General features: G+C 46.8%; 12 protein-coding genes across 16 annotated transcripts in view; 4 read left to right on the forward strand and 8 right to left on the reverse strand.

The window, feature by feature from the left end:
• Window positions 1-4,883: 4,883 nt before the first annotated feature.
• LOC136950548 (ubiquitin carboxyl-terminal hydrolase 31-like) lies at window positions 4,884-17,016 on the reverse strand. Its single transcript, XM_067244955.1, has 16 exons — window positions 16,501-17,016; window positions 13,248-13,385; window positions 12,514-12,602; window positions 12,245-12,337; window positions 11,834-11,969; window positions 11,171-11,318; window positions 10,703-10,892; window positions 10,419-10,530; window positions 10,102-10,196; window positions 9,781-9,858; window positions 9,402-9,531; window positions 8,234-8,353; window positions 7,825-8,050; window positions 7,517-7,675; window positions 7,088-7,240; window positions 4,884-6,695 (listed from the first exon to the last, which is right to left on the reverse strand). The coding sequence occupies exons 1-16, from the start codon at window positions 17,014-17,016 to the stop codon at window positions 5,164-5,166; spliced, it is 3,915 nt and encodes a 1,304-aa protein (XP_067101056.1). The 3' UTR covers window positions 4,884-5,163.
• A 1,290-nt stretch (window positions 17,017-18,306) lies between these two features.
• Window positions 18,307-26,370, reverse strand: cog7 (component of oligomeric golgi complex 7). The gene is made up of 19 exons (XM_067244718.1): window positions 26,107-26,370; window positions 25,788-26,006; window positions 25,464-25,612; window positions 25,111-25,227; window positions 24,663-24,831; window positions 24,230-24,312; window positions 23,942-24,064; window positions 23,467-23,665; window positions 22,625-22,752; window positions 22,070-22,224; window positions 21,785-21,901; window positions 21,525-21,590; window positions 21,043-21,229; window positions 20,817-20,957; window positions 20,459-20,542; window positions 19,884-19,998; window positions 19,410-19,553; window positions 18,801-19,020; window positions 18,307-18,611 (listed from the first exon to the last, which is right to left on the reverse strand). Exons 2-18 carry the CDS (start codon window positions 25,951-25,953, stop codon window positions 18,854-18,856), a joined length of 2,310 nt encoding a protein of 769 aa, XP_067100819.1. The 5' UTR covers window positions 25,954-26,006; window positions 26,107-26,370; the 3' UTR covers window positions 18,307-18,611; window positions 18,801-18,853.
• Window positions 26,371-26,875: 505 nt separating this feature from the next.
• Window positions 26,876-74,175, reverse strand: si:ch73-103b11.2 (myosin phosphatase Rho-interacting protein). Of its 4 annotated transcripts, XM_067244235.1 has the most exons (26): window positions 73,242-74,175; window positions 70,340-70,417; window positions 67,874-67,939; window positions 51,113-51,264; window positions 49,318-49,402; window positions 47,454-47,507; window positions 46,175-46,421; window positions 45,337-45,919; window positions 43,429-43,570; window positions 43,107-43,223; window positions 41,513-41,569; window positions 41,332-41,400; window positions 41,105-41,194; window positions 39,560-39,669; window positions 39,372-39,410; window positions 37,175-37,934; window positions 36,941-37,057; window positions 31,158-31,305; window positions 30,835-30,940; window positions 30,566-30,725; window positions 30,239-30,346; window positions 30,022-30,108; window positions 29,760-29,919; window positions 29,562-29,647; window positions 29,331-29,380; window positions 26,876-28,322 (listed from the first exon to the last, which is right to left on the reverse strand). In XM_067244235.1, the coding sequence occupies exons 1-25, from the start codon at window positions 73,359-73,361 to the stop codon at window positions 29,348-29,350; spliced, it is 3,774 nt and encodes a 1,257-aa protein (XP_067100336.1). In that variant the 5' UTR covers window positions 73,362-74,175; the 3' UTR covers window positions 26,876-28,322; window positions 29,331-29,347. The 4 variants fall into 4 exon arrangements, with proteins under 4 accessions (XP_067100336.1, XP_067100335.1, XP_067100340.1 ...); XM_067244234.1 differs by lacking the exon at window positions 29,331-29,380; XM_067244239.1 differs by lacking the exons at window positions 39,372-39,410; window positions 47,454-47,507.
• Window positions 74,176-75,764: 1,589 nt separating this feature from the next.
• Window positions 75,765-83,000, forward strand: rsph10b (radial spoke head 10 homolog B). The gene is made up of 18 exons (XM_067244125.1): window positions 75,765-76,021; window positions 76,107-76,182; window positions 76,291-76,359; window positions 76,432-76,605; window positions 76,723-76,808; window positions 76,975-77,095; window positions 77,790-77,966; window positions 78,071-78,215; window positions 78,349-78,485; window positions 78,808-79,000; window positions 79,535-79,643; window positions 79,793-79,878; window positions 80,124-80,266; window positions 80,566-80,673; window positions 81,106-81,288; window positions 81,809-82,058; window positions 82,240-82,690; window positions 82,811-83,000. The coding sequence occupies exons 1-18, from the start codon at window positions 75,765-75,767 to the stop codon at window positions 82,998-83,000; spliced, it is 2,955 nt and encodes a 984-aa protein (XP_067100226.1).
• Window positions 83,001-83,605: 605 nt separating this feature from the next.
• Window positions 83,606-90,396, reverse strand: dlgap5 (discs, large (Drosophila) homolog-associated protein 5). Its single transcript, XM_067244126.1, has 16 exons — window positions 90,165-90,396; window positions 89,878-90,062; window positions 89,352-89,385; window positions 89,104-89,193; window positions 88,774-88,883; window positions 88,082-88,206; window positions 87,811-87,993; window positions 87,572-87,660; window positions 87,035-87,195; window positions 86,058-86,159; window positions 85,671-85,929; window positions 84,682-85,504; window positions 84,523-84,550; window positions 84,146-84,317; window positions 83,899-83,942; window positions 83,606-83,742 (listed from the first exon to the last, which is right to left on the reverse strand). Exons 1-16 carry the CDS (start codon window positions 90,394-90,396, stop codon window positions 83,638-83,640), a joined length of 2,742 nt encoding a protein of 913 aa, XP_067100227.1. The 3' UTR covers window positions 83,606-83,637.
• A 550-nt stretch (window positions 90,397-90,946) lies between these two features.
• Window positions 90,947-95,875, reverse strand: mfsd1l (major facilitator superfamily domain containing 1-like). The gene is made up of 13 exons (XM_067244945.1): window positions 95,760-95,875; window positions 95,372-95,472; window positions 95,040-95,149; window positions 94,766-94,821; window positions 94,460-94,603; window positions 93,897-94,055; window positions 93,494-93,609; window positions 93,255-93,355; window positions 93,002-93,113; window positions 92,736-92,873; window positions 92,461-92,600; window positions 92,214-92,325; window positions 90,947-92,108 (listed from the first exon to the last, which is right to left on the reverse strand). Exons 1-13 carry the CDS (start codon window positions 95,779-95,781, stop codon window positions 91,956-91,958), a joined length of 1,464 nt encoding a protein of 487 aa, XP_067101046.1. The 5' UTR covers window positions 95,782-95,875; the 3' UTR covers window positions 90,947-91,955.
• A 234-nt stretch (window positions 95,876-96,109) lies between these two features.
• Window positions 96,110-99,788, forward strand: LOC136950913 (probable crossover junction endonuclease EME2). Its single transcript, XM_067245433.1, has 8 exons — window positions 96,110-97,058; window positions 97,172-97,293; window positions 97,389-97,481; window positions 97,574-97,698; window positions 97,777-97,846; window positions 98,013-98,128; window positions 98,609-98,798; window positions 99,023-99,788. Exons 1-8 carry the CDS (start codon window positions 96,584-96,586, stop codon window positions 99,176-99,178), a joined length of 1,347 nt encoding a protein of 448 aa, XP_067101534.1. The 5' UTR covers window positions 96,110-96,583; the 3' UTR covers window positions 99,179-99,788.
• Window positions 99,499-106,295, reverse strand: spsb3b (splA/ryanodine receptor domain and SOCS box containing 3b). Its single transcript, XM_067245434.1, has 7 exons — window positions 106,223-106,295; window positions 103,891-104,023; window positions 102,622-102,799; window positions 101,678-101,865; window positions 101,277-101,379; window positions 100,942-101,067; window positions 99,499-100,752 (listed from the first exon to the last, which is right to left on the reverse strand). The coding sequence occupies exons 1-7, from the start codon at window positions 106,261-106,263 to the stop codon at window positions 100,253-100,255; spliced, it is 1,269 nt and encodes a 422-aa protein (XP_067101535.1). The 5' UTR covers window positions 106,264-106,295; the 3' UTR covers window positions 99,499-100,252.
• Window positions 106,296-106,935: 640 nt separating this feature from the next.
• nubp2 (nucleotide binding protein 2 (MinD homolog, E. coli)) lies at window positions 106,936-110,432 on the forward strand. 2 transcript variants are annotated; one of them, XM_067244706.1, is made up of 7 exons: window positions 106,936-107,004; window positions 107,440-107,558; window positions 107,706-107,904; window positions 108,122-108,276; window positions 108,642-108,752; window positions 108,983-109,052; window positions 109,699-110,432. In XM_067244706.1, the coding sequence occupies exons 1-7, from the start codon at window positions 106,989-106,991 to the stop codon at window positions 109,836-109,838; spliced, it is 810 nt and encodes a 269-aa protein (XP_067100807.1). In that variant the 5' UTR covers window positions 106,936-106,988; the 3' UTR covers window positions 109,839-110,432. The 2 variants fall into 2 exon arrangements, with proteins under 2 accessions (XP_067100807.1, XP_067100806.1); XM_067244705.1 differs by having other exon boundaries at window positions 106,946-107,004; window positions 107,413-107,558.
• A 740-nt stretch (window positions 110,433-111,172) lies between these two features.
• atp6v0cb (ATPase H+ transporting V0 subunit cb) lies at window positions 111,173-120,217 on the reverse strand. The gene is made up of 3 exons (XM_067245283.1): window positions 119,952-120,217; window positions 112,656-112,839; window positions 111,173-112,252 (listed from the first exon to the last, which is right to left on the reverse strand). Exons 1-3 carry the CDS (start codon window positions 120,022-120,024, stop codon window positions 112,048-112,050), a joined length of 462 nt encoding a protein of 153 aa, XP_067101384.1. The 5' UTR covers window positions 120,025-120,217; the 3' UTR covers window positions 111,173-112,047.
• Window positions 120,218-123,902: 3,685 nt separating this feature from the next.
• tbc1d24 (TBC1 domain family, member 24) lies at window positions 123,903-134,247 on the reverse strand. Its single transcript, XM_067244958.1, has 7 exons — window positions 134,200-134,247; window positions 131,431-132,550; window positions 130,114-130,272; window positions 129,153-129,216; window positions 127,645-127,740; window positions 126,147-126,423; window positions 123,903-125,266 (listed from the first exon to the last, which is right to left on the reverse strand). Exons 2-7 carry the CDS (start codon window positions 132,411-132,413, stop codon window positions 125,112-125,114), a joined length of 1,734 nt encoding a protein of 577 aa, XP_067101059.1. The 5' UTR covers window positions 132,414-132,550; window positions 134,200-134,247; the 3' UTR covers window positions 123,903-125,111.
• Window positions 134,248-137,850: 3,603 nt separating this feature from the next.
• LOC136950874 (alpha-1,6-mannosylglycoprotein 6-beta-N-acetylglucosaminyltransferase B-like) overlaps window positions 137,851-139,392 on the forward strand; it is a 12,288-nt gene continuing 10,746 nt past the window's right edge. The window contains 2 exon segments of the mRNA XM_067245377.1: window positions 137,851-137,876; window positions 139,165-139,280. Of these exon segments, the coding sequence (XP_067101478.1) occupies window positions 137,851-137,876; window positions 139,165-139,280 (142 nt within the window).

The raw sequence follows: 139,392 nt of genomic DNA on the forward strand, positions 1-139,392 counted from the left end.
GAGGAGAGAAATAATTGACATACTCTTTCCACATCCAAGTAAATTATTGACTTTGTTTTTCATTTGCTGCAGAAATGTACTCGCCATTGGGAGTTGCCATGGTCTCTGCTCAGGAAGAACGGGGAAGACGGTGATGAGCTGCTCTACCACAGCAGACAGGAGGAAGTGTAGACGGAGGGATGGAAAAAGAGAAACATGAGAGGTGGAAGCACGAATCAAGGGAGGGAGAGAAGAATGCAGGAAAGATAGCAAGGAAGGGAGTGAGGAAGGAAGGAAGGAAGGAAGGAAGGGGAGGGAGGGAGGGAGCATTAGCATGCCTACTAACTCTCTGGATGTACTGTAGGTGGAGCAATTCGGGAGAGGAGACTTTTAACAATCTCCAAAAGACAACCACAAAAATAACTTTCCTTCGGATTTCAAAAACTCACATCATCAATCTAGCTGGTATAAAGTGGTAGGCTCCGCCTCTCTCTCTTCGCCTCACTAATAACGTTTAGCGTCCACAGAGAGAGTCTTAAAATGGATTCTTTCAGGCTAGGCATCAAGGAATAGAGATGGCCCCAGGAGACACCATGAGATGATCAATAAGAGGAGATTGGCTGTCTACATATTGCAGGGCTCAGCAACCCAGAAAAATATCTGATCTAGACTGTAATCAACACACTGAATGTATAATCCTAAGAAGACAAGACATCATTTCCAGGTTCACGTGTTAAATAGGGATTGTAAACAAGTCACAGATTCTTCCTCTCAGGTATTGCTAATTGGATCTACAACACAACAGACAGGAGACTATCTCACTCAGTGCCAGAACAATTAGACCTTCTGATCAGATGGGGTCAGATGGCTGAGCGGTTAGGGGAATCAGGCTATTAATCAGACGGTTGCCGGTTCAATTCTTGGCCGTGAAAAATGACGTTGTGTCCTTGGGCAAGGCACTTCGCCCTACTTGCCTCGGGGGGAATGTCCCTGTACTTACTGTAAGTCGCTTTAGATAAGAGCGTCTGCTAAATATGTAAATGTAATGATCACAACCTCAACACTCCATGAATCGATACTCACAGGTGTTACCAGGAAATGTGTCATCCGTGAACAGATAGATATTTCACAGGGCAGCATGATGTACATATTGGTGTGTCATGGCTATCCAAGCCCCACTCATACAGACTTTTCTGGATCCCGCTCAATATTTCTCTCACTCCTTTTACCATGCCCCTGGTTGGCCGTTAAACAGGTAACAGCTTGCCTGTATTAATGTCATGATACAGAGAAGAATACGTGGCAGGATATCTTATTTTCCACGATGGGCTACTGTAAGCTGACATTGTGAAGAGCATGGAGTTATCGGAGGCCCAATCAAAGGCTTACTTTGTGAAGGGAAATTCAGTTCTCTTTCAGGGCCTCCGAAAAATGAAAACAGAAGACATAAACACAATTTCTAAAACCGATGACGGCGTTAAACGAAATTATAGGGGAAAAAACCCAGAGCTTATTTTGTTACGTCTTAATATCCCTCAGCCTACAGCAAAACTAATATAACCATAATTCAATCTGTCACAAATAAAGGATGGCCCTTAATATGCCACCTGACACCTCCTTGGATGACAATATTAGATCTGATGGACCGATATGTTTTGATAAAGGCATGACTCTCTGCACACAAGACACCTCACCGGGAACAGATTTGGAACAAGTTTGTTTTTGTGGAGACTTTATTTGCCAAAGTCATCAACATTAGGTTTTTGCAATGGAAACGCATTGAGTGCCACCAAGTGGATAGATTAGGAACTGAACGATGAAAGAGGAAAGAACTGGAACACAATTGAATCAAAGCAATATAAATCAACAATATTTTTTTATTTTTTATATGATATTCTTTTCTTGCATTGCTAAACCAGTGGCATGTATACAAACATTGCACCTCTCTCCAAAGTAATGAATTATTTCAAAAGTAAAAAAGGACCATTAAAAGTGCATTCCATTCATTAAAATATCACAGCGTAAAAAATAAACCTAACTTAAAAGCATTGACATTCTCATGCACAAAAACAATTAATCTTACTCTCTTTCAGTACCATTTCGACCCAAACAATAAAGATGTATTGATTTCCAAGCTTGTTTGAACCAGACATATAACTATTCTGTTCAATGTTTCCCTTTTTTCTCACCACCAACATCCCCCACTGAACAAAGATATATACTGTCGTGTTGAGGTGGCATTAATCTACTGTCATTTCGGCAGCCATTCATGAGGTAGAAAAATCTGCCCTAACTACCCAATCTGTTGTACGTTCTCATCTCTCAAACTCTTCCATAAAATAGTAAACATGACCAGACACTGATGCAAAGTCAAATTCCCTGTTTGTTGTGCACAGTGTGCCGGTGTAAAATGTGTATTACAGGTGCAAAACACATTTCAATATCCGTAAGTATATATATATTTTGATACATATTCTTTCATAAGTCCTCACTATTGCACTGATACAGCATCAACGTGTTTGATTTTAATATCTGGAACAAAACCTTTTACACAGGAACTTGTCGGTGCCTGACGTCTCTGCTCACTCTCCCTTGCATCCATGCAAACATACACATTCCTCAACTGTCCAACTGTTAAGCTCTGGGATGTGACAGACAACACCATGACTCCACTGTGGGTCACTACTGATGGAGTCAGGTGGCTGAGCGGTTAGGGAATTGGGCTAGTAATCCTAAAGTCGCTGGTTTGATTCCCGGCCGTGTCAAATGATGTTGTGTCCTTGGGCAAGGCACTTCACCCTACTTGCCTTGGGGGGAATGTCCCTGTACTTACTGTAAGTCGCTCTGGATAAGAGCGTCTACTAAATGCAAATGCTATCAATATAGACAAACAGGATTTAAGTGGAGATTATCCTTTAGAACATAATGATCTTATGAGCAATGTGTTTCAGTTAAAAAAATGATTGACAGAAAGGCAATCTGGCAGCATAGGACCAACTGATGAGACTGTTAGAATCCTCTACCATGTCTCTGATTAATACTGACCCATACAGCGAGACACCAGTCACTGAGCAGGTTAAAGGAAAACACCAACGGTTTGTTTACATTAACCATCTGACAGCCGGAACATAATCTAATAACACAGTGTTATAACTGTACATACCAGAGCGAACCAGGACGAGTAGCTGAACAGAGTAAGCTTTCACATTCATTTCTGTAGTCTATTAATTTGTTGAGTGTTTTTTTTTATGTTGCATTCTGACGCGCGGGTTTGATTCTGTTTTAATGTTAAGTAAGCCAAGCGGAGGCAGGAGGTCAATCAGGACAGGAGCCCACAGGATCATCTGCTGTGCTGTACACCCCCAGGACAGGACATCAGTCCTACCTTTTAAAAAACATTATCTTTGTACAAATTGTTTGGAATCAAAACGTGACACAAATCAAACACAATACAGAAAGAATTATTAGCGTGTGAGTTGATTTACTTAGAGAGGGTGAATGAGCAGTACCTATCATTCATACAAAAATTTATATTTGAAGAAAATGTGCAAACAAAGCATTGAAGTATGCCTAAACATGCTCTCTGATGTTGGCATTTTGAAAAATATACAGAAATATAGTTAGAAATATATACACATCGAAAAGTAGCTGTTTAACATACTCAGTGTGGACATTAGCAAGAGTTGCTTGCATAGTTCAGTGCATGCATTAGCAATATATCATGCAAAGAATTGCTGACATACATTTCGTAATGGCGGTTCTCTGTTCTCAGTGTACTTCAGTGCATTCAGAAGAATCAGAATCAGAATTCGACTCCCATCTGCTCGGTAGCATAAGACAAAAATGTGCACAAGCTGTTATGTGAGAGAGAAAGACAAAGGGGGAGGAGGCCTGTCTGAACTCACCATATATATCATCTGTACATATACGGTGCTCTATAAAGACATTCCGTTAAATAGTCTTTATATATATATATATATATATATCTTGTTAAATATATGTGTAGAGAAATGAGCGTTGTGTTTGTGTAGCTTTCTACATCAACCCTGTGTTTGTCTTTTACGGAATGTTTCAAGATGGCAGTTGGTGTGTTGGAGGTCCCCCCCTTAAGGCCCCGCTGTGCACCCGCAGTGACGGCCTCCAGCCCCCGGGGGCAGCGGTGGGGGGAGGAGGGGGGGCTGAGGGGCCATTAGAGGGCCTCCATGTCACTGCTTAAGTCTTGCTACTGTAGCTGTTTTGAGTCCCCATTAGACTACGGCAGGTCAGAAGGTCTAATCTGGGATAAATAGAGGCTGCTTAAATATGGTTAAACAATCACTACCACCATGAGCGGATATATCGGTATTGTTGTCAACATTATGAAAGGGCATAGTGTTGACTGGACTTCCAACTATTATATCTTCAAGCTTTTCAATTGGCTTTGCAAGTTTTCTACTACTTTGAGCAACTGAAAATGATTCTCAGTGGTTAATTAATGTTAAAATCTTAATACAAATGTATCTACGTCAAGAGTTCATAAAATACCTTACAAAGAAATGGGGGTTTCTTGGTTTCACAAAAATATTAAAGAGTGATTATCTGAGGCACTGCAGTTTGCTGTTCAGATGTGGCTCTGCTGTTTACGCAAACTGTATGTTGTGAAATCGTTTGGAAATGTTTCCCAGTGTACCAGTCGTCTTTCTCAGGTGCAAAGTTATATCATGTCTGTAATTGAGTCTGGTGACTGAGCAGTCCATATTTGATCCATAACACTGTATGAGCTGTCATTAATGGGGTTTATCTCTAACTTTGAACCGTTTCACAATCTTGATTGCTACTACGTAAGTACTCACTTCCACATCTGCCCGAGATGAACGATGACAGTATGCTACGGGGCCAGGTAAAAATGACATTACATGTGCAGTTCATACATTTATATAATACTATATAATAATCCATATGATTAATACAATTCTTCAAAAACAATGCAATCCATACAAAGTGCTTTGTTTAAATCCATTCCTATAGAATCATTTAATAAAGTGAACAGTGACGGACATTTCATGTGTGGCAGCGGCCAATCATATGGACGATTGATGAGCCGGCAATGCTTCGATTGGTCCATCTCCCCCGAGGAGATCAGTGAAGTTGGTCGAGAAACATTCTAGCTGCACTGTCGAGTCACTGGGGTCTGCACCGGGCGTTTCACTTGGACTTGTGGGTGGTCCGTGTAGAGTTGATGGGGATCTTTCTAGAAGGCATGATCTTTTTGTGAGGGTCTTTCCCGTTGGCCTGCGTGGACGCATCAGCTCCCGAAGACTTGGACTTGGTGGAGGACAGAAGCGAGCGCTTGGCTGGGGTAGACGTCTTAGAGGACTCCTTGTCTTTGACCGAGGCCGTGTTCTTCTGGGCCTCTGACGCCCCCTGCTGGGACCTCCTGCCGGCCCCGTCCCCTTCCCCGTCCCCGACCAGGTCCCCACCCCCTTCCTCTGGGCTTCCCCTGGCCTCTCCTCCCCCTGCCTTGGCGGTGCTGGAGGTCTTCCCCTCCGTTGATCTGCGTGTCTCTTTCTGCCTTTTGAAGAAGGACAAGCCCTTGTCCTCCGTCTTGCTGTTCCTCCGGGGGCCCCTCGGCGGGGGCGGAGCCGCGTTGGCGGGCGGAACGCCCACGCTCGGCGATCGAAGGCTGGTCATGGACGAGCTGCTGCTGGAGCTCCGCCCCCCCGGCCAACTCTCCGCCCCTCGGCCTGACCTGCCGTCAGGCCGGCCAGCGGACGCGCCGGCGTCCCCGCCCCGCGCCGCTCCTCCGCTCGCCCTCGAGGAGGCCCCGCCGTGGCCCGCCCCCTTCTCAGGCGCTGCGCCGGGCCGCGAGGCCTCCCTGCTGGCGCTGCGTTCAGCTGCTCTCACCCTGCCGGGCGCTGAGCTCTTCTCCGCGGCCCCTCTGGGGGACGTCTTGCGCGGCGGGGGGGCGCTCCGGGAGCCCGGCGAGCTGCCTCTCTTCTTCTGCTGCGCCGAGTCAGGGTGCAGCGTCTCCTGGGCGTGGCCCGTCCCCTTCTTCGCCGGCGTGGCCGTTTTTGAAGACACGGTCTTGCTGGTTTTGGCGGGAGCGTCGCTTTTGTCCTTGGAGGAAGCGGCTGCAGCGGCCGTGCTCTTGGTGTGCGACCTCGAGGGTGACCGGTCAGGCGTGGGAGAGCTGTGCTTCTTGGGGCTCCTCTCAGCCTCCTGAGCAGACTTCCCTGTGCTCCTCTTCGCCCCTCCGCTGTCTCCTCCTCCTCCTCCAGTGCCTCGCTGCTTGGTCTCCTTGGAGATGGCGCCATGCCCTGGACTGGCCTGCTCTGAGGCTGTGGTCGTGTTATTGTTGTCCGTGGTCTGGCTGGCGGACCTGGGCTCGGCCTGGCCCGCTGCCCTGGGCTGGGACTGCTCCTGGAGCCTCTTAGCACCTGCAGTACCTTCCAAAGCCACTAGGGTCTTACCTCCGGGAGGCCTGTCCAACTTGCCCGAGCCACTGCAGCAGGAGGTCTTGTCATCAGCCGCCTCGCCTATCCTCTCCAGGGTGGGCGAGGACGAGTGTGACTCCAGGGAGAAGCGGGAGGGCGAGTTGGAGCGCAGGTGGAGCTTGGACGAGAGCGACCAGGAGGGCTTGGTGCCGTTCTCGCTCAGCGCCAGGGGGCTGGCCATGGACGAGCGCGACGAGAAGGTCTGCCGGGGAACGCTCCGCATCGCCGGGCGAGTGGAGAGGCCTGTCAGAAGGGGGGGCAGAGAGACACAACTAAAAGAGCTGACACTGGGCTGAGGACAATCACAAGTCTGCTCTCATGACAACGACGCCAAACCGTAAGAGTATGCCGTCATCCCGCCAGCATCGGATTTGCGTCACCTGATCAAAGCACCGCAAATGGGGGGGGGGGGGGGGGGGTTAACCGCTCAGATGGCTGAGCGGTTTAGGAATCAGGCTATTAATCAGAAGGTTGCCGGTTCGATTCAGGCTGTGGAAATTTACGTTGTGTCCTTGGGCAAGGCACTTCACCCTACTTGCCTCGCAGGGGGGAATGTCACTGTACTTCCTGTAAGTCACTCTGGATAAGAGCGTCTGCTAAATGACTAAATGTAAATGAACGCCCGCGCCACTCACCATCGTCTTCGCTGCGCTCGCCCGCGAACTCGGCCGACTCGGAGAGGGAGGCTAAAGACGTGCGTCTGGAGGATCCGGACGAGGCCTGGCTGGGCGGCCGGCTCCCCATCAGCCTGCTGATCCAGTGCTCACACAGAGACGAGCTAGTGGAACCTGCCGGGCGACACACACACACACACACGCACACACACACACACAGACGCAGGGTTCTGTCAAGTGGATCGTTCTGGGGTAATATACGGCAGTGCGTTTACTGTGGAGGCTGTGGGTGCTTGGGTGCAGGTGTTCTCGAGATGATAATAGAGAGAGTTCTTGTGTGTGTGTGTGTGTGTGTGTGTGTGTGTGTGTGTGTGTGTGTGCGTGTGTGTGTGTGTGTGTGTGTGAGAGAGATGTATTCATTCTGCAGTACGGCTGAACGCTTAAAACTACCTGCCACAGAACTGTTCGCAGACCAGGATGGAATTGTGGCTCGCCTCTGATAAAACAGGATGTAGGCAGTCTGCTTGCAAACTTCGTCATCTGCAATGGCTTGCACATCGCTGTCGTCGAAGCAGTACCACTGGCCATCAATGGAATTCTTACAGTAAGCTGAGGGACAATTAAACAACAACAATGACATATTTGAATGCTTGTAATGGTGTGGTCAAGCAAAATATCAAACAGGAAAAAGGAAATGGTCGACGTTGTGGTGGAGTAACGTGTGTGGCGTTGGTGAAAGCGTGCGTGCAGTCGGCTACCTGTGTAATGTCCTCCTTGCATTGTCCCGTGGTGGTTGCACACGGCGTAAAGGTCGTACAGGTAGTCCTCGGGGTCACGGCCCATCCCATAAGGCCGTCTCCACGGCGACCAGTGTGAGGGCAGGCTCCAGCTGCTCTGGCTCCTCTTCACCATGTGGGGCGCCATGTCCATGCCCACCAGGGGGAAACGCACCATGTTCTGCATCTTCATCCTCCTGTCCCCATCCTGAAGGACACACACCCAACGTGTCAACCATGTTGGTTACCATGACCGCAGAGATGATGGAATGTCATGTGTTCATCGTGGAGGTGTGAGGGACGCCCGATGAGATGTGAGGGGTTAACTTGGTTTTTTGGATTCAGGATTGTGGCCCTGTGTGAGTGTGTGTGCATGTGTGTGTGTGTGTACCTGTCTGAAGCGTTTGAGGTGGAGGATGAGGATGTCTGGCAGGGTCCAGAGGCTCAGCTTGATGCTGCCTTGCTGCAGCTGCTTGCAGTGTGGACACCGCCAGGCATCGTCCGGAGCCAGCTAACACACAGAGACACAGAGAGAGTCTGGAGCCAGCTAACACACAGAGACACAGAGAGAGTCTGGAGGCAGCTAACACACAGAGACACAGAGAGAGTCTGGAGGCAGCTAACACACAGAGACACAGAGAGAGTCTGGAGCCAGCTAACACACAGAGACACAGAGAGAGTCTGGAGGCAGCTAACACAGAGAGGGAGTCTGGAGGCAGCTAACGCACAGAGACACAGAGGGAGTCTGGAGGCAGCTAACACACAGAGACACAGAGGGAGTCTGGAGGCAGCTAACACAGAGAGGGAGTCTGGAGGCAGCTAACACACAGAGACACAGAGAGAGTCTGGAGGCAGCTAACACAGAGTGGGAGTCTGGAGGCAGCTAACGCACAGAGGGAGTCTGGAGGCAGCTAACACAGAGAGGGAGTCTGGAGGCAGCTAACGCACAGAGGGAGTCTGGAGGCAGCTAACGCACAGAGGGAGTCTGGAGGCAGCTAACACACAGAGGGAGTCTGGAGGCAGCTAACACACAGAGGGAGTCTGGAGGCAGCTAACACACAGAGGGAGTCTGGAGGCAGCTAACACAGAGAGGGAGTCTGGAGGCAGCTAACACACAGAGGGAGTCTGGAGGCAGCTAACACACAGAGGGAGTCTGGAGGCAGCTAACACACAGAGGGAGTCTGGAGGCAGCTAACACACAGAGGGAGTCTGGAGGCAGCTAACACAGAGAGGGAGTCTGGAGGCAGCTAACACACAGAGGGAGTCTGGAGGCAGCTCTGTCAGCTGTTTACCAGCACACGCTGGTACACGCAGTTCACGCTGGCACAAGCAGTACTCGCAAAACTGACATACACACACACACATATTATGTAGTCAAAGACACACTCACACACAGACACATAATGTACTCACACACAGACATACACATGCACAAACACACATATAGTCAGACACACACAAGATGTGCTTACACACAGACGTACACACGCACAAAGACACTCGCACGTACGGTCAAACAAATATCCACGCAGACACACACTGACAGAAGACACACACACCTGTTCCTCTTTGGTGTAGAGCTGGAAACACTGTGCGATGGAGCAGGTCTGCGGCTGCAGGTGCTGTTCCTTCATCTGACGCACACTCTCCGAGTCCGGGATGTACTCTTCCTCGGTGCGTTTGAACAGGCTGCACACGCACAAAACACACGTTCCCAAGGTCACACGGAGGTCAAACCGTCAGCTTCAAAGCAACTCAACATGTTTTGACGTGGACTGGAAGAGGCCTTTGAAAGTCTGTTTGAAAGTTTGAGGGACAAATGGTATGCACCAACTGTCCCCCCTCTGAACATTTGAGTGGGCTTCAGATGTCAGAAGAGGAAACCGCCTCCGTCAAATGACATGCCGCATTCGCTGGCATCGGCCATCTTTCACTCACTAGTCTTTAGTCTCCTTGTCCCATTCCACCACGATCTTCACATGAGGCGGCCCTCCTGGACCACAAGACTTGTATGCTCTGCCAAAAAAAGATTGGATCAACAGGAAATCAAAGAGAAAATCACGGAGCTTGCCTGTGCAAAGGAAACCTTAATATGACCAAAGCCCACTAAGATCAACAACCAGTACAATAACCACTGAACAACCATCATAAAAGGTTAAGCACATTCAGAATAAGTCCTCCCATCGATCATTTACACAGGGATATTAGATGTTAAGGGGTGGGGCACCACTGCTCTCTGGTGGTGGCGGATGGTATTACCTCTCCACTGAGGGGTGACACAAGGGCTGTTCTTCTTGGGGCAACAGATAGGTGATTCCAACCACACCTACTACACGCAAACTGAATGGCCCAACCTGTAAAGGACAGTGAGTGACTGATTCAGCAGAGAGCCTGCCAACTGTAATCTTAAGTCTTTACCATTCGGGAAATGTCTGAGAATATTTGAATTCCTATCAAATATGTTTAGATAGATGATAGACGATGCCATAGATCCTTCATTCACCCCCAAGGGGACATTGTGAATCTTAACTATGTGCAATTCAAATATAATGCAATTTATAATACAAATGTGTCACCTGAACATGCACCCCTGGACGCAAAAGATGTCTCATCTTCTCTAGAATCTCCTTCTGGAGAACATCCCAGGTCACTGTACGCTCCAAGTACAGCACAAACGGATTTCCAAACCTGGTAAAGGCCATGCATTTCAAAAACAAATTACAATTTTTCCTTGCGATGCTTCCTCGCGTGATACCTTAATACCTTTCATTAAAAAAAAGAGACCCACAAGAAGGTGGCTTGTTCAATGTTATGCTCCACTTTTGGTTTGTGTGCGGCATGTGCAGGATGGTTTGTGTACCTGCGGCCTTGCTGTCCGGCACAGGCCCTGTTGCACACCAGGAGAACGATCTTGTCAGCCTGCCCGCTGTTCTTATTAGGACTCTGGGGCGGCGTCACAGCCTCCTGTATTTGTGAGGACATCCTGTTGTTGTCGGTGCCATACTTCAGGTTGTTCTGGTTCAGATTCACATGTGGACTTCCTACAACACCTAGCAACAAATCATAAATACAAAACAAAAAATGCAAGACATGAAGATACGTTGAATACAACAGATTTGTATTTGTTATGATACATTATACAGCAGTACACAATGGACACAATAGAGTTTACGCTGTCTGACTAACAAAATCATCTTGGGGAGAATTTGGTTAATCAGATCAAGATTAATACTGTTTGGGGGGTTTTGAGCTGCCAAAATCTAATTTCTGATGGATTAGTATGTCAAGGAGCTAAAGTGAAGGAAGGGGGAGCAGATAGAAGCCATACCCCTCTGTGAACGGATCTGCTCAGGTCTGAACAGCTCAGGTGTTTCAAAGGCAAAGATGGAGTCGCTCTCCTGAATGATCTCAAGGTCGTCCTCATCGTTGCAGAAGGAGCGATGAAAGCCGTCAAAGTACATTTCAGTAAGGACAATCTGCAGACAGAACCGGAATGATAAACAAAGGTTGAAGCAATCTGAGATCCACAGCTCGTTAATAAATCAGGACCTCTGATGCGTGTCTATCATATTCAAAACACACTCTGAATATTATTGTCCCACAGACACAATATAGGTAAGACTTACAATTTGATACACTTGGAATTCAAGTGCAGAGGAGAGTGGATTGTACAAAGCATAAAAAACTTAAAACATCACAAGGCTGGAGGTTGCTACCAGGACCCTGGCGCACACATCAAACACAAGCGGTGGATTGTTTAAGATTCAGACAATAGATTTCTCTGTGACAGAAACCTTCAGCGAAGCCCCAGAAGACTAAACCTGACAGGGCTGAAACCGGTTGACAGTTATGAGTCGGGCGATGCTTTTCAGTTTCTATTTGGTTGAAACATTTTGACACAAAGGAAAAAAAAATCACGCCTTTTTGTAAAACATTTGCAGGCACTCATGGCACTGTATTTGAGTGGAGCCTCCGTGTGTTGGTAAGGTACCTGTTCGGTAGGAATTTTGGTCTCCTGGGCCACAGCTTTCCTCAGTCTGGACACGGTGCTGGAGAGAGGCACAGCCACTCCCACTCTCATGCAGTGGGAGCACTTTCCCTGATAGACCACCGTCATGTACAGCGGCCTTGAACACAGACGACAATTGCAAAGAAAAATCACTCTTACGTAACTACTATCTCACCGTGGCTTTCGAAACCCGAAAACCAGCACCTGCCAGGATGTTTTAGCTAGCCAATACGTGACATATCACGGTCTCCTCTCCAGCCTCTCACAGTATTGAGACAGTCGAGGTCAAAATCGAAGAAACCAGATATCATACAAACTCACGGTGGAGCAAAACCTATGAATGTACGCTGGGATACTGTCCGACTGAGAGACTGAGATGAAGTGTTGTCTTACCGAGTGTGTGGTACCGGGATGGGCAGTGAGATACAGAGGAAAGGGTCGAAGGTGTTGCTCTGTTTCTGGCAGTGTGGGCACGTCAGAGACGACCTGCGACAGAACACAGGAAAGGAACTCTGTGAACATTCCCTGGTGACATTCCAACATTCCACACCAGATTTCAAAGCTGTAATGATTTACCTCATTCGCAATCCAGTTATGACATATATCTTTATACATCAATGTTTATACATCAATCACAGGGGGCGTTTCAGGGAGAGTTTCACCTGTATTGAGCCTGGAACAGCTCCTGGACGAAGGAGCCTGGAGCTGGCATTGGAGATCCTTCAGGGACAGTCTCATCTTCTATTGTAGGCTGCGAAGACATGGACCAGATAACAGCTATCATACATGCCCAGACAATACACAGCCACACGGTTAACAAAGTGTTCATGGGACATAGTCCAGACGTTACTGTAAGACCTCTGACGGCACAGGATGTACAGATCAGTTCTGGGCCCTGGGGACCACTGGAGGTTCAGTTTCAGTCCCGTCCCAGGTTTTGAGGGTTAAGTTGAATCACAGGTTTGACTGGGGCTAAGATGGATGAACACAAACCAAACATCCCTAATCTAACAAGCACTACTCGCAGTGTTATTACACACTGACACACAGCACTCTGGAGAAAGGTGCTGATTATAAGCCCAGAGCAAATCTACAGTCGCAACACAACTGCCGCTACTGAACATATACATTTACATTTAGTCATTTAGCAGACGCTCTTATCCAGAGCGACTTACAGTAAGTACAGGGACATTCCCCCGAGGCAAGTAGGGTGAAGTGTCTTGCCCAAGGACACAACGTCAGTTGGCATGACCGGGAATCAAACTAGCAACCTTCGGATTACTAGCCCGATTCCCTCACCGCTCAGCCACCTGACTCCGACATATGGCCACATCATCCCACTGTGGTCCCAGTGCTGGGGCAGTGAACTAAAAGGCTCGTCTCTGAGGACGCGTACCTTCCTGGGCGGCCTGCTGTAGGGGTGGACGATGTTGTTGAGGTCCTCGTGAACGCGATCCAGCAGCCACAGCAGGAACTCCTGGGCGTCGTGCTGGGCGTTACCACGGAACTGCAGGGCGCTCTTCGACACCACGTTCTGAAAGACAACCGACGCAATACGTGACCGTGAGTGACAGATGTGGGTTTAATAAGTTTGACAAGAAGATTGATTTTTAAGTTCGTGTTTTTTTTGGTGGGGGGGATATGACATTGTGTGTGTGCTGTTTAAATATTTGATATTACCCCAAAAAATTTAATGTTGTCCTATTTTGGTACACAAATGTATTGTAATATAGGGCCTACATTAAACAGTAGAATTATTTGTACATCACTTTCCGGTATGTTGTTCATATTTGCTGTTGGTGGAAAAATCTGAAAAAGCTTTTTCCATGGCAACAAAATACTGAGCGTTGACCGTTTTATTGACATTATTTTTCCACTGTGACACTGTGAGACTAGTATCCAGTCAAGTGCGAGACCTCCGGTTCCAGTTTCCAGAACCTTCTAACTTTAGCGAGAGTCAACTGCATCCCCATAACAACACGTTGTACTACTCAGAGCCTTCCTGCCGGACAACCTCTAGGCACGGGCTATCGAATGTCACACAAGGTCAAACATGCAACCAGGAGACAGAGCCGCCCTGAGTCTCACAGCCGGCCCCAAAGGACCAGCCTCATCCTTCTCAAACCATTAGCAAGGCAGTCCAGCTTGATGCAATGAAAAAGCAAGCACTCCACTCAAGATCTCGTAAGCATGCGGACTTCGTAGGAAATCCAGGAAATAGATTAAGCCTGGCGAGGATTGTTTACTCCATTTGAAGAAAAGTACACAGAAAACCGTAAACGGAACAAAGCAAGGATAAAGTGCATTCGAGTTGAGTAATGATCCTTTTAGGGGATGCTTGCTGTTTTATTCCTTAACGTCAATGTATTATTTGCCGTGCCTATGACTCGTTAATCAGTAAAGAAGGTTCTGAAGTTTGAACTGGATTGATGTGGAGGACAGTAAGCTTAGCTTCTCTGCAGCTCTGTATTCAATCGAGTATGGCTGATCATGTCCAAACCATCCATTGTGCACCTACATATACGTCAATGGATTTGAGTGTGGGTTTAAAAAGTACTTCATGGGCACATTTTCTGATAGTATGTAGGATATCAGGGGAGTCAGGTGGCAGAGCGGTTAGGGATGCGGGCTTGTAATCAGAAGGTTGCTGGTTCGATCCCCGGCTCTGCCAGATGACGTTGTGTCCTTGGGTAAGGCACTTCACCCTACTTGCCTCGGGGGAATGTCCCTGTACTTACTGTAAGTCGCTCTGGATAAGAGTGTCTGCTAAATGACTAAATGACTAAATGTAAATGTAAATATCATATCAGACCAGATTTATATGGAGGAGCGACCATACTAGCCTGGCTCTGCCCTCCTACGTACTTCCGCTCAATCCCCAGGGGGCTCGGGAACAGTTTGATTTTCCAGCTACGGCAGCTAGCTCTGTTACAGTAGTGGTGAAGGAATTGGCTAAGGCGAATGCTAGCGATTGGTTATAGCAGATCAGAGTGGCTCTGGGCAGATCCAATAGTTATAAACTTCAACAGAGTACAACGCCTACAAGGAAGTCAACGCTTGTCAATGGAGTGAGGCCAGACTCTCTGTACAAATGAAATGTACGAGAGTCTGGTTAGGACCAGGCTACGACCATACTCCATGTGGTGTTTCATTCCATAAAGGAGCTTAGAATATATCCAAGGCTCCTTACTGTAGAGTGGTAATCTATATCCAATATAACAGTGTGTACCTCTGGCTGGCAACCAAGGAAGAATAAACAGCTGGAAATAGAAACGGTGTCAGGAATGAGGTGTGTGTGTGTGTGGGTTGTCTTGTTCAATTCAATTCACCCCCGATATTTACTTCAAAGCCCTAAAACATGACACATAGTTTTAATTAAAAAAACATTTTTTTAACTGTTTTTGTACCAAGAAAGAGAAGTCCAAATCTGAATGTTTTGTGACTTTGAGTGACAGACGTCAGATGGAAACAAAAAAATCTGAGTTGACTAACTGGGGTAAACAAGTCAGTAGCATCCTGTGCCACACCTTATACCGCATGGGACCACATGTCAATACACAAACAAGCACACATACACTCAAGCACAAACAAACTATTTAAAAGTGGTTAGCCAATGGACAGCAGTGTAGCCTTTATTTAAGCCTAGTTCAAACACATTGTGTTGTTGGTTAGTTGATTCACCAAAGTTAATCTCCCTCTGGCTTTCCTTACAGTTGTAATGGCCTGTAAAACCTTATCACAAAATAAACAAAAAACCTTCCTACAAGTAAATATAGTCTTAATAAGAACTACACAAATGTTCAATTTAATTAATGTACAGAGAAGGGAAGACTACAGATTTACAGCTGTCATATATGATATCTTAACCACATCTGACTGCCTTACTAACTGATTTGACAAAATAATGTGATGAGATTATTGAAAGTGACATCTGACATGAATATATTACATTGCCAAGAGTGTGGTTATGACTGGCTACCTAATATGCTTCTGTGCTTAGGAAAGCATGCACTGTCTTCAGAGTTAATGTAATATTTGGTATTGCACATGGTAGGCCCTACCTGCTATTTGTTACTGTTTAGTGTGTTACCTGTTTAATTTGTTTTTGCTTTGTTTTTCCTTACATACTGCATGTGTCATGTAAACGGGGACTGCCTTGTTAAACAATATTTTATATTGGTAGGCTGTGTATTTTGCAACATCAGCGATTGGAGTTGTGCTCGTTTCATAAACTTCAATTTTGGGGTTGCTTCCCTAGAAACTAATGTAAAGATTGCATTTGGATTGTTGCTGAACAAAGAAAAAAGGTTAAAGCTGTCATTTGCAGGCCGAAGGGGCTCAGGCTCCATTGACTTTGCAAATACTATTTTCTCAAACGCAGCTTTCTTGTCTGGGCACAGACATGTAAAATAACTACACACTAGCATCCAAAGATTAATTGTAGGCCTGACTGTCACCAAACAGGTGTAGGCCTACTGAGGCTACCCTGTAAGTTACGCCTTCCTCGTACGTGCAAGCGTGCATCCTTTGATGAGTTGTGTAATTCGCGTGATTAAATTCCTAATCCAATTTCAGTTACACAATAGGGAACACTATGAATGGAAATTATTTACAATAGCTAGCCACTTGACTGCATTGTCATAGCCTACCTTGAATTCCCGACTGTGTTGTGGGGTGTACTCAAAGGTCCACAGCGCTCTCACCAGACCCGAAAGTTGTTCAGTGACTTCACCTGTATCCTGCGGTGGCTTCTTTTGCAACAACAAACCATTCGACTTTGCTTTGTCGTTTACTTCCTCTCCGCGAAACTGTTCTAAGGCTAGATATTCGGCAAAGAGCTCGGTATTGCTCAAGCATTGTAAAATAGCGTTCATGAAACAAGTGTTGCCATGGTTCTTGAGTCCTGCAACCCCGGGGACCTTGTCCCCGAAGAGAAATCCGCCGCAGTCGCTATCGTCAGAGGGGACCGAAGCCCCTGTTGTGGTCTGGATGAAAGTTGCGTCGTCCTTCTCATCGTCTGCGGCGTGCTCCTCGTTACCAAAGTGGGACAAAGTGGAAAGAGTCCGGAGAACTCGGTTCATAAAGCTCCCCACGGAGCGCACCGAGCCCCTCCGGAAAAGCTTCTTGCTGAAGGATTTCTTCTCTTTTGTGGCAGCTTTCGACATGGTTGAAATCGTGCTGGTTTTCCCAATATGTGGCCTAGATTCCAGCAAATATAGCCTAATATCTTGTCAATTACTTCATCAGCCAACCAGCAGTGTATGGATGGTCCTAATGTGACAAATGTGCAGACAAATGAAAGCTTCAGTATTAATCGCAATTAGTAATAGGCTATTTATGCTACAGCACATAAAATTAAATTAAACAGCAAACATGCCTAACACTGCGTCGGTTGCATAAACATGCTTTGTGGAGAGTCACTGCCATGCCACTTTACACCAAAACAGCAAGGTTTGTCCCTCACCAGCAAATGTTCATATTAAGATATCCCCTCATTGAAATGGCATTCTGTTGTCACCTCTGGGATCCAAAACAATGCGCTCTCTTCGGAAACGTCAGTGGGTCATGATGCTCAAGCATCCAAAGCGATAAATCACTCCATAAATTGGGACCACAGTGTACCAAGCGGTGCTCCTCATGTTTTATTAAACAAACCGCAGCTCCACCCATACATTCCTTATTTCACGTCTTCAGACGATATGTTCACCCTCAATAGTAAACAAAACTCATGTCTGGCTGATGTTGAGATCCGTTGATGTCCTCCCTAAATCGCCTCTATCGTAGACGCGCTTGTAGAAGCTCTGCCCAAATGTGCAGCCCCCAGAAAGCACGAAGGGAAGCGCCGTCCACTAGTTCCTCCATTCGGGGTAGAACTATCCGTTGTATAAGAGCAGTGAAATGTACATGTTTCGGTGCTCCGTTCGCGAAGTTGGGAGTGGTGTCTCATTCTATTATGACTTGTTTTCCTCCTCGTTGAGATTCATCGCAAGGCCGCTTCTCCCTGTCTCCATCTGTAGTCACCGATACTGCAGGCAGGCAGGGCGGTGACGGCTGACGTCACGGCCAAACACTGGTCCATGTTGGAAGAGCAGGTACAGCGGCATGTGATGCTGGCGAATTCACCATCGCTATTGCTCATATTAATGAATGACAAACAGTAGGCTACAGTCAAGTGTTGCCGACCGATACTTTTGCAACACGTAATCCCGTACGCATTAATGTAATAGGACTAATCGTATTTAGGCTACTTATGTATCAGGCTACAATTGTTTTAACATGTTAATGGAAAGGGTGAATATTGACAATACTTTCCGACCGTGCGTTGCATAATATATTAAGTTATTGAACACTTCTCCCACACAACCCATCACGCTCTTACAGCTTTACATGTACACAATAGAGCATTTGTTTAGACACAATTAAAGAACTGTGGGAACACCATGCTCGAATGATTAGACAGGATTTTTAATTGACTTAATTATCAAAGTTTAGAACAAAGAGGACAGACAGTTATTAAATTAGGACAGATTCCAGTAAATAAATATAAACAAAAGACATCTTCGGACCTTGATTTGTCTTGATGTAAGTGTAAATAAACCATAGAAAATCATACAAAAGACAACATGGTAGCTACTGGTAGCTATTGGTAACAACATGTGATGGTGCTGAAGCATCTAGTCTATATTTGAATAATACGAGGTTGCAGAGCTGTTTCATGGTATCATCTCCACATGACATTCCAGCTGTCCGTTTGCTGCTTCTAGACAGGAGAGAGAAAAGTTTACAATTGAGATTAAAACCGGTTAACTTCTATTTACAAATAACAGATACAGATTTATGATCAACAATGTCTGAGACTAACTAATGTATTTCATGACATACCACAGTAGTTATTGATAACACATCATCTGAGAAGCTAGATTTGCCAGGTCTGGTTTGGGCTCCCTACCTGATAAATCCTTCCCAAGTAGCAACTTGCCCACCCCCCCCCCCCCCCCTCGGCTAGTTGTCCAGGCCCCTGAGGGCAGCGATGGTGGAGGCCAGTCTGCGCGGCAGGAGCTTGGCTGTCTGCCTGTAGTCCTCAGGTTTGGCCCTCAGCAGGGAGACGATCTGCTGCAGGGTGCGAGAAGGCTGGAGGCCCAGGGCGTCCATCACGTTGCTCAGGTAGTCTGTGGGAGACAGGGAGGCGATTGATAGTGTGTTTTCGATCTTCAGTTGAAATGATTGTTTTATCATACTGCCTTTTCATATATTTTTTATATCAAACTACAGGCCCAAAATTGGCTTTGTGATTAACATGCTCTGTGATTGTTTATACAGTTTTAATGTTGTTAGCATGGGGATTCGGGATACTGCTTTCAACATTAGAACAGAAAGCAGGATTCCGGGAGAGTGGAACCAATACTTTTATACTTTATTTTTTATTTCGCCATGTATACAGATACTAGGAATTGGATTTGGTATAAGTCAAAAGTCATAAGAGAACTACAAACATGTCCAGCCTGCCTCAGAGGACAGTGGTGGTGAGGTAGGGTAGGGTAGGGTGGGGAGACAGTACCAATGTCAGTAGCCAGCTGCTTGGTGGAGTGGGCTGTGAGCTCTGGGATGAGCAGGATGGCATCGCAGTATGTCTGCATGGTTGCCCTGGCGATGGAACCCAGCCAGTAGTCGGCCGTGTTGTCCAACTCCGGAAGGTCATCACCTGAGAGAGACAACCAACACGTCAAACGACCACGCACACAGGGAACATAAGCCAGAGTGACGGGGGGTGGAGGATGGAGAGAGAGAGAGAGAAAGAGAGTGAAGGTACGGTAGGGGGATTTGGAGTTAGGGATGTGAGAGAGTAGGTAGGCATGTATGGAGGAAGAGTTTCAGAGCCGGATGGTGAAAGGTGACAGAGGTAATGACAGACGTGACAGAACGGAAGAAAACAACCGGACACAGAAACGTGTTCTCTGTGGAGAAATCCCAGAGGGACAGAGGGAGGAGGGGAGGACAGAGGAGAGACAGAGGGTGTAAGTGAGCCCGTCACCTTGCTCGGGAGGGAAGGGCAGTTTTCCTGCGTGTAAGGCCAGTTCCAGCGCAGGGTCCTCTTGCGTCACAAAGGGCTCCAGGTGGAGAGGCAGAGACATGATGTACTGTCCAATCTGGAATGCAGACACACAATTACACCTCCCCTGTCTGGTGCTCTCCCCATGTTACATTTACATTTAGTCATTTAGCAGACGCTCTTATCCAGAGCGACTTACAGTAAGTACAGGGACATTCTCCCCGAGGCAAGTAGGGTGAAGTGCCTTGCCCAAGGACACAATGTCATTTGGCAGGGAATCGAACCGGCAACCTTCTGATTACTAGCCCAATTCTCTAACCGCTCAGCCATCTGACTCCCCTTCACTCTGCTCACAGTGTCAACTATGACTATCTACACAACACTGACCTTTTACTTCACACTGATACTAATCCCCACATAAGTTTTCTCAAATTGTTTTTAGTCCAAAAATGTAAGATGGTTGTTTAATTATGATATATTTGTTCAATTAGACCCCTATCACAAGCACTTTAAAGCTTGGTCTGCAGTACAGTGTTCCTGTAGTGAGACAGTCTTACATTGGTGATGTATTCTTGAGGGGACAAGCTGAAGGTAGGGAGATCCTCAGCGTAGCTTTCACCAAAGCCTCCTGCTTCTCGACTCTGGAGGCAGAGAGAGGAGGGGAAAACTCACACAGTCTGAAATACGCCCACACTCAGCACATACGCTTTCTCTCAAAACACACACTCAACACATACGCTTTCTCTCAAAACACACACTTAACACACACAATCTCTCAAAACACACACGTTCTCTTAAAACAGCCACTCAACACACACATTCTCTCAAAACACCGACTCAACACGCTTTCTCACGAAAGACCCACACTCAACACACACAAAGACACACTCTACTCCTCAACAAACTGACCCTCACCTCCATTGTGGAGACGAGGCAGAGCTGGTGTTTGATCTGCAGGAAGACCGAGTCGAACGCCAGCTGGTTGGCCTGTTGGTTGAGTCTGGTCAGAGCCACGCGCGGCTCCGCCAGCAGACTGGAGTTCCCCGTTCCCTTCTCCTGCAAACCAACAGAGGGATCGATCACATGCGGAGCTACCAGCCACCCGCCCGTGACCCTCACCCCGCATCTCCTGACCCCTCACCTTGAGGGAGTAGAGAACCTCCATCAGGCTGTTGTACTCCACCATGTTGCTCCTCTGGAGGTAGTTGTACTCCTGCCAGGGGTTCCGGGCGGAGCTCTTCCTCTCGGTGGAGCCCGCCTCCTGGATGCCTGCCAGGCTGCGCGGACTGTACGACTCCGACAGGTACTTACCCGCCGTGCCCAGGATCCTGCAGGGGCGAAGGGGAGGGGACGGATGGAAGGAGGGGAGGGAGGGGAGGGAGGGGAGGGATAGAAGGGAGGGATGGATGGGGGTAAATGTCTGTTATTCTAGTTTAGGAACTGAGAATGAGTATTTTTTTAAATGATATTCACTTAGGTAGGTGTCTCAATGATATCTCTATAGACAGATGTCCGTATTATCTCCATTGCACTACCTCTTGTCACGTACACTTTAGTACTAATGAGTAGTGAGGCTACTAGGCCTGTGTTGTACATCCCACTCTGACAGAACATGTCTCTCACTTGTTTGACAGCTGCTGTTCAAAGGCTCCACACTGTCTCAGTAACTCTCCACAAGTGGCAATGATCCTGCAAACACGATAGCCAAGAAGCATGAGTAAAACCGCCTGCATGTCAAATCACTTTTCTACACTAAATAATATCGCAATGTACAAGTATAGCGATACATGCAGATATTTTGCACGAATGCAAAAATAAATTTGCCAAAAAACCTGATGACAATCGTTGAATTCTTCTGGGCATAACCCACACATCACACCCACCTGACGGAGTTCTGGAAGGTGGTCCAGTCCTCCTGGAACGCCGCTGAGCTAGGCGTGTCTTCCAGCCTGCACTTTCTCCTCACGGACTGCAGAGTCGTGGAGAAGTCCGACACGTACCTGCAGACATACGCGACAACATCTCTCAAAACAGCCACTAGACAACCTGTCATAAGCATCGTCAAACCATGACATTTACTGGATGTGGTTTGTTTGGTGGATAAAGACATCGGGGATGGGAAACATCATGTTTGTGGCGTGCGCACGCGTGTGTGTGTGTTTACGTACTTGGTGAAGAGAGCTTTGAGGGCCTTCAGGAGGCCACAGACAGCAAGGCCGTCGGTCAGTTTGACGCAACGGTCCACAGCAGCACTCGCCAGACCAAACAGCTTCCCCACAGAGTGACTCAGCTCCTCCACACAGTCTATGACCTCACCTCGCTCCTGCGTGGACGGCGGAGACACAGTCACATGTTCATATTAATCACATCTTATTCATTACATTTAGTCATTTAGCAGACGCTCTTATCCAGAGAGACTTACAGTAAGTACAGGGACATTCTCCCCGAGGCAAGTAGGGTGAAGTGCCTTGCCCAAGGACACAACGTCATTTGCAGGGCCAGGAATCGAACCGGCAACCTTCAGATTACTAGCCCGATTCCCTAACCACTCAGCCACCTGACTCCACTATTCATTTATTGGACCGTTCATGAAAAGGTGTGGGTGGGATGTGTGGAAAGAAAGATGGTGAAATGTGTGTGTGTTAAGAGAGGGTGAGAGGGCGTATGTGTGCGTGTGTGTGTGTGAGTGAGTGAGTGAGTGAGTGAGTGAGTGTGTGACTCACCAAAGGCACAGCGCTGATCTGGATGAGGAGGTGGGACTCCTCCAGGTCTCCGTACTGGAGCTGGTAGGGCTTGTAAGGGTCGTACAGAGCACAGACCAGCTCATTCACCTTCAGCAGGTTGTTCTCACCTACAGACAACAAGCACATTATTACTGGATGATGTAATCTCAAGATTAATTCATCAGAATTTAAGATGACGTCAGTATGGTATTAATATATAAATGGTTATAAATAAATAATCATAAGTTAAGCAGATAACTTGTTGTGATGATCTGGGAAATGTATTAACCCTTGTGCTGCCTTCGGGTCACATGACCCAAAGGTTCATAACGAACCATCGTTGTGTTTACCCAATTTTACCCAATACAAAAACAAATAAAAATAATTTTCTTTTAACTTTCGCAATGTAGGGGGTCTGAGACAGCCCGACAGTTAAAAGAAAATGCTTCACTTTGTTTTTGTATGCGTTAAATTTGTCGCAATACGACGGTGGGTCACAATGACTGATGGGTCAGAATGACCCGAAGATAACACAAGGGTTAAGAAAACAATATGACTATGTGAGTACGATGTGAAGCCAAGGTGGGTAAGAGTATAAACACAAGGTGTTGTGATGAGGAGTCAGGTGGCTGAGCGGCGAGGGAATCGGGCTAGTAATCCAAAGGTTGCCAGTTCGATTCCCGGTCATGCCAACTGACGTTGTGTCCTTGGGCAAGACACTTCACCCTACTTGCCTCGGGGGGAATGTCCCTGTACTTACTGTAAGTCGCTCTGGATAAGAGCGTCTGCTAAAAAAATGACTAAATGTCTAAACGATGACGTGGACATGGTATGAATCGAACCCAGGTGAGGCAGCATGGCGCTCTCCAGACTCCTCCCGAAGGCGGAGGCGGTGTGGTGCAGCTCCAGCAGGCAGTCCAGCCGCTGCTCCGGAGGAGTGTGCTCCAGGACCGAGCTCAGGCACACGGGCACGGCAGGCACCATGGCCCCCAGGGTCTGGATCAGCAGCACGGTCACCACCTCGTACGGGTTCCTGAACACCTGGGGAGGGACACCGGGCACCCTGCTGTTACTACGTGTGTGTGTGGGGATGTGCTACAGAGACAGAGCCTGTCTGTGCGTCTCTGTGTGTGTGTGTAACTGTGTGGATGTGTAATTGTATGTGTGAGTGTGTAATTGTTTGTAGGTGTGCATGTGTAATAGTGTGTGTTTATGTAATTGTGTGTGTGGGTGTCCGTACAATAGTAGTGGGTGTGAGGGAGTGTGTACTTGTAATCGCTGTGTGTGTGTTTGTGTGGGTAGGTTAGGATCAGGTACCTGGCCACTCCACTGCAGCTGTGAGTGCCAGGTGGAGAGGAGGGTGTCATAGAACTCTGCCAGCTGCTGGTTCAGACTCAGCTCACTCTGAGAGAGGTCCTGCCATACATTAAGCAGCTGTCCCTGAAACACATACGCGCGCCTTGGCCATAACGTGTATTGATAGACTGAAAAATATACGCGTCAGCAAGGAGTAATGATTACACCATTACGACTAAACAAGTCGATGCAAGCGGACATCTGATCCAGCCGGTATGACTGGCTGAGCCACAGGAGAGGATATCTTACCTTGTGGCACTTGTAGTAGTAGGCAAGGAGCTGGGGCATTCGATCTATCTCTGTGAAGACTTTCACAAACAGCTTGGCTTGGTCTGCAGAATCCAATGACAGCAGAGAGAAAGAGAGACAGACACAAGGTAAAACTCGAGGGACAACTGAAACCTTCTGAGACTGTGCTCTCTGGTGTTTTTTTATGTTTAGAATGTATCGTCAAACGTCTCAAAAGAAACAAAACGGCAAAAATAGGGAGTCAGTTGGCTGAGTCGGGCTAGTAATCCGAAGGTTGCCAGTTCGATTCCCAGTCATGCAAACTGACGTTGTGTCCTTGGGCAAGGCACTTCACCCTGCTTGCCTCGGGGGAATGTCCCTGTACTTACTGTAAGTCGCTCTGGATAAGAGCGTCTGCTAAAATGACTAAATGTAAATGTAAAAATGACCTTACCCATAGACATGGAGTTGAAGGTGGCTACAATCTGGGGGCTAGCTAGGGCCTCCAGCCTGTTCTTCAGGGCTTCCAGATGGACACACTTCTCAGAGTAGTCTGGGGTGTCCACTAGAATGGCCAGACTGTTCTGCATACTGGTGAGCTTGGAGGAGATCACTGCAAAGTCCTGGAGGGATTGGGGGCATTGCCGGAGATTTAGGTTACAAGAGAAGTAAATGCGAGGACAGGCAATGGCAGACCTTACAGCCATAACTGGGGATCCATAGATCCAGAAGAGAAATAGGACTCTGTGGATTTTGTTATAATAGTAGTAAACTTTTAGGTTGTACTACTTTGTACAGCAATTTCATGAGCCTTTCTAAGTACACTGAAGCATTGTGCAGAGAATCCCATTCTGGGTTACTGGACAGGGCCGTTAAAGGTGCTGGTGGCCGTTTGTTATTACCTGTGTCTTGAAGGTCTCCTCGATATCTGCACTGAGCGTGCTCCATTTGTCAGCTTCCTGTAAGGCATCTGCTGCCAGATGCATGCGAGACTTGACCTGGTCCAGCTCCACGAGAACCTACAATACATAGTCACAAAGTGCAGCAATTAAAACACTCAGATGGTGAGAATGAAAGCCGTGGCTCTTTAGACCTTATCCGCAGTTAATTACTGTGCTGTTGTTTCCTGTCTTTGGATTTATGTAATAATTCCACCGTCAATAGTAGCGTTGGAAATGTTCTCACAATTCTAATATGTGCACTTTTGTATGGCCACTAGATTTGCTTTCCTATATACTTAGGGCGTATGCCATACCTGCATGGACTGGACAGTGTCCTGTTCAAATTTCCTGATGTCCTCCTTGACCAGGACCATTTGCTCCTTGAGGAATGAGGCCTCCTGCTTCAGCGCCTCCACATCGCGCAGGACTCTGGGCATGTTCTGGAGGGCCTGGTTACTACTCTCTGAACCATGAAAATCAAATCAAAACCGTTGTGATTTTTATTTTATTTTTTTTATATTATTCTAAAATTACGTAACTATGAGGTCTGTGGATTGACTTGTTTTCGAGGGAAACACTAAGGACCATTAGAATTTGCAGGAAATATGTACTGTATTCCGAGTAGAGATACAACTTACCCTCTATGGCATTATTGACTTCTTGGATGAACAGCTGCAGTTTCATTACAAGTGTAGCCGCGTGCGCGTCCGCCTTCCCAGGCGAATCTTTCTGGACCACATTGAATGCTCCGTTCACCCAGTCCTTCACGTCAAAATCATCGTCGAGGAATTTTGAGAAATCCATGTTGAACTTGCTGCTTCTTACTCAACTCACAGTTACAGATAACATATGGACATCTGTAGACGCATTAGGAGATTGGCTTGACAGTTGGTCTAGATATCAATTATCTGGCGTGAAAACTATCTAGAAGTATATTACTACACCAGCAAGGAATACTCACCATTACACTAATAATTCAGAACAAGGATGGCATGGAGTTGTATGCTTTGAAAGCAGCAAAGCTAGCAAGCTAGCTCGCTGGTAGCTAACTTCTGCCCAATACAGGTTTAGAAACAAATAAAAAATACACCGCCCAAGAAAATGAAATTATCATTACAACTAAATAAAGTTCCAGCAAGGCAACTGCTTCCTCCAGAGTTAAATTGAGATGATTTCAAGGAGTAAGAGAATCAGATTACCATCATCTGTTTACAGAGTGACAGCAAGTTCCGGTTTGTACTGTACGCTTACCATCCCCCGGAAACTAAATGTCAAATAGTTCCTACGACATCATGAAAAACTAGTTCCACAGGACCACAAAAAAGAAAAAGATATCAGCAGAGAAACGATAGACGGTAGGTGGCGTATTGTTAATTGTATTGTAATTATTTCATATTGTGCATGAACTTGGATTGTCCGCCCTCATAACATTTGTGGGACACTTTACCGAGTCTCTTTTTCGAGCTGTAATAAAAAATAAAAAGGTAGCCTAGCTTTGTGGCCAGAAATATGACTACAACAAGTTGCAACATGAATTACCAATAGAACATATTAAATATGCATATTCAGATCAATTGTTATCCATGAAAATCTAATACTACCACAATGAAACGTATGAAATATATTGGCATTACTTTCTAGTTCTTTGACGTCAGTCTATCAGTCAATACCTCTAAATTAGCCAGTCTTCACGTGAACAAGAAACAGACGTTCACTAAGGTTCAGAAATAATTCATTTATTTGACATTGTACATTCAAACGAAAATAAAAAATATTAATATATATTTATATATTTCATATTGAGCTAGTAAGCAAGGTACAGATTAAAACAGCACAAAACGTTCCTGTGTGGCAAATATTTACATGGCGTGCTTTGAATACTATACAGTGTTACCATAGCTGCACAGGTTCATGTGGATGTGTGTTTTCTTCACTCAGTTGAGGCACAAAGACAACAAGATGTGAGGTCAGAGTATTGGACCAAGTGCTTTAGGGGAAGCCATCATCACGAGGATAAAGAATCTTAAATTCAAACCACAAGAGGACAAAGCAAGCTTAGAAGTGTGGGATCTGTTCAAATGCAACACAAAAGAATGAAAAGGAGAGGAACACATCATTCACTATTTCAAATGACCACAATCATGCAAAATCCTACACGTGTCAACTATTTGGTGAAGAAAACTTCAAACGAAATCCAAAACAGCTAATGGTTGACAATCTCAATTCCTTGATGCATTCGAGAAGAAAAAAAATCTTGGTATCGGTAGCGAATAAGTATGTTTAAGATACCGTTTGACAGAAGTTTGGTTGCTCGGTAATGTTGGCTAAAAGCCACTACACCAAAGTGGGCAAAAAGCAATGCTCGGTTTTCTCAAGTAATCAAGTGATAAGTGCAACCCCCTTCCCCCACTCCCCTTACCACAACACACAAACACGCATATAATAAAGTTATAAAATTCTCTCATACATCATCACGCTAAGCACATCATCACATTTTCTGTTTCAATGTCAAACACACCATAGTTCATTACAGTACAGCAGTTGCCCCCATGATTATGGCAAATCACTTCCACATCATCCAGTAGTTAAGTCAACTGGCACCGCTGCCTATTTCTCAGACACTCATAATAATAAAAAAATCTAAATAGAAATAAACATTGTGTGTGTGTAACAACTACAGCAGATATTCAATGAATTTGTATTGGTAAAAAGATATTATTCATACTGTATACACCCATTTGTTTTGGCATTTCAGTGGATTAAGAGACTGATAAGGCCAAACATCAGGTCATGAGGAATAAATGTTCCCAGAACAGCAACAAATACGGATAATTCGCTGTGTACGATTTCCACCATTTCAAAGACCATTTATTGATAATAACACCTGTAGCCAAAAATATTTACACAGGATATATTAAACCATGTAAACAAGCAATAAAAGAGAATAAAAGCTCAAAAACAAAAATACATGAAGAGGCTAACAAGTCGGAGCACATGGCTGCGGTCAGTGAATCGGTCGCCATCGTCACAGAGGGCGTCCGTTTACTGTGTGAAGGGTTTTCTGTGTGATTGTGAAAAGGAAACTTCATAACAATAATGTTTCAAATCTTTCTAGAATCTTTAGCCTCAAATAGCTTCATGCGTTCCTGCACAGTCAGTCCCTCTTTTAGACTCTGAGAAAGGGAAGAAAATAATAAAATATGTTAACAAATCGCTCTGGATAAGAGCGTCTGCTAAATGACTAAATGTAAACAAATGCAACTTTCACAACCTCAGACACATTTGAAAGAAGTCTAATTCCTGTTAAGTTAATACAATTTGTTAATAAAAGTAGCACCACAAACAGCATTTTCCTTTGGTCACGTTGACTGTAGGAAACACTGCTGTCACATCATCCACTCCATGTGAAGTCAGACCCACAGTAGATCAAACAAAAGTGTACTTGTTGAAAACCACCCAAGCTGTTTTAGTAAGGAGGCTAAACGAACACAACACAAAACACACACTGTATTCATGCAGCTCAATCACACAACAACCAGACAAAACAGAACGACATAACGTGATGAAATATCAGACACCATCACACAGAAACTGAGAAATAAACAGACACGTTCACAGACAAGGTTATTCCACGTCAGCAGACGACCTTCATCCTAAAGTCCTTGTCATGTGACGTCTAGTACCCTAAGCAAGTTCCGTTAGCAAGCACATGCTCAGCGTTAATCCATGGACATCCTTGTACACGGCAGGAAAAATAAATACATGCTCATTGCTCTTAGGGAGTTGGTAACATAATTTTTTTTTAAATAAAATCACTGTTTGTCCTGGAATCATCACTACAATGGAACCAGAGAGAGCATTTTGTTTATGCATGTCTCGTAATTGTGAGTCATTAATGTCCACTCTGCACCTACATCATTTAACTAACTAACAGTCTAGCTAACTGGTGAAATAAAACTGAATAAGGACTTTTTTTTCATCTGAAGCAGAATGGAACATTTACTCCTCCAAACATAGAAAATGTCCACATTCAGAGAGCCTCAACACACACATATCCACTGTAAAGGTAGCCTACTCCCTGGTGATAAGCAGCCTTGTGATGAAATACAGGACACGAGAGCTACAGGTGGGGGTCATGCAGGGCAGCTTTAGACATGCTCACTAGGTCACGATATACCTACATCACAGGGAAGGGCTGTCAGCTATCCCACGACATCTGTTCAGTCACAGACTGACAGGGCAAGAGACAAAGGGCACACTTACTGTACAAACATTTTGTGATTCACTTACACACACATACAATTTATGCGTGCGCACACACGATAGGTCGTAATGAGCGAGGCTAACAATTGAACACTGATATGAACACTGAATGGACATCTGAAGCGTTTTCCTCAGCAACAGTCTCTCACCTTTGACCTTACTCCTCGGATCTGCCGTGAGAGAGTTGATCTCTCCTTCTTCAGAAAATCGGGATTACTTTTTGATTTCATGATATCTGCATGGACAAACGATGTTGCATCAATTAATGGCTATGCATGAACTTAGCAGGATTATGTCTCCAAAAACATGACAAGATGTACAAAATATTTTCTGAGAGTTCAACCAACCGTATCCAGGGGCAACACCATCAACATTCTGATCCCCCAGGGCTTCTGTGGCAGCCAATAGTTTCTCCTTCAGCTTGGTGATGTCACAGTCAGCCTTGGCCTTCACAATGCTTAGCTCAGTGTAGATGTCCTTGTACTTGTCTGTGGCATATTTCTTGTCCTGGTCAAAGGATAAAGCTGATTGTGAGTCAAGTTGAAGAATATGGTAAATACAGTAGAGTTGTTTATGTACAATGTATATTTTCAATGTCCTTTTCCATACTCGTAAAGCAGACTGAAGTTCATCTTTTAGCGAATGAATTTCCTGTTTAAGATATTGGATTTCCGACTCCTTGATTCGCAGCAACACCTGAAAATAAAATGGATAGTAGTTTACATTGTCATTTAGCAGACGCTCTTATCCAGAGTTATGAACAAGCAGTGTGATGAGTGTGAGTGTGTGTGTGTGTGTGTGTGTGTGTATGAGTGTTACTGTGTACCTCCAGCTCATACAGGTCCTTCCCCTTGCTGAGGGGCGACAGGGCCATTTCCCCAGTGAAGCAGGAGCGCATGCGTGTGATCTCCACTGTCAGACGGTTGTTCAGCTCCTGTGGAGAACACAGGGTTCAAAGTTCATCTGGTGTGTGTGAGTGAGTGAGTGAGTGAGTGAGTGAGTGAGTGAGTGAGTGAGTGAGTGAGAGAGAGAGAGAGAGAGAGAGAGAGAGAGAGAGAGAGAGAGAGAGAGAGAGGAGAGAGTGAGTGAGAGCGAGAGAGAGAGAGAGTGAGAGAGAGAAAGAGACAGAAAGAGATTGTGTGCGTGTGGCCACCTGGTTGTGTGCGTTGAGCTCCTGGTTCTCTCTCTGACACTGGCGGAGGGCCTGCCTCTCTGCCTCCAGAGCCTGGGCCAGGTGGGCGTTTTCCAGGCACTTCTGGGAGTACTGCTCCGACAGCACCTCCAGCTCCCTGTGGATGGACTGCAACTCCTCCCTGGGGTGGAAGAAGAAGAAGCCTGGTTGAGACGAGTTCTACAGATATTTGAATAAAACGTCCACCTTGAACGAGGACGGCGTATCTCTCCGTTCGAATGAGGACGTACTCGTATTGTAAGCGCAGCTCGTCAATGTCAGAGTTCAGTCCGCTCAGCTGGGACCGCTGGTTCTTCTCCATGTCCTCTTTATGTGCATTCTTCATAGCTTCAATAGCTAGAGGAAACGTTTGCAGTTAGAACCACACCAGCAAATACTACCTAGTGGATATACTGTATAAACATTTGAATTAATAATTATGGTTGTAATATAATAATATCATATTTAATTCTAAACATGCATGCTATTTACAGTGTTTTGAAACAACAACAGAAACTGCCAGAAGAGTCACAACTCTTCTCAGACATGGTGAAATTACAGATGATCTGTTTACCAGCAATAGTGGCAGCAGTCTCCTCGGCCAGGAGCCTCTCTTTGTCCTCCAGGAGCTTGGACACCTCCCTCTGGTGCTGCCTCTGAAGGTCCTCGATGACCTTATGGTGGGTCTCTTCCATGGCAGCAAAGCCTCGCTCACATGTGGCCTGGGGTGGGAAGGGTTAACATGTCGTCTTCGGACCAAGAATAGAAAGCAGGTCTCTACTGTACAGTTTCACGGTATAATCATTTAACGGTGAGAGCTTCAGTGCTGTGAATTCTACGATGCATAAGGTGCACTACGGATTTCAGAAATCGGAAGCAGTAAGCCATGCAAGCAAAGTGATAAAAATCCATGCTAGGTTAGTAAGTGTTATAAGCATAGAGAAGAGTCTCTAAAAAGGCCACAACTGAATGTATATTTTTGGGGAGTACATATTCTGTACTAGTGTTGAGTTCTGGTGAGCGTTTAAACATTGTGTATGTAATAGTACGTATTCTGTTCAATTTAGAAATGCCTAGCACATTGCACAGGTGTGGTTGATCTACTCCACTAGCATAAATAAAGTGATTACAAAGCTGAAATGGTCATTTTATCATAATTTTTACAGTAAAAAAATAATCAAAATTAGATTTCAGTCATCACTGGGCTTATATGAAATCATTTTTTCTTATTCTTCAGGCAATTGATTGGAAAGATATAGTTTGATAGATTTTGATTTAATTCAATGACCACAGCAACTAAATAGTCACAATCTCTACTACTATACCTCGATACCACATGACTACAAATATACACTAATAAGAAATAATTTTCAAAAACCTTAAGACTCTCAAAGTCTCTCTGGTATTTTTCCCTCAGGCTGGCCACATCTCCCTCCAGGTGTTTGTGCTCTAGCTCGTCCCTCATGGTATCCATCTGGGTCTCCAGCTCCTGGATTCTCTCCTTCAGGACCGTCATGGGGTCCAGCTCCTTCCTGGCCTGACCCCCCTCCCCCTTACCCTCCTCCTCTTCCTCCATTGGCCACGTTTGCTCAGTGGGCGGGGCAACACTTCCAGTCCGAGCGCCCTCTCGGTTTTGCGTCAAACCACCTTCTCGTTCTTGCATGCAACGGATCGTCTCCATGTAGTAGGCATGCAGTTTCTGGATCTCTTCGTCGTGGACCTGCTGCAGCTCTCTGATCTTTCCCTGGTACTGCTCCTCCAGTCTCCTCACGTGCCCCTCGTGCCGCTCCTCCATGGTGTCCATGTCAACAAGCAGGACTTCCAGCTTCCGCTGGCTGTCGGCGGTGGTCTCCATCAGGGCCAGCTGGGTGGAAGCCAGGCCCTGACCTGCCTGGCTGAGCTCCAGATGGTGCCTCTGCCTCAGCTCCTCCGTCTCCCTCTGGAAGCGTTCCTCCAGGAGGCCGAGTTGCTCCCGCTGCTGGGAGAGCTGGTCCATGCGTTGGGTGACCTCGCCCCGCAGACTCAGGTTCTCCTCCTGGAGGGTGGACACGGTGCGGTTGAAGCCCTGGTGCTGCTCCTGCAGGGACGCCTCGTAGCGCTCCCGGATGGCATTCACGCTGCGGGCGTGCTCTTGGACCAGGACGTCCATGTTTTGGTCTGCTTGTCGACAACGGACCAAGTCCTGCTGGTGGTCAGCTTGAAGTCTGCAGGCGACATAGGCCACCTGGGCCTGGATGAGGGCATCACGCATGCACAGGGAGCTACTGGCCAAGTTGGGAGTATTACGGTACCCTGTGTGCGTTCGAATTGCATTGGCTATGCCAGAATTGTGGCCTCCACTCTCCATCAGTTCAGAAAATCTGTGGAGGATGGCTGCCTGTCTCCTGAGTTCTGCAACAAGGTTCTCTTGGCCGACTTGCAGAGACTCGATGGAGTCGACACTACAAGATGGCGCCTCTCCAGCTAAATGTCTATCTACAAGATCCTCCGCCATGTCTTTGGCCTCTTCCATTTCAATCTGCTTCATGTAGGGAGCAAGTTCGGAAGGACCACTATCAGATAAAACCTGCTCTTGACCAAAGTTCAATCCACAGCTAACTTCATGAATTACTTTTTCCAAATCAAGATTATTAGAAGCTTTGATTATCTCTTTTAGTGTCAGTTCCCTTTGCTGCAGGTTATTGTGAGCCTGGGCTAATTCCCGTTTGAGAATTTTGAACTTATCCTCATAAAAGTGCTTCAGGTTCTGAACAGAGTACACTAGTTCAGCTTTCAAGCAGGTGTTAAAGATGACAGTATCGTTCACGTCAACCGAACTGCTTTCTTCTGTTGTTCTGACCACATCTGTGCCACCTGGCATCCGCTGACAGTGAGGCTCCATTTGATCCACTTCTGTCCAGAATGCACTCTCCAACATCAACTTCCTGGTCAGGATGTCTGCATACACAATTGCCAAGCAATCCCCATCGCTTCTTCTGATGTTCTCAGTCTCCTGACATATCTCGTTGAGACCTTGCAAGAGGTCCGACTTTGGATTCCCTATCATTAAAGCCATCTTGTTCAGAACCATCGCCTCGAAAGACAGAGTTTTGGCAAAGAGATGCATGGTTTCCTCATCCAAGTCTTTGCCGCTACACTGAAGGGTCTCTTGGGTTTGACTGTGTGGGACCTCCGGTGAACGTGCTTCCAATGTCTTTTCCCCCTGTCTAATATAAAACGTTGCATTGACCAACTCATTCTCTATCTCTAACAGGGCATTGAGCTGCGAGTCTGTGCTACCTTGGCTATGAAGACTGAGAATTACATTGACTTTCTCCCGGCTTGTTTCCACACAGGCTAGGGCCTTGATGTACTCGCTATTAGCGACGCATATCTGAGACTCTGATGCAGGAATGGAAGAGGAACCATGTGATGTCTCGTCATGTTGGAACCTCGTGTTGATGTCCTGGAGCTCTGCTCCCATGTCTTGTTCGTCTGGCAGCTCGGCCGGTCGAGAGGCCTGCTGTCGCTCAAGCTTCTGGGTGAGGTCCCTCAGCTTGTCCTCAGTAGCCAGCAGCTTGGTCTCCAGAGCGTGTATGATGGAGATGAACTTCTCTGGGTCACTACAAAACTGGAATGTAACACTGGAGTTGGCGGTCTCCTCGGAAGGAGGGAAACCTGCGTCGATCTCATGGCTGGCATCTTGGCAGATTTCAGAGGAGGGGTTGTCTGGCTGATTCATGTCCAGACCCTCGGAGGCGATGTATTTTTGGCACGAAATACTGGAGAATCGTATCCTTGGCCGCTTGGCTTGAGACTCCTCGCAGTCCGAAAAGGTCTTCGCGTCGGACCCGGTCAAGAAGGTTTGGAGGGACTCTGTGTTTGTTAGCGAAGAGGAGGAGGCGGAGGTGGCGTCGCTCTCCTTGGTCGTTTCCTGAGCGTAGGGAACCACCTCGTCCCTTTGCCGTTCTATCCGAAGGTTGGCGTAGCCCAGCTGCAGGGCGCTGAGGTGCTGCTCCAGCTCTGCGATGCGGTCCTCCGCCACCACAAGTTTGGCCTGCAGGTCTTTTTCAGCACTGCAGGGCTCAGTTTGACCTAGAAAGCCTTGACCCACCTGACAGAGGAGCTTCTCCCTGGCATGCAGCTTCAGTTCCGTCTCCTCCAAGCTGCTGCCCAAGGCGGCCATTTTCACGAGGGCTTCCTTCAGGTCCTCCTCTTTGCACTCCACCAGCCTCTCGTACATTTCCTTCGTCTGCCGGATCTCCTCCTCGTTCTCTCTCAGCACGCGGCTGATCTTCTGAAACTCCTCGGACACCTTCTCGTAGGAGTGCTCCAGTGTGTAGTAGTCCTCCTCCTCCGTCTCCAGTCGGCTCCGGAGCTTGGTCACCTCGCGGTCGGCCTCGGAGATCTGGTTGAGCAGCTCCTGGCAGCGACAGGTGAGCTGGCCCTTCTCTTCCTCCAGCCTGCGGACACTCTCCCTCAGGGTCTCCGCCATGTCCGTCCTCTGGGCCAGTTCCTCCTTCAGCCGCAGCACCTCCTGCCTCCCCTCCACCCCTCCGGAGGCGCGTCTTCCCCTCAGCAAGGCTCCCACCTGCTGCTCGGCCTCCAGCAGCTTCTCCTCCAATCCATGCCTGCCGGTCTCGACCTCGGCCAGCCTCCGCACGAGGACCTGCCTCTCCCTTTCGTGGTTCTCCTGGAGGGAGCGCTGTTCCTTGCGCAGGCGCTCCTCCTTCAGCGCCTGGCCCTCCTCTGTCGCGCTGAGGCGTGCCGTCACTTCCTGCAGCCTCTCCTGGAGCCTCTGCACCTCCTTCAGGTGGTCCCTCTGCAGGGCCTGCTGGCACTCCAGGTGCCGGAGGGCCTGGCTTCTCTCCAGGAGGCTGGCCTCCACCTCGCGGAGCCTGTCTTCGCTGTCCCTCAGCTGGGCCCGGAGGGTGACCTCGCTGCGCCCCCAGTCCTCCTCCTGCTCCCGGGAGCGTTCCTGCTCCAGCTTGAGCTCGTTCCGCATGCGAGCCACGGCCTGCTCGCTGGACAGGATCTCGGCCATGGCGGAGCTCAGCTTAGCCTGGAGGGTCTGGATGTCGGCCTCGTGGTGTCCGATGGCATCCTGGGCTTCAGTGTAGCTTCTCCTCAGAGTCTGAGCCTGCTGCTGCACCAGGTTCTGCTTGCGCTTCTGGGCCTCCAGCTCACTCTGCAAGTCTTGATTGAGCTTGTGCAAGTGTTGCCATGGTGCCGGTTGTGGAGAGGAGGAGGAGGAGGGTGGTGTGGCACTCTTTGAGAAGTTGAAAAGATCGATGAGACAGTTTGATTAGTGACACAGTCTTTCACTTACCCCAAAAGATACGGAGAACCACATCTCTGAGGCTAGTGGGGAAAAAACCTGGGAACTTTATTCCCATCTCAAAGTAGAGTTGACATTGTTTAATGTCTTTTTTTTGTGCTTTTTTTCCTAGCTTTCCACTGTGCTTTTTCAAGGGTGACTGGGAAGGTAAATGAAATAATGAAGAATAAAAAATAAGAAAATGTAACTGAGTGAATGTGTGGTGAACTGATGGGGAAGCTGGCAGTGACCTCAGGTGCCTCAAAGTGCCCACAACAAAATCAAAATAAATACCAGGTGAAAAAAGATTTGTGATGTGAAAACTGACCACCGTGCCAAGTCAGCGTTCCTGAGAACATGACTGTATATATACACAAACCCGTTTCAATGTGAGTCAAAGATAAATTAGAAAATCTGTGAAACCATGCTCCTAACTGCCCAACGTCATGCACAAACCAGGCTTCAAAATGACAGGATGAAATGGACATCAGAAGTGAAAAGCACAGCGCAAGGCCCTTAGTGTCTTACCTTCATATCAATCCCACCTAATAATTTCTCAGGAGATGTGAAACTCCGTAAAAACAGAAAATATTCATGCTGAGAATAACACAACCATGCATATTCATTTCAAAGACAAAGACCCCAACACCTGTTAGTAGAATTTCACACAAGTTGTAGCAGTCACACACACACACACACACAATCTCATCTACCACACACCAGCAGATTGCCTTTAAGGTTTAAAATTCCAAGTGCTACGAACCTTTATCCTTTCAATCTTTGATAACAGTAAACACACAATTGTAATTGATCTACATACATTTACATTTAGTCATTTAGCAGACGCTCTTATCCAGAGCGACTTACAGTAAGTACAGGGACATTCCCCCTGAGGCAAGTAGGGTGAAGTGCCTTAACCCAAGGACACAACGTCATTTGGCACGGCTGGGAATCGAACTGGCAACCTTCAGATTACTAGCCCTCTTCCCTAACCGCTCAGCCACCTGACTCCCTATCCCAGCATGCACTTGGAAGCAGCCCTCAAGGCTAGATGGTGGTACCTGCAGCACGTAGCCTTCCCTGGCGTTCAGCTCTCTCCCTCTGGAGTCCTGCAACTGCTCCTGGAGAAGACCGTTCTGCTCCTGCAGCTTGGCCAACTCCTTCTGTGTTTGGTCCAGCTGCACACACAAACACACATGACCAGAGATGCATACGAATATTGTTACATACTCTTCAGACGCCATTGATTTGTATCAATGTTTTTAACCAGCGAAGACAAGCGAATGGAGGCCAACCTCTTTGTCAAGCAGAGCGGTTAGGTCTTGCGGGGGCAGTCCGGGAGAGTCGGAGGAGCTGCCCACCGTGGTGGCGATGGGCACCTGCTTCTCCTCCCGAAGCGGTGTCGTTTCCACCTGGTGCCATCGCTGCTCGATCTCCACCTGAACGTCAGGGGGCCGGCCCGCCCTCTCCCCGCTGGGGTCTGGCTGCAGGGCGGCCGGTCGGTCCACCTCCATCCTGCCCTGGTCCTCGGGCATCTTGAGCTCCAGGCCCACGGCGGTGTTGAGCGTGGTGGTCATGGTTACGGTGACCGTGTTGGGGGAGTGCTGGAGACAGCGCCTCCTCTCGTCGCGCCGGCGCACCCGCTCCAGGTCCACCCCCTCGGCCGGCGTGGAGGAGGCCTGGGAGGGCGGAGGAGGGGCGGAGATGGAGGAGGACGTTGGGGCGGAGGAGGTGGTGGAGACCGGGGAGGAAGCTAGTGAAGAGGTGGAGGAAGAGGAGGAGGAGGCGGGGCCGAGGTGAGCCGTGTCCGCCCGCTCCATCTTCGTCTCGCCCCCCGTCTGTCCCGGTCGGAACTCGGACCAGTCGTACGTTTTGGAGCGGCCTTCCCGCCGTCGCTCTCGGATCCGGCTCTTGCGTGGCTCCGACGCGGGGACGCCGTCCGCGAGCCTCTGGGTGTGCACCTCCACCCGGGCGGCCTCGGAGCTGGGGTCCAGGGAGGGCTGGAGACAAGGCTCCAACACCACCCGCGCTTTGGCCTTCTCTTCTGGTAGGGAGCTGAGAGGGATGACAAGAGGAAGGACCTCAGTTATCTAACCAAAGCATACAAGCACATACATTTACATTACATTTAGTCATTTAGCAGACGCTCTTATCCAGAGCGACTTACAGTGAATACAGGGACATTCCCCCGAGGCAAGTAGGGTGAAGTGTCTTGCCCAAGGACACAACGTCAGTTGGCATGACCGGGAATCGAACTGGCAACCTTCGGATTACTAGCCCGATTCCCCTCACCGCTCAGCCACCTGACTCCCTCCCACCTGACTCCCATACGACTCAGTTACACCACATTTCAATGGAGAATTTTTTATGGGCCTTGTATGCCAATAAGACTGGGTGGGCATGATCAATTCCGACCAAAAAGCACTGGATAAATTTGAACGGATCTGCCGCTATGCTCTCTTACATAAGTTGGGTCTTGAATCAGTGTTTCTAGGGACAGTGTCGCTGTGGTGACAAGGTGGAGTCATACAGAGACAATAATTCCATGCAAACTCCACCTTAAAATTCACACTACTGCACAACATGAAAGCTTGACAGACGACAACACACAGACACACATTTGTGGCACTGCTCATCTCGAGGAGTTCAAAAAGATCAACCAAAACAGCCAGAACATCAGCTTGAAAAAAAAAACACTGGTGACAAACTGCAAACACAACACATTGCGTGTCCTGCCGGCTTCGGCCTTTCCCCTGAAAGCCCTGAGACACGGGGCCGGCGGCACTGCTGCCACCATCCATCTGCCTGGGGAGGGGGCAGTGGCGTCCTCAGGTTTGTACAGTAGACGTGAGGAGTATGTCTGCAGTAATCCCCAAACTGCTCGGCATCCACCTCCACTGTTGGCAAGCGGGACACACCTAAATAAAGTGAGCTGACGAAATGGTCTATTTCCATCGTCTTGTGGAATGGGAGGAGGACGGGAGGGGGGGGGGGGCTGCGAGGCAGAGGGACACAGCCCCCAGAAGAAGGAAGAGGTGTCCGCGAGGTGTCTAAGCAGGAACGCCGAAAATATCCCGCATTCCCTCAGGAGTAGGCCGCCTCGGAGGCAGACGACTGCGCTAAAACTGTATCTGCTGGGCAGCGAGGCACCTGACATGTCCCATGAAGAGGAAACACTAGTGTGGGTGGGGTGGGGGGCGGGAGGTAAGGCATCCAAAAACAAACAAAGTTATGAATATGTCTGTCGCTACAGTACATATGGAACCCTGCTGATGCTACTTATGGCTCTTTTTTCAACTGCATGGTACCGGTTTAACTGGCTGGTCGGTTGGGCTGTGGAGGCTGCAGCCTCCGCAACACAACTGAGAGACATTACTCAACAATCACATGACACAGGGTGGGCCGACAAACACGCAGGACAGGCATTACTGAACCATTACATCACACAGAGAGGGGGGGGGGGGGGGGGGGTCAACACACAAGCTCTCCAACCTGGGCTTCAGAACGGATAGTTTCAGAGAGATGTTTTTCCTAGAAGCAGGATGGAAATACCAGAGAGGGTGGGAGGGAGAGAGGAGAAAGAGTGAGGAGGAGGGAAAGAGGTTAAGCCAGATGAAAAAAAATTGTTTCTGAAATTGTTGTCGCTGACAGGAGTCAGCAGTGAGCGGGTCTTTTCTCACCGGGTGACGTCAGGGGCGATGGTGGGCCGCACGTTTTTCATGATGGCCTGAATCCAGTTCCGGCGGATTCCGGAGGTCATGGCCGACAGGGTGCATGCCCCCTCCTTGCTCTGTAGAAGAAGGAGAGGGCCATAGAGTTAGTATTACCAGCCGCCAACAGTGATGCAACATTCATTAACAATGCAATGTAAACAACATGAATGGCCAATCACAATGTGTGTGTGTGTGTGTGTTTGTATTTGAAATGGACATCAGATCCCTGAAAGGAGTTGCCAGGCTACCCACAGCCTGCCAAACCACACTTCCCTCATCTCCAAGACTCTCAGTAACATTCCCAGTTCGCTCAACCCAACTGGCTGAGCACAATCATCATCTGTACTACAACACCCCTCCAAAACCACCCCCCCCCCCAACCATCACCTGACAGACGGAACGTTCTGTGGTGTTGGTTCTCCCCTCTGCCCTGCTCTTGGGCCAGCCGCTCTGCCCACACCGAGGAGAATGATTATAAATACTGCCCTTATTATTCATTTCAGATCTCTAAATCTGTGTTGTTCTCAGCCGGAGGGAACCATGCCCTCTTCACTCCTCCATTTCCAACCAGTAAACCCATCAGGGAAGTCGGAGGGGATAAGTCCCAGTTCTCGGAGCCAATGTAAACCCGACCTTACAGGCCAGCTCCTCAAGGTAACAGCACTGAGCTTCGAGTCAACAAGTCGGGGTTCAAATCGGTGCTTCTCAAAGTACCCCTCATAAATCTCCCATTGACATGAGCGCTTGATTTACATGGGGCAGCGGGGTTCATGGCTTTAGGAGTTACATGGCATGGATCAAGTTCCTATCTGGCCCCCAGTCAGTGGATGACTTTTCGTTCCCATAGTGAGGGGATTGCAGCGTTGGAGACAAGCATCCTCACCTTGGTCATCAACGCAAGGTCATCTAGCAGTCCAGACTCAGCGCCATTAAGGATTACATCAAAAGCCTCAAAGCTCTGTCCCACCCCACCCCCCCCCCCAAAAAATTGTTTTTCCAAAACACTGGTGCAGACAGCACGTCAAGCGGTCCGAGTGAGGGAGGTTAGGTCAGCATGTTTGAGGTGGCATGTTGGATTGAAGGCATAGGGGTGGGGAGAACGGGAGGGTGGGGAGAACGGGAGGGTGGGGTGGGAGTCTATGGCAGATATAGATCGCATGATGTCACTCCATCATGGGCGATGACAGGTCAAGTGACATCCCTCACGATGGGACAAAGAATTGTTTGAGGACAGAGGAACTGCCAGACTGTGACCGTGATACCCAGCGATCTCAACGGCAGCAGAGAGTCAGATGGCTGAGCGGTTAGGGAATCGGGCTAGTAATCCGAAGGTTGCCAGTTCGATTCCCAGCTGTGCAAAAAATGACATTGTGTCCTTGGGCAAGGCACTTCACCCTACTTGCCTCGGGGGGAATGTCCCTGTACTTACTGTAAGTCGCTCTGGATAAGAGCGTCTGCTAAATGACTAAATGTAAATGTAAGAGTCGTGAGCATGCACTGCTTGACACTCACGAGGATCTGGAAGCCGTAGTTTCTCTGGACAGGAAACTCGGTGACGTCGTAGCAGGTGGACAGGTCGATCTCGCCGTCCAGGTCCGCAGCCTGGGAGAGATCAAGAGGGAGTCAAAAAAACAAACTGTGACATCTGGTGGATTAGTGACGTTAGATGACAATTTCAGAACACTTAAGGCATACTTATACATTTAGTAAACTGTGACTTTTGAATATTTTGGTCATACCTCCTCAGCTACAGAATCTTTGTAGTATCTCAGGCTCTGGTCGGTCAGAACAAACCAGTGTTTCTTCCACTGGGGGAGAAGATGATAATCAAGTCAGTTTGAGTCAGTCTCACCCACCAGGACGGCTTGGTATGATGGGGTCACTGTGCTGTGACACAAAAGCCTTCGTGAAAGATATTACCATGCCATCTTCATATAGCTTGGTCATCCATCCTTTCTTGAAGTTCAGCAGATCAGGCTGTAAGGGAAAGTCACCACAGAAAGTCAAGATCAATGGCAAAGAAGAGCGACAACTTACAGCAGTTCTCATGATGGTTGGTTCACTGAACAAACTTTAGGTTCAGATACTTGCTGGCTAGCTAGCTAGCTAGCTGGGATGGACTCTTAACGCACTCAACAGTTCAACACTACTAAATCACTTCACAGCTGACTGCCAAATACTCCAATTCCATATACAAAAATAGAAATACATGTTTTCATTTTCAAAAGACTTGATGTAATGGGAAAACTGTCGCTGACTACAAATGCAGTATCAAGTATGTAATCACATGTGCAAAAAAAATTGACCAATTTAGAAATAATAAATTAGGACTTGAAAAAATCCACATGAATGTTTAATATTTCAGTACTACTTTACCGTTCCAGTACAAATGTCTAAAGCACAAGAGAATTTGCATTTCCTCAAGTTCTTCACAATCTTTTTTTTGTGCCAAAAACACTGAATGTCCATTCACAACACCAAGAGGTGGTGCATATCTCCCACCAAACCCCCACTGAACTCAGCCATTCACCCCACGCTTGCCCCCCCACGCTTGCCCCCCCTGCGAGCCCACATGACAGCGTTCCTTTCACACATCCCCAGCACAGCTCTGACGGTACCTTATTTCTGTTGAGCTTCATCAGGTGCGGGGCAGCCTGGCACAGAGTCATCACACACACTCTCACACCTCCACTCAGCCAGTCAACTTCTCAGGGAGCAGCGTACACAGATCTGCAGCCTTTAACGTGCTCCACACCAGCTATTTATATAGAAGGGGGGGGGGGGGGGGGGGGCCTGCAGGATTCTGGCAGCTGCTGCAGCCCCCCCTGACCTAGCACGCGCTGACAGGAAGACGCCCCAACAACAGCCATGGGCCGACCCCAGACCAGCCAGCCTGGCGCTGGGAGGCTGAAACGAGTGTCAGCCCTGGCACTCCTAAGGAGGAACCCCCCCCAGCGCTCAACAGCAGAGTTACGACGCTCATATCACAGTGATTTGAACCACTTTTATTCCTTGTAGAGGTTGCCGATTGACTCAGTACATTGAATTATGAACCATTGATTTAGGAACCCCTCATGATCTAATTATATGATGGCCTTTTGGACAGTTTAAGCCATTTACAAACGAAGGAAAAACTAACCATAATGTAGCAGACTGGTTCTCTACCCACAATGCAGCACAGATCTCGACCTACAATGGTTTCCCAGCCCTCTTACCCGGCCCTGAAATTCTCAGCAAGAAACTAAGAGCACAGACCTATAAATCTCCATGGAAACCAACAGCCCTGCTCGTAAACCTTCAGCCTCTGTCTCCTGATGACCACAGGATCTCACAGGGTCAAACAACTAGATTTTAACATACCATTAAAAACTCTCATTTTGGGGTGATTGTATTATCTGGAAAAATACTTTCAGGAGGTGATTTCCATTTGTATAAAAAATTCTATAAAATGTTACAAGTCTCGTAATATTTTCTACTGACAATCCAAACCGAAGTATATCGTATGTGTACTGACCGTCATGGAAGACTCGGTCACTCTACGGTCGAGTGACTTGGCTCTGCGGAAGTTCAAGAGGGAGGAGCTTGACACATCCGGAATTGAGCGTTGATAAGCAGCGTCCAATGACATGTCCTGAAAACACAGGTGATGCACAGCACCTGAAACCCCTTCTGAACACCACAGCTAACATAGAAAACACACAACAGACCTGGAGCGGAGTTTAAACCAGTCAGGTTGTGTGTAAAAAGCGCTATACAAATACATTTTGATTTGATCAGCCATACATTCTCAGCTTTACTTTAGGAAGCCGTGTGTTGGTCTGGTGGAGATGCAGTACCTGCTTGTAGGACAGGGGGCGCTTCTCGCTGCGCCCCTGCCGCTGGACGGACGCACTGCTGGAGGAAGGCTCTGTGGAGGTGCTGGTGTCCATCTGCTCCTCGCCATCCACCGACTCGAACCGGCCAATCACCTGCGAACGCCTGGCCGCCGCAAAAACACACGTTAGAACCTCCCTCTCTCACACGCAAACATTATCGTGCATTTCTTGAGATGAGATACTGTACATTCCTATTTCTCTTTGGAAAAGGCAAGTCCATGATGATGTCACTGACTTATGTCAGTAATAAAAAAAACAGCAAATAATCAGTCTGATTAATTGATTATGTCATGTTGTGAACAAGATATGAACCACAATTTAGTATAATTAAAGATGAGCGGGAGCAAAAAATCTGTATATCAGCTTGTCAGGATCATTAAGCTTGAACTTAAGATCAGAGCAGCACTTCAGAAGCGACTCCATGCCAAAATAAACAACCAAAATAGCAAGTATATAATTCAAAGCTCTCTCTTACAGAATCATTCTCATGTGAGTACAATATGACATTGTAAACAAGCGGCCCAAGACGGTGAGTACATTTTGGCACATAGCACCTTCCGTAGGTATTGAAAAGAAAAAAAAAAGATAATTATGAATAGTGTTTTGTGTGTCCCTCAGAAGGCTGGGAAAAGGCAGGCAGGTGACCAGCTGAGGGATGGGGACATATTCTAGGAGAAACAGCAATGATGGCACCAGCAGCGTTAGCTGAACCTTAGTCTGGACCTGGACTGTGAGTGTGTGTGTGTGTGTTCCCAGGCAGTGTTGAAGTGAAATGAAAGAAAGCAGGTGTCAGCAGTGGTAACCAGCAGGGCGGAGCAGCAGAACAGGGTGGGGAGCGGAGGGCGGAGGGGTTGGGAGGGCAGACTGTCAGAAGCTCCTGGAAGAGATGAAAAAAAACAAAAAAACAAATAGCAAAGTAGCCAGAGCAGGAGAGCGCAAGTTAAAATGAGACCAGTGTCTGGAGAAATACGCATGCAATACAATTGCCCTTTTTAATACTTGTAACCAAAATAAAAACACCTTTAGTGACCTCAAGAAAGAGCAGAGTTATTGACAATATGCCAGGAAAGTGGCGCCACTAGAGGGGGCTAGAAAACGTGCATGATAACCACAGAGCTTGTAAACAATACAGAGGCCTTTAGATTTACATTTAGTCATTTAGCAGACGCTCTTATCCAGAGCGACTTACAGTAAGTACAGGGATATTCCCCCCGAGGCAAGTAGGGTGAAGTGCCTTGCCCAAGGACACAACATAATTTGACATGGCCGAGAATCGAACCAGCGACCTTCTGATTACTAACCCGACTCGCTAACCACTCAGCCACCCCGATTCCCTCCTCACATAGATGCCATTTCCAGTAAGTTCACTTGGGAAACCTTCCACAGTAACTGTACATAACTAACATATTAGATACATGTGTTCTTTTATTCTCCTTTAAGGGATCAGAATAATAATAGCGCGGGCAAATGACATGTTCTTGAAGGTGTTGAGTCTATGTTTATGGGAGAGCAGATACTTTTATACATCTGTGCTAGGGATGCTCATAATTAACCGTGTATGGTTATTTACGAATGTTTACTGGTTATTACCATCAGTTAAACAGTGTTGCCAATTTAACCACAATGTCGCTCGATTTAGCAACTTTTCACCTTCCCTCGTGACATAAAAAGTCGTATCTAGCGATGAATCTAGCGACTTTCATTTGTATTGGTATTTTATTTTATCTTGTTGGCAAGTTCATGGTCGCTAAAAAGCGTCGTTTATGGGTAAAAAATACAAATCTAAATGAGCATCCCTGTTCTGTGCATGTACAGTATTTACAGTGTGTGTGTGTGTGTGTGTGTGGCACATCCTCATTGTTCCCTCACCTGCGTTCCTCCCCAAATATCCGAGCCACCTCCTCTCGGCCTGGGCTGCGTGTGCGAGCCCTCAGCTCCTGACGCTTCTTGTCGGAGCGGAACGCCTCGCGGTGGCTCAGCCGCCTCGCCCGCGGCACGTCCGACAGCACCACGTACTCCCTGCCCACTCGGCCCGCCCTTCCTCCAATGGCCGAGCCAGAGCTGCCCCCGCCGCCGCCACGACCATCCCAGCTGGGAGCGCTGCTGCTGGGATCCGAGTCCAGCGAGCTCTGGGAGGAGCTGATGGTTGAGTAGCAGGGCGACAGGAGGGCGCCAGAGGAGGAGGGAGAGAGGAGGGGGGCGCCGGGGGAGGACGGGGGGGGGAGGGAGTCTGGGGAGGGGTAGAAGGAGGAGAGGTCCGAGTCCGAGGGGCTGTACCTGTGCTGTGGGGCCCCTGAGGCGGCGGTGGTGGACGTGGAGAGGAGGGTGGAGGAGGAGGAGGACAGGGGCAGGTGCAGGGGGGGCTGGGGAGGGGGCTCCGTCTTGGTCTTCTCCAAGGAGAAGTAGCCGCTCTCCACTCGTACCTTTCGACCGCTGCTCAGGGTGCTGCTGTCTGAAAACGAAAGCCATCGTGGTCTGTTAGGGATTGGGTTTCACCATCATTCTCATGTTTGACAGCTTCCCTCCTCTTTTGTAGACAAACGTGTGTGTGTGTGTGTGTGTGTATGACCCTGTGTCTGGAACAACAACAAACTCTGTCCTGACAAGACACACATTCACAGCAGCATTAAAATCAATAACGACCCTGTAAACCGATAACTAACAACATCCAGCCCCCCCCCCCCCCCTTCCCCGGTCCTCTGCTCACCATCGCGGGTGTCCACAGGGCTGGCGGCCGGCAGGCTCTGACCCAGCTGGCTGAGGCAGGACGCGCTGCGGCTGCAGGGGACGCTGGAGCGCGTCCAGCGGCTCTCCTCCTGCCACAGGCTGGCCCGGCTGGGCTGGACCCGCTCGGCGCTGGCGATGCTGCTGGGCAGGCAGGAGATGCTGCCCCCTCCTCCCACACCCACACCTCCGCTGCTGCTGGTCACCGCCATCTTGGCTGGCCCGGGCTCCTGGTGGGGTCAAAGGTCAATGGTGGGGTGTAATGATGGTATGGGAGAGGAGAAAGGGGAGAGAGAGAGGATAAGAGATCATTGTAAAAATGTCGAGAAATTGAGTAGGAGGTAGAACAACAAGTGATGGGGGAGGTGAAGAAGAGTTCTTTCATAAAAAGCTTTGTCAACTTTTTCTTCTAATCAAAACAACTACGGTACACTTTGTTGAGATTGTCGCCTTCGCCATGACATGTTCTTGAGTGGAATCCAATGGCTTCCTTTTACATGTTCAATCAAGGCTTAGCACAGAGACAGGCTCTGCAAAGACTATTGTTGCTTCGTAACTGAAAACTGACAAGACTCCAGAAAGAGAGAAGGCAGGAGGGAGAGATGTAAAGGGAGGGAGAGAGAGAGAAAAAGAGCTTGAGACATAGCTCAACAAAGAACAAAGAGCTCCTTTATGGCAATACCACCTGTCTTGTAACAGAACAAAGAACAGACAGGGAACACATTCAGGTGGGACTGAGATGAGACGCCTCTTCATACCTGCCAGCGTCACACCTGCCAACTCCACACCAGGAAGCTGCAACTGCTCATTAATTACAAGTAAGACCACAGAACTGTACTTACGCTTACATCTGGTCTCACCAAATATTTGTGGAAGCAGTTAATGTGTAATAGTGAAGGCTAATCATGTGTTTGATCAATTGTTTTGTATGCAGAGATTAGTAGGCCTCACCAACAAAAAAATCCCCTCAGAAAAGATGAAGTTGAATAGCACAGAACCAGGTGGATAGACAGCAAAGATTAAGATTCATGAACAAGCCAGCATTCAGATTTCACCAGTCCCTCGTTTACTTGCACACGCACACACACAGACACACACATTTCAGTATATGCCACCAAAGCAGCAATCACTCCTGGTGAAGAGATTTACACAATAAACTGAAACAGTAATCCCAAACAGTAATTGGGATTAGCAATTTAGAGATTGGGATTGTGCAGCCATTGTAGATTGAAGCACATCAAGTTAGGCTGAACTGAACTCACAGCATGTCCGTTCATGTCCCCGGTGGAAAACCGTCGACTTGGAGATATTCCAGCCTGCCAATCACACACAGCCTGTTCAGTGGAGGGGAGGGGTTTGTGTTTGATTCACCAATAACATACTTCTGCAGTTACGTGGCACTAACAGTTGATCAGACCCACAGACAATGAGCTGGCACAGCTGAGGAAAAGGTCTACACTTGAACAGGCTATTAATCAGAAGATTGCCGATTCCCGGCCGCGCCAAATGACGTTGTGTCCTTGGGCAAGGCACTTCACCCTACTTGCCTCGGGGGGAATGTCCCTGTACTTACTATAAGTCCTTCTGGATAAGAGCGTCTGCTAAATGACTAAATGTACTATTAACTCCACTTTCTTCCTTCCTGTATTTCTCCCCCCCAAGCCAGCCAGGTAGAAAGACCTGCAGCCACAAACGGGTTCTACCCCAGACGCTGTGGCATGTCTGCGGGCGCCACTCTGGCTGAGGACACACGGGGAGCCAGGAGTCTCCGTGAGACGCGTCCCTCCTCCCTCCCCGCGCTGCAGGTGCTGTTTGTCTTGGAGGGCACTTCCCACAAGACAAACAGGTGTTTCTCCGAGCCTGTGTGTTTACCCAGCAGGCATTTGTCTCCTGTAAAACTTGGACTGAGTGCGTGGAGGGGTTTCAGGCGGGAAACGGGTCCGTCCTCAAAGTGGTGTGCTTTGGAAGGACGCGAGGGAATGTCCAATCCATAGACATTTGTCTTGTGAGAAAATCAACACTAAGGCCATTTTTTACACTTGAAGTACATTCATGGAAGTGAATCTAGAGAGAGAAGTCTAAGATTACTGGTGAATATGAACTCATTGGCTGAAGGACTGGCTATGAAAGGCATAGTGCGGTCTTTGTCGCGTCATTTACATGTAGCTCCATCGGAATTTCAATAAGTTAGTAAGTTCGTCAATCCCTCGCGACACAGTAGTCAACTCAGCAGGCTTTGAGAAAGAGCCTCAACAGATTCATTCTAAGCCTGACCCTGGGTAGGCTGGCACCAAGGAGGAGGTCATCCCAGGGTTGCGGTTCTTTCTTCCACAAATTAGGATGTTTGTGCCAAACCCAAAGCAGGGTCACTGTGTTTCTGCCATTAGAGGCCCCAGACAATGAGCCCCAGTCTGGCTCCCTGAACCACAAACCTGGCTGAGCCCCAGAAAACAAAATCAGGAAGAAAGAGTTGAAGCAAATCTCCGCCCCTAAGTGGGTGGTCTTGACGAGGGCATGGGATATGACCTACTATTACTTCATCCAAGTCATTAAAAACCTTTGTTGTTGAGCTGTACCTTTCGGTGGACACACTTTTACTGCTGAGTCCTACCTACCACAGAACACCCCTGCGGCAGAAGCATGTACCGACGGGGAGACCGCATCTCTAGTCCTGCTGGGCCTCTTGTGTGTTCTCATGTCGGCGCTTTGAACCCTCCAAAAAGATGATGACATGCTAACCCTCGAGGTAAGTGTCTCATTCTGAATGTGGGCTTGCTAATACTCAGCCAGGTTCTGTGCGTCAGTGCTCATACTGCCACATGGGAAGCAGAGAGGAATGAAGTGAGGGCTAAACAGGAGTCAGGTGGCTGAGCGGTTAGGGACACGGGCTAGTAATCTGAAGGTTGCCAGTTCGATTCCCAGCAGTGCCAAATGACGTTGTGTCCTTGGGTTAAGGCACTTCACCCTACTTGCCTCCGGGGGAATGTCCCTGTACTTACTGTAAGTCCCTCTGGATAAGAGTGTCTGCTAAATGACTAAATGTAAAGTCATATTTTTTTCCTCAGGAGGTATGATGGTCCACTGAGAGCTACGGGAAGGTGGAGGTGAGGGTGGAGGCCAGGTTACCTGCGGGGTGGGGGGTTCCACCTTGCGCTTCTTCTTCTGGTTCTGCTTGTTGGTCCGAGGATAGACCGTCAGAGTCTCCTGCCACCTGAGGAGACAACGGTCATAAGGTCACAAGGGGGTGCTATGCGCTGGTGTTCACACCCTTAGCCGGGCAGGTTTAGGATGTGCCAAGGTCAATTCCAAAGTGAGGGAGTGACAACCTTCTCTGGTTTAGGTCTGGGTCCAAATTCACAAGATTAGCATCACTAACAACACTGAAACGCTATCTACAGTATCAGCTTCACAGTCTCTTACAGAAAGCCTCTTACCACAGAAAGTATACAGGTAAAGCAAGGATGAACATGAACCTACATTTAACATGTCAGTTCTAAACAATGACTAAAACAAACACCAAGGCATGGAAAACGGTAAAAAGCTCAGTTATGTGTTTTTGACTAATTGAGGAGCTAACTGCCATCACTGTGGAGCACAGTACTTGAAAGCTATCAAATATTCCCCCTTCATTGTCCGTCGTCCTTGTGAAGAGCGTGAAAGCCTATTCAGCCCTTCTGTACTGTGACATTTAACACCTCAGTTGGAGGCTTCCCTACAGCATGCCGGCGCAAATGGATGAAAGGGAGAAAAAAAAAGAAATCAACAAAGATCCGACAGAAATACAATCTCGTGTAATCTTGTCGAAGCGTATACCAGTGTTCCAATTCACTGACCTCGGACCTTGGGAGTGCAGGAGGATCTCGAACATTGTACAGCCAGGACAGATGAGGTTTGAAGATAAAAGGTCGTTTTGGGGGATTTTTACCATATGCACAAGTTGTAAATTAAACATATTGTGCACTAAATCCTCCCACTGAAATGCATTTTTTAGCACATACACACATATCAAAACAGTTCCCTCTAGTAGAGAATGTTGCTACTGTGTGTAATCTGTTATTCTGATGTTATTCTTATAATCTCCCTTTGCGGTAGTTTGAGATTGGGAAATTAGTGAGTGATTACTATTTCAGCACACAGACACAGACAGAGAGAAACATGAGAGATCCTCTTAATCTGGGTGTTTGTCATTGGCCCAACCTTGTCAGATGGCAATAACACTGTCTGGGCCAATATGCTGACATGATGGCACAGGTCCAGGATGAGAGGACTGTGTGTGTGTGTGTGTGTGTGTGTGTGTGTGTGGACAGATAGATGTTGTTAGCAGAGCTAGGAGGAGCTCAAGAGGAGGAGAGAGAAAGTGAGTGTAACAGTGAGGCAGGTCGGCAAAAATGTGGATTGTGCACAGTACTCATCATGAGGTAACTGGAAATAGGTGAGTGAACTGAATAAACAAACCCCAAAGCAAAGTGTTCTGAGGGCAGAAGGCAGAATGAGGAACCTGCCGGGTAAGAGGAAGGAGCTAGTGTCCGTACACTGATGAGCCAGCACACAGGGGAAGTGGAGTCTGTCACGAGTGCTGTCTGAGAGGGGGAGACCAACAAGAGAAAGAGAGATGGGGTGTGTGTGTGTGGGGGGGGGGGGGGGGTGAGGCACACAGGGAGGAGAGCGGCAGAGGAATGTGCACAGTCATTGCACAACGGATTAGGGGAGAGAGAGATTTGGGGCTGTGCTGCTCGAAAACAACCAGCAGGGGGCAGAGTGGTGACGACGGCAAACAAAGCCGCATCGCCCTCCCTGGGGTTCAGTCAGGTCGAAAGGAAACCAGAGGGAGGAGAGAAAGGAAGGAAGCAAACAAGAGAGGAGGCAGGATAAAGGGGACAGACAGAGACAGAAGGGGAGAAGATGAGGGGGTGACCGTTACCCGTTGATGATCTCGCGACACTCCGCCCGGATGAAGTGCTCCTTCTCCGGGGTGAGAATGCAGAGGGAGTTCTTCTGGCCCGTGCGCGACTCCCCGTCCACCACGTCGGAGCACTGGTTCATGTTGATGGTGCCCTGGGGTAACGTGCTGGGCTGGAGGGGGACAGACATGGAGGGGACAGGGTCAGAGACAGGCCTGTCCACAGGGGTCAGTCCCAACGCTGGATAGACAGAGACCAGACAGACACAGGTCTGGATATATGAGCAGGAGAGCGAGAGAGAGCGAGAGAGAGAGTAGTATTTACGGGCAGAGTCGTTTTTGTTTATTACCATTATGTGTCACCTTAGAACGTCAGAGTTCTTTACGGTCATAAATATTCCGAAGCGATTACGCACGTCTGCCGTTTGGGTACGGTCACACAGACACAAACAACAACAAGCAGCCAAGTGCGAGGCTAGCTACATGCTGATTTAAACACCCTCGTCACGGACGCAACATTGTCCACGCAGGTAAACACACACACACACACTCAGCGCACTTCACAACAACACCCACGACACCGTGTTTACAGCGCCTCGGCAAAAGTGACTAATGTTCCCGGAGTGGACGCCTCGGAACTTGGGGAACAGCTCTGCCCGTTCTTGTGTAAACATGGAGAGTTCACGGGTTCAGAGTGTGTGTGTGTGTGTGTGTGTGTGTGCGTGGGGGGGGAGATATGAGTGAGTGAGAGTGTGTGAGTGTGTATGTGGACACAGTTCATTTGCAGCACACAGAGTGAACATGACCTGACGCTGAGGGGGGGGGGGGACACCTTGTTCCTCCTGTCACAAAGTTGCGCTGCGTTTGACACCACGTCAAACAAGGACACCCTCTCTGTCGAACACGCGCAAGTGTCAGTGTATCAGGATACTTGAATGGGGACATTGCTAGGACAAAACGCCATTGTGCGTATGAATGTACAGGCTTTCTGTACATCAACGTACACACCCACCAAACCAATCTCTGCTTTACACTGACCTTCCTTGGCGACTCAGAGGAGAGTCAAACCTAAGATCAGCCAGACCTCTGCTTGTGTCGTACACTGAACAGTCCTACAGAAACCAGCAAGTAAAACCTAGCAGGGAGTCAGGTGGCTGAGCGGTGAGGGAAGAGGGCTAGTAATCTGAAGGTTTCCAGTTCAATTCCCAGCCGTGCCAAATGACGTTGTGTCCTTGGGCAAGGCACTTGACCCTACTTGGCTCGGGGGGAATGTCCCTGTACTTACTGTAAGTTGCTCTGGATAAGAGCGTCTGCTAAATGACTAAATGTAATGTAAATGTAGCAGGCTTCTACACAGGCACACCTCGGGGTCCTACCTACCTCCAACCAGAAAACGGGCAGAATTAGAGGCAGCAAACCACCACAGATGTCCAGAGGGCTTTGACAAGGACCCACGAGTGATAAATTACAGTCGTCACCGATTCTGAATATATTAAGAGACAAAGTGGGAGACCAAATTAAAAGGCGCCAGGGTCAAGTTAGCGGATGCAACATAAATCTGACTTCAGACCCACCATGCGAGCAGACTAACCATAGCCTGCCAATCACAGAGCCATTTAGACTCATGAGGGGCCTTTGATGTGGACGGCGAAGAGAATGATTGACGTTTTATGGTTGTCCCGCCCCAAAAAAGTGGTCGGGAGGCCTCGATTGACCTTAAGACAACAGGTGCCTCCGATTCATAAAACTATTTATGGGAGGAAATTTCTCTACATAAACTCTATCCTGGGTCACGAGCAGACATGTAATCTACCTTCAGCAGTTTGAAAACGGAAGGTAGAGAGACGATTGGAGAAGTCAAGTTCAAAGCGAAAACTGAGAATTTTGATCTTCTATCAGTTTCAAAGACCTACAGTTAAACACATTTATAATCTGACATTATCTAGCACTGAACATTCCAGTAAAATCTCCAACTGTCCAAAAGAGTCTTTATCATCTCTGTCCCTCATTCAACACGATGGCGTTATGATTGGATTCTGGGGCCTCTGGGTTCACCAGTCTGCAGCGGGCAGCCGGGCCCTTGACTGGGAGGTGGAGGGGCTGTGGGCGACAGCCGGGCTTGACAGACAGACAGCTGGGAGAGAGAGGGGCCCGGGGCCGAGAGGGAACAGCGTCAGCTTGACATGAGAGCCCTGTCACTGTCAGACATGAGAGGGAGCGAAAGAGGGAGGGAGACAGGGAGACAGAGAGACAGAGGAAAGTACAAAGTGATTTGAACTCTGACTCAGGGGCAGAGGACCATCTGTTCAGGTAAATAAACAAACGTCAGGCTCACATGTCCTTGGGCTAGGGTCAGAAGAGGACAGACAGGCCCAAAAAATATCCAACACCCGGGGACAGTTGTCCAAGCTGCTTAAACCCTCGGCTTTCAACCCAGCCCAGCCCAGCATGCTCTCCAGAGAGGCCAGGTGCAACAATGTGGAATTAGCGAAAGACAAGAACTCACGGTCGCCTACACCAAAAATTAATTTTCATAAAAACATTACTGTGAACTGAGAGATTATGGATTGCTGCATTTTTGTGAAGAGTTAGTATGCTTGGCATATGTGCGTGTGTGTGTGTGGGGGGGGGGGGTAAGGTGTGGGGCATGTTACCCAACCAGCATAGGACTGTCACACGTTTACCCCCCCCCTGCCCCTGGACAGCGTCAGCTGAGCTCCACCAGTCCACAGCCAAGCGGCCTCCAGCTCCCAGCCCCCGACCCCCTCCACAACCCCCCCACCCCACCAAGTCCCCCAACCCAGTCCCGGTCGCCTTTCCCTGGGCCATCGCACTCCACAATGAGCCCTTTGTGGAGCAGCGCTAGCACTCACACAATGTGGGATTGTCAACCACTGCCCCCTCTCCTCTCCCCTCTCCACGAGGAAGTGACCAAGATTTCAGAGACATCGAGCAGAGAAGAGAAGGATAAACAACCCTTTTGTGACGGATGCGTGGAAATTATGAATTGAGGGTAAACTGTGTCGTTTGTCTCGAACTGTGCCGCCGGCTCCACTCAAGACTGAGCTCAAATGGGGATAGAAGAATAATGTGTGTTTGTGTTGGTAAGAGAGCAAAACAGTGATGCGGACAAAAAAAAAAAAAAAAAAAACGAAAAAAGAGAGCAAGAGGGAAGGAGAGACAAAGACGGAGGGAATTTCCCCCCCAAAAAAACTAGAACAACAACAACATGTTTTGAGATGTTATGATAAAATGGCTCATGGTTGCAGGTGTGCCAACATTAATAATCTTTTCACTCAGCCAGCACTTAGTGTTGCTCTTTGTACCCATCATAAGATGCCAGTGTACAGACACACCTCTTTTCAACTAATAAAGCTGTCATTCCACCTTAGCACTCTCCCACGCTAACAGCACTAGCCACGCTAACAGCACTAGCCACGCTAACAGCACTAGCCACGCTAACAGCACTAGCCACGCTAACAGCACTAGCCACGCTAACAGCACTAGCCACGCTAACAGCACTAGCCACGCTAACAGCACTAGCCACGCTAACAGCACTAGCCACGCTAACAGCACTAGCCACGCTAACTAGCAATCCATACACCAGCCTGGGGTGCGTTTCCCGAAAGCGTCGTAAGCCTAAGTTGATCGTAGAATCCATCGTAGGACGAATCTTAGTTTTATGGGCCATTCCTAAAGACATCGTAGCTAAAGTGTCTCTTGAAAATTCGTAACTCTTGAAAGTGCATAGATTAGCCTACTCCTTACGAGCATGTTTGGGAAACGCACGTAAGAAATATCGCTGGTTTCGTTTTTTGCTCGATCGTTGCTACGATCCATCGTTATCGGGAAACGCAGCCCTGGGCAGTCTCTGATCCATGACCCCGACGACAGCAATCTGGCAGCCACACCAAACAAACACAACTCTCACGCTTAATTTTTGGGTCTCCCCCCTCCTTTTTCTCTACACTCACCCAATTCCTTCTCTTCATTCTGTCCATCCTCTCCCTCTCCTAATTATCTCTGTCCAGATGTTGCCCTGTCTGGCAGCAGTGTTCATCATTAGTGGCCTCTCTGATTAAGACATTAGAATGAGACTGAAACCTCACAGACAGGCCAAGCGGTCTCAGAACTTCACCCTTGGCCACATGACAGCACAAGTAAAACATCCCATTCTTTCCCCCTAATGACATCCGGAGAGAAATATTTAGCTCCTTTTGGCAGCTTGCTCCCTGTGTGTGTGTGTGTGTGTGTGTGTGTGTGTGTGTGTGTGTGTGTGTGTGTGTGTGTGTGTGTGTGTGTGTGAGAGAGTGTCTGTCCCCGTGCCTGTGCGTCTGTGTGTACCCATGCCTGTGTGTGTGTGCCTGTGCGTGGCTTTATTTCTCCATTGCTAAGATAACTCAGACCTCCCTTCGAGTACGAGGGCTTGGAGCCGACTGGTCTCGTTCTGGAGGCAGGAGGAAGCACACAGTGATGGGGTGAGGGTCAGAGTGAAGGGGTGAGGGTCAGAGCTCAGAGTGAAGGGGTGAGGGTTTGAGCTCGGAGCATCTTGACGGAGTGCTACGTCCCATCCCAGTGTTACTGATCGTCACAGCCTCCACAAGGCCCGGGGCCTCTGTGCTGAAGCACAGCGGTGAGGTCATGGGACACAGGCGCTGGTGAATTACAAAAGGCCCAGAAATTTCCCCCGATGGTCATCACTTCCAATCAGATAACCATATCCACTCACTAGCACTGTAATCACCACATCCACCTTATCTTATACATTAGCTGACCTAACCCCCCCCCCAGCACTGGGTCAGCGACCTGCAGAGAAGAACAGGGGGGCAGAAAATCAAAAAGTGGACAAACATTGAATGCTTCCCCGTGCTTCCTCCGAGTCACTGGAGCTAGGACCTCCAAGAGAGGGGGAACAACAGGGGCTCAGATCATGAGAGAGAACAATGAATGTGGACATCTTGGCTGAGGAGCAACCCTGACTCATGGATATGGACCTAGTCCTGTCTGGGCTCCAACTTCCTTCAGTTCCGACTGATAACGCCAATTGCGCGATGGATTTTTCCTTGGAGACTTGGAACAACATGAGCAAACACACCGTGCCGACGGCCGTGAACACGGCAACAAACAGCCTCCGGGGAAACCGGCCCCGGCCGCCAAACAGATCCAGTCATCTCATCTAGACCTACATCCTCATTCCAGTAAGCCAACACAACACACACACACGCCAGGTGTCGTGAGATGACGGATTGATCGTCAACACAAAACTACCTAATCCTTTCATTTACGCCCAAACTCATAACTACTACTTCTCATCCTAGCACTCATCCCAACCCTCACCTCCCTCCTGTTTCAACACTCACCCCTAACCTCCCTAACCCCCCTCCCCCACCCTGCTGAAACTCTCAATCCTCTTCTGTATAAATCACTCCTGGCCATATGGCAGACATCACAGGCTGCTCTCAGGGCAAGCATGCTCATCCGGGCACTTCCACAGACACACACCTCACTCCACTGGAATGCGGTTCGGATGGTTCAAGTGTGTGCACGTACACGAGAGACGCAGTCCTAATACGTGCCAGCCCAACGGACGGCATCCCTCTGTACTGATGGAGGACAGCAACACGAATTCCTCCTCAGTTCGCGTGGGGAAGAGCAGAGGAGACCCGACGTTCCTCCTCTTCGCCTCTCTGTCCTCGGAGAGAGGAGTGGGCGGCGTGTTGTTAGGTTTGCAAAGCCCAGAACAGAGAGGAGGAGGATGAGGAGGGTGAGTTGGAGGATGAAGGGGGCTACGCGAACGGATGTGGAGAGATGGATCTACATCATGTGATGTGTGTTATGGCACCAGCACTGTGTGAAGATGGATCACTGTTACGAAGCTTAAGGGGAACTTTTTTTTTTTTTTTTTTTCTTCTTGCAGGAAGTGTGTGTGAGCGTACGTGAGTCAGACTTCCATCTGTGGCGTGGCAATAGAACAGGTGCTTGGCCAGACTCTCCTGATCTGCACAGTAGCTGCACTGCGTGTGTGTGAGCGTGCGCACGCATCTTCATGTTCCAGAACCATTCCGAGACCGATGATTCACACCGTCCTCCATCTCTCCTTCCTCCATCTCTCCTTCCTCCTGTCAGCCTTCTCCCCCAGCCCACTCACAGCTTTCCAAACCCATCCGCTCTTAACGACCTTTCTGTCACGCTCAAGTTGTCACAATTCACACATATCCTCGCAGAACCTATATCTAGAACAATCCCAAAATGTCCTCTCCTTGTCTCCTTCCCTCTGCTCGCCCGGCTCCTCTCCTCGAGACATCTGCTGTGTCGGTCTGCTCCTGTCTCCTTTCTCGCACGCTGCTGCCCACTACACACTTACTGCTAATTCATTCATACCAGCAAATTAGAGCTCACATCGCTGCCTTCGCTCGTGTCATCTGTAAAAACAGCTAAAATCCCAGAAGTTCTCTTTTTATTTTTTGCAGTGTGAGCTACTAGAGCTAAAATCCCAGAAGTTCTCGTTTTATTTTTTGCAGTGTGAGCTACTAGAGCTAGAGAAGTAGAAATGGAGGGTGGGTGGACAATGTTTTTTGTTGTTTGATTTCATTGGCCACCCAGGTCAGCTCCATTGACCCAGTTTCCATGGTGACAGGAAGGGATGGCTTATCTAAAAGGCCCGACAGGCCTGGATTGTCTTTATGGAATATTGAGTCAGTAAACGCATGCTTGTGACACTTCACCCCTCCCCCCAACACGCACACCCCCTCATCAACCATGACTACAACCACCCATTAGAATACTCGATGTATCCATGGGCAACCCTTTCAAGAGCAACAAGATGATGCAGTCACAAGCAGACTTCCTGCTCCAGTGGATTGGACGGAATCGTTGTACTGCTCCTATTTATCTCATCAAACCACTGGTTCCTCCTCACTCTAATGAAAATGTTTATTCTCCAAAAACACCACAAAACTAACAACCATACAAACAAATCTGTAATCCACAGTTCTTTATTTGTGTGAGGGGAACAGTTCTAGGACCCTGGTCTTTTGAACGCACTCCCACAAAATCCGCTACAGAATCCCAGTCCTCAGACAGAAGCAGTGTTTGGATGTCTGCAGTGTCCTCTGACACAGCACTTTGGAGTGGGCCGACCAGGACCCATATTGTGTCTGTGTCAGAACCACAGGTATTATTCCCCAAACGAAACTGGGCACTTATCCAGTTCTCCACCTCCCAACATCATTTTCCTGGAAAATCTTTTGCCTTATACTGGGTTGACTATAGCTCAATTTCCCCTCAGGGATGAATAAAGTACTACTACTATAAAGCGTATGCAAACAATTCATGGAGCACCAGATCATTTACATTTACATTTAGTCATTTAGCAGACGCTCTTATCCAGAGCGACTTACAGTAAGTACAGGGACATTCCCCCGAGGCAAGTAGGGTAAAGTGCCTTGCCCAAGGACACAACGTCAGTTTGCATGACCGGGAATCGAACTGGCTCACCGCTCAGCCATTTATCATACTAGTTAGCATGATAAAATTAGCGCACTAACTATTCTAGCACAGAACAGAGTGGTGTCATTCAGCCAGGCAGACCTAGTTTTTTCAGCCTAGTCTTCCCTCAGTCAAGCTGTTACATAAGAGGTGCCACCCAGGTTCAGATGCCTCTTTGATAATAAAGCTCTAGGCAAATGTCCAGCTATTCAAATCGGCCGACAGTATGTAACAGCGGCTAATGGACCGCGGGCGTTCCTCAAGATATTCAGCGTGACTGCCCAGGTCTGGGGTGAAACATTCCACCACAGACTAGCAGCTCGAAGCTAGGTGCTAGTTAGCAATTAGCCTGCTGTTCTCGTTGCTTCTCCCCTGAGAGAATGCTGTACAGAGGGGGTCATTAAATAAGAAAAACAAAAGGCTAGGGGGAGAGAGAGAGAAAGAGGGAGCGAGAGAGCGAGAGATATACAACAAGGAGGACAGGAGAGAGAGAGCACCCTGGTAAGCTGATTAGGTGGTGGGACTGGAGTGAGGCCAGGACATGGCCGTCGGCAGTGGGAATTTTGGGCAATGTCCTGAGGAAGCCGGAGAGAGGGTAATTAAAGAGAGGAGCTCAACCAACAACAATGAGAACAGCAGCCAACAGACTGACTGCAAGGGTTCCTGTGCCTTCATGAGTAATCGTTGTGCATTAAATTGGGCAAAGCAGCATCAATAAAAACGTTGGACGTTTTGCTACAACATCTGTTTCGAGATACACAGCATACCGTGATCTTCATCTGATAAACAGGCTACTCTTTGCTGCCACGGAGTTAGAGGCTTAAACATGCCATGCAAGTTCTGTCGCCAGGGAACATCTTGCTGTAAGCCTTACCCTAAGCAGTCAACCATTTGCCTGAGGGTTAATTCAAACAAGCCCAAAGAAGAAAATACATAATTGTCCTATGAGGTCAAGACATATTGGAACTTTGATTCAACATAATTCTAATTATATCTTTGCTTCGTGATCGGTGTTGGCAAAACAAAATAATCTCCGTGCCTAGAGCTCGCCTGACCCTAGCAGGTGGCTTGGCTGGCTCGTCGTGAAAGCTGGAGGTGAAAGGTCAAGAGGTCAGATGACACCTGCATCTGTTGCAGCGCTGACAGACTGTCAGCTGCAGTTGGAGTTCAAGCCCCCAGCATGGACACGGCAAGAAGCGCAATTCAGCCAATGAGGACGTCTCAATGTGGCGATGAGAGCAATCCAACAACTATTCCGTCACAGAAACAAATCAGCCAATGCAAAAAAAACGTTTGCCATATAAACAGTAGAGCTTTTTTAAATTGGTAAACATGCTAGCTGGAACTTGATCAATCTGCATAGGACTTGAGACGTGCGAAACAAGAAGCAAAGAAAATTAGCCTTTGGGCCTGACCACAGACAAACTGAGACTTAGTGACTTCCAGACCATTTGTGTGTGTGCGTGTGTGTGTGTGTGTGTGTGTGTGTGTAGTGTATACACACACACACACGTCAGTGAGAGTAGCTGCTTTACAAAGTTCTGCGGGAAAATGCCTTCAAATGCCCCCCCTCCCTCGGTGTTAGGTTTTTTTATGAGCGCTCCTCAGTCGGCTAAACCCTTCACCCTGAGGCTTTATATGAAACCTTTAGTTGGTGTCCCCGTCTAGTGTTTGGAGCAAGCCGAGTGAGCCGTCAGACAGACAGACGGGCAGGCAGTCAGACATGCAGTCATTCAGACAGGCAGTCATTCAGACAGACGGTGAGTGTTCAGCTTTACAGAGAAGGAGAGGTTCGGAAGAATGAGAGACACAGAGAGGAGAGACACACATTAAACAACACTGTTGCTCTCTTAGACACAAATGATTTATAGTGGAGAGCGAGAGCAAGCATGCGAGAGACAGACCGACAGAAGCTTGGCAGGCAGGAGGCTGGGGGGTGAAAAGAGGGAGAATGTGAAAGTCAGAAGAGAAAGGAGGATGGAAGTGAGAGGGTGGAGGGAAAGAGCGAGAGTACTGGGAAAGCTCAAATGAAGAGAGAGAGAGAGAGAGAGAACGAGAGAGAGAACGAGAGAGCGAGAGAGAACGAGAGAGAGAGGGAGAGCGAGAGAGAGAATGTGGGCTTTCGTTTATCCCAGTCCTCCCTCAGTCTCTCCCACTCTCCACTGTGAGCGGTTGGAAATCAAGTGTGAGAATGAAAGCACTGGGGGGGGGAAAAAACATTAAAAAAGGAACCTGTTGAGGAGCCTGTTGAGGACTTCTCAACACGAGGCACCAGTAAGAAGGACCCCGGGGAAACAGCTGTTCATTTAAACCCTCGATACCGACGACACAACCCACGACACGAAACGGGGCAAGTCGTAGCTACCGAGCTGAGAGTACCGAGCTGAGAGTACCGAGCTGAGAGTACCGAGCTGAGAGTACCGAGCTGAAAGTACCGAGCTGAGAGTACCGAGCTGAGAGTACCGAGCTGAAAGTACCGAGCTGAAAGTACCGAGCTGAGAGTACCGAGCTGAGAGTACCGAGCTGAGAGTACCGAGCTGAGAGTACCGAGCTGAGAGTACCGAGCTGTAGGCTGCCTGAGGCCTGACTCTCCGGGGAGGGGACACTTAGACCCCGCCTGCCAAAGACACTCCAAGCACATCCTGCCTCGTTCCCTGACTGGTGATAATAGCACGGCTGGATGAAAGCATGAAACCATGCTCTCCACAGCTGGCTCCAATCTAGTGGTGTTAGATCTGGGGTTTCTCCCAGGGAAGGCTGACGGAGGAGGGCCGTGTTCGCACGAGGCCCCTCGTAACACGACAGCGACATGTAAGCTACATGTACAATGCTCGTGCACATGAGCTAGAGCAACACGTATGACCCACCTCAATTCGTTTCGACAACAACGGCGATCGAGAGATGCTAGGAGGAAGGGGAGGGAGGGAGGGAGGGAGGGAGGGAGGGAGGGAGGGAGGGAGGGAGGGAGGGAGGGAGGGAGGGAGGGAGGGAGGGAGGGAGGGAGGGAGGGAGGGAGGGAGGGAGGGAGGGAGGGAGGGAGGGAGGGAGGGGTAGACTGAATCGGGCGATTTCCACTTGCATGCCAAGTCTTCGAGTTAGAGTGTGTACGCTGGGCAACAATGATGTTTGATGGGTCACAATTAGCAAAACGTTATTTTTAGACTCATTAGGAAATCGGCCCACGAGTCTCTCCCTCACTAAGTGGAGAGAGGGATGAGGAGTGGAAGGAGAAAGGGAGGGGGAGGGGGTAGTTGAAAGCTCTTAAGAGCTTCAATTAACATGTCCATTCTCTTTCCAAAAGCAAAAACCACAATCCAAGAAGGCTCCGATCTGCTTTCATAACCTACTTATCTTGTCATTTAACAGCAATAACTGTACAGTTTGCGCAAGATTAAGTACAGGGTCCTTACAGCATTTGGACAGATCCGTGTATAGTTAACCCCCTCCTGCTGCTGTGGCCTTTAACGCTTGTGCTGCCTTCGGGTCACATGACCCAAAGGTTCATAACGAACCATCGTTGTGTTTACCCAATTTTACCCAATACAAAAACAAATAATTATCTTTTAACCTTCGCAATGTGTGGGGTCTGAGACAGCCCAACGGTTAAAAGAAAAATGATTCACTTTGTTTTTGTATGCAGTAAAGTTGTCGCAATACGACGGTGGGTCACAATGACCCAAAGGTAACACAAGGGTTAAGCTGAACTCATGGATAAAGTACAGCAGGGCCATATTCAAGTTACCAGTGTCTTCTGCAGTACCAAAAGCTAAAAACAAGACCATAGCTCTGGGTTTCCATAGCAGAGCCAGGACTGGGCTGGGCAGGACTCTGATGAAAGTGTCCAAACAGTGAACCATGGGCTGATAAGATGGCTATCACAGCCACATCCGGGATGACCCCTGTAGCTTCTGTCAGCAGAGGCTAGTGACCAAAGAGCAGAAATCAAAACAGAGGGGAGAGATAGGAGAAAGCTAGGGGAGGCTAGCAGAGTGACAAATGGTTTTACAGAATGCAGACTACCAGTGTGTGAAACTGACAAGGCCTAGGTCCACATGAGGAACTACCTCTAGCACTACAACTACTGCAAAGCGAGTGAGGAAAAGATGGAAGAGAGAGTAGTTAGGTTGTGTGGACGTTACCCACTGGGCAGTGTGGACCTGAGATTAGAGGCCCTGTGAAATGAATGGGTATTCCCATGTTTTTTGCGGCTTTGTGCGACAGGAACAGTGACCCCACTGTAATCCACGGCTGTTTACATTCCAGTAGATGAGTTCCTACTGGTGCCAGGGGTTAAAAAAGGTCTCTCTCGCAGCCAATCCAGCCCACACCAAAACAAGCCTCGCCCATCCCTCACCAGGGCTCTCCAAACAAACGGCAGAAGTCCAACATAGAAAGGCTATCATGGGAGATGTAAACTACCTCCAACTCCTCCATATCGAAACTCTGTCCTCAATCTGCCCTTCCCGCAACCCCCACCCCAAGTGACACACTCCCATCCATCTTCTCGAGATCTCCCCCCATCCCCAGCCCCCCTCCCTCCACCACGGCTGACATGATACAGTCGTTAGTGGTCCTGTTACTGTAGTTTTAATTGAGGGGGAGTCAACTTTCAGTTTGTTCCACTGCTGACTGCAACACCAGTGTACAATCCCTCCCCGTGTCCACGTGACCACAAGAGGTGGTGAGGAAACAACAAAAGGATTTTTGAAACAGTTTAAAAATAGCCCTTGTTTTTTTGTTGCAATCTCTCCTGACGTGTGGCTGATGACTGCAGGCCACAGGTTCTGCAGGTCTAACAGTGTGACTCTCTGGAACAAACATCAAGTCAAGAACAGGGTCAAATTCAAGAGAGCAGCCTGCTTCATTTGACTGCCATCAAAGTAGGCTCCTACCAGAAAGAAACTCAGGTGACTAACATTTTTTTATTTCAAAATTACCTGTATTTGTTGCTTAGTTTCTTTGTGTATTTGGTCAGACATTTGATCCCCCTTTCACTCTCTCTTTCACACAAACAGAACAATGACAGGTTAAAAAAGTCTCACGATGTAACTCAGTAAGTGTCCAGACTTCTCCTATGGTTATTATATCCATGCATACAACCTTCTCAAGAAAAAGAAACACAAACTAAAATATCACAATATTCAAAGCTGTCCTGACTCGAGACAAATCATTGACTCAAAAAATTTCACAATGACCTATGTGCAGATGCATACCGAACGGGGCTATTTTCACCCATGTCACATGACACGGGTCACTTGTAGTGGGTGTTAAGGGCACGCTGCCTCCATCCATTAGGTCACAGGGGGCAGTAGGAGCTAGGTGTTACCACATCAATTTCAGAGTGTCGCTTGTGGGGTTATTAGAGAGTGGGTGTTGACACTGATGACGCTATCGAAGTCTCAGCATGGGCTGAAAAAGGTCCACTGCACTCCCACATACCTGCTTTCTCCACTGTGCGGTAAAGTATATTGCACGTGTGTGTGTGTGTGTGTGTGTGTGTGTGTGTGTGTGTGTATACCGGACGTAACGTGTACTCTGTGTGAGTGTGTGTACTGACTGTGTGCGAGTCTATGAGCATATCTGTGTGCAGAAATTGTTTTATGCTCTCTTTGCTTAAAATAAATTTGAACAGAAACAAAGGGATGTTTGCAGTAGCGTTCCTGACAAGCCTCTGCTCCACTGAGCCAACAAACCCTCCTCCTGTCTGGAAACAGCCGAGTCATCTCTGACGACCCTGCAAGACGCCGCAGGTCTCCAGCCTTCAGACACTCCACACCCTACACAACACCTGTTCCTGACACAGGCCCTGCAGTCAAGCGCTCTCTGTACTGAGAGCTGATCTAACCACACACACACACACACACGTCAGAAACGTCTGCAGCTCAGCACAAACACACAGTCCTCTCTGTCTTCCTTGTCAGAAAGCTGGTGTTGGCGTTTCCTAGCTTCCTACACTAATGGATATGAACGTCAAATATGATGTTGACTATTACATAAAACAGGTATTGAGCAGAAAAAGTAGCCGGGTAGTGTATACAAGTCTTCAATATTTAAAATGAACATTTGATCAACTAAAGGGACAGTTAAAACTTAATCATAGCCTACAGCCCTACACAGTGTGGTCTCACCACCAGAAGGTTCTGTATCAGTGTGAGTTGAATAGACCCCTTAAACACAACAGTTGGAGGGTTAGACTGTGAGAATTCCTGACAAGAGAAAAAAAACCTGGAATCCTACATCAGACACGTCATGGTCAAACATTCACTATGAGCTCTCTGCTGAACAAAGAAACAAAAAGGTGTTGCCTAGGTAACTCCAGCCTGAATTGACTGTCAGCCAGTTAGCTGTAAAACTATGCAATCAACTAGCTTAGCAAGTATCTGGTGGTACTACTACAACCATTTTACTATAATCCTTTATTTTTTTAATAACCTGGGTTATCAGGATATAATCCTTAAGTATGTCTCTTTCTTTAACAGTACATTCAAATGGTTGTGCAACATTGGCCTTGTTTTGAGGCCTCCTGAAGGACCAACACAGCAAAGCACCCTGTTGTTCTGCTGTATTTGCTTTGCATGGCAGAACATATTCTATGTAGGCCAACAAGTCTCTCCCATTCTCTCATTTCTCCCTCCACCCATCCATCTCTCTATACATCCACAGCACCCATTCTCTTTTCCCTCTCCGCTCACCGCTCACCCTCTCTTTCTCTACCCCTCTTCATCCACAAATTTCTCCCCTATTTCATTTACATTTAGTCATTTAGCAGACGCTCTTATCCAGAGCGACTTACAGTAAGTACAGGGACATTCCCCCCGATTACTAGCCCGATTCTCTAACCGCTCAGCCACCTGACTCCCTGACTATTTCACTCCAAGCACCCCAACATCTTTACATTTTCTCTTCTTTCTCTCCCCCCCCCTAACTCCATCATGCAGATAACCTTCTCTCCAAACTACCCATCCCATTGTTATAAACAGTGGTGGTAGGCCTACCCCACACTGAGTAAACCCCCACACATACACAACCCCCTCCTTTCCCCAAGAGCACTGAGTGTGTGTGATCTCTCCCAGGCCCCAGCTAACCCGTTTCCCCCCCGGGTGATGCCACATCCTGCGGGTGTAGACCACAGCCCATCTGGGTCTGGTTAGTCCCAGGGCACAGGGTCCCATAAAACTAGGTTTGGAGAAAGCACACAGGGGCACCTTCTCATCTCTTAACCCCAACCCCATGCTCTCTGGCTGGGGCTCTGATGTGGGATTGAGCCCCTGGGTCTTAGGAGACGTCATGCTTTTTTATTTTTCTACTGCTCCAGAGAGACATCCATGTAGAGCTTTTGGCTGGTATATGTTAACTATAGGTTTAAAGCTAGGATACCATTAACATCATAGGCTATAGGCCCATTGGTTGTCATAGTTACACTGAGTGTTTATGTTTTCTGGCAGTGTGATGTGTTGCTACACTAACTGGTGTCAATGGGATGAAACTGTGCTTATAATGGAATATATACGGGGTATCCTGGAGAGGATCTAGTGTGTCAACGGAGAAATTATCCACATTACATCAATTCTCTCTCCCACACACTCACAGGCCATTAGTTTACAGTAGCCTGTACTCCATAGACTATGAACCTAGTGCAGTAGTATCAGGAAAACATGAAACACGACTGACCAAATGTAGCCAAGAGACTAAGGAGCCACAACTCTTCAAATTGTGTCCTGTATGACCACGGACTGATTATAGATAGCCCTGCCACTAAGCATCGTTTTCACAGCTGAACCCTATAGAAAACAAGGCTTCAAAAACATTATTCACCACTTGAGGTCTACATCTAGAACAGCTGACCCCCCCTCCCTTTGATCCTCCTTTTAGGAACCAGATGAAAAGATGATTAGTGACACTGACTTAGGACAGGAAACAGGAAAGAGAAAACGTCCTCCCTGTTTCGCCTTCCTCTGTATACATCTCGTCCGCCTCCACGGTCTCTGACACCTCTCCCTCTGTACTGTACTTTCCAATGACAGTTAGGTCATCACTGTGCCACGTTTTAACCCTTTGACTGTGATAAGTAGACAGATTAATCAGCAACATGTAGCCTGACATTGGTTCTTGTGACAAAAGAGATGTTGACGTTAATTTCATACATCGAAGGACGGACGCTGACATTAGGTATTCACATGTGACAGGTTCCTGTAGAAGGAAATGAATTCTCGACAATCCTTTGGAGCTGTGGAACAAGTTATCCACCCACATAACGCCAACACACACACACACACATTGAACTGAATAGCCCTCATCCCACTGTTATATAAAGGTACTCAGTATCTCACCAGCAAAGGGTGCACAGAGAGAGACAAGTGTTCTTTCAGCCAATGGGCTTCCACCTCTCACACAGAAAAAACATTGCTGGTTCAAACAGCCTCGCTTTTCAAGCTTCTGGATTATACAAATATAGACCAATCAATACAACCTGCCTCCACTCTGCATCTTGTTTGAATGTTAAGTGCTAGCCATGAGAAGGCTGTGTACAACTGATACAGAACTGTATAGTGTATTCAAAAACACAATAAGTGGTTCCAAGATGATATCTCACTTGGCCTTGCTCAGAAAGTTTTTGGCACTGATAAGTAGTTGGTGAGGGGGAAACTTACACAAGACGTATTAACAGTTTAAACAAACACACGTGGAGGTCCTCGTGTACTGTAGCCTACTACACCTGACTTCTCACAATCTCACTGACATGTGGCGTCACTTCATTCCTTCTTTAGCACCTCACGCCCAGCCAGTTAGCATAGCGCTTAGCATGTTAGCGCGATGCTAGCTAGCTAGCTAGCAGGGCTGTCTGGCTGGGGTGACAGGTCTTGTTGACAGTGTGGTGACAGGATGGCTCAGTGGCCACAAGCCAATCTGACACATTCTGCAGGTAGGCCTCAAGAGTGACAGATTGCCACTCCACTTACACACCAAACACGATAGGCATGTCCACCTTGACTCACATAATAAACATGTACACAACATTTCTATTGTTTTGTTGTTTGAATGAGTTGTAAGTTACGAGCCATTCTCTTCCTTTGATGAGCTCTGGGCAAACAGCTCCAGTTATAAAACCTTCACGGCAAGGGATTCTCTCGTAAACAATGGACAAAACAATCGTAAAGTCAGCTTAGAGTTGTAGTAATTCAAATTGGAGCTCATTGCCAAACTGCAGATGGTGACAAGCACTCATGAGTGTTTATCGCTAGCCAAACTATCCCAGAGCTAAGCAAGCTACACAACAAGGAAGCTTTTACTCACCATCTCATCCAGGGCATAGCGCAGTAACCCATGCTCATACAGGATGAAGAACCGTCTCTGCCATTTCTGTTAAAAGACAGAGCCATAGAAAGAAGGTGGATTTAGTAACATTTGCTTTGTTCATTATTTACCACAACAACAACAACAACAAAACATGGCAAAGCTTACTATGATTGTAACTGTGTCCTGTAGACAAAAGTTTGATATACAACAGATCCTAGGCTTGGAGCATAATGGGTGGTAACGAGACACTGTACAACTGACAGGGTTTACTACGGCTTACAGTAACAGCTCCCTTCTCCCGAGGCTGATGTTGCAGATGGGCTTGTGACTCAGCGGCCTAGATCCTACACCGAGGACTGAGCCAAAACTCTCACACTGACACGCACACTGCAGCAGTTTAACCCTTAGGGCCATGCAGCATCCAATACGCTGGCCTGGCTCAGTTTCAGCATATGCCAGATACTAAACCTTGAATGATTTGCTGGACTATGTCCTCACCTCCCATGAGTCACTTCAAAATATTAAACATCCATTACCAGCATTGTGATAACCCCCTGACCTGATGAGTCTTCCAGGAAGATCATCCCCACCCCCCCCCCCTCAGACAAAAGCGCTTGGAGCCCCAGAAACAGTGAAACTGTTTCAGTACGGCGTGTGCTACCCGTGGGAGGCTGGCTTGTGCAAACAAACTAGATGGGAGATGAGAGAGGAGCAAATATTCTGCTGGGTTCTCCATGGAACACAGGACAGTAAGCCAATCCTGGATGACAAGCACATCAATCCATAGCCAAAACATACAAAACCTCCAGTACATAGATTGCTAGGCTCTTGCAGTTCTCTCAATTCCTTCTACTCCCATTTCTAAACAACGTAAACAAAGCATCCATCCTGGATGGATGGATGGTAAACAAAGCAATGGAACTCATTTCAGATGAGGTAAAAGTCTACCTCGTTTCAGAGAATAACATATTCTGAATCTCTCAGCCCACACCCATCAACGACCCCTCCTTCCCCTAATGCACGGGTCCGTCCTGGTGTTGTGTTACCAGCCTCCGTGTTCTGCCGAGACCCATCAATAAAAGATGAGAAAGTGCTTTGTGATCTACGAGGCATCAGGGGCCCAGAACGGGGAGGGCGTTAGTTGTCCTCTGATGTGCCCTGAGTTGAAGGACGTTCATATGGGCCTGGTTATTCAGCAGGGCCATTAAGAGGTTGATATAGAGCTCACAAGGGTCCACTGATATAAGATGTTAAAGCTCCTTGATGAGGTTGGGAGGGTGAAAGAGAGAGCAGACTCTAAAGAGCTATTACACTCAACACCTAACGTAGGGAGTGGGGGACTAGCATTAAGAAGGATCTCACCACAAGGCCTCTGGCCCATCCGTCGGATATACGTTTTGTTTTGTGTTTTACATATACGCTTTTCTGATTGGCTCTTTGGGATGTTAAATCCTCATGGAGCTCCAAATAAATCACAGTACCATGGTTCAACAACCCTTTCTATTCGCAGAACAGCTTGAAACCCCAACTCAACACCAGCAGTCAGCCCAGTGTTTATTTACCCCACAGAACAAAAGTGCATGTGAGCCCAGCACTGACAGAAATAGTGCATTTGGGGGGTGTTGACAGCAGAGGCGGCCGGAGGCTGCAGAGATGCTATGTGCCCATATGGAAGCCATCAGGGGGGGGGCTGTGAGAACCCAGAATTTTCCCACTCCTCCTCAACATCCTCCCTCGGCCTCTTTCAGGACGCTCCCTCCCTCCGTCGTATCATTTCATATCAGGGCCGAGGGGAGGAAGTGGTTCTGCTGTGGGAGCACCCACCCCCCTCTCCCCCTCCCCCCTCACTGTAACCTCCCCATGAGACCGTCCACCAAGAGATAGAGTCAATATTATCCTCATTAGCTCCTGAGAAAGTGAGCTGGAGGGGGGGAAGGGGGGCTTATTCTAAAGCAAACCAGCCTCCCACAGGAAGCGGCCATGGACAGTAGTATCCCAGATCCATCAGGGCCGGGTGGAGCTGGGATTGAAAGGGGCCTGTAATGTGCCACTATACACAGAATAGAAACGTTTACTGAGTAGAATTAAGTGAAAGGGTGCACAACACATCCAGAACATCAAGTTTACCTGAGTCAGCTGGAGCGTGTATGTTGACTTGATTTAAGAACCTACCGGTACTAAGATTGTAGTCCAGAAAATGTATTCTGATTTAAAATCTGTTGCAGTGTTTCAATCTGCAAAGCTAATGCTCACTAGTACTGACCTTTGAAAGGGAAGGAATCAATCTGCACACTGATATTTTCTTCTTTAAAAATACCAAATTGTTTACGGTTATTGTTGGCAGATTATCAGACTAATCATTTCAAGATAAAATCTTGAATGAATTGTTCTCCACAGTTAAAACAGGTTGGTGGGTGCGTGTGTGTGTGTTTCATAACCCAGAGCAGAGGTGAGATCACTTACCCGAGATCTGTGCAAGGGATTGTCGAAGTTTGTCCCCTCTGGGGCAAGCAGCAACCAGCCTCCATATATAGGGTTAGCCTGATGGCGGAGGGACAAAAGCAGTTACAGATGGCTGACATAAACCCCCAACACTGTGGATGCAACGTGTACATTAGATACAGGATCAATAAAAGGGATAATGTTTGCTAAGTCACTCTGGATCAGAGAGCATATACATTAACTATTGAGGTCCACACTGAGTGATATAATATTATATCTACAAAGCTGCCTTTTTCTATTAATAAAATAGTCCTGTGTTTGATGCTGTGAATAAAATTTAAAAAGCTAGCTGGGTCGTGCTTGTCTATGTTAGATAGCTGTGTATGTTGTAGTCAGGCCTACACTGTTTGGCTGCATTCCAGAGCGCCATGCTAACCTGTACTGCCTGGGAAAAAATGAAAACCTTACACACACGTGATTGTTTTCCCTCTGATCCCGTAAGTGGGTGGGTCAAAGGGTGTAGGGAGCGAGAGGAGAGGAGAAACCAAGCTTTTCCACCATCACTCAAGCTTTGCTGTGAAAATTGTACTTGGTTTTGGTTTAATAACTCCTGCTCTGTACTAGGACATGCTCTCTGGCTGCTTTATGTAACACCACAAACCTGAGCTCTGTGAGCTACAACTTGATCTGCAGGGATTGGTATGAGTGTGGGATAATAACTGCATGGAGTTGGATACTTTGGCTGTTTTGTCTGGCTAGCGCTTACACCTAAATACCTAAACAAACAAATTGGCTTATGTAAAGTACTCAGCTATAATTCCATGTCCACATCTTTCTGCTTGTGGAAAACCATAAACACGGACAGCTTCCTTGTGCAGTCAAGATGTCAACATATTCCTCTCATGCACTCCCAAGTCAGAAGCTCATTCTGTCGATGTTCACTTGTAATCCACGGTAAGCCTACTTTCTCTCTGATTACCATGTCTTTGCAGGACAGTATGTTGCTTGGATTAGCATGAAGGTATGATCACAGCGCTGGCTAGCAACACTTGGACGCGTCTACTGAGGGCCCGAAGCACCAGTGACGTGACCCAACCCTGGCACAGCATCGCTAACCTTTCCTATACACACACACGCATGTCTGAGTGCTGATATGCTTAAATATTGATACTGGGGCCCTGGTAACCATCTTGGGACACAGTGGGGGGTTCATGGAGAGCAGGATTCCATCTGACAGTTCAGTTTAAGCCTCTACTTATATGATAACGCCACCGAGGAGAGAGCAGTCGGGGTGGGGGGCTCAGATGGATCTGGAGGAATGTCATTTCCATTCCCTGATGAGAGAGAGTGGAGGGTTAAAGTGTGGGGAGGGGGGTGGAGGAGAACGAGAGAGAGCGAGAGCGAGAGAGAGAGACAGAGATAGAGAGCGAGAGAGAGAGAGACAGGGCAAGGCCGGGAACAGAAAGGGCTCATCTCTCCTCACATGGCCAGACGGGGGGCCCAGTGGCACATTCTCCAGGGACAGAACCGGCAAGGCAGATCTAGGTCAGCTTTTACCCTTCAATGGTTAAATGCAGTCATTTGTGAGTGCATGTGTGTGTTTGTGAGGGATAGAAGAAAAGAGACAGAGAGAAAAAGAAAGAGAGACAAAAGGCAGAGAAAGAGAGAGAGACAGAGAGAGACAAATACTGTGTAGTAGTGCTCATTTCACAACTCCCTCATCCCCTCTCCATCCTAATGACGATGTAATACTGCACTGAGGGTTAGCGGTGGTGAGGGGGAGGGAAAATACTGAGGGAATGACAAAAGCTTCCACTGAAAATATGTTTGGAATGAGACATACTGAGCAGAAGTATTCTGTCTGCTGCAGCTGGGTTCTGAGCTAACTAGCCCTGTGTCTGACAGCAAAGCTCCTGCTGGGAGTCCAGCCTATTAACTCAGAAATGATAACACATACATCAAACATTGTGCAGAGTATGACAACAGGCTAAACCTCAATGTTATTTTTAACCAGGGAGGGAGGGAGCTCATCATATGATGTGCAATGCTTTGTAATACGCACCACCCTTCTTTTTTTATAGATCACCTGCACTGGAAAACAACCAACACCTCGAGACATCAAGCCAAAAAAAACATTTTGTCTTTCTCTTCCCTTCTTTAAGTGTGAGCTTGGGTAAAAGGGAGAGAGAGGGAGGGAGAGAGAGCGGGGAGGGGGAGAGTGAAAGGACGGCAGAGTCCTCGAATGTGACTAAAGGACCCCCTGCCTTTAAACAGCTTAGTAAAGCCGTCTTAGTAACGATAGTGAAAGTCAGCATAGTTCAGTCTAACGTTTGGCATTTCATGCCAAACATCCCCTGTGCTAGAGACAGACAGGACTGTAAAGGGATGCATGGTCAAGGTTCACCTGGCAGCCATGATGCTTCTAATAGTCCTTTGGGGAGTAGAAGCCATGATTATTATGCTTTTAAAAGGACTTTAGTTACTTAAATGATTCAATGTGTCTGTGCAGTCACTCCAATGATAATTCTCACCTGTACCAATTAGGTTCACCCATTGCTAAGCCTGACTGCACAAATACAAATAAAAAATGCTGAGATAGTAAACCTGGGCAAAAGCACCTTTGACATACACAGGTGTGACACTGACATAATGGCATATTCAAGAGTAATGACTCAGAGTTGAGATAACTGTTGGCATACGCGTGGGCCATATAGCTAATTACACCAAATCAACCAAACCTTTAAACCTGACAGTTTATATTTGATGATGTCAAGCTCAATAAACGGAATCGTCAGCCATAGTCTCTATACACACTCATCAGGGATTAGTCAGCGGAATGATAGGGCGGAATGAAAGAAAAAGTTTATGAAAGAATGACATGTTAGTTTGGTTTATACATGCATAATCGTCAGTATCTAATTACCTGGTTTAAATCCTCGTCGTTCAATAAATGAGATTCTCTCGGTTTAAAACAGTTCTGACATTTACTTTTGTTGAAAATATTGGCTTGGAATTTCCGACAGGGATTGTCTTTTGAGGACATGGTTGACGGACACAGGTGCCAACAGAAAGGTAAATGACCAGAGTTCCCTTTTTCAAACTGCGCAATCCAATGTGTGTGATTTCTAGGTCGCTTTCAACAGCTGTGGAACACTGCTCTATCCACTAGTCCAACATACCAACATAAAACACATTCAAAAGCCCGATATGGGAGGTCTTGGGGAGAAAAAATGCCCAGAAAAACTTTCAAAAGACCACCCCACTATTCCTGAGAGGCTTGGTGAAAGTCTTCCAGTAACGGCATTCAAAACGGATCGTCTTCTTGGCTATCAGTTTAACACAGCGAATCTCGTTAAAATCGACTAATGCCTACAAGTAACGGGCAAAGGAATTAAGTAATATCAATGATCGTAATCATCTTGCTGCTCGCGAGGTACCTCCCACGGCTCAGCTGGTGGAGCTATTGCAATAACTTTTGGCTCACAGGCTGGTTTACATCGAAGTTGGTAATATCGATGAGAATCCACACAATTTACTTGCGTTCCTTCTTGGTTAGTCCTTCACGAACATTTTGGCATCCGAAAAATCAAATACAGGTGACAATTCGGCCGGCCTCTTGCTTTGCGTGGGTCCCGTGAGGCTCCATGGCAGAGGCACGGCACAATATTAGAGTTACAGTTTCACCTATATTTCAACCAAGTCCAAGTGGTTTTACGGATTGCATTGCAGCTCAGTCCGTCCGATTGACGCTCGTTGTTCTCTTCAGGGTGAAACTCCGCGATTACACTGACCTAACTTTGCAAAACAGTCCTTGGTCATGCCTTTAGAGTGCTACGTCTGTAGCAACATAGTACGCAAGCTGCTGGAAACGTTCTTAGGCTGATATTTAGCGAAAAGCCACGGGGAGCCAGTCAGTTGAGAGGAGAGGAGGTACACAAAACGACAGAGCGAATGACTGCCAGCTTTTTCAACCAATGAGAAAAAGGCGCACGCCTCCTGATGAAACCGCAATAATATGCATCCAATAACAACCATCAGAAACCGCTGCCAATTTGGATCATGATAGGTGGGCAAGCAGTCAAAGGTTTTCCACTATCAACTAAACTGAAATTATGTGCACGTAACATTATTGAATAACCTTCCCAATGGCTAAAGAGGAAACCTATTGCTTTCAAGTTCACTTTCAATACTTATTGTAAAGTGTCTGGTCTGAAGCCTACCTGTTTAATCAAATGCAAGTGAGCGCCCTCGTGTGGTTATTTGTTTACTTAGGCAGTGAAATAAAATAATGACCCACACTGTGATGCACCCAAGAGGTATGTCTTTACACAGTACTTAGCTTCATCATTCATATCAATCACGATAATCAATTGTTTTTGGAAAACCGTTACCCTTGAACCCCAGCGTCCAACAAGTCTACTGGTGTGTGCAGTATAACTAAGGGGATTTTAGGATCAGCCATCCTATTAACCTTAAAACTTCAATAAATCAAAGCCATGCGCTCTAACCCAGAATCTCTTAAAATGTACCTATCCCCCATCACTAATCAACAGATTAATGGATGAGATTGAATTGTGTTGAGAAGCACCATTTGCATATCTGAGGGTTGAGGATCCACAATGTTTTATAATTCCCTTCCTCAAACTACAGTGGTGTCCTGGTATCACTGTCTCTTTAATGCTTACTATGAGCAATTTCAAGTATCAAAAAGAAGTCAATGAGATTGTGAAGAGAAAACACTCTAAATCCTGAAAGACTTGAAGTATGACTGTCTTGAAGGTTTTGTGAGGTGAATACAGGCACAGTGTTCATGCATGCAGGCCTGTGGTTGTCTAGGGTAGTCTGGGGTTTCCTTGACAGAGCCAGGAACCTTTTGAACAATCATGTTGGAGACCACAACACATATATCTCCTTGTCTTTCAAGAATTCCCCTTGACCGTTTCTCAGGGGAAGCATTCTTGTGGTTGCACGAAGCCATGTCAGCCAGTTTGCAGTGTGTTTTATACCGATAAGGTTTTTCCAAATTCTTCCAAGCACTGGTTTCCACAAATAAAATTGTGTTCTTTTCCATACTCTTTTTTTAAAGAGTAGCTCATTGTAGCCTAGACCCATGTATTGGCCACAAGAGGGCGTGCTTCGTTCATGTTCAGATTAGTGTGGCAAAATGTGCCCAAAACAAACATAAGCCTATATTTGTGAGAGATACGCTTCAGGGAAGTCAAGATTAGCCATGGCGAAAACCAGAGAGACAATACAAAATATTTAAGCGACGTTTGTAAGCGTAGGCTACTTGACTTTGGTTCAAACAAATAATAACCTAAAGTCAACGGGTTTTTGGACCCAACGTTGACCCCATGTCAGGAGTGTCCCTAGCAACCAACTTCTTTGTTGCTATAGAGAAGATGTTTACGGAAAAGGGTCGTCTGTAACTGTAAGTGGTGAAAAAATGGCAAAAGGGGACAAAAAGAAGAAAGTTGAAAAGAACACACCGGAAATATCTCTCAGTAAACTGTTGGTAAATAGCTTCACCACTAGTGATGAATGGGAGCCGCAGGTTCTTGACCATGAATCCGAACAGGAGTCAAACACCGATCTGATGACAGCGTCATTCTCATCCCAGCCACCGCTCACGGACCAACATCTGGAGAGAAGTGACTATGAATTTCATGAGGTGCAAATTCTTCACAACCTCATCATTCAAAGGTGAGTCGTCAGTCTATCTTATAGACATTTCTAATCGATTAATAAAAAAGTGTAAGCCAAAAAAAAACAAAAAAAACATTCACAGGTACGAGGGGGAGATGGATAGAGACCAGTTCCACGGTGAAGGGGTCGCATACTTTCACGGAGGACATGTTTACAAGGTAGCCTGCTGTAGCCAGCTAACTTGACTGTGACGTTTTCGTTAATGTTCCTCCATGAAAACCCTGAACAGAATCCATTATCAAATTAAACAAATTCTCATATCCCAGGGCAGTTTTTCAGAGGGTCTTATGCACGGCCGAGGAACCTACACATGGGCAGATAGAGTGAAATATGAGGTAGGCTTGACTCACTTTTTCCCCCTTTACTGTGAAGAGACAATTCTGAGCGCTTCCATCATACTCTCACAGGGGGAGTTTGCGTCCAACGTGCCCCAGGGTTATGGCATCTACACCTGGCTGGACAGCAGCTCCTATGAAGGGGAAGTCTTCAATGGCATCCGTCATGGTGTGGGAACCTACAGCTGTGCCACTGCCTCAGTGGTCTACAGAGGTCAATGGCACCACGGCAAGAGACATGGAAAAGTAACAATCTGTACACCATAATTGATCAATTCCATTTATGAAATAAAACATTCTCGTATCTAGGTTTATATTGATAGTTGTGTGGCATGAACCGTTGACTGTGTATCTGTGTACCAGGGCACCATATACTATAACCAGGAGTCCTCTTCCTGGTATGAAGGAGACTGGGTCAGTAACAGCAGAGAGGGATGGGGGGTGAGATGGTGAGATGGACTTCAGCTTTCAGATGTCAAATTCAAAACATATTCACTAGCCAGCCTACGCTTTTCTTCATCTTTGCAGTCCATGTGATGTTTCCAAGTATTCTGCATTTCCCTCCAGGCATGAGTAGATAATGCAGGTGTGTGTGGGTGTGCTCTGTCTTGGCAGCTACCTGTCAGGAAACACATACGAGGGGCAGTGGAAGAACAACCTCAGACACGGAGAAGGCAGGATGGACTGGCTCCAGCTAGGCCAGCGCTACAGTGGTACCTGGGAGAATGGTATCCAGGTGGGATGCACCAGTATACCACTGTGCTATCAGTATAGCACATGACTGTACATTTACATTTAGTCATTTAGCAGACGCTCTTATCCAGAGCGACTTACAGTAAGTACAGGGACATTCCCCCCGAGGCAAGTAGGGTGAAGTGCCTTGCCCAAGGACACAACGTCATTTGGCACGGACGGGAATCGAACTGGAAACCTTCTGATTACTAGCCCGCTTCCCTAACCGCTCAGCCACCTGACTCCTCCCGTCACTGTAGTGACGTGGGGTAGACACAGTAGATTTTGGAACTTGGTTATGTGTTAAGTGTTAAATAAGTTGTGAAATTCTTATTAATCTGGGTGACCAGCACCAGTTCCCTTCAGACTCAGTTGGAAATGAGACTAGAAAGCTTCCTACATGTGCAGCCACACTTCATTTAGCTGGTTAGTTAGGAGTCAGATGGCTGAGCGGTTAGGGAATCGGGCTAGTAATCCGAAGGTTGCCAGTTCGATTCCCGGTCATGCAAACTGACGTTGTGTCCTTAGGCAAGGCACTTCACCCTACTTGCCTCGGGGGAATGTACCTGTACTTACTGTAAGTCGCTCTGGATAAGAGCGTCTGCTAAATGACTAAATGTAAATGTAATGTAGTTAGTGTGGTTATATCGTATGTGTTGGAGTCAGTCATCTCACACGCTCTCCTGCTTGTCTCTCAGCATGGCCAAGGGACACACACCTGGTTCCTGAAGCGTGTGCATGGCTCCCAGTACCCTCTGAGGAACGAGTACCAGGGGCTGTTTGTTCAGGGTCTGCGTCACGGAGAGGGCAGCTTTTACTATGCCAGCGGCGCTCTTTACCAGGGCCAGTGGAAGGGCAACAAAAAGCATGGACAGGTGTGACTGAAATCAAACACACTCAAAGTCACAGGTACAACGTTTAATGTGACCTTGTTGAATACATCGTTCATAGATCAGATACGTTCTTCTGTGTTGTACAGGGAAAGTTCATATTCAAGAACGGCCGGGTGTTTGAGGGGGAGTTTGTGGACGATCACATGGCGGAGTTCCCTGCGTTTCGCCTAGATGGCTGCAAGACCCCAGACCTGAGGGGAATTAGAACACACACACCCCTGCTGGAGGACGGTAAGACACGATTTACTTAGCTGTACAGACCCTTCAGTTTAACCGTCACTAAAGCCCCTAAATTACAATTTGTTGTTATATGTATGTGCTGTACAATGCATACTGTAAGCTGTGTGTGTTGGTTGTGTTGGAGGGACCTCCCCCAGGAGGGGTCTAGAGCTAGATGGTGGGGATAGTGCCTCTACTGTGCTGGGGCCAGACATGGCTCTGGACATCACCACCCTACTGGAGAAGTTTCCGGAAAGCCGCAGAGGCATGGAGCTCAAACAGGTCTGTCCAGTCGCATGGTCAGAGGAAACCGTACACCGTCAGATCTTACATTTACATTACAAGTCATTTAACAGACGCTCTTATCCAGAGTACAGGGTCTTATCTAAGTACAGGGACATTCCCCCGAGGCAAGTAGGGTGAAGTGCCTTGCCCAAGGACACAACGTCATTTGGCACGGCCGGGAATCGAACTGGCAACCTTCAGATGACTAGCCCGATTCCCTAACCGCTCAGCCACCTGACTCTCTTAAGTAAACACATAACCTGCATCCACCCTCGTGTCGACCTCTTCCTCCTCCGTGTTTCCCCCTGCTCTCCCCCAGGTGGAGTTTGCGGTGCTGCGTCACATCACGGAGCTGCGCTCCATCTACACCTTCTACAGCAGCTTAGGCCACGCCCCCTCCCCTGACAACACCTTCCTGCTCTCCCGCCTGCAGCTGTGGCGTCTGCTGAAGGACTGCAGCACGCACCCCGGCGCCATTACCCTCGCACAGGTGGACCGCTGCATCGCTGGAGGTGAGGCCTACTGAGAATAAGGGTTGAACCTGATGTTACACGTACTCTAGTGTTAGGTCTGATAATCCATACTAGCAGGGCTAATGATTGGTCATCTACAACTCTGGCTCGGGTTAACTGTTACATTGCTGGAGGTGAGGCCTGCTTATAAGAGGGTTATGGTTTAGATAAGGTCACTGCTTGGAAACAGCATGGCTGGTAATCACATTGCTGGAGGTGAGGCCTAATGATGATAAGGTTACTGTTACATGCCCACTGTTTACATTTAGTCATTTAGCAGACGCTCTTATCCAGAGCGACTTACAGTAAGTACAGGGACATTCCCCCCGAGGCAAGTAGGGTGAAGTGCCTTGCCCAAGGACACAACGTCATTTGGCACAGCCGGGAATCAACCTTCAGATTACTAGCCCGATTCTCTAACCGCTCAGCCACTTGACTCCCTGTTTACCATTCCTCTTGTGCAGTTATTCCCATGAGGAGTATTGAAGACAAAGGATCACTCAGCTCTTTCTGCGTTGTGATCTTGTGTTCCAGAGGATGTTTCTGCAGAGGAGGTCCACTTGCCCTTCTCCACCATGCTCCTCAGGAAGTTCCTCAGCAGTGTGGTTGTTCTCGCCTACCACACCTACCACAAGGACTTGGAGTAAGCCTGACCTAGTCTTTTTTTGTTGCTAGAACCATTTCACAAATGAGTTGTGAACTATTTAATATTTCAAGTACATGTTCCAGGAAATCCATAGATGTTCAGAGCACCCTCAGAGTATGACACGCCTGTCTCCCTCTCTGTCCCAGGACCTCTGGGAACACTCCGGTGTTGGTCTCCTGCTTCTCCAAACTGATGAATGAGGACATCATCCCCAACGCAAAGACTGTGAAAGGTAGACACACACCCACACACACACCTACACACACACACCTACACACACACACCCACACACACACCTACACACACACCCACCCACCCACACACCTACACACACACACACCTACACACACACACACCCACCCACACACACACCTACACACACACACCTACACACACACACACACACACACCTACACACACACACCTACACACCCACACACACACCCACACACCTAAACATGACTCCTCCCCTCTCAGGGCTCTTGTTCAGCCACCCTGTGCGAGCGGTGGTAGCTGCAAACTACATCCAGAGATGCTGGGAGATCTACCAGGCCTTCTGCAAGCCCCAGCCCACAGCAGACTCCACCATGACGACCAGAGACTTCATATTGATGTTCAAGGTACTGGGAAGTCATTTCAGTGAAGTACAATAGGAGTATGTGTGTGATACAAATAAACAGACATGGCAAAAGTACACACATCCTTCACTCAAGTATAAGTACAGATACTCATGTTTAAAGGAGGACTTTTCGCAAAACCTTTTTTTGAAAATATTTGTTCAACCTTTCGGAAGAAAAAAATAAGTAAAGTACTTATACCAGAAAAATCTACTTAAGTACAGTAACAAAGTATTTGTACTTCGTTACTTCCCATCTCTGCAAATAAAGTAGTAACCATCTTGTCTTCATGATTCCACTAGGAACTAGCTCTGTTTGATGCACAGCTGACCACCAGGAGACTGCTGGAGGTCATCTCCACAGACACTCCTGTTGTGTTCCACCAGGAACACTATAACCTGGATCTGGAGGTCAGTCACACTGTCATTCTCTACCTTGGTAGATACTTATGAATCTACTAACATTTACAGTGTCAATGCCCCCATTCAAACCATCAGGCAATACTGGGGTTAACCAAACATGTAGGATCAGTAAATTACCATTACATTTAGTCATTTAGCAGACGCTCTTATCCAGAGCGACTTACAGTAAGTACAGGGACATTCCCCCGAGGCAAGTAGGGTGAAGTGCCTTGCCAATGTTGTTTTTTGCACGGCCGGGAATCGAAACAGCAACCTTCTGAGTAATAGCCCGATTCCCTTACTGCTCAGCCATCTGAGATCTCATCGTCATTCTGTCCAGCCTGGATCACTTCCAACCTACAAGCAGATGGTTCCACTGCTGATTCACTATTGTGATTATGTTACTTCTCTTGACCTCGTGCTGAATCCTCTCTACCGTAGATGACGTTCCTGGAGTTCTTCGAGGTGCTCTTGGGCTGTGCCGAGGTCAAAGGTCACCTGGTTGAAGACTGTGGGACAGAGGGGGTGGCCGAGCCAGGCCCCCCGCCCAACACCTGGAGGGGCACCCCAGTGGAGGACCCCAGAGAGAATCCCCTGCATACCACAAAGAGACCCTCAACCACGGTCAGACTCTTTTGCACCCCTGACATGGGCGGCGCTAGGGAGGGGCTAGCAGGTGCTTCAGCACTCCCAAGAAAGACCAAAGCCCCTCGATAGCACCCCCAAAAATAATTTCGGGAAAATCCGATCGGACAATCGGATGTTAATTGTACGGAGTTTGACACGGAGCAGTACGCTGATGCGTTTGCCGCGGATGCAGACGGCAGCTAGCACAACTGAAGTTCCTTTCAAATTAGCATCAGGACCAAGTTTTGCTCATTTATTAATAGTATTTTATATATATATGTCAATGACAGCACCCCCTCAGCACCTGCATTAAAAATGATCTGGCGCCGCCCCTGACCCCTACCATTCCCATCTGATGTGCTTGTACTCTTACTCGGGTGCATCCACTCTTGAAGTGGGATAAGTGATGCAGTAAGGTCTACAGTGCTACAGAAAACAATCATCTTTGGATTCTTGTATTGATGTCAATCATTGAATCAACCACCCAGCTAGTCAATACATTTGCTGTTCCTTCCAGACTGGAGCTCTTGTGAATAATTCCAACCCCAACACCTCCCCATCCAGCCCCAAGTCAACCGAGGTGGGTCACACGCGAGGGCATGGCTCCCTCCCAGAAGCCAGCCTAATGTTACTTCTGCTGCTAGAGGCTGTTTGTTTCTTCCTGAAGGTGGGGAAGTCCAAGGAGGTGTTGCAGACGTCCACTCTTGAGGGTCTGGAGCCCAGGTACAGTCCCAGGCCTGAAGGCAAGCTCACATCTGAGACCGGAGGTTTGTACTCTACCCCTTGCTACATACACATTGCTATGCCTTTCTACATATCTGGACTGTGTTTCTGTGACTGTACTTCCTGCTTCTCACATAGCCTCACATCCTGTGATGGGTCTTCACAGGTCTCAGGATGTAACCATACTGTGGCTGGATGGTTGTGTGTGTGTGTGTGTGTTTGTAGAGCTAGCCGGTGGCTCTGCAACTCTATCGTCGGTCACTGAGAGGAGAGACGAGGGTTCTAGTGGTGCTGCAGGGGTCAGCCCTGGGTCGGGTATAGAGACCAACCTATCCTCCCGCCCTCCTCATCCCAACAGCACAGGTCTTCTGCCTGCCTCCACAGACACACCCATGATCTTAATATCTCAGAGTTATTTCACTCACATGTCTGACAGTGATGTCATGCCTCCAGAGCCAAGTGAGGACAGGTGGGCGGCAGTGGTGGTTGCCGGGGGCGAGGGCCCGGGGGAGGGGGAGCTGGAAGCCTGGGTCCAGAGAACCCAGCAGTTCTTCAGCCAGGTGTTCTACCCGGCGTACGACCGCAGCCTGCTGCTGAACAGGGAGGTGCAGGAGCACCGGCTACGGCAGGCTGCCTGCGCTCGCATCAACCTGGCCAAGGCTAAGGAGAGGGCCCGGTAAGCATATGCCCAGGCAGGCTAAAGACCTCTCTAGGGATGCTGGAATGTGTGACCGTTTGAGAGCAAGAAAAACCTGTTGTAGCATGACAAGTCACAAGTGTACCTCTACTGCCCCAGGCTGAGGGAAGTGTGGGAGGCCGAGGAGGAGGAGAGACGGCGGGAGGAGGAAGAGGACGAGGAGGCAGAGAGAGACGGTGTGGAGGATGAACCAAACCCCTCGCCTCAAGCCACCCCCGTGGCCTCCGCCACTTCCGTAGCAGTCATGAAACAGCCCCCCGCTGCCGCAGCAAAGAAGAAGAAGAAATAGACCCCAGATGGATCCTGGTGCTGTACTCTGCATAGGGAGGGCTGGGATTGCTCTCCTATGGAACCACTGGTTATCCACTGGCTCTAGACAGTTAGCTTGTACACATTTTGTAGCTCAACATGCATGTTAACAAGGAACTCTGCTTTATGATAGCTGGATCAGTGTTGTTGCTAGATGCTATAAAATAAAATCTTTAAAGTGAAATGAATAATTATAAATGTCAAAGGAGATATTTGTTTGAAAACTTTATTTACAGAACTAATGTAATTCTTGAACCATTACACTCTGTACTTCATCAAGCTCAGTAAAAAATCTAATTTCTTTAAAAGGGATACATATAAAACGAGCATTATTTCCAAAGTACTTTTCCACTGGTGAAAATAAAGAAAATCCACAAAACAGGTCTCAAAGAAGAGCTTAAAAACAAGTAACAAGTAACATCTAGAATGTTGAAAAAGACATAAGAATGCAAGCCGGTGAAAAAATAAACGATGTAACCAGAAAAAAACGTTTAAAATGGCGAGATGACTGAACTAGATAGAAAATAATTACATCAGTGATTTGACAAGGCCACTACTTTCCTGTACCGAAGGCCTATGTAGCCAACAGGCTGTGGAACCAAAAGCACGAGTAGCTCTCATCTGTCGCCGGGAGGAGTGAAGACCATGAGGTCACTGGGACAAACTGACTGGCGGATCCTCTCCCTGGGGTCAGGGCTGAAGAACAACAGGTGCTCCGCTGCCTGGAGGGGGGAGGGGCAGACAGGTGAGGGCGTGTACACGGCATTCAGGTAAGACAAATACTAGGAGTAAGTTGATACGGAAAAATATGAAAACACATTGTTCCAGCTACATTCGACAAAAGGGTTAGGGTGAGAAAGAAAAGCCGGGGAATTAACCTGTGGTGTCCGTGGGGTGAAGGTTTGTGCGATGCGAGGGAAGGCTGTGATTGGAGTGAGAGACAGATAGACACCACTGTGAACACATCCAACCAGCTAAACCACCCAATGAAAAGAAACTATTATGCTTAGTTTCACCATCACCAAAGTCCTATTGCATAGATAGTTGTGGGTTTAATACACTCCTGTGCCTGGCACATAACTCATAAGTACAACAAGCCCAGCTCTGACACACACACACACACACCTATGGGGGTGACTTCATCCTGAGTGTGATCTCCAGGCTGTGCCCCTGGACTGTCCATCTCAACATCCATGGTGGGAGAGGACATCTCTGAGCCAAGCGCTGCCTGGGGCGAGAGGCTGGGCCTGGTAGCTGGTTGGAGGTAGCGCTCAAAGTCTAACTGTGGAACACCCCGCTGCAAAAAATACTCTGAATAAGTTGTCTGAATGATGTGTTGTGTCGTGTATACCATGGATTTGGGGCCTCATTCACAATCCTGCAAAGTGACCACCTGTCAGAAACGCATGTTCATCTTTTAGACCACTGAATCTTTATAGACCAAGACAATGGTGTGGTGCTGTACTTGCAACTGGAACAGACTAGACTAGTCAAAGACCTACCTCAGAGATGGAGTCATCGTGCAGGGGACTGGGAGGAAGACAGGAGAGAACAAACAGTTCAGTCAAAGCTCTTTTAGAGAGTCCATTTTTTTTTAGGCGTTTGGTGTTGTGGTTCTATGAGATGGAGAGATTGATCCGGAAATAAGTACCGTCTCCTACCTGTCACAGACATCAGGACTGCCGAGTAGGGCTGGAGAGGAGATCTGGATGGCAGGGGGGGGGGAGGACATTGGGCTGGGGGAGGAGAGGGGGAGGAGGCTGGACTCCACCCTGGCTGGGGTGCGAGCTGAGCAGGGGGAGAGGCTGAAGCTCAGAGCGGGGCTGTTGGTTGGGGAGTAGGGGGGTGAGTCGGCTCTGCGGCTGGGGGGAGAGAGGGGGAGGTTGGGTGGGGAGAGCGGCAGACTGGGGTACAGGCTGGTGATGAGGGGCACGCTGCTATCACAGGCCTCTGGTGATGCTGCTCTTCCCGGGCGTGCAGGGGTGGACGGGACAGGGCCGACCTCCTCAGACACAGCAAGGCCGTCTGATTCCTGGGGCTCTACGGCCAGCACTGGCTGGCTGAGGATTTGGGGTGGAACATCAACGGCCAGCTGTGGTCGGACGATGTGCTCAGACGCCTCGGTATTCACCTCTGATTGGTTGCAAGCAATGTGATCTTGCATCTGCCCAGACTCTGGTTGGTCAGGAACAACCTCGTCCTGCTTGTTGGAAGGAGCCTCTATGACAGGGGAGAAGCAGAGAGATCCTCTGGCTGGATCATGGACACTGGACTGTGGGGTGCAGGCCTGGGGTCTGGGGATGTGGGCTAGGGTGAGTTTGAGGCAGGCAGGGGTGCGTGCTGGGGTGCAGCGGAGAGGGAGGGCCAGAGGGGAGGCAGTGCAGGAGGATCGTGTCCTGCCGGGTGTGGATAGGCTGGAGCCCTGGCAGGGGGAGGGCTGGGGTAACACAGCACCAATCAGACGAGACGACCTGCGCACGGGACCTGGTCAGAGTCAACAAGCAAAGGTCAACAAACTTCTTCTTGACAAGCTTGGATAGGAACTTTCCCAAATACTGTAAAGCCCCAGAATAACAACTTTCTTTCTCCAGCACCTCCTCCCCACTGTCATCCCTTGAATTCTCCACTCCCGCCATCCATTAGCTCTTACCAGTGAGTTTGGCTGGGCTCTCCACCTGGAAGAAGCCTCCATTGAACACCAGCGTCTCAGGAGCCTGGTCCTGGCGGTGCGGAGGCTCCAGGGCTGGGTGTTCCTCAGCGCTGGCTGTGGGCTCGGCCTGGTCTGCCTTCGCAGCCTCAGCGGCCTGCTGTCTGGCCTTCATGGCAGCCTTGATGGCGGCCAGGCGAGACTTGGCCGCCACGTTGGCTCCCGGGCCGGCGTTGGGCTTAGAGGGCGCCGATGGAGGCGGCTTCTGATCGGGGGGGGGGGGAAGAGGGAGACGCGCGTTAAGGAAACGGACGTTTACCTGAGCAGTTGAAGTCTTTCAGCATGAACACATAAGTGCTCCTCTAGAAGACCGGCTAGCCTTCGTCTCACCTTGACCATCTTCTTCTGTCTGGGCGGGGGCTTATGCTCCTCCTGCCAGCCTCGAGACTCCGCCTCTGACAGAGCACCGAACTTCCTGTTTACATCCTCCACCTGGGAGAGAGGACAGAAGGAGGAAGAGAACAGAGAAAAAGATGGATGACATCAGAATCAGAATCAGAATGGGTTTTTATTCGCCATGAAAGTTTGCACAGACAAGGAATTTACTTCGGTAGGAGAGCCTACCTAGGCAGCCAATTTCGGCGCCACTAGAAAGTTACAGCATAACATGAGGAGAGAGGAGGAGAGAAAAAGGCAACACCCAGACAATGCTCCTAGAGGAGTACAGTGTGGGAACAGACAAAAACCTCAGCACATAAGCACAACAACATTTACAAAAACACGATACTTGCAACGAGTGGGGGGGGGGGGGGGTAGACAAGCAGCATCTGGACCTGCAGCCATGTAGGCGCTGGACACAGAACCGCCAGCCACCCTGGGGAAACAAGCAGGCGAAGGCGTTGGATGGGGGTGGGGGGGTGGTGATATCTGTAGTAGGTGAAAGTTAATGTGTGAGTAAGTCTGGGTTGGCGCCCTCGACCTAGGCCACAATCAGTCCGATTCTCCCTATGTGTTGGCCAGGAGACATCCTTGGTCATGACCCGGGAAGAGACCAAACCACAGATGTCGGTGGGGGGGGGGGAAGGGAGGAGCAAGATAGTCTCGCTTCAGTGCTCTCCAGGGGAGTTGTTTTCCAGCAACGACCTTGGCCAGGCCTTGTGCTGGTTACGGGGCCGAAAGAGGATAAGATTGGGGTAGTTGTTTTGACGAGTAGCCGCAACTCAATTTTCGCGTCCACCCTTCAGGAAGGTCTCCAAGTCCTCCATCTTCCTCTGCAGAGCCGCAAACTTACATTTCATCCGTTTCGGTTCATCTCCCTTCACCTCCAGGACCCGGAGGGGAGCCTGTGACAGAGACGAGGAGCCCACCTGGTAGTAGACCATGTCCCAGAAGCCCTGCAGGTCGGTGCAGGTGGTGATCTTCTCCCCACGGCTCAGCTCGCAGTCGTCCACCAGGCCCCGGAACTGCCCGAACCTCTCCTTCATCAGGAGTCGAGCCTGGCCTATGACCGTACGCATGCCATCCCGCACTGGAGAGAGGGAGGAGAGAGGGTTACACACACAGAGAAGGAGAGAGGGTTACACACACAGAGAAGGAGAGAGGGTTACACACACAGAGAAGGAGAGAGGGTTACACACACAGAGAAGGAGAGAGGGTTACACACACAGAGAAGGAGAGAGGGTTACACACACAGAGAAGGAGAGAGGGTTACACACACAGAGAAGGAGAGAGGGTTACACACACAGAGAAGGAGAGAGGGTTACACACACACAGGAGGAGAGAGGGTTACACACACACACACACACACACACACACACAGGAGGAGAGAGGGTTACACACACAGAGAAGGGGCTTCACGTGCCAGTTGGTAAATGAAAGAAGGAAGCCGTAAGAGAGAGACTCACTCTCTTCGGGGATGGAGGTGTCGTCCACTCTTGGTTCCCACTGTTCACACTGCCCAAACAGTCGGTCTGTCTCACTGACCATAGCTGACCTGGAACACACACACACAGAGTGCAATTGTTTGTAAGTTTTACAGTGTAAACTTAAAGTTGTCAAGTTGAACTTGCATCCAGCATTGTGTAACAAAGGATGAACAATCACATGGTTCAGTGGCCCACTGACGACCCTCCTGCTCCCTCACCTGAAGTATGCCACATTGTGCTGGGGCTCCTGGGGGCTGGCTGGAGCCGGGGGGGCCAGGGAGGGGGAGGGGCGAGGCGGAGGGCGCAGAGGCGACTTGGGGGCAGCAGGAGCGCTCAGATCAGCCTCTGGATCCAGGTTGTCCAGAGAGAAGAGGGGAACCGGCGGGTAAGAGAAGGTGCAACTGAGGGGAGGGAGGTAAAGAAAAGTCAGCACACGAGGAATGTGAGAGGTGAATGAAGACGGCCACCGTGCTAGTCCAACACACACACCTGGGTGCCAGGAAGGCTTCAGCAGAGCGGGGTGTGAGAGGCATGGGCTGGAAGGACGACAGGCCCACTGGAGGCTGGAACACAAAGTCCTGCGGGGCGAAGGAGGACAGGGGAGGAGTTGGGGCCTTGGTAGGGACAAGGTTTGTTCCTGAGTCCTGCTCCATCTCCTCCTCTGCACTGGCTCTGAGGCTGGGGGGGCAGACAGTCCCCTCTGCACTGGCTCTGAGGCTGGGGGGGCAGACAGTCCCCTCTGCACTGGCTCTGAGGCTGGGGGGGCAGACAGTCCCCTCTGCACTGGCTCTGAGGCTAGGGGGGCAAACAGCCTCCGGCACATCACGAGACTGGGCCGTCGGAGAAACACGTGTTCAATACGAAGCCCAACTGTTGTGATATCACATTCATTCGCCTAGAAGGCTGAATCAAAACACACTAGTAGCCTATGAATTTACAGTCAGGAGTATGTCACGTGGTTAAGGCTCACCTTCAGAGTGTTCCTCCCTCTGCCAGCAGGGGGCACTGCAGACAGCTGTATGTTTGATCTGTTCCTGAGGGCTCTGGCACCTTCACAAAAAGAAAATATATGTTTTGGTGATATGGTTTTACTACAAATGGCTGAATATCTTACTTAAAAAAATAAATTAAAAAAACACAGTTCTGCAGCTAAAATCCCTGTCAGAAGGGGTTTTGGCTACTGTGGAGAGATTCTTATCACCTGCAGCCGGCTGGTCCTTCACCACAGGAGCCTTTTCAGCCTGAGGCCTGATAGAGGACCTGGTAACGGGGGCTCTGGGAACCGGTTCAACTGGACAAGGACGGATTAAATGGATAAATATGTGAACATACAGCATACATGTACATACATAGAAAGGGACAGCAAGATACATACAGGCGAGAAGGCGACAATTCGAGATTCAGGAAGCATTATCGACAACTGAGATTATAGGGACTTCGAGGTGACGGTGAGTTGTGGTGAGTGAGAGGTATGCAGTTGTGATTGGAGGGCATGTGTTTGACGGAGGTACCTATGGCAACCCTGGTCCTGCAGGCAGGAGGGGCTGGAGGGGGTTTGAGAGCTGCTGTTCTGCTCCTTGTTAACCTCCCAGCCGGCTCAACTACAGGAACACAGGAGTCAGAGCTCAGACTGATGTACGACAGTGACAATTCTTACTTATCCATGAAGACAATAATGATTAAAATGATGCTATCCAGAGCTGATCAATAATCAGGCAGGTGCTTGGTGTGGGACCTGTGAGCAGGACAGAAAACCAACCTTTCTTTGCAGCAGCAGTGGGGCCTGTGTTTTTCTGTGTGTGAGGTAAAGTTTCAAGTTTTATTTGTCAGGTGCACAGAACAACACAAGGTCAGACTGGGCACTGAAATTCTTGGGACAAGACAACGCAAAGCAACCTAGCATAACATAACATAAGTACAAGGAGCATAGATTACATAAATATAATAAACCTCCTAATATACAAAAGTAGTATGCAATATACAATATTGTATATTACATCTAGACCTCAATACACATAATGACCTATACTAACCTTATAGACCTAAACTAACTTAAGACAAGACCTATACTAACCTAAGACAAGAGGAGCCTAGAACAGAGGAGGTTTCACTACAGCAAGGTCGTCATAGTTTTACTGAGACAAAAACGACACCGTGAGGGAAATGAAGTCTGAGGACAGGACTACCGTGTATGATTCTTGAAGTGTTTATGTGTGTGCACTGAACTGGAGGAAAATAACCATTTAGTTGATTTGCTGTATGCTTGATTCGCAGCTCATTCTTACCTTGGTTCTGCTAGTGGCTCCTGAGACCGGGGGCAGAGGGCAGAAGGGCTGGGAGGCCTGCTGGTGGTAAAGGCCCACCTTAAACACACCCTTCCTCTCCTTTTCTCTTTTCTCCTTCTCCTTTTGTAATTCTTTTGCCTCTTTGTAGCGGGCAAGCATCTTCATACGTTCCTCACCTGCCGAGTCTAAGACGGATAATAAAATAAAAAAACAAGACTGTTCTAACACCACTGTGGTGAATGTGTTACTGTAACTACAATAGAGAATGCCTTCACTATTCTACTCACTTTTCAATTGTTTTATATTCGGTGCTTTATCCTTAACGGTGGATTGGTTCGCCATGCCAGACGTCTCCAACGAAGAGCAGTCGTGCTCGGGAAGCTTGTCCAGTTGCCTCCTGGTGTTTAGGGCCCGGTCGCGGTTCTCCTTTTGGGTCTGGGACCGTCTCCTGGACACTTTTAGCCTTAGCATGTCAACACTGTTATCCCGCTGACGGAGCCTTGCAAACCGAGACTCCATCCTGCTGAACACAAGTCGAGACGAAGATAATGTACGTTAATAATTAGGTAACCACGACATATCGTATGAAACAACTTGTGTGTAATTAGTTTTCAGAAAACTAAATATTACAAAACATAACAAAATGTCTAATCGTAATCGATGCATGAACGTTTGGCAATCTGGCTAGCAAGCTAGGCTCTCTAGAAGACGAGCAAGACGCAGCAGAGTCTAGCCGCCGCAAACGTTTTTTAAGTTTTGGTCTTAGCCTACCTTTTAAAATGACAGAAAAACGAATATGCTACAAAATACCCCACTAATTTACGGTCAGACTGATTCAGATGTTACTGAGAGTCCCTTGCTAGCTATGACTAAAAAGCAACAAAAAACAAACATGGCGGGGCAGGTTTGAAAAGTCTGCTACGTGATTGTGATTGGCCGATAGTTGCATTTCCGGCTTTGAACGTTAGCCAATGAAAGCCATTATTCTTATTTCGTGGCTCTTTGTATTAGCAACTGAAAGAGAGCTCTTTAGATTTCATTAATAAACATAACACTGTTGTTTGGGTGAGTCTTGTCTTTAATGGCTCAGGTCTTCTCTTAACAGAAAGATTACGTAATATTACAGTAGTATAAAATATCTGACCAATTATTACATTTCAAAACAAAGCTATACAAGATAAAACCAAACATTTAATAACCAACATTTTATTCAGCTTGACCGTATAAAAAACGACATCCCTTTTTGTAGTTTATTGTAGACAGATCAAACCGTCATGAGCCTACAACAGCAACTTCAGCCTACTCGCGTTTTGTCTCGCGAATTCTGCAGCAGGCATAAAAAGCAGTAAATCACGGCATAACAGAAATACCGTCTGAAATCTCATCACATGGCACCAAAGTGATTGTTTATAATATTGATTAGTCTAAAGCTAAAATATTTGTTAATATCTCACAAAATCTTAATAATACCAAATTGGGTAGGCCTACAGGCTTGACAGCATTAAATCCAACCAGTTATCACATCCTAAAGGAAAGGTATGAACCAAAAACCTGCATTGGTTTGTTTTAGAATTACATCATAATTTCCAGGGCTGTGATAATAACTCTGAATGAAAGGTATGCTCTCTGTTCTGAAATGTTGACCTAAAAAATCATGTCAACATCAATTAAAGGACATTTAGTGTGCAAGATCAGGAGAACATGACTAGCGCTGTGATAAGTAAAACCAGCTGACTAACAGCTACTGAAGCACGACTCTGAAAAAAATAAATGTTTTTAGTCTGATATGAGAAGAAGAATCTACAGAATTAGGAAGCAGTGTTAAGAAAACATTATTCATCTTCTCAGAGGCACAACAGTGAGGCGAGGATGACATTTCTAAGGTGTGTGTTTCTCATGTAATTCCTGTTTGGAGCCATCTGAAACTAGCATGCCATGAGAAAGCAAATTGAAAAACAACTAAAACACAGGGTAAGGTATACACTGGCACATAGATGGGAATAATATATCCCTGTCAGATACAATAATTCAGAACATTTACAACATCTGAGGCGGAATCCTGACAACTACCAAAAACATTAGGAGCTGTTGACAGAGGGAGATCGAGCCGACTCTTCCTCTCTCTCGTCGGGGCCTTCTTCTCCCTGTACCAGTGGTTCTTGGTCGCTGGGTCCACTGGTGAGTGGCGCTGGGGCCCCAGATCTCTTGGTGGTCTTATTCAGAGTTCCACCCTGGATAAACAAGACAGGGACATTTACTACTAGAGCAGACCTAGGTTATGAACAACAGAGTAAATAGTCAGTTTAATTCAAGGAAACACAGTTCTGTTCACTGACCTGGCGGTGGTCCACGATGTTGAGAAGCACAGAGGTGACGATGCAGGCAATGGTGTTAGCCAGCATGAAGATCATCATCCTCTGCCAACGCCACAAAGGAATCTTAGCATCGCTGAACAAACAGGGGAAAACAGTGTCAACACACAACCCATGACCAATAATACCGCAGGCTAACAATTATCATTAGGAGGTAATATAACTTCAAATTACTTTAATAGAGAGGTCCTAAGGTTGACTGTATGTTTACCTAGACTTGGTGCCCAAAATCTGCCCGACTACAAGATTAGACACACCAATACCAATCATCTGTACTGAAGTGGCAAGCCCCATAGCTGTCCCAAGAGTTGCCTGAGGGACCACCAGGGGAATAGAGGGCCACATACTTGCCTGATGGGGGGGGGAAGGAATTAATAAAATAAATACATAAAATGAGTCAATGCATTACAAAGAAATGCATGCAATGTGTACAGTGGTGCCCATCAGAGGACACAGGTGATGTGGTGTATAGGTAGATGGACCCACAGCAGCGAAGGAGTAGGTGACTCCGAGCCAGATGGTGGAGACGAGGGGGGGGACGAAGGTGAAGGCCAGGAGACCGAACACAGGCAGCGTGAGGACAGCACACAACAAAGCAAAGACCCCACGCAAGCCCACGCAGTCCTGTGTGCACAACATAACGGAACAAAAACATTGTTACGAAACTTCGACAACGTTTAGATCGTGGAAACATGGTTGAGGAATTTGTAGCTGGTCTTGTGTTAGGTTTTGACAGCGTCGCGGGGACTTACGATGAGAATGCCTACGCTGGCTGACAGGATTAGGGAGCTGTCATAAACAGCACCAGCGATGTAGGCAGCCTCCTTCTGACTGTAGCCACTGTATTTATCTTGAATGAACTTACTGTGGAGGTCAGGAGGACATACACAACAACAGAAGCCTATTAGCAAGTTTATAGTTAACTCCACACGGGTATCTGTGTGTGAAAATGTTGAACCACTGCATGTTCACACAACTAAATGTTGTCAATGAGTGTCTCCATACCTGGCATCAGCAATGAAGGGGAAGATGCCATTGTAAAAGAACATGATGGTGAGAACCAGCAGCCAGTACCGGAGAGACAGGAGCTTCACATCCTGCACCCTCTACAGAGAACACACACAAAGTCAAACAGAACTGCCAATCACCGTAGGAACATCTCAAAACCGAGAGAAACAAGGTTCCAGTGAAGTGCACATGTATTCATATTGGAATCAGGCCATTGAGCGGGGTCTGTCACTCACCACTTTGCGTGACTCTTCCTGGATGGCCCCGTCCAGTCCCAACTGCTTCATGCCTACCTTGTCCAGGATGCTGACTGTGATGGCTGAAAGGAAACCCAGGACACACAAGAAAGCACCTACAGACACAAACACACACAGAATAAGATGAAACCCTTCGAACCGTAATCACACAACATATAAACACCGTCTCTCTCAGATCAAATTCACACCAACACAGCACACGTCTGTGTTAACCATTTGAACTGTACAGACTGAGGATTTTGTCCCATCTCCTATCAACACTACCCATCTCAATCTCTAATTGCCAGACACAGGTTAACTGCAAATAAAAATGACACACTTTCTATGGAGAAATATTTAAAAAAATGTGTTAATTGTAGAGCCGAATCTATGGATATCCTACCTCCCCATAAGGTCCACTGCATGCCGTATTGCGCTTCAAATTTCTGGGTCAGGAAGAAGTTGAGAACAGACCCCAGGCGTGAGAAGGCCAGCGTCAGACCGAAGGCCAGGGCCAACTCCTTCCCCCGGAACCAGAAGGCCGTGATGCGGTTCTGGACAACTGACACAGAGCATGCAGAGACGGACGTAAGTAGGCGAGGTCACATTCAAATTAAGGTCTCAATTAAAAGAGATAATCCGATCCGCAGGGACAAGCTTTTTATGATGAGCGCTCACGGTCGATCCCTCACATTCACACTCTGATTTCACAATGGATTGTGAGACGTTTCATTACATTTAGTCATTTAGCAGACGCTCTTATCCAGAGCGACTTGCAGGGACATTCCCCCGAGGCAAGTAGGGTGAAGTGCCTTGCCCAAGGACACAACGTCATTTTTCACGGCCAGAATCGAACCAGCAACCTTCTGATTACTAGCCCGATTCCCTAACCGCTCAGCCACCAAGTTTCCTGGGAGCTTCCAGCGCAGTGCTGGCAGTGTAGCAGAGACGGCGCTGTGGTCTTACTGGTGAGGGATCCGTTCCCTGAGCCGAACAGCAGTCGTCCAGTGAGCATGAGGGGCAGCAGGTATTCTGTCCCTTTGAAGTGAGAGCCCAGAGCAAAGATGGCGGCGCCCAGCACACATAGGAAGGAGAAAAGAAAGACCCCGACTGCAGAGGGATGAAGAGAGAGAGAGAGAGATAGGTAGATAGGTTGTGTTTGAGAGAGAGATGAGGGGGGGGGGTTACATCAATACACTGCAAACAAAGGCAAGATAAGTTCTTTGTGGTTTTGATTAGTAGATGAATCTCTATGGAGAAAAATTCACTCACAGCGGTTTCCCAGCTTGTCAATCAGGAACCCTGCCATTATCACCACCACTGCATTCCTGTCCAAATTACAACAACAAGGCTATGATACACAAAACTATACAGAGTACAGCATGCCAACTAGCAAACGTATAACTGACTGTGATGTGCGGAAAATTTGTATTTCTTGAGTCAAAATCAAACACATTTCAACAAAAGTCTTCACACAACGAGTGTGAAAACTCACAAGGCCTCTTCATGTGTCTGTAGTTCTGCTGGACATCTGTGTGGTACTCACGTCCATGCATAGATAGCATACAGCAGGTTGTACTCCTGAGGGGTCATCCCCAGTCCTTCCACACAGTCCACTGTGCCATTGATCACTGTGGTATTACTACACGTCAAGTTCTGGGTAGAGGGAAATAAGTTGACTTTCGCAATATAAACCCAAGCTTTACTGAGCAAGGTGACCTCAGTGTCTCAACGTTTAAACATAATATAGTTATTAAGGTTTAGTCTACTATAAGAAAAGAATGTTCGTGTCATGGAAGGAAAGCAAGTGCATATTTATATTATATGAATACATATTTCACTCCTAAATGGGCAGTTTAGTATTTCATTGTTTCTTACCCCTTGGAACTGGTCCTGCAGTACACTGGGGATGTCGAAGCAAAAGTACGACCCAAACGTGAGCAGACAGTTGAAAAACAAAACCACAAAGCGATAGTACGCTGGAAATAAAGGCGCATATGGTTAACACATTGTGACAGTTGTGATTAATTCTAATACTGTCAACTACAAAATATGTTTAATTGATGGTTAGTCAAAACGTCAATAGTATAGTCAGAAAATGTGAAACTTTCGTTGAAAAAAGTAGTAGGATAGCTACACATTTAACCTGCTCATGCAAAAAATTTGATGAATTTGCAGTTCAAAGGGAACAGACTGAATCTGGTGACAACAAATACCATGTCTGAGTAAGAAATACTCAAAATATGAAGCAATTTAGCAAAGCTACCTTTTTCAGCAGGCTGGGCCATGACGAAGAGAGCACGAAAGCCGCTTGTTAAACGTTCATTTAACTAGTTGTTTTGTTTACATGAGTCAATACTGCTGTTGCTTATTCAGCCCTACCCAGGCTGTGCACGTAGATACACATAACTATGCGGATCCAAATCAGTATGTAAAACAATAAATGTGGCCAGCACACATGTTTTGTAAATCGCTGGTCTAGCGCAGTGGGTTGAGAAGAACGTTTACTGTCCTCGTGCGCCGACGTCATATCCTCGGTTGCACAATTCGGCGTTGGATTAAACCTGCACTGGTTGAATATATGGGCACGATTGTAGCTTCATTCGATCTATATTTACACGTGTAGTAATTCGCTAGCAATCAATCGTTTGCGTTTTACATAATTTGCATCAAAATTGAAAACTGCCTGATTCATTGTGATCTGGCCTGCAATGCTCTAGATTCTAGAATACCTTGGGATCACATGTTGTTGATGTATTCAAACGAGTGCATGCAAGGACAACATTACCACGTTCTTTACCCGAGTAGAGCTATTTAATCCAATTTGAGAACACCTATAGCCTATTAAGGGTGGTGCAGCTTCTGCGTCAATGCCCGACATGTTACCAATTAATGATTTCTAATCCCAAGAATGGGGAGGGTTACCGAGTGGTATTTGTCCCTCACTGTACACCGTCGGATGGGAACATGCAGGTATTACGAAGTTCAGTGCTAGTCAGTGCCAATATTAGACATTCTCTGCCAATATCGTGCAAGTCGTTTCAGGAGTGATTTGAGTCTTGCCATGTGCATATTTTGTTTCTGAGAGAAATGGCACGTGTTTTGAAAAGAGCCAAAACATGGGAGATATCAGAATCTGAGAACGATAGCGACATTGAAACACAACCCGAGTGTTTAGTCGCATATGTTCAAGATGACAGTAATATAACAGCATCTAGCTATACCGTCGTCAAACAGAAAGACAATGATCATAATAAAGACGGCCAACAATCTAGTTCAACAACCCAAGGTGAACCTAGACAAGATGCTTTGGCGCCTCCTCTACCACCTGCACGGTCAAGCACCCCAAGTCCTGGAAGAAAACGTCGGAGCAGAGAGGAGATGGAGGCTGATAGAGAGAAGGCCGATGAAAGGAAGAAAGCCAGAGAACAACTTCGGGTATCCAAAACCAAAGAGAAGGAGCAGAAACGTTTGGAACAGCAAACGAGGAACGATGCAGCAGAACGTCTGAAGAGCTACAGGCCAGTGAACTGTCTCAAGTGCCTGACTGTCTTCATCGACCCAGGTGATAGAAGTGTCTCGAATGAGGCAGCGGGGTCGGCTGCACATGGATGTAATCTGCGTTAAAACACAGACTGCACGTGTGTATTGATGGGACTGTCTGTGTTTCCCTTCTAGCTCTTTTGCAGGAGGAGGGATCAGACATCTTGCTGGGGACCTTGTCTGCGTTTGAGTGGAGGTTCAGCGTCCTGTCTCAGAAGCTCCCTCAAAGCATCACTTGGACCAGAGATCTTCCCCAGGTAATGTAGGCATAGCATAGTACTTTTATCCCACTGCCAGAGGTGTTGTGTATTCACAAACTCTTAACCACGTGTGTGTGAATCTGTGTTTCCAGTGTGATGAAGCTGATGGACCTGTGGAGGAGGAACAGACACTGCTGGTGTTGAGCCTCAGTGACTTCATGGACATGGTGGTCTGTGTGAAACAGGTAACCACCCCACCCAGGGAGGGAAGGGATAGTTTTCAATATGCTTCAATATGCATTGGGTGTTGAGTAGCCATCTTGTGTTGCCATCCCAGACTCTTCAGAGTGATGGGGAAGAGTTGGAAATGAAGTCAGTTCTCCGGCCTCTGCTTGAGTGTCTGAACTCTAACACCAAGATGGTGGTCACTGTCTTGGTGCTGGGGTCCTGTCCAGGTAGCTGGTAAGTCTTGATTTGACTATGATGAACACCAACTGTATTTTTCATATATTTTCATAATGCCCACTGTTATTTTCCCAGGGGACATGCAATAAGACAAACACTACTATCTCGGTTGGGGACGAAGGATCTAATTCTGGATATTGAAGAGGCAAGCTGATTGATTTAAATACATCAATACAAGTGTGTTTGACATCAAACACAGATTGATGGCACGTATCAGTTTTTTCACTAACCTTGGCTAAAGCAAATGTACTTCTCATATTTCACAATATTTTCATATTATATTTGACCAACGGTGGTCTCTGTCCTTACAGGTGCTGGTGTACCTGCAGCTGTACAGGAACGTCTCCGTGGCGTTCTTAGACGGTTGGCAGGAAGTGACAGACCACGTGTGCTCGGTTACCAAGGCCTTGTCCAAACGACCCTTCAAGTAGGAACCCTCTGACATGTGTTCCTCACACAAATAATTTCAAGCATAACATTAGTAGATCCAGTCAAAATATTGGTCATATTTACACATAACACAATAGGACAAAAAAAAGGAACAATCAAACGAAATGTTTGTGGTTGCTCATTCGGGAGTTAACGTGCGAGTCCTATCAAACACGATTGGGCTCCAAGCTGCGATTTAACCCTTGTGCTGCCTTCGGGTCACATGACCCAAAGGTTCATAACGAACCATCGTTGTGTTTACCCAATACAAAAACAAATAAAAATAATTTTCTTTTAACCTTCGCAATGTGGGGGGTCTGAGACAGCCCCAACGGTTAAAAGAAAATGCTTCACTTTGTTTTTGTATGCAGTAAAGTTGTCGCAATACGACGGTGGGTCACAACAACTGATGGGTCAGAATGACCCGAAGATAACACACGGGTTAAGATCTGTGTGTTTGATTGGCTCGTCCCATCAGACGGCTGACCGAGCGAGTGGAGCTGCCGTTCTGTGTGGACGGGTCGTGGGCCAGTGGGGCGCGTGTGGAGAGGGACGGGTCCGGGCTGGGCCAGGTGTGGAGCAGACAGATCCAGCAGCTGAACCGGGTCAGCCCAGCGGTGGCCTCTGCTCTGGTCGCGGCGTACCCTTCACCCTGGCTGCTGCTGCAGGTACAGAGTCATGCTCAGATAATACCACAGCCATGAAGAAGACCGTTGTGCTGGATAACATGCACAGTCAGTAAGGATGTAGTCAAGGGTCTTTGTCCGGTTTGTGTGCCATCTTTCAAACCATAAACGTTTTTGTTGTTCTTTTGAAACTATTTCATTTTTAAGACAAGTTTTCCTGTTGATGTTGTGCTGTAATATCCTAATTTCGTATCACGCACCCCCAGGCCTACGAGGGTGTGGCGACTGAGGAGGAAAGGAGGGGGCTGCTGGCCGGGATCCTGGTGAAGAGTGGGGGGAAGGAGAGACGAATCGGGCCGGAGATCTCAACCAGGGTCTACCGCTCCCTCACTGCACAGAACCCTCAGCTGGTCCTAGACTGAAACAGACACGGAGCCGTTTGAACAAACTCGTTTGGACTAATACAAGCCCAGTTGGGTCTTGTTTGGATCATATGGGACTGATATAGAGCAGACCAGATGGACTAGGACTAATCTGAACTGAGATTACCTCTCTGACTCAGGCATCTCTAGATGAACAGAGTCCTCAAATGCACTTCACTGCTTAGATGTTCATTTGTACAGGCAGTTTGCACACACACTGAAGGAACGTTATGTTTGTTAATACACATTTTGTAAATGCCTGTTCTTCTGTTTACAATATTCAATGAAAACATGTTAACCTTCACTACAAGTACATATAGCAAGATTATATATTTTTATTTGAGAATTGCTTCAGTAAGAAAGGCTGTACACATGGTATGAAAATCAACCGACACGAGCATCAGATTATTTAAAAAAGACAAACAAACCCCTACGGCACACCACCACTGCATTTATACTGATGCACAGTATAAAATACACTTCAAGAATGTCCAAACAGTATGAACAAATCATTTTCCCCATTCCCCATTGTGTATCACAAAGTAACTGCCTGGCTACCTCATTTGTTTATGCATTGGCCCTATGAATAAACCAATAACTTTCTCATCAAGGCATGTGTTACATGAACAACGAAGAGTTGGCTCTTCGCACGCACAAATCTGGCAACCAGGTTTCCTTGGAGATGCACCGTACAAACACTAAGATATGAACTTGAAGAGTAACGCACTCTGTTCTAAACTTGCTACAATTGACTGAGCCTACATTTGCAGGCAGTATCTATTGAGAAGGTGATTTGAATTTTGGATGTCAGGTCTGTTTTCTGCTCCCCCAAGCGGTGGGGTGAATCTAAAGCCTCCCACCCCACAACCCTGCCGACTCTTCCCCACCCCACGTTCATCCGCATAGTGCTCAGAAATACACTTGGGTGAAAAGACACCCCTTTCAGAACGCTCTCAAAAATATTAGCTCAGGAATTAAGGAAGCCTCTACATACTGTTTCATCGTAAAGATGGCCATGGCAATGCAGGAAAAGGTGCATAGTAAAGTGCCCATGTTGAGTTGGGAAGATTCAAGTCATGTCCAGCGGAATCTTTTGCTCTGGTAGTCTTCTGGCTCTGACAAACCGCTGTCAGACTCTGTCTCAGGAGGAGTGGGTGGGCAGGAGCAGGCTTGTGCCCTGTGATGGAGCTGACAGGGATCAGGAATAGGGCTGGGGGTGGAGCTTTGGGAAGAACAGGCACTGAGAGTGGGCATAGGGCTGGTGCAGGGGCTATGGGGGGAGCTAATTTCCTCAGGCAAGTCCCCAGGCTGCTTGGGGCCTTCGGTGGCCTGGTTGTTGAGGCTGAAGACCCATCCCAGCTGGGTGTAGAGGAGTTGACGCAGGCCTGGGGGCAGGGGCAGGACCCCCAGGGTGTCCGGGCAGTTGGGGAGCTGCTGGCGCAGGCGGGCACAGCAGAGGTACTGCAGGGAGGTGGGGGTGTAACAAGCCCGGATCACCTTCATGCTGCTCCTGGCTGCGGTGGAACACACCATTGGGTAGAACTTCTTGTTTTGCAGCCTGGTGGCAGCCACACCTGAGGTCCAGGGAGGGGACGAGAAGGGACACAGACATAGGTCATGTCACTTCAGAATGCTCACAACTTTGCTCACCACTGTGCCAAACTTGAATAAACATGGTTCTTGATTAAAGTAATACCATTTCGCAGAACAACATTCGGACCACCTCATCTCCGCCCAAATCAGCCTTCCTCTGTGGCACTTACCGATACGACGTCGGTTCTTGTAGAAGGTCAAAGTGCCGTGCCATGTGTCCAGGTGTAGGCCGATGATGGACCCCTGGCCAAAGCGTGAGGAGAAGTTCATCTTGTCACCTTTATGCTGTAAGAGCCCTGTGGGGATGGGCACCAACAGATGTGAGCTGAGAACTGCATAGCAACTGCATAGCAACACACAAGGCCAACAGAAGCTTCAGGTCCTGAATCAAAAACAAAGCAGCAAGTGTTTGTTACAAATGTAGGCTGCGTACTATTGGACCCCTGTTTACTTCTAACAACGTTGATATTTATATGATATTAGTGTGGCTCTGGTCGTTACTCGCCTGTGTAGGAAAGGCCCCAGCTGTCCTCGTCTGTGCCAAGCATACTACAGAAACTGTGTCGGTACTTCTCCATGCTGACCTCGGACGTCCCAATGCCTACCATCTAAACAGTTAAGACAATCCGCAATGGAATGTAGGTCATTAAATATGTACTTATATCTTAAAGTCACACTTAGACAGAGTTTATATGCAAGACTGATAAAGTAGAGTAAGTGAAAATCGTAGTTGTGTATCTAGAAACTGCCAATTGTGTTTAGTTAATGCACGTTTGTACCGCACTACTGCATATATGGATGGGTATTTGATCAATGCAACTGTCTGACATCCCTGAATAATACCGATTGGCATTCATAATTCTGGTTAACACCTAGATAATTTAAAGTTTAATTTAAAGTGCCTACCATGTCGGTACCATAGACGGGCGAGGTCATCTTTATCTCCCAGAAGTGCTGTCCGTCCGAGAGCTCCTTGGTGCCCCTGATAGCTGCAGTCCCACAGCTGTACTCGGAGTGGAAGCTCACTTTGCGGTTGTCACAGCTCAGAAACGCAGAGCTCGATTTACTGCGCTCATCCCACACCCAATCAAAACCTGTTGAAATAAAGCATCACGTAAACTGATGGTTTGTTTAATAACTTGATGTTAAGCTGACATCTGGACAGAAATCATTAATTAGCAACAGTACGTTTAAAAGGAACACACCAGCCATTTTACTTCCTGGTTCTCTTCTAATGTAGGTTCGGCTTGCTGGAGTAACTAACAAAACTGACGATAAAGTTAATTACGTAAATGTTAAGGTGCCGTTTGAGAAAGTTGCACACTTTACGCATAATGTGTAGTCCACTTCTACAAGACCAGGACCAAAAATATTTGGTTGAAAACAGATTTTCAAAATAAAGGTCACGAGTCACGACAACATCTTTACAAATTGTGCTACGTGTCTGTTCACATTAGTTATCTGACAATGGAACATTATAACGCATTTATGTTTTGAATTGGAGAATATTAGAATTATCATTCGCCACCAAAAGGACTGTGTTACTCCAACCCAGGTCATTTCAAATAATTTCAGACGTAGTAATGCCCCTCCATGTAACCTACTATTCCTGAATAGGACATAATGCTTTGTTACAATATATCATTGACTCTGATTTAAGTATTTCTTCTTTAAAAACCTATAATATAATCTGTGGTCTTTTATATTAGCAGAAATGTGTCATATGGATTGGGATTGAGGTTCAAATATCAAGTCAATTGTATTAGGCCTCAACAAAACACACTTACACACACTTTCACACATGTCCAGACCCAGTCCGTATATATATATATATATACCCCCTCACTCACCCTGGTCCTCCTCCCCACAGACGCAGTCACTGAGCTGCAGAATCTCCCCAGGTCTGGGCTCCTCCTGAGCGTCACAGTGGCAGAAGGACTCCCCTGTCACAGGGACCGTGTCTGGAACCACATCCTCCACCGTTGGGGAGAGGGCAAGGTAGTCCACTTCGGAGTCGGAGTCGCTGATCTGAGTAGCATGCACGGCACACACAGTGCGGTTTAAAGAGGTTGCCATGGAGAAAGACAACTGCCTAACAGGCAAGCACAGCACAGAGAAGATAACCCTAATTGTGAGGAAACAGTCAAATCCCTGGATGCTGGTCTTTGTGGTCTTGAGTAAAATAACCTCGGTTTAGATGACACCACAATGCAAAGCTGACAGTTCCCACAAGATTCTAAGGAGCTGCTTCCAGAACTTTCCACTGTCATCTACAAAACCTCTCCCGACTTCTTTAAAGACTCTCTGGGTGGCTCCCCTCCCACAGAGCCGTCGGTCACTCCCATTGGTGAGCGAGATCGTTCTACCAGCATGTAAAAATAGTCCATGGTTAAAAATACTGGCCTTGGGGGACCCCATAGTCATTGGGAGACGGCTGAACTCCCAGTGGAAAACTACTGGTGGTGTGAGCACGAGGCTGTATTGGGGATGCCTCTATCTCTCTGTTACAGTTAGGATTTTTGATGACTAGTGCTCTGCAGTTATCACCAATGAAAAACCCACATAACTCCACCATTCCCTCAGTGTCTTGAGATCACATCCTGTTTTCCACATCTGTCATGTTTTCTCTCTTTTAATGTTTCATCTTACTGCCCAACACTGTTGAGGTCCACCAGTCTCTCCTCACACCTCACACAGCAATTGACCTCTCTCTCTCTCTCTCTCTCTCTCTCTCTCTCTCTCTCTCTCTCTCTCTCTCTCTCTCTCTCTCTCTCTCTCTCTCTCTCTCTCTCTCTCTCTCTCTCTCTCTCTCTCTCTCTCTCTCTCTCTCTCTCTCTCTCTCTCTCTCTCTCTCTCTCTCTCTCTCTCTCTCTCTCTCTCTCTCTGTCTGTCTGTCTGTCTGTCTGTCTGTCTCTCTCTCTCTCTCTCTCTCTCTCTCTCTCTCTCTCTCTCTCTCTCTCTCTGTCTGTTTCTGTCTCTCTCTTTCTGTCTCTCTCTCTCTCTGTCTCTCTCTGTCTCTCTCTCTCTCTCTCTGTCTGTTTCTGTCTCTCTCTTTCTGTCTCTCTCTCTCTGTCTCTCTCTGTCTCTCTCTCTCTCTCTCCATGTTCTCCTCTGCTAACCTGTGTCCTCCCCGTACTCCAGTCCTCGCTCTCGAAGGCCAGGACCACGGCCATGCTGTCGGCCTCTTGTCGCACGGAGCTCCACGAGTTGTGACGAGCGCAAAGGTTCCGGCTTCTCCTCAACATGGCTGCTCTAAATACAGGGAACAACAGCACATGAGAAGACTTTTCGATCCCACTTGTTGCATTAGGCATCCTGAATTAAAAGGTCCTGAATAAATCCTTGATAGATTCACAGGTTAATTTCAAAGAAATTGAAATGCTACACAGTACTAAAATATAGAAAGGTGTTAATGGTTATGGTTTCATAAAGTCTTAATTTAAAACGTTTAGTTCAATGTTCATTGGCTTTAATAATTTATTTTCTGTTTAATAAAAAACCTTATTGCTATGTCTCTTAATGTATGTGTCTTTTTTTAATCATTCCCTCACTCCCTCCCTCAGTCACATGTTAAACACCCTATATGTCTTACATGACCTACTTCCCAGCCAACAGAAGAAAAGACCCTCTTGAGGGACCAGAATATGGATATGTAGGATCGGTCACATGACAGAAATAGTGTTGAGGTGTGAATATCTCTCAAATGTGCAGTATAAGTATTTCATGTGACCCCCCCCAAAAACCTCCACATATTTCAGTGATGCACACAAATGATTGTGCTAGCAACAAAGTGCAGTTTGCTAAAACAATGCACATTTTCTTGAAGGAAAAACACATGAAAAGTAACAAATGAAAAAGGAAAAAGGTTATTTTAAGTATATAATTAAACGCTGGATTGTGACATGTCTAAGTTCAGTACGAGTTCAGGCCTGAACTCTGCTGTTTCAGTAGCTTCTCAACTCGTATCAGTCAAACCTTTCTTACAACCTTTTCTTAAGCAATAAAACCCATTACTCATTTCCAGGAGCTGGGGAAATACTTCGGTAGCCAGCTGTACATCAAAGGGCACCTAGACTGAACTCCGACATGCTGGTCTACTTCTGTCTCTCTGCCTTTGGTTCCATACGCTCCCTGTTGGCACCAGGAACTGTTTCCACGGGTATGTCTGACCTTTAACCTTTGCCCGCCTTCTGGTGTGCCACTTTGGCAACACAGTCTGGTAGGTTCACCAGATACACCAGGTTCACTATCAGAAAACTGATAGTGTTTCAGCTGATCCACTGACTTCACCGTGGTAACGATGATGAACAGTATTCCTTTATTCCTCCCTGTACCCTTGACCCACTCAGGTAAACGAGGTCTCCTCAATGACGAGGACTTTGAATGCAGGACAACTCCAACACCAGTAACTCAGCACACCTGGACAGTGACTTGAATGGATCTCACGGAAAAAATGACCATGACTTATTCAAACGATAACATTGCTGAGTTTCTTTAGGCTTCTGATATAGTTGTTACGTGAGCCGAATGTGAGGTGGAATGCAACTTAAGCTTGACCCCATGCCTTTGTGAACAATAACACCAACCAGAACAGGTGGCGAGTACTGACCAAACAGGTGCACAAGACAATTGCCAATAATGTAGATTATACAGCATGGTGTGCTCACTTTAACTCAGCTTAGCCTACATACTGCTCACCTGCTCCAGCCACACAGTGCCCAGAGATAAAAAGGTCCATCTCTTTCCTACATGCGTATAGTATACCCTAAAAAGCTTGACTTTGATTTCATTATCTGCAGGATAATTCTTCACATTAAGGTTAAAATAATCAAATCTGCAGAAAGCTTAATTTTGTATGTCGAGAATAATATACACACTTCAAAGCAATTTAGTTCAAATAAAACTAGTTTACACTTTAGCTGTCCAAAATAATATTGTTTGTCAGTTCATATGGTCAGGTAATAATAATAAATAATAATAATTGTTTTAAATCTCAAAGTGCTTATGTAGGTTTATTAAGTCCATTAGTAGGCATGAAGTACGCATTCCATCTGTAGGTGTCCATGTAAAGGTTTACAACGTTTAAACGTTTTATATATTCATCCATTCATTTTTCCCACTTTACTAAAACAGAACAAAATGTTTGTTTTGTTGTTGCAAAGATTAACTTATCTAGTTTCTGAACATTTTGAAGAAAAATAACTTCGACGAACTTGATATAGAACTTTATAAACATGTCCCATATGTATTTAAGACATGTAAACCCTTTAAAGAACAAACACATTGCAAACAATATAGCTGGTGTACTATAACAAAAAAAGACATCTGCAATAATTATAGTCATATGAAGATTTTTGATTTGCGTCAATCTCAAATATAGAATTTCCTCCAAGGTATGTATGTAGTTATTCATAATCTGGAGTGAAACGATCACCACTGGATTTCGCTTACCTTATAGTCGTCTTCTTATGAACTATCTTGCAGTGACTCATTTTGCATGCCAACGCTCGTTTCTAAGTATCCAGTGACAGGTGATCGTCGCTATGGCCTATTTTTCCGCACGCCAGACCTAAACAATACTTTTGCACGCCCTTAGCAAGCGGTGATTGGGTAAGAGGGAAGCACAGGGAGGAGTTTGTAGTATGACAGATAGACTGTATAATCTGATCGGATAAAATGAGATGTTGACTCCAATGTCTTAATGAAAGTAATTGGAAATAGTTATTGCCTAGGTCTGTTTTCATAAAATGTAGGAGTGGCCATCGATGTTGAATCGTTCGTATGCCCCATTATTCAACCAAAACTAAGTATCATAAGCGGAATGCACAGTGTAGACATGGGAAGAAACCAAAGTAATAAAAAATTAACTGAAAGCAAGGCACTCTAGTAAGAATAGTAAAACAAAATCTAAAGTATATAATAATGTTGTCATCGCTCAAATAAAAATGGTATGTATATTAATAAATATGTGTACACAGATGTAGGCCTATTGAGGCACATGTGCGCACTCTTATCTTGACCTCAATAAACCATGCTATAAACGCACACTGTCTGACCAACGCACTGGCAATCCATTGGTTCATATATAGAGGCGGGTGTTGAACACAATTCTTGATCTTCTATTGGATATTTAACGATCATGTGATGATGGGAGGTTTAGAAATGTGCGGAAGTGATTTTTCAACTGCATGAGAGTGACCAAAAAAGAAAATATATCATGGAACAAAACAACGGTTTGTATTATATTCTCAGTAAGTGGCTAGTAGTAGCCGTAAATGTAAGGTCAGTTATATGTATCTAAATAGCTATAATGATTAAAATGCTGCTTTGGTTTTGAACTCGTAAGCTGATGCAACTCCTGTAATAGTTTAGGACAGTTGAGTAATCTTGGACGTTGTGTGTTTGTGTAAGGAGACTAAATGTAAATACATTGCATAAATACTCTTCTTACCATGTGGGGTCAGCACACGTCATGACACTGTCTTGACTCATTAGTATTTGTAATTACCTCATGTTTCATTGACAATACTAAACCTTAAGTCGTCTGCAATAAAGTAGAGGGCCATAGTTTTACAATTTAATCGAACATTACATTTCATATTCATATCCTCTTATCCATACCTCCACACGTGTTTATACAGCCCACAAAACTGATCTCTGTCTCTTAGATGGTGGTAACTTGTCTCAGGTCCAGCATGTGGTGTTAGTGCTGTCGGGTAAAGGGGGTGTGGGCAAGAGTACCCTCACCACAGAGCTGGCACTGGCTCTAAGACACGTTGGCAAAAAGGTGAGATATAGGTGCCATCAACAAAGGAGATTGTATTAACAGATTAGAGCAAGAGAGCCTCATATGTACTGTGTGTGTGTGAGTATATTAATTTATTCCAGATGTGATGGTCTGATACAAGTCTGTCGCTGCTCCCCACTGTGTCAGGTTGGCATCCTAGACGTGGACCTGTGTGGGCCCAGTATTCCACGCATGCTGAATGTGGGCAGGCCAGAGGTGCACCAGTGTGACTCGGGGTGGGTGCCCGTCTACACAGACGCCCAGAAGAGCCTTGCGCTCATGTCCATAGGCTTCCTACTGGAGGACCCAGACGAGGCTGTGATCTGGAGGGGCCCCAAGAAGACAGGTAGGCTGTTTTCTCACTGGGGCCCAGAGTCTGGAGTCTGGAGTTTTTGGGGGGAAGATTGTGGAAGATTTCTTCAGTTGAGACCATTGAAAAGCATTTGTGATTGTCACTTTTCAAACTGCATTCAAAGTTAAAGTAATGTGGATGGGGCATATCCCCCCCCCTCATATCACGAATGAATGTGGTCTCACTTCCCGATCATTTGATGTTGTCCTAGCTCTGATTGGCCAGTTTGTATCTGATGTGGCGTGGGGTGAATTGGACATTCTCCTGGTGGACACGCCCCCTGGGACGTCTGACGAACACCTGGCGGTTCTGGAGAACCTGAAGAAACACAAAGTGGATGGCGCCATTCTGGTCACCACACCTCAGGTGCTGCAGGGGGGCGGCGGAGTGTCTGACAAGGGAGGAGCTTAATACCTGTGGTGGAATAGAAATGACATGTTTTGATAGAAATAGAGAAACAATACATGGTTTTAAATCAGATCAAAAAGGAATCAGATGGTCTATCAAAAGATGCTTTCAGCAACCCGCCCGCCCCCCCCCCCCCCCCAAATCGTTCACTGCGGCGACCAAGACAGATCTAGTAGTGCCGTGTAAGCTTTGTTCAAATATGTGCTATCTCTACCTGGTACCTTGTGAGTTGACATCTATGGACATCTGTAAAGTCATTTGTAGATGACTAGCATTGTAGCATTGCACTCCGAGGGCCATCCAGTGAACATGTGGCTCTGCAGGCTGTCTCGACGGGGGATGTGAGGAGAGAGATCACCTTCTGTAAGAAGACAGGCCTGCGAATCCTGGGCATAGTGGAGAACATGAGTGGATTTGTGTGTCCGCATTGTTCAGTGAGTGAAACTCATTAAAACGCACCAATAAACACACACACACACACATCCCATACAGACAGCTGATCTCTGGTATTATTTCATTTAAAAAAAATTCTACCGCAAGCAGCATGCTCTTAACTGTAAAAATAGCTTATGAGTGCTTTGTTGTGCTGATATCTGACACATAAGTGTAACAGTCTGACCATTTATAAAACACATCCAATCTGGTGTTCTGCTTTTACTTTCAGGAATGCAGCAACATCTTTTCCAAAGGTGGAGGAGAAGAGCTGGCCAAACTGACTGAATCAGCATATCTAGGTAGGAATGAGAATCAAGACCTGTTTCTTTAAGAATGCTGGTTGTTTCCACATACAACCACTAGATGTCACTGCAGTCTATTCATCTTGTCTGCCAGCTTCAAACACTGCCCTCAGCAGGCATTTTACGTCAGAGCACTGCTGGTAAAATGGTCGGTCTAAATTTAACTGGAGTGTTTGTGTGTGTGTGTGTGTGGGGGGGGGGGGGGGGGGAGCGGTGGGGGGGGGGGGGAGCGGTGGGGGGGGATAGATCTGTTTCTGTTACCACTCAATAATCACCAGCTTTGAAAATGACCCAATGCCAATTGGTTGCAAATGAAGCAACTGATTTTGAAATGCCCCCAGCCATTAAAATGTAGGTCTGCTGATGCAGGCTTGTCTTGGAACGACTAGGGAGAAGATGGTCGGCGTGTTTGATTCTGAGAGGAACTGTATACCAGCAACATGACCTACTGCTCTCTAGACCACAGTATCCATGTCTGATGGACACTTGATCTTTCTGAGTCGCTGGCCAATGAGATGAGCGTCAGTGTCTGTGTCATATGTAGGAAAGGGGTAGCATCGTGTAAGAGTGTGTGAGATAGATAAAACTATGAGTTTTGGTAACAGTGTATTTCTGTGTGTGTGTGTGTGTGTTGCCATTACAGGCTCTGTACCCCTGGATCCTCTTCTAAGCAGAAGTATCGAGGAAGGCAAAGACTTCATCCAAGCATTCCCTGACAGTGCCACCTTCAGTGCAATCAACAGCATAGCACAGATCCTCTTGGCCAGCCTTCAGAAAGCTTGAGCATGTTCTGGACATGAACAGGTTGAGCTGCCAGGACATTTCTAGGCGTTCTGCTGTTGTTGTTTTTCCATCTATTACTTCACACTTCTTTGTTATGTTTTATTAAACCGTTTCTGAATTCTGAATAATTCTAAATTCAACACTTTGGCTAACACACCTAAAACGCTGACTTGTACCACCCACATGAACGGGAAGCTGAATGTACCTATAGACAAAGCCCATTTCAAACAATTCGGTTTGACATATTTTAACCTGACTATAATACTGTGTAGTTCCCAACAGCTGGCCATCTAAAAATATGAAATTATGCAAAGCTAATATTCATAATGAGGCCTCCTTGCTATATATTATTCCACTCACTCTAGATAAGAGCCTGGATTGTAGAGATTGCAGACAAGGTGTTGACCAATGTGTGAAGCAGGTGTGAAGAATGAAGCAGTTTTCTCATACAGGAAGCTTTGCTTTTTGTGATACAATACTCTTACATAATTATTTTTTAAATTAAAAATAGATTTCTGTGGTATGTATGATTCCCCTCAGTGGGGTGTAATTATTTGTACAGTACAATGTGTAATAAACATTTTGTAAGTGGCCAACCTTTGATTTGCTTGTGTTTAGTAATATAAAATATTATTCTCTTTAGCAGACATTATATAGAAATCAGGGAGTCAGGTGGCTGAGCGGTTAGGGAGTCGGGCTAGTCATCTGAAGGTTGCAGTTCGATTCCCGGCCGTGCAAAATGACGTTGTGTCCTTGGGCAAGGCACTTCACCCTACTTGCCTCGGGGAGAATGTCCCTGTACTTACTGTAAGTCGCTCTGGATAAGAGCGTCTGCTAAATGACTAAATGTAAATCAACTTGGTCTTAGAAAGCAGCTCAAATCTAATTGAGAATCTCCTTTAATTGATAGGGAACACATTCATCAACACTATAGCAAGACTACTGTGAGTATGAGTGGTCATACAGGCTTTAAGATTAGTGCTTGTTAAATGAGTCAACTGAGAACAGTGGTTCAGAAAACTTGTTCCAGATCAATTCAGCTGTGTTGCGAGTCGTGGTGAATATTCGCCACACCACCAAGCTGCGCCTTTGTTACTATGAGATATGCTACAGCCAAGGTAATGTTTGTAAGATCAAGTGACTTTTGGCATGTAAATACCACAAGCTCATTTTGACCTGGATTAAATGTTCTGAAAACTGCCCTGGAAGATTTGCCTTGACATTTTTCCTCACGACCGACCAAACACTTAACTCCATGCATGTTTAATGGCAGTAATGTGATGAGAATGAGTACATGTGACTGGGGGATGAAAAAGTTGGAGAGAGAAGATGAGTTTTGGGAAATTACACCTGTGAGACCCAACACTGGGCACACGCATCTTTAATGCAATCAAACAGCTGTACTACAGGAAAACATTGAAGTGTTTCGAGAATGTTTGCGTAATGATTAAAATACAGGTACACACAAAACTCCCACTCCACCGTCCACACACTAAAGGCAATCTTACATTTTTTAACCAAGTATAACATCCAGAGGAATTCCAACCACTTATCACAATTAACCCACAGTGCAGTAAATCTATCTATATATAGATATTTATAATATGTATGTTATGTCTGTATATATATATCATGGGGAATTAAAGATTTTTGTTCCATTTAAACAGTTTCATGAACAATTCTTTATAAATAAAATCAGTGGAAAACAGAAAAACAAAAACAAAGCTAGTCCATACACATCTTTTTTTTTCTTTACAAATAGATCCTCAACATCAAAGCAGAACTTGTGTAAACTCCCAGATTCAATGCAGGAGGAGGAGAAGCAGAGGGCCTTTGGTCAGCTCTCTCAAACCAGGGGACGACCAGGGGCCAACAAGCGACCTGGCTGACCAGAAACCAGTGTGGTAAGAGAAAGGAATCTTCATACAATTGTTTTTCTTAACACACACACACACACACACACACAAAACAGACAAATCACTACATTGCGCATTTACAAGAAGTTGACTATCAAATTGGGACGACTGTACACATTTGAGATAAGACCATATTTACGGAGCCATTTTTAATCATATATAATAATATTTCCACGTTTGTCACTTTTGTGTCAGAAATTTTTACTCTTTTTATGTTTTTTCCTGTTTTGCTTAATTATTATAATTTCTTTCTCTCCAGCAGCAACATAAAGGAGATATCGGAGGCGAGGCGACTATTTCGTAGACAGGATGAGGGCGACGATGAGGCCGTACAGCCCCAGGACCTCAGCGAAGATCAAGATGAGGATCATGCCCACGAAGAGCCGGGGCTGCTGGGCTGTGCCCCTCACTCCCGCGTCTCCAACGATGCCGATGGCGAAGCCGGCTGCCAGCCCGCTCAGCCCCACGCTCAGACCTGCACCCAGGTGGAGGAAGCTCCTGCAGTGGGTGGATACATGGAGGGAGAGGAAGAAAGATGACAAACAGGCCTTCAATCAATAAAAAAGAAATTAGCATCCAACCAATTTGAATAGCAGGAAATGCAACTTTGCTGTGAATTGTCTGGTGTTACTTGAAGTCATACACAGGTGCACCGACCAGGAAATGAAAGGTGTTTCGCTTTACTCTAGTCATTTAGCAGATGCTCTTATCCAGAGTGACTTACAGTAAGTACAGGGACATTCCCCCCGAGGCAAGTAGGGTGAAGTGCCTTGCCACAACGGCATTTCCTTTTACCCGGCCGGGAATCGAACCGGCAACCTTCTGATTACTAGCCCGATTCCCTAACCGCTCAGCCACCTGACCCAGTCTGAAGTGTGTGTCGGAAGGTGACCAGACTCACTTGTAGAGGCTGACCTTCTCGGAGATGTTGTTAGCGATCAGCACCGCTACTACCAGGCCGTAGATGGCTATGATACCCGCCATGACCACGGGGATGATGGACTTCATGATGAGCTCTGGCCTCATCACCGACATGGCGGCGATGCCTGTGCCACTCTTGGCCGTGCCATAGGCCGCTCCCAAGGCTGGGGGGGGGAGATGGACAGAAGAGGGGTTAGAATAGAAAGACAGAATGGACCTTGGTACACGCGAGACACGCAGGCAGTGTAAGAGTGTGTGTAGGACAGGGTTGGGTAACTAATAAGGAACTAAAATGGAGGAATGGATAAGAGCTAAGTCAAAAATCACAGTTCCTGTTCCTTATAACCACAAAAAAAAATAGCAGCATCTTGGAAATTTCAGAAGTACAAAAGACAAAGTCACATTCCACTTCCCATAAACTCTTACAACCCCAGTCATGGGGTCTCCCCAGCTGCCCATGGAGAACCCTCTTCTCCTTTCCCTTCACAGCTCTGATCTTCTCGTCGCAACCTCGTCTTTCCCACGAGGAGAGGGGCCGGGGATGAATTAACCCTTTCATTTCTAATCACACAAAGTGTTACCGACCCGGACGCGCTGACTATTCCAGAACTGCAGTGTTCTAAATCACTCCATCCCCTCCTCCTCTTCCGCAAGCCCCTCCTCCCTGACAGACTACTGGCTTCTCCACACAGGAAGCGTGAGACGTCACAGAATGGGAGCAGCAGCAGGCCTCGGGAGGACAACTGCTGCTCCGCTGCTACCAAGGGCAACCACTAGAGCGTTAGCAGCTAACAGCGTTAGCACTCGCAGCTAACAGCTTTAGCACCCGCAGCTAACAGGATGAAAGAGCAGCGGAGTGCTGAGTCTGCAGCCAAGCGGGTGGCGAGTGTGACGTCGGTTGCAGGGGGCTGGCCTGGCGCTGGAGGAGACATCACAGGCAGCCAACCCATGAAAGATTAATCAAATCAATACTGGGGGCTCTGAGACGTGTGGATGTTGAGCTGACGGCGGTGGATTCTTTACACAATGGTGCTGCTAAAAATACTGATCCATTTACATTTAGCAGACGCTCTTATCCAGAGCGACTTACAGTAAATACAGGGACATTCCCCCGAGGCAAGTATGGTGAAGTGCCTTGCCCAAGGACACAACGTCATTTTGCACAGCCGGGAATCGAACCAGCAACCTTCGTATTGGTAGCCCGATTCCCTAAATTTGACTCCCCTGCTCAGCCATCTCACCATTTAAAGACTGAGGATTTAGTAGGAGGGGTGGGAATCTGTCAAATGAATATATTTTCATGCATGAAATGTATTCCTTGATAACGGATCAGACAGGAGTATAAAAACGTCCCTGTGTAGAACGCACGCCTGTCACAGCAGGACAGGCTGGCTGTGAATCAGAGGCAGGCGGGTTTGACTAGATTTCCTCCACGTCAGCTGAGTGTGTATATCCGCCTGTGTGTGTGTGACTGTGCGTGTGCGCATGTGTGTAGCGCTTGTTCCTGTGCCTGAAGCAAGAGTAAAGGCGGACAGCTCAGACAGCACTGACCAGAGAGCAGCATCCAGGCTGTTGTGTTGCTGCCTGCTGATTGAGGGGCTATAGCCCAGCCACCACGCTCCTCATCCCAGCTCTAAGCACTGGACACTGGACAAGGTCAGGTTCTGAGATTGTGGAGGATTTTTGGCCTGGTATCAGTTTAGTCTCTTGTCTTCCTAGAGAATCTAGGTGTGCTGCATAGCTCGTTATGGTAACATCGGGGAATCCAATTAAGAGGGGTTGCATCTCCCATCTTCCTGAGATCCACAATGTCATTATGGTTACAGACTACCCTTCTATCTCAGTTCTGTGTACTGCCACTGCTAGGCAGGAACTGTCGTCATGTCTGATCAGCTCCCTGGTTGTCTAGACAACTTCAGCATCAGGCCACTGTACAGTCCAGGTTGTGTACCACCATAGACACCCTTAAGCAAACAAGAACTAGTAAAGAAAAAGCATCCATGTCACATCCGCCATTTTGAAGGAATACCCTGCCCAATCCAGTCTCCCTCTCCCAAACCAAACAACTGACTGGAACGTGTAGCTAGATTGATATGCATTTATTTTGTCGGCTCACAGGATCTTGTCCTGGAAGATCCCCCCTCTGCACAAAGCCCAAGGAGAGACCTCCCTGGATGTTCTTCACCCAGCAGGAATGGAGGCGGTGTCTGCTGGAGGCGGTGTCTGCTGGAGGCGGTGTCTGCTGGAGGCGGTGTCTGCTGGGCTCGGCCCCCACGTCTCAGGCTCACTGACAGATGGCCGTAGAGCCACAGCCGGAGTGACAGGCCAATATTTAAATGTGCACATGGCAGCCATCCACGGCCACCCAACATGACCCCGTCCATCCGTAAGACGTAACCTTCTCCACCCTCTGCCCCACCCTCCCCTCCAGACGTACACTCGTTCAGCATGACAGTCTTATGGACAGAGTTGTTTTGCTCTCCAAAGTACAAGAACTCAAGACTCAAGCGGCCAATCAAAGACCTTGCTGAGGAAACATATCTGAGAGCCAGGCTGTTCCATGACCTTGTGGAACCACTGAACTGTTCAGGATACTTAAAAAGGGGGTTCGCTTGGGGAATTTCTGTAACAAAGTGACATAAAAATGGATCAGTGCATCACTTGACTGTGCTTCTGCAACCTCTGTGGTTTATCAACCCAGTGGCAGAGACCCGGATGGTTACACTGACTAAAGATGCCCGGCTTATAAAAAATAACCTTAAAAAGCAGCATCTTCTCACTCTCTGGGACAGAATATCCAGTGATTTTCTTTCCTCTAACGTGACAAATACTGGACATTCTCAGTATGCTTCCTGAAAGGCAGGCGAGCGCTCATCTGAATCATTGGCACACGGCCATAAAGGATGAGAACAATGGCTCCTAGGTTGGAGCCTTTTTGTTCCTGTAATGACCTCCAGCTAGGACAGAGACCACAAGGGTCCTCTTGCCTCTCGTCCCTCTAAACAGCAGCTGCACCCTGAAACCCTCCTGTACCTCCACTCTCGATCCCAGCCCTCAAAAATCAGACGAGGGCGGGGGGTCTTCTAACCTGCTGGTTAGAGAACAGACAGGTTTTACCTTCCCGATATGTTTATTCTGATGATTATGCGTGGGTGTGTTTTGAGGACCACTGCTGTAGCACAACCCCTGCGCTGTAATCCTAATCCCCTGCTGCTGAGGTAAAGAGCTTTTATTCCCCAGAATATTCATTAATGTTAAGGGATGCCTGGTGTGTGTGTGTGAGATGTAAAACAGGAGGTTGGTGGTGACAAGTTTAGGGGAGCAGCATCCAGGAGACTCTCACCACAGGATGTAGGATTAGGGGAGCCAGCCTGCAGCCAAAACACTCAAACCTACATGACAAACTCTTAGTGACAGAAATAGAGGCTACGAAAATGAAACTAGGCATCAACTGTACACTACCCTGACAGAACAGGCAGTGGATAATATTGTGGAAACGGTAAAGACGTTGACCAAGGTAACAGAGCCAGAAAGTCCATCTGTTTCATACAGCAGCTCAGTGGTTTACTGGGTGTGAGAACACCAGGCTTGCATGTTTCAGTCACAGTATAAGGTCCCCTTGGGGGAATCTTCACCAGCATGCCTTTAAACAGATAGAAAAACACCAGATTTTCTATGGGTTGTAAGGTCAGATTCATAAAGTTGCTTGTGTTCCATCTAGGGTTGTCAATTTCATTTGAGGTTGCTTTCAATAGACCGGCGTCTAGTCACAGGGAATCATGGGAGGAAAATTAATTCCTGAGCTATGTTTAGCTTGCTTTTTACTTTCACTTTTTACGTCTGACTGCAGTCGATAAAATTATCTGATAACTCGATTATTCTCTGATTACCCGATTAATGGTTAACCGTCAACATTCCTAGTTCTTTACAACAGGCCGATCCAATCCACATCAATCTTACTCACAAGACAATTTCTCTCACATTTTGCTGAACGCAAAACGATGCTGCTACCCTCGTTTTCAGCAGGCATCGGCAATAAAACATAACCTAGAACTGGAGAGATTTAGACCGACCACAACGCAAGTGATAGCATCAACAGCCCTAGATTCCGTGATTGCATAGGAAGGGATAAGAGACCATCTGTAGTACTGGAGGGGATCCCTCCACAGCAATCTTTTAGTGCACTGATCTATTAAACCACAGGTGAGTAGTTACTCTATTCAGATATAAAATATGCACCATGACCCAGCTCAGGGCTTCTGTCTGCTTACAGACAGTTCTTCAGAAAAAGAGTCAGTTACTGTAAGAGAAAATGACATCCTGAACACACTTTCGAACAGACCACAATGCTGCTTACTGGCAGAGGTGCGATGCAGACTGGCAGACACTAGACTACATCATGTACAGTACAGCCGGCAGCAGAATGGTTCAGGCAGCAGACTGGATCAGAGACCCATTAAGGCTCTGCCCGCATTGCCATGATCGTACGAGTCGCAGGCAAAGCACATGATGGGAGCCTGGGGCAGTGATGGCAACTAAGGCAACATTAGTATAAATAGTCCACATATTTAAATTTTTGGTATATGTTTATTGTATGCACCTTCCTGCCAAAGCAAATTCCTTGTCTGTGCAAACTTTCATGGCGAATAAATCCCATTCTGATTCTGATTACCCTGGCCTGTCAATACGATGACAGGCATATTGATGATGAAACGATGGCACCAACTATCACAAGTGGACACCATTAATTTTAGCAATAGGCCATTATCAAGTGATAGGCTATTGATAGATGTTGGAGTGCTTTCATTTGTACGCAAGCAAAGGCATGATGGAGAGTGGCAGGTTAAGCAATATTGTGGCACGCGTTTGACAGGGTATAGCTTTGAAGTCTTTACGCTAACTCCAGCTTTGAGATGACGGGGAAAAAATTCACACGGAATTAGAATGCTAGAGCATAACAGAACAATTAAAACTGGTTGCTTTTACAGTGAGATTTATTTGTTGGAGGCTGATTTCTTGTTCCAATGGATGCTTTGCGCAAGTGTAGGTGACATTTATTTTATTTATAACAAAGCTAGGTGTACTTGTGATAAGTACATACCCCGTAAAGACTGATAGTTACAGCCCACGTTTTGAGTACAAGGGTGGTGCTTCCAGTGACATCACAAGATGGCAGCCGCTAGTTCTCCGTCAAGAGTCTCGAGCAGAAAACCTTGTAAGATGCTTAATGCCTGGATCTGAATCATCGACAGCATCCCTGGTCGTCCACCCCCCCCCCCCCATCCCTGTGTGCCACCGCCCAACCAGCAGCTCTCCCAGCTGGCTAATTCCCCATCTGTCACAGCCCCCCCCCCCCCATCACTCCTCCGCCACACGCGCGCACGCCGGCATCACTACCTACAGTATGGCATTTCAAATTATATATATAATTTTTTTTTTTATCTCCCATAATCATAATAAAGCTCTATATTACGCCTTTGTGAGCCAGTTACTTCCACATATAAGGCCTAACAGGGTTGGGAAACACAATGTCACAATTCCTCTTTAATTCAGCCACGCATCCCTTTTCGGCTCAGCCGTAATGTCAGCCAACATTTGACAAATGAGTTCAATTCCTCCATTTCATCACATCGGAAAAACCTGATGTATTGTTCCTCTCGAAGCTTGTCTTAACCTAGTACTCCACATCCATGACCGTTTAGACAGCCATTGACCAATGGTTGCTGCTGTGTCATGACAGTGAGACATCCACAGTATCCACTCCTATACATGGACCCTCCAGCTATATGCAGTACATATTCAATACCACCTAACCGGTCAGGCCCTTTATGACAATTAGCAGATTGTCGATCAACCATTACCAGATACATCTGCGTCTGTTAGGCCTTTTCATAACGTTAACACTGGGAATGCATGCAAATGGCATTCAATTGATACATTTGCACCCAAACATAATATATATTTACAAGAGCGAAGGCCTAGATAACAAATGTTTTCTCCTGAGAAGTTTTCAAAGGAAAGGGTGAATGAACCATTTCCCCTTGACGTTCAAGGATTGTAAAAAACGACTTAATTGATGAGATTTCATAAGCACAAATAGATTCACTTGAGTGGGTATGACATTTCCCTTTAAAAAAAAAAGGTACAAATAAGTAACAACGATATGTAACAAGTCCCGTTGTGAGTGAAGTTATTGGACTGCCTAGTCACATCCCTTGAACATTCCCAATTATAAGTCCTATCATGTGGTTGTCATATGATCTCACGTGCAAATGTCATTCTCTTGGTGAGACAAGGAAGTAGAGTTTTTGTTGCTCGCGTCTTGGAATTGCATAAAACACATTTATGTAAAAACTCCTACAATGAGACATTTGTGTCACCTAAATTGTCATTTAATGACTTGGAAAAACAGGGTTGAAGTGCTATTGATCATCATCAATGTGCGGCTGGCGTTTCCAGCTGTAGCGGACCAGTTAACGCTAAAATATTTCTAAATATACCGATGCTTGATAACCAGATAGAAAAGCAAGGCCACATTAACCAGCCTCTACGCTGACGCGTTCGGTGGCGCACATTGCAAAATGTAGTACAGTAGCTTTCTAAATTGTAATCAACGACGCTTGATGGGCCATTATGAAAGACGTATCGTCGACTCGTATGATAGAATATTGCTTAGCTGTCTGGTTTATTAATTCAAGTGATGCTTCGCATGTAATCTAGTATTAATTGTCAATTGAATATCTACGTCGCCAACTCGTCGATCAGACTAGATTGAGTTTGGTAGTAAGCTAGCTAGACTACAGTTTTGGTGACTGTACGCGTTTAGTGACTGACTGTACGTTAGCTAAGATAGCCGCACATTAAGATTGGAGAGCTCACAGCTTGCTAGCAAGCTCGAGTCACTCGCTATCCGTAATCATGCAAGTTAAAGCGAACATAATGGTATAATAGTTTGAGTGCAAAAAAACAAAATTATTTTCAGCTGCGTAGTATGTACACAGTATGTAGCTGGCCAACTGTCTAGACTCTAGAGCTACATAACACGCTTACTCCTGCTGCGGACAGCATTGACAGTGACAGTTCGAGCTGGCTACCTGGCAAAGCTAGCCTAGCAGCGGTAGGTACCTCAAGGTTGGTAACATTCATTACCCTGAGGAAAACACCATGTATTTCAAATGCCAAAAAAATTGTTTCGTCATAAAACATAAACATTGAATAATGAAATGTAGCGTTAATTCATAAGTAGAAAGTCAAAATTCTTAAGAGGAATAATTACCGCTGAAAACCATAGCCGCAGAGGCACCCATCACTGCGAAGAACGGAGAGTATTCGGGGCTTTCGGACGACATTCTTTCTCACACAATAAAAAAACAACTAAATGTACAAAACAACTATTGCTATGCTTCCCTTTTTGGCTGGCGTAAATTGATTCGAAGGCCACAGTCTTTAGTTCTTAATCCGTAAACTGAGACACGTTTGAGACCACCTAACTAGTAGTGTAAACGGACTAGTCACGAATCTTCAGATAAATACCCGGCGCAGCAGCACAAAATGGCGAAGCGGAAAATATCACCTGACTAGCCATATGGATAAAACCCATCCTCGACCGTGTGTAGGGGGGCAGGGCCTCAAGTAACTAAATAAACGATTTACTGCGGCACATATAAACAGAAAGCAAATAAAAAATAGAAAATTGTATTTATGTTGAATACGATACGGATAAAAAAAAATGGTATATCGTAGGCTCCCTTCTTTTATTTTTTGAAGGTCATCCCCTATCACAGTGTATTTGGTGTGCTCCGCTGCAGGCTTCCTTTTGATATCTATGCATTCTTCTTCCTTTAGAATAAGGATGAAATAATGGCAAGAGGAGAAGGGTGTGGATCACCTATCTCTATCTCTGAAAATAAGGAAAGACTATTGGTAAAGATAAAGATGTTCACAATTGCATCGTTAATTTCATTAGCATCCTTTTTTGAGTGTTTCATTATTATAATTCAAAATTATTAATTTGCATTTGGATTTATGTGAATGCAATGTATATAGCTCTAAATATATATATATATACACAACATTTTCAGATTTCAGAATTTCTTGAAATTAATTTAAATTAATTTCTGCACCATTTTACACCTGGGCACTACCATGCAGTTGAGGGTAGTTAACAATAAGCTGTGATGTGGAATGTTAGTGTGAGAGATTGGGAGGTTTTGTAGTGGCAGTGGGGGAGGGAGATGAGAATCCCCACTGCATGGCTCCCAGCTAAGAGCCATAGAGCAAGAGGGAGCAAGCATGGGAGTGACGATTGCGTGAGTCAGAGAGATTGTGCAGTCCCTTTTCCTCTTCCTCCCCCTCCTCCTCCCTTCATCCATCCATCCGCCCCCACAGCATCTCCCTATAGCCAGGCAGGCAGTCAGAACCGGAAAGCACCCCTCCCCCCACCCCTCCACAGTAAAGCCCCATCACCCGTGATGTCATTTCCACACCAGCATCACAGGCCGCTGCCTATACCTTCTCAAGGACCAGTACCTGCCAATGAAATAAATCTAGCGCATAATAGACATATCGCATAGCAGAAACACAGTATGTCGTTATGAAACAGGGAGGATGTAGCAAGGGCACATAGGAACCAGTTGAATGAGGATGATTTGAACTTTAATTTTCACCCTTTTCATCCTTGTGACTAATCTGTTATTGATTCGAGAGTCTCGTGATGTCTGAGCTTTCTGTGGAGGGAGGTTCCCCTCTAAACTATGGCTGGTTGGTTATAACAGTTTAGCTGCAGTCCTGTACAGTACATGCTCGGCACGATCATCAGCCAAGACACATCCTCCCATGACAAACACTCATTCGATGACCTAAGGAAGGGAGTCAGGTGGCTGAGCGGTTAGAGAATCGGGCTAGTAATCCGAAGGTTGCCAGTTTGATTCCCGGCCGTTTCAACTGACGTTGTGTCTTTGGGCAAGGCACTTCACCCCACTTGCCTCAGGGGGAATGTCCCTGTACTTACTGTAAGTCGCTCTGGATAAGAGCGTCTGCTAAATGACTAAATGTAAATGTAAGGAAGAAGTCAGGCAAGTGCATTTACCATACAACAGAAACCTGTCTGGGGAGATTACATGTCCTTGTGTGGCACAGAGAAGCTCTTGTAAGGTAAACTAGCGACACACTACTTCCCCACAGTCAAATGGAATGTAGTTCATTCCCTGTCTGTGTCAATGACAAGTGTCCTTCAAGGGGAAATTGTATGAACAATCCTCACAATGGAATGAATAGAAGCAGCTTGTTCTTGTTTTGTCAGATTCAAATATCCCCAATTACAAACATATACCATGTCATTTAAAATCCTATTGTACACTTCAATTGTTCAGCTTGTAATAAATATGTAGAGGCCTACTTGACACTGTGCACACTGGGCTCTTTTTTGAAAGGTTTCTGGTTTGTCAAGGATCTGTAGGTAGAGGAAACAAACGAGTTAAACTTCTCATGGTTGTCGTTGGTTCTACTGGGCAAAGGAATTCATTTTAAGACTAACACCAAGCAAAAGGTTCCTCCTGTTCAAATGATATGTTTAATCCTGCAAGCAGTGTACAAGAGCATTTTTTGCAAGGGGATATTTGATTTACACATGTATACCTAATAATTGGACACAAAAAACTTTTTTGATATTCAAGGATATTTACATTAAACACCAAAAAGCTCAAGCCATATTTGTGATGCACTCATAAAAAGTGGAACCCCACCTTGATATATATACCATTTAAATTGTGGCAAAACAGGGGCAGACCCCCCCCCCCCCCACACACACACCCCAGGACATGTTAATCCTACAGCCTCGTCTGGACCTAGGGAGGGGGGCAGGGCAATGAGATAGCCTGCAGTATAGGGTTAAACACATAAGCATCTTAGTGGTTAAGGCTGGAAATTGTGTTTTTTTCAGGGGCTGCACCCAACCAGCATCCGAAGGATGGGCTATTTATAGTTGTGCATGTGCGATTAGCAGGGTGAGAATCCTGAATGAACAACACGGAGCAAAAGAAGCCTGGTAAACAGAGCCAAGTCCATGTCACTTACAGAAGGAATTATTCTGTACCACTTAACTGCCTGATCGCCCGTCTATGTCTTTGAGCTAATAAATGAATTGTCATTAATAAATGGGACTACGATCTCATTGATTGAATGTGTTGAAATAAAATGCTTTCAGAGTAAGAGGTTTTGTTGGCAGGTCATCTATCAAAAAGGAAAGGCTGAGAATATATGTTGTTTTCCCGTATAACCTTAGACAGTCCCTACTTCCTTATTTAGAGGCGCTGACTCTTCAAAATGTTCAAGAGGCAGCCATCTTACTCACTTCTAACAAACATATTTTTTCCAGTCATGTAGAACAGTCATGCTTGCCCACTGAGTGGTAAAAACAAAAAATAAATACGGTAGCCTACTGTCTTGTGACTCATTACCAAGACTATATTAAAGAAATTCACACTGCATAATCAATAAAAGTGTTTTGTACCATATCAATATATGACATTGCATTGATACCCTAAAATGAATATATAGATGTAGCTTAGATAATACTCATGTCCTGTTAAGCAAGCCAGAACCTGTGGTATATGCATAATGAGAAATACTGAATTTGATGCTACGAGAGTTGCCGAAGCAGTTATCTACAATGTACTAAAACATATGCTTGAATCATATAATTGTAACCTATCCAGATTAGACTTTCAATATGACACCCCCTAAACTGTATGCACAGGGAAATCCAACTGCTGGCTTCAAGTATTATAAATAGAGTTTGTTTGTATGCATTTGCAGATTTCCTCTGAAGGTTCTGTGGCAGTAAGTAAATAGAAACACCATACTGCTGTTGTGTACAATGTCAAATCAATTCAGTGGTATTATGAGACTAGCTGTCAAAAGTCAAATAAATCCAACATAAAAATGTGGGTTTATGCAAAGAAATTAGAATAAATCTTCTGACCATGAGTGCTGGGGGCAGGTGCTATACTGAGACAGGGTCAACTGATCGTGAAAGGCATCTGACAAAGCTGTGTGACAGGGCCCACAGAAATGCAGGCATCCCTCTGCATGGCTCAACAATTGGGGGACAAAGACAGATGGAAAAAGAAAGGGAGATAAGTTGCAAGGCAGAAAAGGAGAGATGCCGTGAAAGAGAAAAGGATAGTACAATTATTTCAACAAGAAACTGAATAACCAGGCAAAGACATGAGTCAAGTCTCTTGGTGTATAACTGTACTTTCACATTGATGATACAACTGTAGATTCACAACCAACACTTCACTAGAGAAGTCATTTGACTTCCACCACATATATTCAATGATATAATCAAAGGTGTCTTCAAGACAGTCCATATTCAGGACTTATGATATTGTTTGAAAGCTCAAGGGACGGATAAACAGAGAAATACTGCATTACTTTACACAAATTCACCACTGACAGTCAACTGAAACCATTGACAACATTTGTTCTTCAGCTCACCTGATAACACCCATCCAAGCAATTAAAAATATATATAAATAAAAGAACAATGTGCACATATTGGACGCTTATTTTTCAATTGTACCACTCTAAAACAGAACGTTAAGTTGGTGAGAAAGCAGGGGACATTACATATCAAACATTTTACATTGACAACACATGAATCTTCTAACAGCACCACATGTATCTGATATTAAGCACACATATGAACCAGATATGCATGAGAGAAAAAGCACAAACTGGTCTATGACAAAGATAAAGATTTTGCACAATCTGGCACAACTTGTCTTGACTGCATTCAGATACTAGTTTCATTCAAAAAAACACTCATCTTCTCCAGAGACACTTCACATACAACAGTTTATGGACACGAGTGGGAAAGTTGCACAATATTTTTTTTATAAATAAAAGGAAACTGCTATTTAAGGATTTGGCAGTTGGAGTTTAACAACATTGCACAGATGACGGGTGAAGGAAAATGTACGCCTGTATCGTCTAGTTCAGCGCTAGTGCATTTAACGCAAGAATAACAGGAGAGATTTCTGGGTAGGAACAAAAGCATGCACAAACCGGAGCGCCTCAGGACAGCTAAAATGGGTGTCAGCCAAGCATTTGTTCTTGTTGAGACTTGAGATCTTTAGCAAATTGTTTTTGATATACCCAAACCCCTCAAAAAGGTCAACAAAAATATAATAATGCAGCATAGTTAAAAATCAGTGCAAAAAATAAGTCTGCTGACTGATATTGTTGCGATAATGATACTATTTTTGCATCAATAAATAAAAAAATAATGAACATTTAAGTATATAGACTCATTGAAATGGTTTGATCATAATATTCAAGGTTACTTCCTCAAACCAAACACCTGCAAGGACGGATCAGCATCTGCTTTTGAATGTCTGCCGGAGGGCATCCATCTGAAGGTGTGTGTGTCCCGTTAAGAGGCCATGGAGTCCTGAAAGCCCCACACCTCCAGCAGGGCGACCTGGAAGCTCTCTGCACACAGTGGTGGGTTGTCGAAAGTGGTGCATCGGCCCGTTCGTCCGTGGTTCAGCTCAGAGTCGATGTAGAGGGCATTACCGTCGCCTCCCCCTGGTGAGATGGAGGAACAGCAGGTCGGGAATTAGAGGTGATCTGAGTGAGATGTAACAAAAGAAGCTCTGTGCCCTACACATATATATGAAGAGTGAGACACAATGAATCAATACCCATGAGCCTTTGCGTATTTGACAGAAGTAAAGCCCTCATGGACACTGACGCGAGACCAGCTTCGACTAACTGAACACATTACGGTAGATGGCAAGTTGAAATTAGCTGAAGTTGGAGCATAAACCTACATTACAGGATGGAAGCACTACAAAAAGCATGGTGGGATGGTTATTGGCCTTGCTTCCCACCTCCTCCCACCACCTCTTCCTCCTCCCACCACCTCTTCCTCCTCCCACCACCTCCTCCTCCTCCTCCCACCTCCTCCTCCTCCTCCTCCCACCTCCTCCTCCTCCCACCACCACCTCCTCCTCCTCCTCCCACCACCTCCTCCTCCTCCTCCCACCACCTCCTCCTCCTCCCACCACCCTCCTCCTCCTCCTCCTCCTCCCACCACCACCCTCCTCCTCCTCCTCCTCCCACCACCACCCTCCTCCTCCTCCCACCACCTCCTCCTCCTCCTCCTCCTCCCACCACCACCACCTCCTCCTCCCACCTCCTCCTCCGCCCACCACTTCCTCCTCCTCCCACCTCCTCCTCCTCCTCCCACCACCACCACCACCACCTCCTCCTCCCACCACCACCACCACCACCTCCTCCTCCTCCCACCACCTCCTCCCACCACCTCCTCCTCCTCCTCCTCCCACCACCTCCTCCTCCCACCACCTCCTCCTCCCACCACCTCCTCCTCCCACCACCTCCTCCTCCTCCTCCTCCCACCACCTCCTCCTCCCACCACCTCCTCCTCCCACCACCTCCCACTCACCCACGATGATGGAGTCAAAGTTGCCGGCCATGAACATCGAGGTGTTCCTGGAGTTGAGGTTGAAGTGGCGGGCGGAGAGGAAGGGCGACAGGCGCTCCGAGGGGTCTGCGGCCTGTCTCTCCACGGGGAGGGAGTTGCCTTCAGAGTTGTGTCCCTGGGAGGAAGCCTCGTCCTGGGGCTGTTCCGGGTCCTCGCCTGGGGCCGGGGGCTTTATGGAAGAGGCTAGCTCGGGATGGCGAATCACAACCCACTCATACCTCTCCATCTCTGGCTTCAGCTGCAGCAGAAACCAACACATAGCCCTTGGATGAGGTATATTTGTTTTCTGTACAATTCAGGGCTGTTCTGTACACCTTTTATTTGACCCAGCTTCCTCTGAGTCATAGTAATGGAGGAACACACCACACACACACACAAGAACGTGGCTGATAGCCTAAACTTAGCATCTTAACCCTTGTGTTATCTTCGGGTCATTCTGACCCATCAGTCATTGTGACCCACGGTCGTATTGCGACAGATTTACCGCATACAAAGACAAAGTGAAGCATTTTCTTTTAACAGCTAGGCTGTCTCAGACCCCTCACATTGCAAAGGTTAAAAGAACATTATTTTAATTTGTTTTTGTATTGGGTAAAATTGGGTAAACACAACGATGGTTCGTTATGAACCTTTGGATCATGTGACCCGAAGGCAGCACGAGGGTTAAACTGTCTCCTCCATCGATGCCGAGTGTCTCTCCATGCATGTCTGATAGACACCAGCCTGTGTCATGCTTCTCCATATGTTTGAGGTGTCAGATGAGGACCTCACCAGATACCAATGTACAAGGAAGCTCAGGTTACGGGAGTTTCCGAGTGAGTGTGCGTGTGTGTGTAAGCGGTGGTGTTTGCTGGCCAACCAAAAGAGCACACAGCTGCGCATACACACAGCGCCAGTTAAATCATTTATGCATGAGGCATTCGAAACTAGGCTATTTGTAGCGCAGGTACAATACCTAACAATCTTTCAGTAATAACGCTTCTATATTTTTCAAAAAACATTACCGGCATCTGTTGAAAGTAGCTGTAAGAGTATTTAAGAAGGTGTGAGAATGAAGGCTTCCTGAATTTGAAGCTGACTGACTTATCCCTGGGGAAAAGAGATGGCAGCCAGTCTGCTGATAAGGAGGCCAATTATTCTGACATGGTGGTAGGGAAAGAAGTTTGTATATGGCGCCACCTGTTGGGCATTTTCTGTTACTGTCTCGAAACCACACCTACCTTCAGAATATCTGGGAACAGTTTCTGAGATAAATATTACATCTTCGAAAACTGCATCTGGGTCCTAGATTAGGCTGAACCTGTGTGTGTGTGCACACAACAGCGCCATAGAGGACTATCTCCAAGCCTCAGAATAGTACCGAAATGAAAACCAGTATTTTATTACAGTTGGTACGACTTACCCACAAGGAGAAAACACGGTATTTGATCATTATTTTACTCTCTCCCAGATAACTTACCCTAAAGACGAAGCATTCCCCTGTCCCAAAGAAGCTTAGTTTGTTTCCTCCTCTCTTGCGCTCCTCCCAGTCAGTAGAAAGGAAAGCTCCACACACCTACACAACACAACAAAGGAGGTCAGGTACACAGATCGAAGTCATGGTCACACAGGGGATCCAGATAGCTTGTATGAGAAAAGTTGGATTGCACAGCAAGATAGGCCATACAAGATACCATAATGAATGATTAGGATTTTACAAGATTACATTTTACACTGTGGAACTGAGGAAATAAATATAAGAGGGATCTAAAAATCTTTTGAAAAATAAAAAGTAAAAAAAATATATATATATATATTTTCGAAAAAAAAGTTTTGAAAACGTCCTCTCATTTTACTGTGTGTGAGAAACCTTTTTTTGGAAAATATTTATTCAAACTTTTCGGAACCAATTTTTTTTTTTTTTTTTTATGTTTCGAAAGGTTTAAAAAAAAATATTTTCAATTATTTTTTGGGAGAGGTTGAAAGAAACATTTCTCAAAAAACGTTTCTAAACAAAAGTTTGCATCATTGATGAGTAGTTCATCAGGACTCTACTATCTCTACTGTCTTTTTAAACATGAGTATCTGTACTTCTACTTGAGTGAAGGATGTGTGTACTTTTGCCATCTCTGCCAATCAATGCTGGTTGACCTCTGACCCTGCAGCCGAGAGTAGGAGTGTTCCAAACTACTGTCAATCCTGACAGATTAACACTACACACTACAGCTCAACACCACTGTAATTACAAACAGCATTTTAATAAATGATAAAATAGTATTATTTATGAAAGAGTTCTCATGTATTTCAGCTAGGCTGGGACACATCACAGGTTTGACTATTTTAATGACAGTAAAGGTTAATTATATCCTTATTAAAACTGGAACAGGGTTAGCAACGGAATGGTAAATCCCTTTCTCTGAATGGTTCTAAATAAAGATGGGGAGTCAGATGGCTGAGCGGTTAGGAATCGGGCTAGTAATCAGAAGGTTGCCAGATCGATTCCCGGCCGTGCAAAAATTACGTTGTGTCCTTGGGCAAGGCACTTCACCCTACTTGCCTCGGGGGGAATGTCCCTGTACTTACTGTAAGTCGCTCTGGATAAGAGCGTCTGCTAAATGACTAAATGTAAATGTAAAGATCAGACCAGGGAGGTCTGAGCCTAAGAGAGTTCACAAGGTACCCTCCAATGTACAGGTACGGTCTATGACGCAGGCCTACATCCAGCACATTACACATTGCCTGAATATGTAGTAACATGAAAGATGTAGAATTAAAAGTAAAAGATATCAGTGTATAGTGTTTGGCATGTGCTCCACCTGCCTACCCAGCTCATAATTATGTCTCCTTGATTGTGATGTCATCCTCTGTCTGTGTCAGGTGATGTAGGGTGTGGGTGTCAGGTGAGGGGCTTACACACACACACACACACCTTGTAATGTTCTCTTACAACACCCTTAAAGTGTGTGTGTGTGTGTGTGTGGTCCTTACATCATGGTCAGTGGTCCTGATGAGCATCAGAGTGGGTTCATAACCTTCGCAGTGAGAGTAGAACCTAGAGGAATAAGACAGGTTAGGATAACTGGTTGTACTGTAACTGTGTAGGTCAACAGCCCACTTTTTCAGATTTTTTTAACTAAATCCCATTGAACTCTGTGACCTATTAGTGGTGAAATACAAACGAGCAGTTAGCAAAGATGAACCACTGTTGTCGATTTTCAACTTCTGACCTTCTGTACTTTGGCTGGCTTCACCTAGTGATCTCATCAGCCAAGTCTATGAGGTGAACATTAACCAAAACTTCTGGGATCTAATCTTGCCCGGTTAGCCAACCGCCCCATCTTAGAAAGACGGCAGTGTACCGTGAGATAAAACTGATAGGAACAGCTGTGAATCAGCTAATTGTTGACTCCGACATTCATGAATGTTGGCTTGCTGAAAAGAAACGATAATCAGCAGTCCTGCAGAACTCTACACACAAAAGGGTCAAATGTCAAATGTAAAGGTCGTTAGCTTATCTTCTTCTTGTGAGCCTAATGGGAGGAGGTAAGTTCAGAGAGTGAGTGTAGAAAGGTTGGATCAGAACAGCACCTTGGATCAAGTGGCCCTAGAAAACCCTGCCCTCTAGTACAGCATGCGTAGTGATTTCCTATCTTCTTTGACCCAGGCATGAAGGTACAATGTGGCGTTTCCTGTTCTAGTACCTTCGACTATCAAGATAAGTGTGTATCAAATCAAAATGTATTTGTAAGCCCTTTTTACACGCAAGCATGTCACAGAGGGCTTCACATACGCCCATAGAACTCCCCCTCAACCAACCTAAACCCTCAAGGATGTCGTCATGTGTTGTGTATGTTGTCATAACTAAAAGAAAGCGACTAAGTGGGTATAAAGTGCAGACTAAGAGGCTGTTCCGGAAGTTTCTACTGAACCGAGGGAAACCGGGAGGTACCTGTTGAGGCTGCAGCCGTGGTTGGAGGTGGTGAACAGGAGCTGCGGCTGGCACAGCGCGAAGCGCTCAGGGATCCACGACCAGATGTCATGCATCTCCTTGGTGCTGACAATCTCCGAGGAGAAGGTGTCTGGGTTCAGCGCCAGCTGTACGTTCCGTCTGTAGCCGTGGCAACCGTGCGACGAAGTTGAGAGGAGGAGAGGTTGGGGGGGGTGGGTGGTTGACAACTTGGTTAGTGATGCACACATACACTTACATTCCTCAAATAAGTATTTGTAGATCCACTATTTAGGGAAATTGGAGGGCTAATTAACTGTCCCGGCAATGCTACTTAAGAACACAGAGGGCAGTTCAGGGCAAAAAGGGAAGGACGACTCCAGTACAAATACTTGCAAACAAGGCTTAGTCTAAGTTCTAGATAATTCTGTCCAACGGTAATATCCTCTCTCACTTACCAGAGAGCTGCTAGAGAATGCAGAAAAAGTGAACGGTGATTGACACCTACCTCCTAAAGGAACAGGATAGGGAGCATGAGTACAGACACAGGCAGGTTGGAGACACAATATGGGGAAAGAAAAGAAAAAAAGACAATGTAAAAAATAATAGTTACAACAAATAAAGAGGAAAAAACTGAGACAGACAACATGAAGAGGACAGCTTTAGATAGATGAGAACAGGCCTACAGATGACGGAACAAACATGCTACAATTAAAGAAAAAGATTAAACACAAAAACGAAGGCTTCCTAACACAGGACTTGTTGTACTCGCTTCCTCAAAAGTAAACAATTTAATGAAGCGGCTACATTGGTCGTGCACATTTTTGGCAGTGCATGCCACTCGTTTTTAGCATACCATCTTGGTTCACTTTATAGCCTTTGAACCATGTCACATGATAGGTATGCCACTAGTAAAAACAGAAACACTCTAAATGAGCTCAGTTTATTTGAACTGTCGACAATGACTGACCTGACCTAACCAGAATGGCTGAAGGTGGGTTCAGACTAGCCAAATTATTAATCTTAGTTTCTATTCCAATTAACCTAAACCCATAGATTCTTTCTGGGTGGCATCCAAATAGTCTATTGTCTTTTCCCTTTATTGTTTAATCTATCCACCACTGTCCATACCTGGCAACTCACATACACACTATTGCGTGATTACTGCAATTATGCATTCTTTCCTAATTTTGGACTACTCAAATCTGCCCGATGCAACCAAGCACTTCAACCTCACTGTGTGTACAAAGGAAAGCATCGGGATGACACAAATCATATCCATAAAACCACAGAACTGCAGGAGACATTGGCCCATCTGACCTCTTCTGTTTGACGGTGATGCCCTTCTGCTGCAGGGACTTCTCGTTGGTCAGCTGCAGCAGGGTGATCTCCTTGCGGCTGAATAGGCGGATAGAGAAGGCCTTTTCCAGGAGCTTGTCGGGGGTCACCACGGAGCCGATCCCCTTGACGAAAGTCTGGATGTCGTCCCGGACCCCCGCAGAGTCCTGCGCCTGGCCCCCGGCTAGCTGGGCCCCGGCCTTCTGCTTACGGTAGAACTTGAGCAGGGCCAGGGCCACTCTGTACAGAACCTTGTAGCCCTCCACCAGGAACACATCCAGGACTCTCGCCACGTGGGCGAAGGGCAGGTCCCCCAGAATCCAGCGCTGCCAGTCAGAGTAGACCTCTAGAACGTCCTGGGCGGTCACGACGATTAGCTTGTGGGCCGCCGGGCAGTACTTGTTGGCGAGGTCGCCGAAGGTCATGCAGCTGGACTCGTAGGCCAGGAAAGTCTGGTCCATTAAGCGGCGGCCAGGCTCGTTGCAGGCCAGGAGTCGGCTGATGTGCTCGAAACACTGGGCCTCGTCGGCACTGAAATGCAGCAGGAGTGCCGTCATGGCGGGCAGGGCGGGGCAGTGGGAGATGTCTGGGAACTGGCCGGCGAGACAGGAAATGATCCGATGCACGGATGCCACTGCTTCCGTCTTGAGGGAGTAGTGCGGCACCAGGTTGCCATCCACAAACTCCGGCAGCGGGATGGTGGAGGAGGGTTTCTTGGAGAGAGCGTCGCCCATCAGGTCACGGTACACCTCGGCGTCCGGGGTGACGGTGCGACAGGGGATGGCCTTGATGAGCTGCTGGTAGACCTGGGCACGGAGGTTGTGGTTCTTGGCCCAGTGGCCCGATCTGGCCATCTGCTTGAACACCTTCAGGTCCTTGCAGTCTACATTGGAGGGACCGCTGGGGGTGGCCAGGTCACCCATCTGGTTCCAGTCCACAAAGCTGCCATAGTCATTCTCGGTCATGGTGGAAGCTTCTAGATGGGGGGCCCTGGATGCTGTGGTGGATAGAGCAGGGGTCTGGTCCAGGGCAGAACTAAGCCTTCTGTCCTCTTCACAAGAAAAGACTTACTGGTGTAGTACTCAACCACCCATGCTGTTCCCTATGTGAGGGGCGGAGAGAAGGAGGGGTGGGCGAGCGAGGGAGTGGGAATGAGAGTGAGGGGGGAGAGGGAGGAGAGAGAAAGACAATGTGTTAGAAACTTGTCCATTTCCAGTCAGTAGGCTAATACATTTGTCCATGTTTGTTTGGCAGCAGTCAGGCTATGCATGCAAAGAGCACTTAGATGGCTGCCGTCAAAAAACCTAAAGCCAATTACCCTAATTAGATTTTTGCTGCTGTAATCATCTTCTGACAGGAAGGGGCGAGCATTTCACTCGCCACATTCTTCCATTAAAATGGTGAAGGGAGAAGTCAAGTGGACTTTGATATCAACAAAGGCAAAAAAATGAAGCATCTCATAAAACTGAATGAGGGCTTTTATATGAACAGAGTATTGCCTGGATCATAAGACTCCAATGGGTGTTCTTTTACTTTGGTCTTCAGGAAGATAATAATCAACCACAGGTGGGGTGTTTTCTGCAAACCACATGACAATGCAAAACAATAAAACAAAACACATGCCACAAGGAAAATATGACTAAGAACATGGATTAACACCATCTGTCAAACTGTTATAATAATTTCAATATAGGTCAGGGTTTGAGCTCTTTGGTGCTGCTGCTTAATTTAAACGCAGACGCGGGCCTAGAAATGCAGCTGTTCCCGAGAACAACGGGATGGGTGAGCGGTTAGGGAATCGGGATAGTAATCAGAAGGTTGCCGGTTCGATTTCGGCTGTGCTAAATGACTAAGTGTAAATGTAATATGTGGCACAATACGGGATTGTGGACTGCAAAATGTACACGATGGGAGATTATCATTTCAATTGCATCAAAAGCACATGTCAAAAGCAACAACAACAAAAATCCTGCCCTGATAAGATGTGAGACAGATATTAAATGTGACTTTGACCGTGCTCTGCTTTCAGTGGGCTAGCAATATCATCTGTACAGTAACCTAGTTGCCGCACAGCGTAGACAAGCTGTGCGTCGAGCTAGCCTAACACTACTTCATCATGTCTCTTGTCATTTTGATGATCTAATCTACCTACACCTGTGTATTCATCATGGCCAGCCAGGCTAAACTGTTATAACTACCTGGCAGGGCGTCTGCTTAACAACGACATCAACTAAATACAGCTAATGTCTGATTGTGCCAAGTTAGATGGACAGAATGCTAGTCAGCCACCACCGGTAAGTCACTAAGGTGACACAAACTAGCTAGCAGTTCAGCTAACACGTTAGCTAGCTAAACACTGACAGTCTCGAGCCAAGCGAACCTGCCCCCTTTTCCCATAGAATCCAATGCAAAGAGCGTTGGTTTCCGTGTATGCAGCTCGTGACTCGAGACGAAACATTCAAATAACTAAGGGGGAGACATGTTAAACGGTGCACTTGGACTATGCATGTTTGCCATGCATTTTCTTAGCCAGCTCGCTTTGGATGCACAAGACGTGAGAAATAGCGACTAGTAACATTCCGCACGTACGGAAGAGGCTAGTGCTAGCTAGCTGGCTCAAAACATTAGGTCTTACATACATCTGAATGACAACAATGCATTCAATGTCAGACAATTAAGTACAGCATGGAAATTAAAACACATTAGACAAAATAGAAGAAAAATACATGTCAACGTCTAGTATACACTTACCTGTTCAGAATATGTCTTGAGATGTATTGGCTGCATTCATTTTCATTTCCTCACCTTGCACATGCGCAATCTCCTGTCCTGTCAGTGCGTAGTGCTGGCAAGAAGATCCATCTGGCGGGGAACATGGAAAAGGAGTTAAATGGTATTCTTTATATTCCGTTTCTTCATACTTTGAAGAAACTCCAAAGCCCATGTTACATGTGCCATTGTATTTAGGTTTGGAAAACATAACCATAAAAAAAGAAATCATATATTTTGAGAAAGTTAGGAAAACACCCGTCACCAGTTTAGCTACTTCAGCTTGTCTCTTTTGAGAGTTAAGAGTGGTGGTGAGGGCGGTGGCGGCAACAAAACTACCATCTGATTCAATGGCCTTGTTTTTCATGCCTGAATGCCAAAAGGTCTACAGCACTGTTAAGGACAGGAAGTTACCCTCGATACGCAACAACACTGCTTTGTCCCGCAGTCCAGCACCCGCCCCAAAAACAGCAGTCCAGCGCATGACAGTTATTATAGATAACTCAATTGGGCCATAATTGCCCTCCAATATGTCTCCTGCCAAGTATTCATGTCTTCATTTAATGTACGTGCAGGGCTAACCAATGTCTCCGTGTTTGTAGGCTACCGGGAAAACAAATCATCTTGGTGGTTCAGTGTTGAACTTCGAAAACCTCATAACTTTTTAATCTATAGGGGCATATCGTTACTCAGAAAAGACTGGTGTTGACTCATAACATTTTCAGTTTATAGGCACATTAAGTTATAGTAGACCAAAGCCTATTAATATGAATCTTCACTGTCAAAAAAATTACACTTTATTTTGTATGAGCTTATAGAGAGGGAGAAGAGAGAAAGACAATGTGTTAGAAACTAGCCCATTTACAGTCAGTAGGCTAATACATTTGTCCATGTTTGTTTGGCAGCGGTCAGGCTATGCATGCAAAGAGCACTTAGATGGCTGCCGTCAAACAGCTTCAGCCAATTACCCTAATTAGATTTTTGCTGCTGTAATAATCTTCTGACAGGAAGGGGCGAGCATTTCACTCGCCACATTCTTCGCCAAGTATCCTGCTGAAATGGGTCAGAAGGGTTGGTTGGTCAGAAGGTTGCCGACGCTGGGACGCTGTGCCTGTCCAGGCCTATTGAGACTGAGGTCATACCAGGCCTAAAACAGAAAATATGCTTTTTGGACTGTCTTGACAAGGTCTTGGGCCAGAATGTTGACACATTACACGTGTAAGAAGAAACATGTCTGAGAGGCAATTTTATTTGTCTCTTGTTTCCCTTTCTTTTTTTGGGTGCCTCAACTGAAGCGCCAGTTGAAGTAGTTCATATCAGATGAGGTTGTCTAATCGTGTGTCCTTAACAAAGCCTGTGCCACATCATGTGTACAAGCACAACAAGCACACACCATTTGTACAGTAGGCTACATCAGATTTACACTGGATGCCAGTGCATAACTGCGTGTGCTTGTGTGTGACAGAGAGAGACACACAGAGAGACAGATGGGTTTAAGCCAGTAAGCCTTAAGGTTCAAGCTCCGGAGGTTTACACTCTCATCAAATCCTTCCGGTTCTGCACGCCTCAAACACTGTACCACTACACGCACGCACTTTTCCAGGCATGCGTCATGTGCACACGTACGTGCATGATGCTTGCACACATACACGTAGACATTCAGCATACCTTCATTCACACGTTTATCTACTTCCATTTACATTTACATTTAGTCATTTAGCAGACGCTCTTATCCAGAGCGACTTACAGTAAGTACAGGGACATACCCCAGAGGCAAGTAGGGTGAAGCGCCTTGCCCAAGGACACAACGTCAGTTGGCATGACCGGGAATCGAACTGGCAACCTTCGGATTACTAGCCCGATTCCCTCAGCTCAGCCACCTGACTCCCTTACTTGTGAATAAGTATTCGCAACTGAAAATATGTTATTTCTAACCTCTTCCTGTAATGCGTCATTCATGCTCTCTTGAGAATTTAGAATTGCGTTCAATTAATCTCGACAATAGAGCCGGATTTCATTCTAAACCTTTGGGCTTTCCCTCGTTCCAATATTGAGCCGGCAAAGACTGGCACCAATACCAAGAGCCAACAGTAAGAATCAACACTTGTGTGAGGTTGCCCTCTACCGGATTAACATTGTACTACTATTTATTTTCTTTAACATTTTTTGTCATTTAGCAGACGCTCTTATCCAGAGCGACTTACAGTAAGTACAGGGACATTCCCCCGAGGCAAGTAGGGTGAAGTGCCTTGCCCAAGGACACAGCGTCAGTTGGCATGACCGGCAACCTTCGGATTACTAGCCCGATTCCCTCACCGCTCAGCCACCTGACTCCCTAGGGTTGAAAGCATTTCAACCCTCTTTTCCTCTATATTTATAATATAATTAAAATGCAAAATATAGAATTATGCCTGTCTCAGCCTTTTCTATTATTTACATTTCTATGTATGTCATGTAGGTCTTAAAAAACTGAGGGAAAGTTCTGACGATAAATATTAATAGCCAATAGAATGAGGTTTACACTGTGTATAATTGGATTAACTCTATCCCGACCAATCTTCTGCTCGTTTAGAAAGCAGTCACTGGCCATCACAGTGGTACTCCTCACTTCCGTAGGCCTACGTGTCTACCTTGAAAGAATCCGCGAGAAGGAAGATAACGTACAGAGTAGGAGTGATGTCAGTCTGGTCAGGTAATGCGTTAATGAGTCGCACAGAGGTGTCAAGTGCCGACGCTACCTTTTACTGATACTACCAAACCATGCGTTCTTATTTCTTTGCCTGACCATACAACCCTACAGTGTGGTATACTTACATAGATTTGTGCATATTATTAGGCTATATTTATTCAACCATTCATGCTAAAATTCTACATGTAGCCTATGAGTGTATGGTGTACAGGGAAAGCAGCAAGCAATTTCCGTTTCATAGAAACATTTATAAATATACACTGCCAAGAGAGTGCCTGCTACCCAGTTGTATTTCCATTCACAAAAAAAGGCTTAAATTGGGTGCAGTTGGACTGAAAGAGACTGTGACACCCAATAGCGTGACGCCTATTGTATATGTGAAAAGCCCAAGCTACACTCTGGGTATTGTGTTCTGGAGAGGGGAGTCGGGTTTCCCTGGAAACTGCAGGATGCCTACTCAGAGGCCTGGAGACAGAGAAAGGGAAGGCCAGGGAAGGAGGGAAACAGAAACAAAAACTGAAAGAAAGACCCTCCAATGTTTCTCTCGTCTTTTTCATCTGACTGTTTTGATACAGGAAGCGATGGTTGCTGCCCACTTGTGACTGGGTTCCAAGAAGGTTAGTGTGTGTGTGTGTGTGATGCCTGTGTGTATGTTTTTCTATGTTTGTCTGTCTTTGTCTGTTGTATGGTCTGTCTTTGTGTGTATCTGCTGGATGGAGCTGCAGTGTAATGTTAGTGGAACAAATGAAGCTGTGATGAAAGCATTTCAACCCTGTTTTCATTACCCTGAGTCATGGTAGCCGAAGCCAGTGATGTGTGTGGTGTGTAGAGTGATGTAGTCTGAAGCGTGTGTTCTGTGTTGACAGGGAGACACCCTCTCTGACAGACCTGAGGCGTGTGTTCTGTGTTGCCAGGGAGACACCCTCTCTGACAGACGGAGGAACATGCGTCTGACGCTGCGACCACGCAGGTGAGACCCCACCCGTAGATGTTCCACACAGCACCCACCCTCTGCATGGTACCTTCTGTTAAGGAGTGAGTTATTTTTCCAAAACGGAAGCTAGCTAGTTTTAGTTAGCTTCCGTTACCTAGCAACCTAGCATAATACTCGTAGCAATGCTACTACCTGCTAGTGTTACTTGTTAGCCTCCTAATTGTAAATTTTGAAGCCATACTATAGCGTTTGTCATATAGCTTTTGTCTATCGGAAAATAGTCGGTTGGAATGTTCAGAATCACATATGTGTGACGCTACTCCTTAACGGGTTAACAGAGCGGCTACTGTGGGTATATGTGACTGACTTGTCGTCGACACTCAGTGCAGGTGGAATGATGCAGTGTAGTTCTTCACTCTCTCATGCTGATTCTGGAGAACTACCATTCCAGTACGGGGGTTCTCTTTAAACCTAATTCATCAAATTTGAATATAATTCATTTCTGGTTCATGAGTGGAATCTGCTTAGTTTGAACTTGACCGAAAACTTTAAGACGCTTTACGAAGTGACATACAAGATGGATTTTTACCTGGAATCTGAAGTCAGATCTGCCCTACAAATGCTCTACCACTGAACTATACCCACATGTTTGTGTGGAGAGTTTTAGCTAACAGAAGTGGGGCGATTTTCCTGTTATGGAGGTTTATAAGCAGCAGGAGAGATCTGGCCTCTGTGAGCCGGTGTGTTTAGCTTGGCCTGTGTGTGTTGCATTGGAACACATGGGTCATGGCGACAAGCCCAAAGAAAGGCCCAGGCCAGTTCTGGTCCAGTAAAACCCGAGCCTGAGCCTAAAGGCATGGCTTCTCAGGCCACCACACACCACGAAGGCACATCACTTTCCAAACGCTTGTTTTGACAGCAAACAGCTCCCATTTGATGTCGTCTGCTCACGGAACAGTTCGCTTGCTTGCTCCTCTTCAGATTTACATGCATTACTGGACGATGTGATCTCTATTACCACCGCCCCATGCTCTTGATCTGACCTCACACAAGGTTGTCCTGCACGACAGATATACAGGAAGAGTAACCAAAAGCCGATTGATTTTGCCCTGGGAATCAATAAAGTGCTTTGTTCTACCCTCTGACAGTATGACAGAGCAGTGACATCATTGTTCAGACCAATGAAGCCAAAGTGGATAGCAAATCCTTTTTAGATTGAGGCAGGACATGAACTAGCGCGTTTGGCTTGTAAACGCTCGTCCTGTTCCCCTTGAATCATGATACAGATGTTTTTCTAGAGCTTGTGTTTGCTTGTTCTCCACAGTGGCTGTCTGGGGCTGTGTCTGTGTGTGTCCGTGCTCACTCTGCTGCTGCAGGGGCTATGGGTGCCACCAGGGGGAGCCAGAGAGGAGCCGGCAGTAGGGTCCTCAGAGGAACATGGTAACACACATGCATTTATATTCACACACACACGCACACACAAGACACACACATTTAGCTGGTAGCCCCGTGGCGATGTCAGTCCTCCTGTCCTCTGCTTTCCCCTACCAAT

The sequence above is a fragment of the Osmerus mordax genome, chromosome 10 (genome assembly GCF_038355195.1).
Source record: "Osmerus mordax isolate fOsmMor3 chromosome 10, fOsmMor3.pri, whole genome shotgun sequence".
In the NCBI taxonomy this organism is placed as follows: Eukaryota; Metazoa; Chordata; class Actinopteri; order Osmeriformes; family Osmeridae; genus Osmerus; species Osmerus mordax.

Bases quoted from the DNA above. Each gene is read 5' to 3' on its own strand.
- si:ch73-103b11.2 (XM_067244234.1), bottom strand. From the start codon at position 73,361: ATGTCCTCAAAAGACAATCCCTGTCGGAAATTCCAAGCCAATATTTTC. The intron at 49,403-51,112 runs GTAACGGTCACC...TTGTCTCCTCAG, and splicing joins TGTCGCGAGATCATCAACGG to GTGGCAGGAGACTCTGACGG. The intron at 41,195-41,331 runs GTATGACCAAAA...GATCTCTCCCAG, and splicing joins AAGATTCTGTAGCTGAGGAG to GCTGCGGACCTGGACGGCGA.
- spsb3b (XM_067245434.1), bottom strand. From the start codon at position 106,263: ATGAGTCACTGCAAGATAGTTCATAAGAAGACGACTATAAG. The intron at 101,380-101,677 runs GTAGGCACTTTA...TTAACTGTTTAG, and splicing joins CCGTCTATGGTACCGACATG to ATGGTAGGCATTGGGACGTC. The intron at 101,068-101,276 runs GCGAGTAACGAC...CCATCCCCACAG, and splicing joins CTGGGGCCTTTCCTACACAG to GGCTCTTACAGCATAAAGGT.
- atp6v0cb (XM_067245283.1), bottom strand. From the start codon at position 120,024: ATGTCGTCCGAAAGCCCCGAATACTCTCCGTTCTTCGCAGTGATGGGT. The intron at 112,840-119,951 runs GTAATTATTCCT...TCCCCCCCCCAG, and splicing joins TGCGGCTATGGTTTTCAGCG to CCTTGGGAGCGGCCTATGGC. The intron at 112,253-112,655 runs GTGAGTCTGGTC...CACCCACTGCAG, and splicing joins GAGAAGGTCAGCCTCTACAA to GAGCTTCCTCCACCTGGGTG.
- mfsd1l (XM_067244945.1), bottom strand. From the start codon at position 95,781: ATGGCCCAGCCTGCTGAAAAAG. The intron at 95,473-95,759 runs GTAGCTTTGCTA...CTTTATTTCCAG, and splicing joins GGCCCAGCCTGCTGAAAAAG to CGTACTATCGCTTTGTGGTT. The intron at 92,874-93,001 runs GTAAGTCCCCGC...TTGTGCACACAG, and splicing joins CCAGCGTAGGCATTCTCATC to GACTGCGTGGGCTTGCGTGG.
- cog7 (XM_067244718.1), bottom strand. From the start codon at position 25,953: ATGGATTTCTCAAAATTCCTCGACGATGATTTTGACGTGAAGGACTGG. The intron at 21,902-22,069 runs GTACGTAAACAC...GTATGTCTGCAG, and splicing joins CTCAAAGCTCTCTTCACCAA to GTACGTGTCGGACTTCTCCA. The intron at 19,999-20,458 runs GTAAGACTGTCT...TCTGCATTCCAG, and splicing joins CTCAAGAATACATCACCAAT to ATTGGACAGTACATCATGTC.
- LOC136950913 (XM_067245433.1), top strand. From the start codon at position 96,584: ATGGCACGTGTTTTGAAAAGAGCCAAAACATGGGAGATATCAGAATCT. The intron at 97,294-97,388 runs GTAATGTAGGCA...CTGTGTTTCCAG, and splicing joins GGACCAGAGATCTTCCCCAG to TGTGATGAAGCTGATGGACC. The intron at 97,847-98,012 runs GCAAGCTGATTG...CTGTCCTTACAG, and splicing joins TAATTCTGGATATTGAAGAG to GTGCTGGTGTACCTGCAGCT.
- nubp2 (XM_067244705.1), top strand. The intron at 108,277-108,641 runs GTGCTGCAGGGG...GTGGCTCTGCAG, and splicing joins TTCTGGTCACCACACCTCAG to GCTGTCTCGACGGGGGATGT. The intron at 108,753-108,982 runs GTGAGTGAAACT...TTTTACTTTCAG, and splicing joins TTGTGTGTCCGCATTGTTCA to GAATGCAGCAACATCTTTTC.
- LOC136950548 (XM_067244955.1), bottom strand. From the start codon at position 17,016: ATGTCGAAAGCTGCCACAAAAGAGAAGAAATCCTTCAGCAAGAAGCTT. The intron at 9,532-9,780 runs GTGAGTGAAAGA...GTGCGTGTGCAG, and splicing joins GACAAGGAGACTAAAGACTA to CCTGTTCAAACGCACCGAGG. The intron at 7,676-7,824 runs GTAGCCGACTGC...ATTGTCCCTCAG, and splicing joins GCAAGGAGGACATTACACAG to CTTACTGTAAGAATTCCATT.
- dlgap5 (XM_067244126.1), bottom strand. From the start codon at position 90,396: ATGGAGTCTCGGTTTGCAAGGCTCCGTCAGCGGGATAACAGTGTTGAC. The intron at 85,930-86,057 runs GTGAGACGAAGG...CCCGATCAGAAG, and splicing joins GACAGAAGAAGATGGTCAAG to CCGCCTCCATCGGCGCCCTC. The intron at 84,551-84,681 runs GTAGGAGACGGT...TCTTCCTCCCAG, and splicing joins AGTCCTGATGTCTGTGACAG to TCCCCTGCACGATGACTCCA.
- rsph10b (XM_067244125.1), top strand. From the start codon at position 75,765: ATGGCAAAAGGGGACAAAAAGAAGAAAGTTGAAAAGAACACACCGGAA. The intron at 77,967-78,070 runs GTGTGACTGAAA...TGTGTTGTACAG, and splicing joins GCAACAAAAAGCATGGACAG to GGAAAGTTCATATTCAAGAA. The intron at 82,059-82,239 runs GTTTGTACTCTA...GTGTGTTTGTAG, and splicing joins GCTCACATCTGAGACCGGAG to AGCTAGCCGGTGGCTCTGCA.
- tbc1d24 (XM_067244958.1), bottom strand. From the start codon at position 132,413: ATGACCGAGAATGACTATGGCAGCTTTGTGGACTGGAACCAGATGGGT. The intron at 130,273-131,430 runs GTCAGATGGGCC...CCACGGCTACAG, and splicing joins ATCACCGTCAAACAGAAGAG to ACGGAACGTACAGCTGGCGC. The intron at 127,741-129,152 runs GTAAGGACCACA...TGTGTTGTGTAG, and splicing joins TCAGGACCACTGACCATGAT to GTGTGTGGAGCTTTCCTTTC.